At 36.6% G+C, this 144179-nt stretch overlaps 1 long non-coding RNA gene across 1 annotated transcript in view; it reads left to right on the forward strand.

Annotated features, from left to right (window-relative positions):
- LOC116153001 (uncharacterized) overlaps positions 1-9363 on the forward strand; it is a 17698-nt gene extending 8335 nt beyond the window's left edge. Inside the window, exon 5 of the long non-coding RNA XR_004136642.2 lies at positions 9296-9363. This is a non-coding gene — a long non-coding RNA (uncharacterized LOC116153001). The remainder of the gene's footprint in view (positions 1-9295) is intronic.
- Positions 9364-144179: the final 134816 nt, after the last annotated feature.

The following is a 144179-nucleotide window of genomic DNA, read 5'->3' on the forward strand; positions in this document are numbered from 1 at the left end:
TGTTTACTGTAAATGCTCAACCTGACTTTCTCAGGGAAATCTTCTCAGTTTCCTATTAAACATCACCAGCATAACTCATCGCACACCCTGTGCTTACTGTAATTTATAGATGCTCATGGTTCCAGGAAGGGAATGACCTCTGTCAATATTGTATAAATAAGACATAAGGCTGCTAGCTTTTCAAACCAGAGAAAAAAAATTCTTTCAGGTTTTATATAGGAAGAGTGACAGATTATATAGATTTATTTATTAGAGCTAAAATAGTTCAAATAACATAAATGCTACCAACATATTTTCTGTAATACCACAGTCAGTGTTCAGAGTAAATTTTTTTTTTTTTTTAACAAAAAAGCACATTTGAACATTATGAAGAAAAATATCTGCTGGTTTATGCTGGGAGAAAGTCCATAAAAGTTCAAACCATAAGATGCTATTAAATCCCAAATATTATTTGTATACTATTGAAACTATTATGTAGTTTCATTTATTTGAGAAAATATACTGATAGTTCCTCTTTTCTTGGTTCTGGTACTTACCTAGTGGGGTAGAAGTAGAATAAAAGACTTTTATAGGATATCAGTTATTTCAAGGTTTTGTTTAAGGCATCTTACCTTCCCTGTCATTGAATGAAGAATTGGTCAAGCATGTAACAGGAACTTGTAGTTCAGCTCTTTGGACAGTGAAATGCCCAAGCTATGAACAAATCAAAAAAACTCAAATCCAGCATAAATCAAATTAGTATAAAAGGGTAGGTGAAATTTTGAGAACTATATATTAGAACTGTTCTTTCTTTCCAGCTACGAGAGGTAAAAAGGGAAAGCTGTTTCTGTACTCACACTTCTGATGCTACCCAAAGTTAGCACAGACCCCACAGGGTAAGGGGTAGGGGCTCAGTCTCACAAGACTGTCCCCACTTCAGATGCTAATCTCAAATCTGAGCCTCCTATAATTCTGACCAACTGTTTATATAGCAGGGGTTACCACAACCCCCTTCTAAGATTCAATAATTTGCTGGAATGGCTCACAGAACTCAGAAAGTCACCTTACTCACTATTACTAATTTATTATAATGGATATGACTCAGAACAGCCACATAGAAGACATGCAGGATAGGACAAGGTATGTGGGAAGGGATGTGGTGCTTCTGTGCCCTCTCTGGGGATGCCATCTTCCTAGCACCTAGACCGATTCACCAAGCCTGATAGTCTCTGAGCTCCCTGTTTAGGGTTTGTATACAGGTTCCATCAAATAGGCATGATTGTTTAGCTCATTGGCCATTGGTGATTAACTTAATACCCAGCCCTTCCCCCTTCCCCAGTGGTCAGGGAGTAGGGCTGAAAGTTCTAACTCTCTAATCACTGGGTTACTTCCTCTGGCAACCAGTCCCCAGGCCTCCAAGAGTCACCTCCTTAGCACAAACTCAGGTGTGCCTGAAAGGGTCTTATCATGAATAACAAAAGATGATCCTCTTACCCCTGTCACTCAGGAAATTCCAAGGGTTTTAGGACTTCTGTGCCAGGAACCAGAGACAGAGATCAAATACATATTTCTTACTATGCTAAGAAGTGATTCAGTTTAATCATACACTAATATAAATATACGTGAATTCCAATAACCAAATTGTACATATAATGAATACGAGCTTCTTGGTTGTTTCCAAGAGTGTTCAATAATATTGATGACTTGCAATGAGTATGAGGGTTTTATAGTGAAGAAAGAAAGAAAAGGCCAGGAGGATAGAGCTAGGGAGACAGTAAATGTTCGTATGGTTAAAATTGCTTTGCTTTATTGAATATGCATATATTATATATACAAATAATGAAAGGTGAGGGAAATTTAGGTCTGAACTCAGAGAGCTACTCACATCAACGTAATGTATATTGTGTAGGTAAAAATCACCCCATGTGTTAGTATGTATAAAATGTGTAAGAAGGCAGAAAAATAGAAATGTGGTGTCCAGCCTTTGGAAACATGAAAATGTATTTTTAAAAGTAAATTAAAATTGCCATATATATCTATGCCATTAAAATAATTTAACCGATCACACAGAATTATAATTATTTTTCAAAATCCATAGAAACAAAAGATAGATTAGGTTTTATGATACTCGAATTTCTTCATTTGATATCAAATGGAAAAGAAAAATTGATCCATTCAGTTTATTCATCATTCATAATAATAGTATTGTATTTAATTTGCAGTTCTTTGAAAATCTGTTGTTTTGATTATCAATATGTCATTACTGACAAGAAACAAAGTAATTAAATAAAAATAGATGAGTTTCACAGTTTATTAGAGAAAGAAAAGGTGGCTCTCTCCTATTTCCTCTAACCTTTTCAATAGTTAATTATGTTAGCAATATATTTTCATTATATAAAATTAGAAAATTTATATAAGCCAAAAATAATTGGAATATTTGTTACAAATTATGCTATATTATTTGTATTTATATATTATATTCTCCTCTTATTACTAAAATAGGTAAAATTTCTCACAGTCTTTTTTCATTATATAAGTTAAACATTTTTATAAGATCAAGCAGCATATGATTTATTTCACTAAATTATTTATCAAGAACATGCTTCTATATTATAAAAATATCCTTTAGTATCATTTGTAACAATGTTTTATTATCCTATTTATGAATTAATGAGTTATTTAATTGTCATAACAACAGAGAGACATTTAAATGGAATTTAAACACCTAGAAGAGGCTAAGCAGATAATTTAAATCTTTGAATTAGATAATAGGGCTTCTGAAACATACAGAGAACCCAAGTCTAGCCTAATGGATTTTAAGTTTAATTTAAAATAAAATCAGAAATAATAACCACATTTTTTAATTAAGGAAAATTAGAAATGTTTATTTTGTAGCATACCTGATAACATATTCACATATTTGAAGTCTTTGGCTTCATTTCTTGTTTATCTCTTTGGTTTCAACTTTTTTCATTTTTGCTTTGGATTTTACTTTACCCTGTTAAGAGATCTTTTACGCATTCAAAAGAGTTTGTAAAAATGTATTCAGCATTTCTTCATGTTAATAGTACAGTTTTTCACTGAATACAGACTTACCCTATGATCCAGCAATCCCACTCTTGGGCATATATCTCGAGAAAACTCTAATTCAAAAAGATACATGCACCCCAATGTTCATAGCAGCACTATTTACAACAGCCAAGACATGGAAACAACCTAAATGTCCACTGACAGATGACTGGATAAAGAAGTTCTAATACATGTATTCAGTGGAATACTACTCAGCCATAAAAATAATAAAATAATGCATTTGCAGCAACTTGGATGGACATGGATATCATCATACTATGTGAAGTAAGCCAGAAAGAGAAAGAAAACTACAATATGATATCACTTATATATGGAATCTAAGGAGGAAAAGGCGAAAATGAACTTATTTACGAAACAGAGACAGACTTACAGACATAGAAAACAAACTTACGGTTACCAGAGGAGGAAGTGGGTAGGGAGTTCAGGATTTGCAGACACTAACTATATATAAAATAGATAAACAAGGTCCTACTGTATACCTACTGTATAGCATAGGGAACTATATTCAATACCTTGTAATGGCCTACATACATATATACATATGAACCACTATGCTGTACACCAGAAATTAGCACAACATTGTAAACTGACTATAGTTCAGTACAGTTTTCCGTAACATCAAAGCTGCCATATTGCCAGAACAATTCTAAATAAGGTTTTAAAGATAACATTTTCGATTATTTCCTCAAATATAATTTTCATTATATCTTTTATGAGTCTGGAAAATAAAAATTAGCTATTGCTTATCCTACTTATTGTTATAGACTTCCTCCCAAAGTACTGATGAGATCAATGTATATCAGATAATTGACTGTACTGATAGTCTCCTCCACCAATTAAATTGAGCCTTTCTTTTGACATTTTGAAGATAAATTCTATCTTAGGTGTGCAGATTTTTAGTTGTTTTCCTAACATTCAGATAAGTAATCATATTTTTCAGTGTTTCTTGTGATGACATGCTATTTTTAGACCCAAAAAACCCTACATTTCTGAGCAACATATTAAAGAAAATGAATGCTGCCATGACATTTGGTGCAAACTGAGAATTGGAAAGTGAGTTGATCAGATTAACAGTGTCAACTCTGATGTGTTCCTTGGCATGACATCATTTGACACTATAATCATTTGCCTTATGCCCTTTGTACTAATTCTTTATATGTAGTAAGCAAGCTTGTCTTTATATTTTGGCTTCCCATGTGATTTCCTGCAAAGAACATAAGTTGGTCAAGGAAACTATAAATCTTGTCTGCTTAGCAGTTATATTCCTTTTTGTAAGTTATTAAATTAGCATTCAGTTTTGCATTAGCTTTTATGAGCTTGGCTAGTCTGAGACCATCAAGAAAGATTGAAAAACTAAAAATGAAACCTGAAGTATTGTGAACACAGAAACTCTGATATGCTATATACATTACCAGCTAGTCAGCCACCCCTTAAATGACTCCTGTGCCTTGGTCATGTCAGCAGTCATTCATTTCTGTCATGAGTCATTCAATCATACACTAAACCATCCATCTAGCTGTCCATCCATACATTTATCTCTTCACTTATTATCTATCTCCTATATACCTAGCCCTGTGCTGGCTAGTAGCAATAAAGAGACAATTATTTCCTACAATCTTTCTTTAGAAGGAAGGCAGATACATGAAACATATAAACAGAATCATGAATTAAAGCATAAAAATAGAAAAATGTACAGTATTCAGTAGAGTCACAAAGGAAAGAGTGAGCAATTCTACTTTGTTTACCTGTAGTACAAAAGAGAGGAAACAAATATTTGTAACTCTCCCAATACCATCGATTCTTTTCATTTTCTCTGAAATTATGCCTATAGTCATAAGAGGGTATGACTTATCCTGCTCGTAGTTTAACTATAGGAAAACACACAAATAAGTAAAAATTAAATATATAAAAGTAAGCAAAATTTTAAAAGTCACAGTACAATATCCATAATTTTTGAAATAGTTCCTCATTTAGTAAGTATATATTTGGTTTTTTTGAGAATACTTAGTGACTATGTGATTAAAAAAAAAAAAACCTAGAAATTTCACTGGGCATATGAGTCATGAGCCAATACTGAAAATCCATAAATGATGGAATCTAAAACTACTGATGTGACATTTGTAAGAGAAGCTTAGAAAATTTGTTTTAATTGTCCCATTATAAAGTTTGATCATCTTTGTAAATTTTTGGCTATGGATTAAGAATTTTGGATATTTATTCATATTATGAGATTACTGAGGAAATATATGATGCTTTCTCTTCCTGTTATAGTATAAAATGCACTTACTAGTGTTGTAATTTTGATTCTAATAGCTGATACTTAACAGTCAAACAGTATTGGCTGTTTGAAATTACTAAACTAATAACACAAATCCTAGAGATACTCTCAAATGAGTTTAAGTTAGAAGAAAATTAGCACATTTAAATTATGTTAATTAAAAAATCACAAAGTTCAAGGATTTAAATTTCATTCATACTTACTGAGCATTTCCTTATTTATGTAAAAAGCATAGCGTTAGGTAATGTAAATAACATGAGTCTTATTTCATGGAAAATCACATATGATCACTGTGATAAATAAAGAGCAGCAGGATGAGTCAAAGGGCTAGTACAGAGGAGAGAGTGACTGACAGCAGAAGAGTTCTTGCTTGAACTGGGCTTTCAATTATAAATAGAAATTTTTTAGGTAAACAGCGGTGGTGAAAAAGGGTATCGACAACCGAGGAAAACAGAATTGCACATTCAAGAAACCACACATAGTTCAGTATCCTAGAATCCAAGATGCAGATTTACAGCAGGAGGAAGGAGATGACTCTGGAGCGTAGATATGATAGGATTCTATATAATCTTGTAATCCACATTAATCACTTTAACATGTGGATGATGGCAAGGCACTGAGCCACAGATAAGGCTAGAAATTGAGGTAAAAATACTCAAACACACTCACCCCTCCCACACACTACTTGGCTCCTTAGCAAATATGTTATTTACCTTATATTTCTAAAAGAAAAAAAGAATACAACTGTATCTTCCCGAATTCATACGAATTTTAGTTTTGGAAAGGACCACAGGATTTTTTAAAACCAGTATCCACTTTGTGCAGATAAAGAATTTAAGTTTCTTAGAAGTTAAATGAGATTCTTAAACTCTTAACACAGACCAGATGCAGAGCTGGACTAGAACACAGGTCCCCTAATTAATGGTCCAGAATTATTTGGAGATGCAAAATCACCATGACCTGGCAAGACTGTTCCAAAATATCAATGCTTGGTACTGCTTGATCTCAACCACCATTCTCCTAGAATAGTTCTTAACTTTAGCTTTCATTAATTAAGGCTTTTAGGGTTCTTTGCCTTTCAGATGAATATTTGGCATATGTGCCATTCGTAGGAGAAGCATTTGTTTTTTTTTGTAACTTCTTTTAATCTCAGTATGATTGCAAACAAAATGAGTGTTTCTGGTGAATGTCTATGCCCCAAACCCAGCATGGAAGTCCAGATACAGAAGAGCTGTGCATTGGCAAAGACCCAAAACTGAAACAGAAGGAGATGCCAAAGGTCTGATGAAAGGAGTCAAAGTTTTTGGCTTATCTATGAAGGAAAATTAACACATGGGCTTTAAATGAAAAATATCCCATCTTCAAGCAAAATGCAGCAACATTAATTACAAGAGTAAAGTCTATTCATATCTTATTTCAGAAGAACGTGGGTTATTCTTCATTCTGGATGCACTGATTGTTATTCAATAACCTTGTTGGATTTTGCCCTTTACTGCATTTATCAACTATGAGAATTGCTCAGAAAATAAGTTTATAAGGTTAATTACCAGCACATTATGCAGAATGCAGAAAATCTGATGGTGGTTTTATATTCTGCTGGCATGTGAGGGAATGTTTCAAAGGGCTCAGCTCTGATTGTTTGTGACATGGTGTTTCCTTAATCAAGAATGGATGTTCTCCTATACGTAGGCTCCCTACAGGAGGTACATGTCAAGATTTAATTTTTTTAACTCACTTTTTTTTTTCTAAGGCAAAAATCAAGATCAGTTTACTGATTTGTTGGAAAAATGCTAACACTTATTAGTTTAAAATTGCAATTTAAGAAAGGAGCTCTTCAACCAATATAAGTGAACTTTAGTTTTAAAAGAAAACATGTATCCTGTGTTTCTGAATGTGTGTGTGTTTCTGGTTGTGTGACAATGACTGACTGCTCAGTTCTTCTCTCAAAGCTGTTAACACATCGGTGACACATTTGTTACTGTGACTTTCAGTTTCCAGTCAGTTTGCTTGGGGTGCATAATTAAGAGATAAGTATCAACCTATCTACTTCCTGAGGCACATACACTGAATGACTTTCAGCATCTCTGGAAGAAAACAACATGGAAGACTAGAAGACTGAACAGAAGCATACGTACACCTATCAGTCCGCTGCCCATATGGTTAACGCTTGATGACTGCTATTTCCCTCCATTAGTTAAACCTCAGATAATTGACCAGTCCTGTGAGATTACTGAAGATCCATTATCACAAGCCAACAGCCTCTCTCTGGCTCTTTCTTTTTTTTCAGAAACTGAAATTTCATGAAAATAGAGGAAAAGGAAGATTTCCTTTTGACACTTCTATAACCCCAGGAAAACTGGGATTCTAAGGCATCCAAAGCCTTGGACAACAAGAACCTCATCTACTTCTCTAGCTTGTTCTGATATCACTCTCCCCCGACTATACTACAGCCATCACAGTCATCTTTCTGCTTCTCAAACATTTCAAGATCATTTTTACTGCAGGTTACTTACTCTTGCCTTTCCCTCTGCCTGAAATAATCTTCCATGGATCCTGAACAGCTGACTCCTGGCTATCATTCTGGTCCCAGTTCAAACGGCCTCTGTTCAGAGAGGTTATGCCGATAATCTAATCTACAGCACACGGCTCCCTAACACCAATCACTCTCTTGCTTCTTTCATTCTCTTCATAACACTTAGAAGTATCAGACAGTATCTAGTTACATCTACAACAACTATCTGTTGACTTGCCTATTGTCTACTTTCTCCTTCTGAAATGTAAGGTTTGGCAGTCCTGGTAACCATCACTTTTCCATTATTTAGAAGGGTAGTAGCTCAAAATTTTGGTTGAATATAAGAAAGAACATATGGGAGCATCCTGTATGTGGAGTTTTCCATAATACATACAATACACTTCTGTCCTAGATTGGTGGTTATAAATTCAAATGCCTTCAGAGATCAGGCAAATAATGTAAACGAGTGAAACAGACCAGCTATCATGATTAATAAAGATTAATAGGAAGGTGTGAAGATTATGACAAACTGTGGAACATCTGCTCCACCTACACTCAGCTCTAACATTTATTGTGATGAATTTGGATTCCAAAGTGCCAGATTTTATGTATAATTCTTGACTTTTAATGCTGGCAAAATAAATCTTTAAAAAAATTTATTGGCCAAAAATATATCTCTATACTACGTAAGTATTGCTGAACTTCTTGTAACTTCAGCTATGAAATTAAATGTGACCATGAGAGAGTATCAAAATATCCCAGAAGAAAAAAAAAAACCAGGAAATTGAATATGACATATCACTCCAAATAAGGTATGTTTATATAACATTTCCATCCATAAAGGCTAATTCAGTTGTACTTGAAACCCCAAAATAACAGTGGTTTGAACAAGATGTAAGTTTTTTTTTGGTCTCACAGTGAATCATGGTGTGTTGGCTTTGGAGACCAGGTACCTGGTCTCTTTCAATTTAATTGCTTCATCATCCTTACCAATGAGTTCTACCTCATGGTTCTAAGTAGCTGGTTCAGCTCAAGACATCAGATCTGCACTTTGAAACAAGAATAAATTTCATGGTGGAAGTGAAAAGAAAAGACAAGGTAAGATGTCAGATCTGTACTACAACCAGTAAAAAGAAGGAACAGGCTGAAAGAAAAGAGAGAAAGCATATCTCTCACTCAACTCAAGAAATTGAGTTTGAATAGATAACACATTTTTCACTTGGTCCCCAGGGTAGGGCTTACAAAGCAGCATTCTGGGAGATGGGGAAACATGAATGAACAAGATCATAATATCTGCCCTTACGAAACTGATGTTCAGGTAAGGACAGAGAAAAATGAAAAGTACACAGGAGTCAAATATATACAGTTGACCATTGAACAAAATGGGTTTGAGCTAAGTGGATCCACTAATAGGTGTTTTTTTTTTTTTCAAATAGTAAATACTACAGCACTAGACTATCCCTGATTGACTGAATCCACGGCTGCAGTTGCACGGATACAGAGGAAACAGGTATACAGAGAGCTGACTATAACTTATACACTGACTATGCAGAGGGTGGGCACCTCTAACCCTCTTGTTTTTCAATGGTCAGCTGTATACAAAACTGAAATAGCTGGTCTCATTTTGCACTCCTACCAGCAATGCATGAGAATTTCAGTCATTCCACACCTATACCAACTCTTGGTATTTTAAAATTAAGCCATTCTAATAGGTGTGTAATGTTTTCACTATGGTTTAATTTGCATTTCTCTGGTGTCATTTGTCCTTACCTGAACATCAGTTTCGTAAGGGCAGATATTATGATCTTGTAGTGATTAACACATGTTTATATCCTATTTGCCATTCATATTTCTTTGTGAAAAATGTGTTCATCTTTTGCCTGTTTTCTTTAATTCTTTGGTTATCTTTTTAATATTACAAGAGTCCTTTATACATTCTAGATGCAGATCCATTGGTTAGATGTATGTTGTATACACATTTTCTCCAAGTCTGTGACTTGCCTTTTCATTTTTTAACTGTATTTTTTCAAAGGGCTTTAATTTAGATGAATACTACTTTATTATTTTTCTCTTATATTTTGTACTTTTTGTATCCTTTAAATTTTTTTTTCCTAATTCAGCATCATAAGGATTTTCTTCTATGCTTTCTTCTCTAGGTCTGTAATAGTTCTATCTCTTTTATTTAGGTCTATGATCAATTTCAGGTAATTTTTTGTGGATGGTATGTGGCATGGGTCAAGGTTCATTGTTTTCCTTATAGATATTAAGGTATTCAGCACCATTAATTAAAATTAATATACATTCCCATTGTATTGCCTTGTCACCTTTGTCAAAGGTCATTTGATGGTATAAGTGTGAGTCTATTTCTGACCAGTCCATTTTGTTCCATTGATTTTGATGTCTATCATTATGTGAATGTCATCTTGTAGCTTTATAGTAAGTATTGAAATCAGATAGTATGAGTCCCTCAATCCTGTTCATTTTCAAGAATGGCTATAATGGTTATGTATTATTTAACTTAATCCAAGCAATATACTCTGGTGTGGTTATTATTGCTATTACCATTTTACAGATAAGGAAACTGGAGCAGAAAACTTATATACAAAAATGGCAGAGCCAAATCTGAACATTGCCAGTGTGACTCCAAAATCCAGACATTCAACTGTCATATAGTTCTGTCTCCCTGCATTTGGACAACATGATATTGGAGTCATGTGTGAACACCAAAGACTAAAAGACAGTGAAGTATGTCTGTACTGAGTGTGTGTGCGTGCATATGTGTGCATGCACATATGTGTATGTGTATATATACACACACACATACAACACACATATATGCAAATTTAGAACAAGAACTTCTGCTATCTTTGATAAGAATTTCCTCACTACCCTCAGTAGATTTAACTGTATCATTTGTGCTCACTTTCTATGTTCTTTTTGGCCTTCCTGGTAAAGATGCGTCCAAATCCTTTATATTGCCACATATGCCATCTTTTACACTTTTTTAAGTCTAAATTTTAAATTTTAAAAACACTCTGTTGCTATGTTTTAAATTTTTGTTCAGTGCTTATGACACGAAGATATTTGAACTGCTGTAAGTTTATACAATAATATAATAATAATGGTTTATAGATTTACTTAATGCAAGTATTTTTTTTATGAGACAACGGTGTTCCTAACACAGTATATGAAAGTCAGAAGAGAACTGTCCAAAGCCTAGGTCGAAGAAGAGAGTAACAAATTTAAATTTAAAAATTAAGGGGGATTTTTTTTTTTCTTTTAATATTTGTGGCATGAATGATGTCTGTAAGTACCTAAGATAAGGAGTAACTGAGTCTGCCCGGGCTGTCAGACAATAAACCCTAGAGTAGTTTCCCTGAGTGGACAAGAGGAAGGAAGATACCACAGTCATGGCGAGGTGCACTGTAGAACATGGCGCATCAGAGAGCGTGGCAGTCCATGTGTCTGAAGCAGAGATGCATGTGTGTAATCACTTGGTAAGGGTACAAGTATTAGAAATATTTTCTCTAGAGTCAGTTAGTAGTTTATAGCTATATTATCTGAGTAGTTAACAAAATCACAAGAGAAAATAGAGAAAAAATATTTTCTGGGGTCACATGCTAAAATGGAGTTCTTAATATGCCTTCAAAGATAAAATCTTTCAATATTCTCTTCCCAATATTTGAGCTGATTTCTAAAGAATTAATGGGAAAACTGTCAGTTGCAAAAAATGAAAATGAGCATTTTAGTCATGTGATTAAATGTGAGCCCAAGAAAGAGGTCTGCCTTCTCAGGCATGGTGCCAACCTCAAGGGCACATGCTGACAAGCATGTACAGAGGAAGACTGAGGGAATCGGGAGTGAACTGTTGCAATAATTTTAGTCCATGTAGGAAGTGTTGAGGGCCTATATTGGCACGGCAACTGGAAAGATTTTCTTTGAGGTAGAGTTGGTGGGACATAGTAATCATTTGAAGAGAACAGATGTTGGAATTGAATTTTTCAGATCATGATTCTCCTTGTAATATAAACATTTCCTTTAAAAAAAAAAAGCCTTAAATGGACTCTATGGAACAACACTTCTTTTTATTTTTAGTACTTACTTTAATGTTAATAGGGAAAAGCTCTTTAGAGCAATAGAATGAGGGGCAAAGAGTGGATGATCTTCCCTGTCATGTGTTTTACAATGAATACAGGCCCATCTGGTCCCAGCAAGCTCCATCTCTACCACTGAAAGGATGTCCCATCTGTATTCACGAGTTCCAGCTTTAGCATGCTAGGAGCCTGTGACCTTCAAATTGGCAAGGAGGACTAACACAGGATGAATGGTCATGTATTTTAAAAACTCAGCATCTCAATCTTGAGGGGAAAAAATGATGGTGTGAATTCGACCATACGCTTGTTTTCCAAATATAATTATTACTGGCTCTAGTTAACGTTACCTGAGTCCCAGATACAAACTAATGAAGACCCATGGCCTAAGCACGTGCTGAGAACCTTTCTAATGATGTAACCAGGGATTGAATCAGGAAACAGGAAACACCCTTAACGCTTTCTACTTAACAGGATGCAATTTAATAATGTGTGAAATGATCTGTTGGAGTGGGTGTGTGTGTTTGAATGATAAGCTGAAAAGTGAAGGGAAGAAAAACTAGTCATTCAACTGGTTAAAGTCTCTACATGATGCCAGGCTATTATTTTGACTGACGCTGGCATTCAACTATCTGGGCTATTGTTGTCACACTGCCTAGACATATCTTGAAGAAGGACACCAAGTCTCAAAATAGAAGTATCTAGAATGGAAAAAAACCCCCAGCCAAGCTAGAATGCACAAACTCTGGGACGTGATGGTTTTGCATCTTGGAAATGAACCATTTTCAACTACATTCTATCCACAGAAAAGTTTAGAAAACTAAAAAAAGAGCAGAAACATCTGGTTGTTTAGTGCTGCTATCGTCATTTACCTTTCTTCTGATTTTGAAAGTGTTCTTAAACTCTCCGTACCTTTTTCCTCATTTGGTACCTGCATATTTACTCTTCAAAAAGTGTTACAAATGTAAAATTACATTTGTATTGTGCTGAGCCACTAGAAAGTAAAAACCAAAAAAGTGTCAGTTCACTTTTTCCTGGTTCTTTCCTTTGTAGCTAACAGAAGTTAGAGATACGATTTCCTAGGAAGAGAGAATTTCCTATCCATTTTGCCCACCACTGACTTTGGCCACAGTTGTTGTGACTGAGGCTTGGAGAAGAAAGGAAAGATGTACGTGGATACCGTTTTGTGGAGACTGAATTGTCTGAAAGGGAAGAAGAGGAGCAAGCAGAATGAAGTTGAAATGTGAAGTGTGACAGAAAAATGGCTGAGCCTGAATATGACTCTCTTAGCTTGGCTGGATGACTCAAAGGCCACCATTAGCGATATTCCCAAGAGTCAGAGGACAGTCATAAAATTAGCCTTAATCAAATGAAAACAATTACCTGATATAAGTCCTCATGGATACTCTTTAATTTCAACGTACAGTAACTCATACATAGAACTAGAAGCCATTTGGCAGAGAACACTGATTCTGTCTAACCGCCTTAACCTTCCTCCATCCTCAGACACTCCTTTCACACGTGCTTGAGTGTCTCTGGGTTAGAACAGAAAAGCCTTTGCTGCAGTCTCTTCTTATCTCAAGCTATTGTCCTATCATGCCTCTGCTTTCTTCCACTCCTTCTTTTCTTATCACTTCCTCATTTCTTAACAGCTTTTCTCTGATTTCTGATGGCATAATTCTAGTGAAATATAGATGCTAATTATCACCCTCTCTTTTTAAATCCTACATCTTTTGTTATATTTTCATTCTCCCAATAAGTTCAGTAATATTTAGCATTTTAAATATACCTTTTTACTTGAAATTCATCTCTCTCTCTTTGCCTCTGTGGCCCTGAACAATCTCATTCATCTTATATTTCTCCGGATAATCTTTCTGTCTCCTTGGGTGGTTCTGCCTTCTCTTACCTCCTAAATTTAGCATTTTCCAAATCAGATTTCTGTTCTTTTAACATTTGAAGGTTAGGGTTAACTTTTACAAGACTGATTCTTTCTAGACTGGCTGCTACAAGGCTTCAAAGACACTGGCTACACTGAATGCTTAAAGGCAATCAATCCTGGCAGGCGGCGGCAATGTCAGTTCAGAGCAATGGTCCTGCCAGGGTGAAGAGCTGCAACCACATTACATGCTCAGTGGCTTGAACCCCAGTCCCTGATCATACCAGTGGAGGGACTAAAACTTCCACAAGCATGAGTACTGGGGTGATGGAACAGATCTCAACCGACAGCTGTATTCTCAAAGCTCCGCCCTCCTTGTCCTGATCACCCTAGAGGAGGGTGTTATCTCAGTCAGTGAGCACTTAGATACTGACAAAGCTTGGAGCCAAGGTTCCACCATATCACACTATCGTTGGATCTCAGTCCTTGATCCTGCTGTTACCTGAGAATAGGTTCTTACCTCACCCAGGAAAGAATTTAAGTGTGAGGCATAGTAAAGTGAAAGCAAATTTATTCAGGGAGATACACACTCCACAGACAGAATGTGGTCTGTCTCACTCAGAAGGGAGAGCAGCCCTGAGGCATGGGGATGGTTAGTTTTTATGGGCCATGTAATTTCATATGCTAACAAGTAGGGGATTACTTCAGTTGTTTCGGGGGAAGGGGCAGGGATTTCTAGGAATTGGGGTCCTGCCTACTTTTTGGCCTTTTACCATCAGCCTGGGAACTGCCATGGCACCTATGGATGTGTCATTTAGCATGCTAATGTATTAAGGTGAGCACATAAGCTCAAGGTCTACTGGAAGTCAAACCTTCTGCCATCCTGGTTCTAACCAGTTTGTCCTGTCCTCAACTGCTGTGTCATTCCTTCAACAGCTGTGCCCGCCCTCTTCTCTCCTGCCTCAGTGCCATGGGAAGGCTGGCACTTCCCCAGTCATGGAGCTTAGAAGCCCCCCAGACCAATGACCAGGGTCCCTCCCTAGGAGTCAAATACCCAGACTTTTGTGTGCTATCATAGCACGCGAAGAGCCACAGAAGCCTGCATACCTGCAACTGCTCTCATTTTGGTAAGTTTTCTCCACTGATGCTGCTCCTGAAGGCTGATGTGTTTGCTTCATGAAAAGTCACCTTTCCTTGATCCATCATATTCTTTTCCGCAAGGAATTCTTCCACCTCTCGGCTTTCTTCTACCTCTCGGCTTTCTTCTACTTATGCTGCGTTCCAGGGCAGAGAGTATGATTTATTAAATCTTGTGTCCCCACTCCCTAGCATGATGGCTGCTGTGGTGGTAGTTTTGCTCTACCAAACTCAATAAGCAGCCATCAGGAAGTCGTGGGCCTTTCTAGAGTAGGCGAGTGAGAAATGTCATCTGAGCGGTGCTTCTAGAGATTCATTTTCCTACAAAAATCTCTCTCTCGTTTACTTCCCAACTCTGTGAAGAATGCAATAATTGACTCTGTCATCCAAGCTCAATGCCTGGGAGTAAACTTCTGAATCTTCTCTCCAACAGTTTCCATGTGGGTGACAGTGGGATTACGGCAGACAATGCTGGCTATACATTTTGACTGCTCTACTTTGGTATCTCCTACTCGATGTCTTAAAAACTGTGAGCAGAAACCAAACTACCAAGCAGCTACCCAACTGGAGCTTTGTACCTTCTGTTGTTATTACACCTTTTTTTCTTTCTTTCTTTCTTTCTTTTTTTTTTTGTAAATGTCTTGTCTTGTCTCCTCATCTAAATTAAAAGCTCTTAAGGGCAGTGACCTTATTTTCCTACAGTAACTAGAACTGTTTTGTGCTTAATTTCTACTTAAGAAATATCGATTGATCTTCGTAAGATGATGGTAGGTCAGGCAACCTTCAGTTACACAAGAAGATAAAAACATGAGGGGGAGAGAAGCATCACAGGGCAGGACGGAGTGTAAAGAATTTGGAGGTGTTCAAAGATGTGCCATCCATTTCACAATTTTTATTGGAATGAGAGCTTCTTAAAAAACCTAAAATGCCACTCTGACCAATCGTCCTGAAAGTACATTGATTTCAGCTCTAGTCCAGAAGCTAACGCTTTCTAGCCTGATGGCAGCCTGCTCTCTAATCAAATCAAGGAAGCCCTCTGCTTTTTCAGTTGCTGAGAATCATAGAAAATTTAGGCATGGGAATATTTATCATATTCCCTGATACGTATAAATTTTTTAGAAGAAATCTCTGGACAGAATACAAAAGAATACACAAGACAAAATAAACAGGCACATGTTTTCCTGGAGGGCTACAGCTCTTACAAATGTCTGACCTTGTTTGCAGAGTCCAGGACGGCATTAATAGATTTTCCCATCTGAAATTAACACCATCCATCTATACACTGGCAAGTGTCTAGAGAGGCAGAGTCCAAGGAATCAGCTTGCAGACTAGATGGGGATTGAATGCCCAGGTTACCTGGGTCTTGGGAGCAAGACATTTTCATATGTGCTCATCAAGTGGACCCTTGTTCTCTAAGCAATCTTATTTTGTAAACTTGCTAGGAAATACATTGGAATTATATAAAATATTTATCTAGGAAAAAAAGGGCATGGGTTCACTTGTGAAGACTGCAGTGTTATCACACAGGTATAGGCTTATACCCCAATGTCTGTGTGTATCAAAGTACAGGACAGTGGATAGAGATAGTCTGGCATTATTTTACCTTTGTCTTGTCTTAAAATTCCAGGGCAGTCTGTTTGTCTGTCTCTCTTCCCATATATGTGTGTGATCATGTTTTATGTGGTTTTTGTAGCTCCAACAAAAACACACTCACTCTTTTAAGGGTGATTTCTTCTTTTGATAAATTCTTGAGTGAGTTTTATCACTTACAGGGGAATCTAGGCACATGAGAATCTCACAGAAGGAAATCCAAGAACTGAGCCCCTCCCTACATTTCTGGCTCCATCTATAACCACTCCTTATTTTGAACCCTCCATTCTGGAAATAGAATTTTACGTAGTTTTCTCAAAATACCCACTATCACACACTTGCTATTTCCTACACCTGCAGTGCTGTATACTACCTGTATGAATAATAAGATCACACAGTGTATCTAGTTTGACAAAGATACATAGATAGGGAGATTCCTAGTCATTATTATAGAAGGCAGAGAAAGAAATAGACATAGAGTCGTTTTCCTTCCATGTTCTGGAGGAAATCCTTACCACTACTCTCCTCTGTGCAAAGTTCTTGAGCGTCTTTGAGTCTTAGTTTCTTGTCTGTGAGAAACTAAGAAAATATGGTTAATAATATGTCATGTGATTGCTACCAGGATTAAGTAAGATCACATGAAATGTTACAGGCAAAGTAAATGCTAGTGTTTGTGTTCTGCATGCCTTTATGACTTTCTCCCAGCCAAGGCCTGTATGATTCTGTTAGTGTTATTTATCCCTTGAGGGTTGTACAAGCACTGTCACAGGAGGAATCAATCTTCTATAAATTTACTTTTTGCGTTCGTCATCAGGAGGCTTATCTAGACCAAGAGTATTCATTATTAAAAGAAAAAAAATCATCCAATTTTGCTTAAGAGTTTTAGCAAACATGTAGAGTAAGGGTGGAGTTCCTTGGAGAATTTAGGGATTCTCAGCACAACTGTATTTCTTGGGAAGAAGAAAGTCATTGGGCAGGCCCCGTTTTCCATCTTTCTCCTTCCAGTACCACAAGATCTATTCTCCTTACCTTTTGTGTGTGTCTTTTCTTTTCTCTGTAGATAAGTTTAGTCCATGCAGTTTGTAATTTCTGCTCTACCACGACTTCAGCCCTGCTGCCTCTTGACTTGATATCTTTATATTTTAGTTTCTAAGAACAAGAGCATCTTTGTCCCTTAGTTCAGATTCCTGTTGGCTGGATAAAGGATCCTTGTTCCAGCCTACTCAGGCCAGGGATTCAGGTTAACTGGGACATGTTTCCTTATGGACACTCTACATCACAAAAGCAGTGTCACAGAAGATGATTTGTGTTTGAAGGCAAATGCTAACATCTCTATTAAAGAGTTTACTTTCAAGTCTTACTAGGATTTGAGACTCCTTGAAACACTGACAAAGCTTCCAGGAGCTATTAGACGATTCTGGCTGTGTAAAAGACAAAGTAGATCCAAGGATGGACCTCAGCTTTTGGATTCCAGGAACTCTTCCTGTCCTATTTGACTTCCATTCCACTTTCCAGAAAGCTTCCTTCTGTATGCAATCTTCCCACTTTGTCTCATCTAGATTATCTGGATTCCCAGAAGCTATGTGTCACAGGAAAGGGAAAAATAAAATAGAGCAAGAGCAAGTTCCCAGTTTCTCTACCAGATTTGCCCGACAGCTTTCAAATAGGTGTTCTGGAAACTGCAAGCAACAGAAGACTCGTACCCACCTGGCTACTGTGGTTGTCTCCCCAGAATCTCTTTTTCATCTCTCCTTCATGAGTTATCCCCCACATAATGAGGACAGACTGATTCACTCCAACACCTGGGTAGGTGAGCTCAGTTTTGTTTAAACCACAAGGCCACAGTTACTGCTTCAGGAAATCTTTTTCTAAATCCCTCAGTCTTGCCATGCCTCTGGCCACAGGGGATGTGTAAGAATGAGCATTGCACACAATTTGGTCAATAGGACATAAAGGTGACATTTTATCAAAAAGAAATGCTTTTCTGACAAACTTACTAGAAAGTAGGATCACTCTTCCCTTAGATAAGGAAACATGTAAATCAGATTATAACTGGCCATTACCACTGTGACAAAGCCAGTCTTTATATGGAGCAGTTATCTTGTAAATTGGTAAGAGAAATCAAGAAGAAATGGGTCTTGATGGCATCACTGACTACCTAAGTGAAGCAAAGCTAAAGCTCTCCCTTCCTTTGTACTTTTTAGCTATGTGAGCCAGTAGATTAGATCTATTATTTAAGCCATTTGCATTACTGTATATTTTTTCTTGCATCCGAAAACATCCTAACAGATACTCTGGCTTCAGCTTACAAAATCATTTGTTGGCTGATGTAACTGAGATTTTGCAAAGCAGTCTCTCTTCTGGCATGACTGGATAGAGCCACTCGAGTAGTTACACAGCGAGTTACTTTGTGTACCTTGAGTCTCTCCCTCTACTTTGCTGGATTCACTGTCTGGTTTCATGCAGTAGCCCTGGAGACTCCAGTCTCACCCCACCATGGTCTAAAGATCACCATTGATTTTACAAATTCTCAGCCTCAAGTCCCATAGAAAAGGCAAGGAAATCTTGCTCAGAATTCCCAGCAAACCCCTCCTTGTTCTCATTTACTCTGGCTACATCTTGTATCTATCATCACTGAACAATCCGTGTAAATCAGAGAATATGCTGCTCAAATAGATGTCTACCCCTGATGCAAGGGGTGGAGTGAACGACCCTAGCAGAAAGTGGTGAAAGTAAAATGAGGGGTGTGTCTCCAGTGGAAAACTGGATATGGGGATCAGAAGAAGAATGGATGAATTCTGGGCAGGAACGAAAATAGTTCTTTACTCAATATACCATCACATCAAAATAAGAGAAGTAAACCTTAAAGATTTTTTTATGCTGACTTCAACATTTGAAAATCAAGGCTGAAGGAATTTAAATGAAATTTCAGAAGTCATATCCAGTGAATTACTGATCAGTTGGGACTAGAGCTCAGAATTTCTTCTTAGTCAAGCGATCTGCCCTTAAAAGAGGTGACATATCAGTAAATAAAAATAGTGTGTCCTAATCAGGTTTCTTACACCGTATCACTCCAGGACTAGCAACCTCACTGGGGAGAGGGCAACACCTTGCTCTTTTCTTCATTCTTGGGGGGAAGAACAGATGCTCATATTTAACAAGAAAGTATAATCTTTAAAAAATATATATAATTCAGGGAGAAAAATCTCTTTAAATGTATCACAACATATCTCTGTGAGGGTTCTTTATTCCTCGGGATCTCTGCATTTTAATTCATCTAACTGTTAGATTCATATACAAATTTCTTCTGCTGCCTGAAAGAAGTTGTTTTGATCCTGCAAGAACATTTTTTTTCACAGGAGGAATTAAATACAAGTCAATAACTTATGTCTGGCTTGTAGAGCATCTGACACCCTGATTCTCATCTAAAAAGGCAAGAAGAGGAAGAGAAATACGTATATAGCCTATTCTTTTCCAGGGTAAGGAGTCACTTTTCATTCTACTTCTTTCAGTGAAAATGTAAACAGTCCTTTAACAACAAGAGAAAGGAAAGAAGGAAAGATAGTTACATGATGGCTGCAGGTTCCACAGATCAGATTCAGAATAACAAGGACAAAAAATGAATTATTTCTGAGTTCAAGGGCTTCAATTCAAGGGCCAATGAGACCTGTTCTGAAAGTATGAGGCTTGTCCTTTGGCTTCTAGAGCCACTGCTTAGTTTTCTCATCTGACACTGTCAAAAAAGAATTCTGAGTGTTTTGCAGGCTACTCACATGTTAGAGTCCCAAAGAGCTTGTAAAGGTATCATAGAGGTTGTGATAATAACGTATTTTTCTTCTGGTAGAGTAGGTTAGAGGTTCTATTAAAAAGCCTCTTTAATATAAAATGAACATGAGAAATTCTCAGATAGAAACTCTATGCAGAACAAAGAATTTCTAACATAATGACACCAGGTTTTGTCCCAACAGAGGAGTCAAACAGCTTCAATGGATGACTTCAGTAGCAGTAATTTTGAGTCACTAATTTTCCACTAGGGGAGCTATGCAGGGGATTCGGCTGCAAGCAGAGGGAAAACATCCCTCAAGTTATTGATCTTATATGTGCTATCCATGTGAAAACAAGAGGTATGTGTCAAAATGGAGGTAAATGTGGAGGGTGGTAGAGAGAGAGAAGAAACACAAGATGGTATGAACTCTTGACCATACTAAGAGAAGCCTTTCATTCATATATTCTTTCACTCATCATTCTTCAAGTATTTCTGAATATTTCCTATGAGCCAAACACAGCATCACTAATTTGATTCTTTCAGATGTGCTACTGAAGGAAATTAAGTACATCCACTGGAAGAAATGATTAGAAAAGTGCAAGAAAACACCTAATTGTGTGTGTGTGTGTGTGTGTGTGTGTACATACATACATGGAATTTGACACAGTATTTTTAACTTCTTATTTTGAAAGAATTTTAGATTTATACAGGTGTTACAAAAAGAGTACAGAGAATTCCTCTTAGGGATTTAAGTCAAGGAAATAATCAGGCACGTGTGCAGATCTACTGATGTTCATTTCAGTGCTACTTATGAGCAAAATTGTGAAAATAATTTAAGTGAATATTCATTGAGAAACTGTTGAATAAATTAAGATACATTCACATTGTTAAATATTAATAGCCCTTAAAATAATGGGGTAAAAATTAAATATTTATTTATTATAACTTCAATTTTATTATATAATCATATATATACACACACACACACATATATATATGTATAAAATTTGAGGGAAGTTTATACCCAAACAGCAGTCATCTCTAGGTGGTGACTGTGGTGTTTTCTATATGGTATATTCTCAGGTGGTTGAGCTTTGTCAGACTAAAAGCAGGATTTGAGGAGTGAATATCAACTAAATACCAGATGAGAATTGTTGGGCCAGGATCCTCTGTTTTTTGATGGTATTGTCTCAACAAAGTTTAGGTTTACATGTTAGCAGAGAGTGTGACTCTGTAAATGTGATATCTTCAGTGACATATAGAAAGGTGCTCACTGCACAAAAATCCCATCCACTATCTTGCTCATGCCTTGAATTCCAGAGATGGAAGCATGGTTGAAATGCTTGTACACCACAAAGAAGTAACTAAAGGACTTAAATTCACATTGAGTGTCAATATTGCTAGTACACTCCTTTAAGAGGGGAACTGTGAAGAAGCAGAGGGAAGTGAATGAAGATGAACTTGCCTTAAAGAGGGATAAGACTGGCAGGGAAGTTGCTGGAGATCATGGCACCCATCACTGATTTCTGGTTTTACAGCTTTCCTGAGGGTTGACTTATATTTAATCATGCAAAAGGACTTGCTTTGTAATCTTTAAGTGTCCTTTTCCCCTTTGATTTCGAAATGCAACAATACATTTTGAATTGATTTCATTTCTCCTATTGAGGGAATGTCTTTCCCATTAGATTGGAAGTTCCCCAAGGGTAGAGGTTCTTTTTTCTATACTATTTATTACAGTCTCAGCTCCCAGCTCCTTGGTAAGTAAAATACATCTAAACACATTTGAGCCATGTACATTTTTAGAAACAAGAGAAAAGGCTTTGGAACCAGATAGACTGGTTGTTTCACTGGTTCTGCCACTTACTACCTCTAGGATACTTTCTTCCTCTCTTCCTTCCTTTCCTTCCTCCCTCCCTCCCTCAGTCCCTTCCTTCCTTTCCTTCTTTCTAGAAATATTTACTTAGCTGAACACCAACAGTATGTGAGGCCCTATACTAAGAGAAAGCAAGTTAAAAATCTCATAACCTTGTTTTTTATCAATGACAATATGAAGATGAAATAGCTCTCATCTTGGAGGGTGGCTGAGAATACCCAGTGCAATGAGGAATAATGGATTTCAGGTCTCTTGCACTGTTTTCACAGTTTCTTAACTTAGTAAATGATAAATGGTAGCTATTATTAGCATTATAGTAGTGTATAACAATGTGTTCCTTTTGCATTTGTTCATTATTCATACTGTGGGTATTGAGCACTCACGGAGGTCCAGGCAGTGTTCTACACATTGTGACTGCAAAGAGACTAAGACAGAGTCCTGGTCCTCTGGGATCTCACACCACAGTGGAAAGGTATCACATGGGCACAAAGTTACCTGTATACATTATTTGCCTGGCTAAGTTATATGAGTCCCTCCACAGCTCAAATATTATGTTTTCCAAAAGTGCAGTAAAAAATCCTTAAAGCTTAATTAGTCTAGGTCACTCACAGGGGTTGCAGGCTTCCCCTGAGTGATTCACTACTTAACTGACCTAAGTGTGACAGATCACCTGAGTGGAAGCAAATGAGAATGGATTTTTTCTTTAGGACTTCAGCTTTTTAAGGGGAGATATGGTCCAATCTTGCTCTCAGTTGACCCACCCAGGCCACTGTAGTAGGATTTGTATGTCAGATTCTAGAACAGATGGAGAGCTCTTCCACCAAAGCTTTGAGGGAAGGAAAAGCCAGGGGTAAGCAGACCTAGATTCCTACAAAAGTCATGGAAACAAAGACTATTCAGGGGACAGCAAGATGAACAAAATTTAGGAATAAAGTCAAGCTTTACATTGAACAGAATCAGTATGAACTTCTTAGAATATCAGAAACAGTTCTGGGCAGATACTGAAAAGGGCATTGAAATGTTCCTTCCTACTGGCCATCAGCTCACATAATACACAGATGGGTCTTTCTAGGCTAACGATAAAGCATTGAAGCAGACTTCTGATACCTGCAAAGTCTTGAGGTCTCTGGAGTGAGTGCCTCAGAGTGTACAGCGCCTCAAATCTGCAGACAGGAATTTGTGACACCAGCTTCTAGACAAGTCCTGCTTTGTGTGGAAGATCCCTGCTGGCTGCAGTGAGGGACACTTCAGCTGCCACACTAGCATGAACTCAGCTGCCTTTAGAGATGAACAATTCAGTCAGAGGGTTTAGGGTTAGAGAGTTAGTTCCTCTACAATACACAAACTGAAGGGAAAATTGGGGAATTTTATTGATTATAAAGAAACTTTCTTATTGAGTCTAAAAAGAGACAATTTGCTCTCCCATGACAGGTCTCTCTAATTATCCTTCAGAGAAAATTGGGATCTTGATCTTCAGAGGCAAATCTATGTGTGACTGCAAGTACAGCATTCCTGGATGACATCTTTTCCTTTAAGCGTGAATAGTTCAGAAGGCGGGAGCCAAAGAGAAGCAGCTATTTGCTTTTCTTGTTTCCTAGCTACAGGACTTTAGTAAGCTCCAACATCGGCAGCTGGAAATGAGTTCTGACTGGGGCAATTATATAGATGTCACTGTAAGCTGTTATCTTATCAGATTTTTTTTCCTTTCAGAGTCCCAGCATCATCTTTCAGAGGGACTGGATTATTTAAGATAAAGAGAGGGCTTAGATATATTGCCAAAATAAAAACAAAGACATCTCAGACATTGGCTTTATAACACTAGCTACAGATGGAAACTGCCTGAAAAGATACATGAAAATAAAAGCATAACCAGCTCACTCATTGCTCAAGCAGTAAGGATAGTCAGACTTTCCAAAGACCCTGGCCACTGACTGATTTATCCATTACACAGTTTGCATATTACTTGAAATTCTTTAACTGCAAGGTCACTACAATGCATACCACAGTGCCTTTTAACATCTATTAGGAGCAGCATCCAGAATCTTACCAATAAATTTGGATTCTGTGAAGCCCACTCAATGCTCTGAACAGTAATACGCACATCCAAGAGTGCAATCTCAGTGAAGGAGCACAGACCTGCCACTGTATCTGTGGAGAGAGGGACTAGGAATGGACAGTGGCCTCTGAAGGGCCCCATGGATGAGCAAGCAGGTAGGAAAGGTAATTTCTAATTCTGCACATCTGTGAAAGAGAGGTGGCCTATGCAAAGTGAAAATGACACGTTAGCTTTCAGCTACATTTTCCACTAGAGAATGGGGACAGATAATCATATGTTAATTCTTAGAAAACTTTAATTCAGAAATTTATGGTCTGTCTAGATAGTGTTTTTGCTCCTGATTGTGCATTTCCTCATCTGTAGGAAGCTTATACTTCACTCTCCATTGATCTATGACTTGAAGTGCCTCACTGTGGCTGGGGTGTATGTCCTGCCCCGTAGGACTTTCTTTGGCTGATGCAACGTAAGCAGAAGTGCCAAACAACCCTATCAGCCAAACATACAGAGCAGTCATGTGGTACAACCTTAGCTCTTTGCCTGCTGCCAGCAGACTGCTTCTTCAGCTTGGGTCCTGGAATCAGAACACGAGTAAAGCGAACTGAAATCAGCCTGCAGCAGTACATGTGAGTGGGAAATAAATGCTGTCGTAAGTCCAGGGATTTAGGGACTACTAGTTACACAGCATGACTAAGCAAAAGCTAATTACTATGTGATCTCAGAAGAAAAACAATTGCATACTGTCCCAATAGATATCTTTAACATATCAGACACTTTTACTGAACTCACCTATATAGTCATTCAACAACCCATAATCAACTATCATTTGTATTTTCCCCCTCTGTCTTTATCAATTAAAAACTGACTCCCCAAAATTGGTCTGGCATTGTGCAGGCATCACCAAAGCCAGTTCAAGTGAGTTCAACAGATAAGAAACTGCAGATTCAAAGTTAGGTAAAAAACCTAGAAATCCAGATCCCACTGGCAACTCCATTCAGATGTGAGAATCTGCCTTGGCAGGTCACTGTCTGACACACAAAGAAAATAGCTTCTCCTTACTACAGTCCACTGACCCACGGGACTGACTGTTCCTCCTCAGCCAGCCTGGTTTCTGCACTCTTCTCTGAGCATGGCCTATTTGTCACCAGTGCCAAGTCTTTGCTTCTATGTCTTGCTTCATCCTCACTGAATCAAGTACTGGGTGAGCAGCTGGTATGTGCCACACACATCACTGGTATCTTTCCTAGTCTTCACCTTGTTGAATGCTCTCAATTAGCCTAGAAGGAAGTTGTTGTTACCTCATTTAATAAATCAGAGAATTGACTATCAGAGAGTGTTAAATGATTTTTCTATAGGATTAGCAAATGGCAGAGCTATTTTCAAATCAGTGTTTGCCCCAATGTCAGTGCAACTTCCACCATATCATAATGGCCCCTTCAGTAACCTCAGAAAACTCTATGACAAACTCAAAGCACAGACTAAATCCTGTTTCTTCATAGTCTCCCCCTTTCCATTGAGTCCAAACTCATCTCTCTTTCCTAAAAAATCTACCTTAAAAATTTCTTCATCATGGAATTCAAGCAAACATTGTATGACTACTTTTACAAATTTCATCTGTGCATGTTATCCCTGCTTAACTCTATTTTAAATTCATGTGAATAAAGCACGTACCTCACTCATGTTCACTCCTTTCTGGATGAAAAAAATCACTCTGCTTTTCAGAAAAATTACTTTGTGGAGGAAGAGACTGAGCAAAATGCCTCAACACCATTGGTGGATGCTTAAACCCAATTAGGGTACAAAGAGGAACTGAAACCCAGAAAAAGATGACATGTCTTTTAAGAGGTACAGCCAGGATTCTAAGATTTTAGCTTACATCTTCAAACTCTGAGCTCAAGTTGCTTTCCGCTGTGCTATGTCAGCCATGTGGCTGGTTTCTATAACATGCTTTTGATTTTTTTAAAGCAGAAGAGTTCTCTGGTTTGTCCTCACTCCCCAAATTGCCCAACAAAAATATGTATTGAAAAGAAAACTTCCAAATTTGCTATACATCACTTGTGAGAAATCATTCCAGAAATAATTCCTCAATTCATTCAGTCTCATTAGTTTTCTCCTTTGAGGGATGGAAAAATGGATCTTTCTAGCAAAAATCGTATTTGTGCGTGACAGCCAGTTGAGCTCAGAGGTCAAAGGGTGAATGTGGACCGCTTCAGTGCGTTCTCCTTTGTTCAATCTTTTGTCGCACTTGCACAGCAGGTAGGATTTAAAAGCGAATCTGCCCTTGTCTAGAAGAAATTTTTTTTCAAAGGCTGGAAATAATCAGACCTACACTTGAGAGTAGCCACAGTCAATGCCATTTCCACCGCTAAAGTACACCTCTGTCAATACTTAGGACTGGCAAAGTATTTCAAAAGCAATCGTCATGGCCAAGAATAGATCGAATGTGGTGGAGCTGTGTGTTTGTACTTGGGGATGGGGTAAGACAGTGGGAGGGGCAGGAGAGAATTTTTCAAGGGAGAGTCTCAGAAAATTGGGTATTTCCACAAATGCTTGAAAGGGAACACACACAGATAAGCCCAAAGCTAATGTCAGCAAATACCAATATCCTTCTCAAGCTTTAAGGTCCCAGTGACTTTACTAGTGCAATTTCAATTTTAGCTCCCATGCTGTTACTCTTACTTAGACTTAGCAAAAAGGAAAGGACAAAAGTCAAAAATAGGAATAAACATTAAAAATAAAAATCAAAAGCAGAAACCTCTTGTTGTCTCTTACTCTAAACCTGCTTTTAAAAATCTCTGTCTCCATGTGCCTGATGCACTTACCTTTAGGAATAAACTGCTTTGGGCGTTCAGAAAGAAGGTGGTGGTGTCAAATGCCTGTGTTTCCCAAGTCCCAGAAGTCAGAGCAATACATTCTATGAAGGCTGTGAGGTCCTGATGTTTTGTAAGCCTAAGTAGGGTCTCATTATCTTGAAGCATGCTCAGTTTTCTGATTTATTAAATATTGATGATGTTTGAATTCAAAGAAGTAGAAGACATGGTCAGACTTATTTTTGAGAATGTGATTTACCATTTCCATGTGGGTTACACCTTCTTTCTCACTTTAGGTCAAGTGGGCTCCTAACCTAAGGGTTTTCAACTACTACCTCTTTTGAAACAGTTCTTTGGTCAGTAAACCAGTCTTCAAAAGACTTAAGCTTATATGTCTGCTTGTGCCTTCCTTCACAGGGCCCAGGGCCTGGCCTCTCTGCTGGAGGTTGTGTTATCTGCCCAGGACTGAAGTCACTGAAACACCCCCCTCCCCTCAACCTTCTCTGCAGCAGGACTAGAAGTCTGAGTCCTCAGCACTAGGGAGAGAGACAAATAAAAACAGATTTTCATCTGAAGAATTTTAGTCCACCATCTGCTGCTAATGAAGGGAGAGAATTTTAAGTATCAGTGGACTAGAAAAACAAAGATCTCAAAACAAGACATGGTGAGGGAGAGAGATGGGAATTGCATTTTCATCAACAGTCACAAATGCTTGAAGGATACTGAGAATATTTATGAAAGATTACATTAAGGGGAACCTAAATAACACTGTATCTGTATACCGAGATTTTTTTTTAAAGAGAAAAGCTGAAACACTTTTTTTAATCCCCTGAAGTGATTTTTTTTCCTATTAAAATTGTAAACATTTAATTTAGGGAACAGTCTTTGATGAGAGCCTCCTGATACTCAGAAATATTTCTATGTTAAATAATGATGAAAGCACACTAGTAACTAGCATAATTTATAAAGGTTATTTAATAGCTGTGGTAAGGATCTTAACCTTCTTAAACAGGGAATCTTGACCGAGCACAGACCCAAAGGGAGGCTAAAGGTACATAATGGTGCGGGCGTGGAACTGACTCAGGAGCTGGACTGAGAGGGACCGAGTCCAGCCTGTCCACCCACCGATGTGCCACTCTGGGCAAGTAACTTTATGTTTCCTTTGTCAGTTTCCCATCTAGAAAACATAATTATATGGATTGCTACTGAATGGAGGTATAAGAATACTTTTTTAAAAGCATAAAGCATTTTGCATAGTATCAGTTGCACAGTAAGTACACAATAGTCACTCACTGCTATTATATATTAAGATAATTATTAAAACTCCCACTATCTTCAAAACAATTCATATTCATTTATTATGAGGATGGAGGTGAGAAAGCAGAAGTCTACTGAATTTCATACTGTCTCCATAATAGGTAATAATCTGCAGTGTTTTGTTTTCTACATTCCTATTTCTGTCATTACCTTCTCCACTATTCTGTTTACCAGAATCCCATTCAGGCTTGAAGGATCCTCTCTAACCCTTACCTTGTCCTTGAAGAGTGCTGATGAAAGAGCTTTTACCTGCATGTCACCATCTGCAGTATCCCGCTGTTTTGTCCTCTGTCATCTGTTGCATGCATTTATCTGCCTTATAGTATTCTTAATCATTCAGCAGTTCATTTTCCAAAAAAAATACATACTATGTTCTCGAATTCAGAGGTTATACACTTAGCCTAATGTTATATATATATATATATATATGTGAATGACATATTTATGTTTGTATTCATATATGTTCTAACAGATAGGATTGAACACTTAAATTTTTATTTAAAAAAAAAACAAAAAAAGTACTGATGCTGACCGAAAAGCACATAGAGCTGAAACATTGAACCAAAACTGTATTTGACTTTCTCAAACATGTCAATTATCCTTATATTATTTGTAAAACATAGTAGAATTATTTTAAAAAGAACTTGTTCAAAAGCAGCAAAATGTTTGGGAAAACTAAATAGTGAATTCTTGATATATAGGCAGAAAAGCACAATGAGTGGGAGACAGAAGCCACAGCTAGTGCCAGCAGTAGTTAGAGTGTGGCTAGGACCCTGCTTCTGGTGCCATCACCACAGGTATGTGGACACCACTGCTGTGGACTCTGGGTACAGCCATTATGGCCAGGCTAGCGAAAATCAACTTTAAACTCCTTAAGCACATTTGCCACTCAATTAATTTCAAAAATCACTGACAGAAGTATCCTTTTTGCTAAAATCGGATCTGTATGCCTGGGATTTATGGAAAGAAGCACTCTCCCTTTATGAGCTTCCATAGATGCACAGGGTGACATATTTATCTCAAATTAAGATGGGAGTTAAGTTAAGGGGTACTGAAAGAATGACAAATATGCTCTACAGTTGATTTATTCTACTTCCTGAAGCATATGTAAGCCCTTATACCCACAGTCAGATTTTAGGCAAACAAAAATCCACTATCACATGAGGTTATCTTTACGAACAACTGAAAGTACACTCATCCCATCTCCAAAAAGACAAAACCCAAAATCAGTTTATCTGTACAACACAGTGCTTGGACATTCAGGAGTAGATGTCCATTTCTCTTTGGGTTTTATGATGCTATCTCAAAATTTTGTAACCTATTGGGTGGCTAAATTGTAGGGATAATTACCATGAATACATCCAACATAAAGCTGTGGGAAATTAGAGGAAAAATTAACTGAGAATAAAATGAAAGTGGGTAGTAGGTAATTTTCTGCAACTGGTGTTGAGGCTCTATTTATTTATGACTTGATCTATCACATTCTTTTCCATGTATCTGTTCCCTTCCCTTCAGCCAGCATGTCAGTTGCAAATACTGAAAAGTCTTGACTGTATAAAGTTAGTGTGACACAAAAAGGTACTTGGAGAATCACCTTGGCTTCTGTCTTATTTCTCATCTCTGCTTTCATCATACAGTAACAATCTTATTTCCTTGATGATCACAGTCAATCACCTCAACCCAAGAAAAGGTGATCTCCTTGTCTGCCTGTTTATGCTGTCTCTGAGAAGCCCCAAATGACCAAAGGCTGACTAAACTTCCAATTCAGTGGGTGGTCCTATGGTGGAAGTATTCTCCTTTAGGTAATCAAAAATAGACAAACAATCAGACATAAAGGCTCTCTAATGGGAAACAGAAGCCTCATGCATCACAAAATTAGATCAACCTCAGTCACAAAACTACCTTTGAGCTGATGTGTCTGTTAGCTTGTTCTAAGAGATATACATTTAATATTTTCGTATTTATATTCTGTACCACTGCATCTCCCATCCCTCACCCACTGCCCACTCTCTTTCTCTCTCCATGTATGTATTAGTCAAGCTCATTTGTGGAAACAGAGTAAACATGAGTGTGAGGGGAGAGAGAGGAAGCAGCTGTGGGTTTAAGGTCTAGAATGGGAGGTGACAGGTTTAGAAGACAGAGTCATCAAGTAGTAAACTGAGAAGCCAAGTATGATGAGCTAATGAAGTGGGGCACTGATGAGCTTGTGGAGAGGGCGGTGGGTGTGTCTGTACAGCTACTGCCTCTGTGGGTTCACAAACAAGCGCCATGTTTTGGAGGACTGGGACAAAAACAGAGGGGACTGAGGCAAACATGGAAACTGCCAAGCAATCCGTGCCTGTTCATCATGGCACAGGGCCTTGAAAAGAATTTCCCAGAGGAATGACTGCTACTTTTCCTCTGTTTTCCAAATTTGCTTAACTTCCTCTCTTGTCAAATACTAAACTGGAACGTAGCCAAGCTGACACAACACAGTCCACCAAATTGTGTGTGTGTGTGTGTGTGTGTGTGTGTGTGTATGTTAAATTGTTATAAAATTAGATCAGTATAGTAACCATAGTTTTGTATACATCTTTACTTTAACCCTTAAATTACGAGCAGTTGCCCATTCCACCAAATCCTACATAATTCTACCAAGAAAAAAACAAAACAAAATAAAGAGAAAGCATATTGGAGCAGCAAAGTGTAAGTAACATTTTAATTGTCCCTTGATGGATGGGAAAAAAAAAAGTAAGAAAGATGGTGGCATTCAGGCAGAGGAAATAACATAAACAAAGAATGAGGGGAATGCATAATGTGTTTAGGGAACAGTTAGTAGCTGGCAGTGGACAAAATACAGGGTAAATATCACATTCAGAGTCATAATAGAAAAGAGATCCAACTGAATTGAGACAGACCTTAAATTTCACATCAGAGAGTTTACACTTAATGCTATGGGCAAGGGGGAGCCAATTAACATTTCTATGCTTGGGAGTGGGGATCAGGTTTGTTTTTTCAGTTAAATCACTCATGAGGAAGTGCAGGAACTGGATTAAAGGGACCAAGGGAGTAGAGCAGAGAGAACTGTTAAGAGATAATTACAAGAGTTCTGGAAAGACATGACTCAGAATTAACCAGAGCAGTGGCTGTGAGAAATGAGATGAAAGGAGAAATTTGAAATTCACAATGGTGGCCAAATCCAGTGGCTTGATGACTAAGTGTGGAGATTGGAACATAAAAATGTGTTAAAGAAGATTTTGAGTATTCTATCTTGGGTAGATATATGGAGAGTAAAGCTAATTTAAATTCATATTAGAGGCAGTTTAGTCTTGAAATAGAGTGAGCGTTACACAATACAGACAGAATTGCTACAGTGATTTTCAAGGGAGTCCCTGTAGAATCAATCATCAGTGACTTAAAGCAGTGATTTTTTGACATAGTGGACAGTCAAAATCATTAGATGGGGGAGATTGGAGGAGTGAAGGTTTGGAGGGGATAGAGATGGGAGGGGGAGGGCTTTAAAACACATCACATACCAGGTTTTATTCCAGACATACCAAATCAGATTCTTGAGAGATGGGGCCTCAAAATGTGTAATTTTAAGCTCCAGTGATTCTGATAGTCCGCTAAGTTAGTGAGTTTGGATGCTGACTTGTGCAGCTTCAGAGTGCCAGTTGTGACTCAAGTTTTGTAAACGTGATGTGTACAACGTACAAGATAGTCAGCAGTTGTCCTGCTTACGAAGGACCAAGAGGCTTCCTATTGAGAAAATAACCAAAGCCAGATCACAAATGGAGCAGAATATAAAGGATAAACAAAAACAAGCCCAGATTAAAGCAATAAAAACGTAAGTATTTCTCGAGTTGACCGTAGGGCAACACCTAATACAGAGACTGGCATATGCTAAGTGCTCAATAGATGAGTTCACTCATTTATCCAACACATATTATCAGGCTTCATAGTTCTTTTAGACTTTGTGCTAAAAGAATTTTATGATCATGGGTACTTGGCAGATCATGTTGCTTTCCAGGGACAGCAAAGATTTCAGCACGATTAGAGGGCAGGTTGTAAGAACAGGAAGTCCAGAGGCATGAACAGGGGTCAGACTCACGCTATATTTGCTACTATGCCCCTGAGTCTAGGGAGGGGCCTAACACAAGAGTCAATGCCTACTCTATTAAAAATAAATTAATAAGCCAAGGTATTGCAGGAAACATTTTGGAATTTATCCAAGAGGAAATGGAAGACCACTGAAAGATATAAAGGAGATGAATAACATGAGAAGCTTTTATTTTATAAAGGTCAACTTAAGCAGCATTGTAGTATCTTGTGCCATTAAATGTAAAAGGACCAATTAGATGATTGCTGCAATTGTCCAAACAAGAGTAATTTAGGGTCTCAGAAAAGAATGCCTGTTGAAATAGGAAAGAGAAGCCCTAAGAAAGTAGCAGTCCATGATCCAGGTCAACCAAGTACTTAATTCTATGTACCCAGGGCTAAAGAACAGCCAATATTTTGAAAGGCAGAATTACTGACTAAATGAATCAAACCAGTTTGTCAGGTTTATGCCATAAATTAATATGAGTATGTAACAAGCTACCAGTTAAGTAGGTTTATGTGTCATATTCCTTATAATTGTTATGTCTTCGCAGATAATCCTTTTTATTGTTTTCCTAAAGATCCCTCGAGATACTTTAAATTAAAAATGCCTAACATTTCAGAGATCCAAATAACTGCCTGAAGTTTACAAAAGTGACTTCCTCAGGACTATTACGCATCTGGAGACCTTTCAGAATCACTTCCAAGTGGCATCTTTATACCCAAGGATGACTATGACTGGAATATGGCAAGCACAAATTCTGTACACATATGGGGTTGCACATAATAGTTGTTCTGTAAATATCATGGTAAGAAAAAAAATTGTACTAGCACAGAATCTCGGCTGAGATTTTGAATTATGAAATGAATAAAAATAAGAGTCTTGTCATTAACTATAAGCAGAACCATAAGATCAAGCAATTAGGACTTCCCCCTCCCCACTGGCTTTTAAAGAAAGATGACTCTTAATGCACATATCTGCACAATGGCTTTTCTACGTTCCTTTCACTTAGAGCTAATTGACTGTAGATTGAGAAAGATTACGAACGGATGCTTATGGCCTGGGGTGCCAAGGAATCTGATCATGACTCTGTGGAAAATCAAATTTCCCAGGAAAAGCTTGTAGAAGCAAGTTACCTACTAATGTCATTTAACACCCACCCACATTTATGTCATTCTATTTATTGTAGTGGGATGAAAAAACAATGGGACTTCACTGTAAGCTGAACATTTATAAAAGTCTGTGTGAAGTCCTCTCCCTGAGTCAAGTATGAACAAGAACATCATCTGTCTCCCAAGAAATACAGCATTCCATGTAGCAAACACATTCCCTCAGATCCTGACTAGCAAAAGGCCTTAGAGCTTAGAATCTTTTAAATTATAACAGATTCCTAGAGGTTATGATCAGTGGGGTAATGCATTTTGGTACTTTTAATAAATAATGTGAAAATTAAATAGGAAATAGTTAATAACTTTACTAGAGATACTTTAATTGGGAATACATAATGTATTAGAATTTAAAACTCCAATCTCTACAAATAATGTTTGTCTATCTGTATGTTTGTTTTAACTAATCTGCAGCTATCGACAGGCAATTCAGGAAATCAAAGGCACCAGAGGAAATCTCGTGAAAGAATTTTCTTGTGCTGTGAACAATGTGGTTAAGATTTACCTCCCCACACCAAGTCAAAAGTTTTCTAATACAAACTCAGACTGTGATAAAACTAAGATAAAAGGAGACATAATTGGTTGCACACACACTAATATATCATTGCACTCCCACTAATCTTTTAATCTATTTAATTCAGAAACCTTAAATTAGATGTAGAAGAAACTCATGCTATTAACCACAACAGTGGAACAACCTATTAGCAATGGACCATGAAGTTACATCTCTTTCCCCTCTTACAATAAAGAGCCATCAAGGGCTTTGATTGATTGGAAGATCTTAGGTGTTTCCTAATTGCACAAAGAGGCTGAGTCTAATACTTTATGGAAATCACATTGAACCTATGTGAAGATAAAAGTGCATCCTGTAGATCACACTACCTTATAATATGTTCCGGGATTAGAAATAATGATCATCTTGAATAGTTGTAAATGACTTAGAAGGGAAATGGAGAAAGCATTACCTTAATTCAAGCCATTTGCTGATAAGTCATAGTCTATTACTTATTACTTTTTAGGTATATACATATAAAGTTTTTATTATATTTACATATTATGTACATATGTTTATACTGCGCTGTTCTTTCCTCCCAGATAGTCACATGGTTGGATCTTCTGAATTGTTTTAGATCTCAGCTCAAATGTCATCCTACCCAAATGTCCTCCTGTGACTAAAGTATTAATCCCAAATATTAATTATTACCCAATTTTTTAAATGATTTTTACTTGAAGTATAGTTACAATGTGTCAATTTCTGATGTACGGCACAATGTCCCAGTCATGCATATACATACACATACTCATTTTCATATTCTTTTTCATTAAAGGTTATTACAAGATACTGAATATAGTTCCCTGTGCTATACAGGAGACATTTGTTTTTTATCTGTTTTTATTTATAGTGGCTAACATTTGTAAATCTCAAATTTCCTATTTTATTAATTGCACTAGACCCTTAAAAAAACTTACACTTATTTGCTTTTTTCTGTAATCACTCTGCATAATTAAAATAGAATCTCCACCTGTCCAGTGGCCTTGCCTGTCTTAGACACTTTGAATTACTTGTGCCTGGGATGGTATTTGCTAAAAAAGAAAGGGCTCGATAAATATTTATTATAGATCCATTAAATGATTGAATAAATGAACTCTTTACTGCAGTGATACTGCTAAAATGTTCTAAAATTCAGGGTTTATAGTTATGTCATCACCAACGCCAGGCTTACAAATAATTTCTAAACATTATGTCTAAAATCAGTTAAAAGTCTTCTGAATGATGTGGAACCAGGAGGTCAGAAACCAAAGAAACATGAACACATTAACGAGTGTGAACATCAGCAAAATCAGGAAACAGGGCCAAGCACCTTGTCTTTTACTGAAATTGTTCATTCAGTGCATTACTTGGCACAAATGTTAACAGTTGATGAAGGTGAGCACTCTCTCTGTGTCCCTCTTTCCAATTTTATACATAGATTCAAATGAAGGTGTATTCTTTAACTATCCATCCATCCATCTACCCCTAATCCTCACCTACATCCAATTTAGGAAAAAAGCACCTTCTCAGATGGACAAATAATAATTCCCTGAGCACACTTTTCAAGTTAAGAGCACAAGAGATGAGACTGGCACATGAGTCCTTCAGAGAAAATAATGAAAGACTCTTGAAAGCAGTTTGTTGGAATGAAAAGAGCATGGAGTTTGGGAGGACTTCTGGTTCCCTCTTACAGAACTAGAGAGCTGGAAAAAGCATCACTTCCACACGTACAACAAAATAATAAAGCTGGACAAATACAAACTCTTGAACTTCCTTGAACCTAAGCTTAGATTATTGTCAGCTAATTGGGTCTAAAATCTAAGGAGAGGCAGCCACCAACATCCAGGGGGACAGAGCATGCCCTCTGACAAGAGACCGTCCATCCAGAGAGGCTGGAGAATTCGGCAGAGGCTCAGTGTGTACTGGAAAGAGAGTGTGAGCCCCTGGGGGCCACAGACCTTGAGGAATCAGCCCTTTACAGGGTTTTTCTCCTCAAACACTGTTGGACCCTCACGAAAAAAGACTGGAGAAAGTTATTAGAAAATGTCCCCAGTGGTACAGTCCTGGGAGAGGGAAAGACGACCAGGTGCCGTGGGGGGCACACACTGCACCCAGCCCCCTCGCCTCTACCGCTCTCTGTGGCGCTTTCATCGTCCCCGCGCCGTGGGGGACAGGCGACAAACACTGTCATCCTAAGGACACTGGTGAAAACCCACTGCTTCTGGGAAGTGGGAAAAGCGGCGCATGGGGTGGAAATCCACCCACTGTGGGCGGGAAAGGATGACGTATGGGGCCAGAGGACGGGACAGGAGAACTGAGCAGACCACGCCCCCAAGACCCATGGACACAGTGCCTACTTAATGGGCCACATACCGTCAGGCTAACAAGTGTTAGCTAACGAATAAGTGGAAAACCGCTGAAAAAGGGAAAGCAGAGGGACAAGAACGTACAAAGAGACCCTGTCTGGAAAACCACCTAAAGCTGAGGGTGGAGCAGAGGTTAGGGAAAAACTCTTTAGCAAACCAGCTTACCCATCTAAAAACCAAGTATCAATAAAAGAATTTGAAGCTTGTGGTGAACTGAGGTTAAACATAGCCACAATACATCTCAAACAGCGCAACTCGAAACTAATTTAATAGGCTGTACTTTAAGCTTAGAAGAAGGGAAAACATGACCGTTTCTAGAAGTGAAAATGATTTGCCTCAGTCTCTGCTGTTCTGCACGAGATGTTTGACTTTCAGAAGTTATATATTCTCACAAACAAACCAATCAACCAAATAACAAGAACTGTTCGCCAATGACAATGTAACCATCAGAACAAGCTTTCCATGTGACATAGATACTAGAAGTTTCTAACACGGAATTTAAAGTAACTGTAAATATTAAAAGCTTTAGTGGAAAACTTGTAAGATCAGATACATAACTTCAATAGAAAAACGGAAACAACAGAAAAGAATCAAATGAAAATGCTAGAAATTTAAAAGTGTTAGAAATGAAGAATGACTGGTTCATCATAAATTCAATAAAACTAAGAAAAGAAACAGTGAACTTGAAGATAGGTTAATAGAAATTACCCAAATTGAAACACTAAAGAAAAAAGGAAAGGGAGAGGTAAAAAATAGAATTAACTAGGACTTGTTGAACAATATAAAATAGGTCAATATATACATAATTATAAACTGAGAAAGAGAAGCAAGAAAAAAGAAGAAAAGAAATATTTGAAGAGATAATGGCCAGGAATTTTCCAAATTGTATAATTATATTTATGTGACATTCTAGAAAAGGTAAAACTATTGAAGAAAAAAAAAAAAAAGGATCTGTGAATGCGAGGGATTTGAGTGGAGTGGGAGTTGGGGTTGACTACAAAAGGGAAGCATGAAGGAATTTTGGTGGAAAAGGAAACATGCCATTAGTAACTGGAGAAGTAGATATTCAATCCAGAAATTTATCGGAAGCCATAGGACTCAGCACCACAAAATGAATTTTTTCTACATTTAAGTTGTCTTTAAATCCACCAAGAGATTGGGGAAAACCCAAGGTGGAATGCAAACAGTGACAAATGAGTCTCACTATATCACAAATCAATCCTATAACCACACTGAAGGGAGCAGAGAGAAAGAAGCCAACCTAAGAACTTTAGAAAACAATGACTTGATGGGGGACTGTAAGGCTGCAATCAAAGGGCATGGTACATAAACATATTCTGTTAGGTAAACACGTTTGTCACAGGAGTGAGAATTACCAGTTCTACAAGCTTATACTTATTAGGTTTGAAGAAAAAAGTTAATGTATGAGAGAGTCTCACTGTTGAAGGAAGGCTCTATAAATAAAAGGAGAAGGCTATAATAAGTCCTAGATATGAATATATATATGGATTTAAACTCAAAATACGGATTGGAATATGAATTCATATTTTAGATAGATAAATATGTGTATGTGTGTATGTATATATGCACATTGGTTAACATATGTACATACATTTGCTAGCTTTGTCTCCCGAGAGGGACTAGCGACTCTGTCTGTTAAAGGATCTAGCAATGAGCACACATAGCATTCACATCTTGGTTTCTAAACATCATTCTCCAACAACAGCAACAGGATTCCTTAGAGAAGTGGTTGATTCCAAATTGGGGTCAGAGAAAATACAGATTGAATCTGGAACACTTTGTGTTGGCAGAAAGAATGGAAGAGTTCAAAAAAAAAAAAAGAATGTTACATCAAAAAGCACAGGTGCCAACTAGAAAGAACTCCAGTGACCAAAGCTGGAACAATTTGGGAAGCAAAATGAGTAACAACAGTATTTGATTTTATTCCCCACTCTAAATAAAATAAACAATGTTTAGTTCATACTAGTAAAGATAAATAAATGAATATAGAAGTAAATAAGAGATAAAAGATAACTCTTTCTTAAAAAACATTTGAATTAATAACTGTGCAAGGAATGCACACACCATTAGAACACCACAGTAATAACTGCAACATGATCTACTGAATGGATGTGTGCTAAAATCAGTGGAAGAAAAATTGAGGAAAAACAAGATATCTGTGTAGTCTTAAAGAGGCTCCAAAATGAATATCTATTAATTACAAAAGGGGAAATTGTAAATTTACAGCAGCGAGAATAGGCAGTAATATAACAGTAAATAAATCTCCAGTAATAAAGCATACCAAGATCATGAACCTCCAGGTATGATGCACTGAGAAGGTATGGTATTTACCTTGGTGATACTCTCCCAAGAAATGCAAAACTTGAATTTAATCATGAGAAGACATCAGACAAATCCATACTGGGATACAGTCTACAAAATAACTGAGTATTCCTCAAAACTGTAAAGTGATTGAACACAAGGAAAGGCTGAGGAATCGTCAGATTGGTGACAACTAAGGAGATGCTATGGACTAAACTGTGCCCTCCACCTATTTGCATGTTGAAGCCCTAACCCTCGGTGCAACTGTAACTGGAGATAGGACTTCAAAGGGTAACTAAGGTTAATGAAAACATAAGGGTGGGTCCATAATCCAGTAAGATTAGAGCCCTTACAAGAAGAGGTACCAAAGAGCTTACTCATACATTGCTAGTAGAAATGAAAAATTGTAAAACTGCTTTTGCGAATAATTTGGTTGTTTTTTATAAAGTTAAATATCCACCTACCCTGTGATTCAACAAATTACCCGAGAGCAATGATAAATATCTCCAAAGACTCTTATGAAGTATGTTTCTAGCAGCTTTATTTTAAATTGTGATGAATTGTGAACAATCAATATGCTCATCAAGAATTATATGAATAAACAAATAATGCTTTGTTCATATAACAGAATACTAGTTAATAGTAAAAAGGAAAAGCATACAACAGGGTTAAATCTCAAAAAGTATTAACTTAAAGAAAGGGGCCAGTTACAAAGAGGCAAATATTGATGAGTCTAAATTGGCAAACGTAATATGCATATGGCACTAGAAATGAGAACAGTGATTAAGTCTGGATGTGGTAAGTGAGAATTAACTAGAAAGAAGAAGACAGAGCTTCTTTCAGTACTTTATATTTTAATGAAAGTGATATTTTTATGAGTCTAGAAATTGGTTAAAACTCATTGAATTGTACATGTAAAATTGGTGAACTCTACTGTATATAAATTATGAATAGTAAAAAATAGCAGGAAAGGTTAAAAAAATCTAAATGTATATGCAATCACAATGAATGTAAATAGACTAAAAAGTCCTATAAAAAAGCAATCATCAGACTGTGTTTAAGCAAAACTCTCCTGTTATATATATACTTAAACTATGTTTAAGAGACATACACAGAGTTGAAAATATAAATGGAAAATTATGTACCAAAATAAAATTGGGTTAGCTATGTTAATATCAGACAAAACAGAAACAATAGTAGAGATAAAGTTATTTACTACATATAAGCTTAATTTGCCAGAAGACATAAAAATTTAGTAAAGAAGTCAGCTATCCAGGAGGAGGTACTGGAGAACAAATGAGAAAAAATTTTTTAAAAACAGAGGTCAATGGTTAGAGATATTTTCTTTCTGTTATATTAAGCATCATAGAATTCAGTGGGATGAAAGCAAGGCAGGAGATATTTAGAACCAAGTTTGAAACTGGTTATAGGATTGCCTACATAAGACAACGTATATCAGACCACTAGAACCAAAGTAATACATGGACAAGAATCTAACGTATTGCATGCGTGCATGTTAAAAATCAGAAACTAATGCATTATAAAACACACACAGAGTAAGGCGGGAAAAGAATACGGGCAATATTTTCCAAACTTACAAACAGGAGAAGAAGCAAAAAAAGGTAGTTATGAAGGGGCTTCAAATATCTATAATCATATTTTATTAAAAGTAAAGGCTCTAAAAAATTGACTCTTGAACAGGAACATAAGTGTGTGGACCTAAAGTCAGACTACCTCACCCTGAGTACCAGAAACCTCATTTACTTGATTGTGACCTGAGGTATATCAGTTGAACATACTCTGCCCCAGTTGACTGAAACATAACTAGCTAGAGTATATGCTTCATAGCGGTTTTCTTTTTGGTATATTTAAACACTTAAAATATGTATGGCACAAAGGTAACGATCTATAAATTTTAATCATTATAATAACAATTATTATTGCTACACTCTTTTTGCAGTATGTTGATGAACCAATAAATTTATATGTGGCTACTTGGACCATAAAGAAAAACTCAATCATTAAGTTGAAGTCAAAGAAAACTTGGTTTAAAAAAAAAAACTGACCATGTCAATTGAAAAGCCTTAAAATCAAAGGAAGGGAATATAACTCCTACTCAGGGGCAAGGTCTGTGAGTTTACAAAAATAAATGTCAAAATTCTCAGAGAAAAGGAAGGCGCAATCCTCTGGGTAGAGGCTTTATGAGGGACTGAGTCTCCAGGGAAATGTGTTGCACTCTAGGGGGAGAAAATAAAAACCAGAACGCAGGTGATGTAATCACAAGTGATCACAGTACAAAAAAAGTGGAACAATAGCTAAAAATAAAAAAAAATCAGTTTGGCCACAGAAAAAGCTTTCCAGTGAGCTGTGACTTCAAAAGGAAGGGGCATCAAACAGCAAGAAAAAAATACAAACCTGTGTTGCAGGACTGTAAGAGTAGGTGAAGAGGGTTAAATCCCAGAATGGACTGTGACAAAATGGACTAAGAACAATACAAAGCCTTATAATGCTGCGTTTAGAAGTAAATGAACTAGAAAAGAACAAATCTAGAGCTTGATGTGTAATGTTGATGGTTAACAGATATCAGACAGAGAGACAGAGCTTCTATTTTGCTGTTTCTGTTTGCAAGGAGATTAATCTTTAATATGAAATCTTCCACTAACTGCAGAAGTTGTGAAGAATGTTTAAAGTATCCAGAAGGAAAACAGGAGAAGGAACAAAAAACCTGCAGATGGATGAATTTCTTAGTTTCCAAAAAGGTAAACACTAAGAAAGGCCAAAATGATAACACCTAATGTAAACGCCCCAAAATGTCTAGTCCAGATTACAAAACAGATGGTCTGCGAACACTTGCAAAGAAAAGCACATAACATTTGGGCTCAGCATGATGTCAGTCAGTGAAACATGACGAACTAAATTTATTTCCTTTTTGATACAGCCAGCAGAATGCTAGATGCGAAAAACACCCAAGACATAATGCATCTGGATTTCAGAAAAACATTTGACAAGTTTCTCAGCTGTCCTTGTGGACAAGCCAGAGCAACGTGGGCCAGCTGATAGTGCACTGGATGGACGGGAGCCCGCCTGTGTGCCCATTCCCAGGGTGGTGATTTATGGATCAGCGTCAGGCAGGTGGAGACTATCTGGTGCCATGTTCCAGCACTCTGTGCTTGGCCTCGTTTTGTTCAACCTATTTATCAATATCTGTTTGAGCTCTCACTGCAGCTGTCTGTAAGTAAGTTAGAGCAGAAGAGAAATTCACTGGTGTATTCAGCAGCCACTATATAGTTGTCATAGTGCATACATTACCTAAATTTATCTTTACACCAGCCCTTAAAGGTATGTGGTATTATCCTCCATTTTCCTGAGAAGGAAATGAAACTCAGCTAACATACTTGTTCCATAGCTAGTCTAGAGCCGAACAAGGAAATAGGTTTACGTAATTTCAAAGTTTATGGCCTTAACATTGCATTGTGCTATCTCAAAATGAAGATCAATTGCAGAATGTGATTATCATAAAAATTATTGCTGGCTTCTGCTACACTAATAGGCATTTAGTGACCAGATTAATGGAGGCAATTATTCTGCTGTGCTCTGCAGTGGTTCGGCCATACCTAGAGTTACATGTGAGGAACTGTTATGTGTTAAGAGAGATGCAGATAAAATGCAGACAATTAAAAGAACAACAAGAGTTTGGAAACCAGTTATATGACTAGTTGTCTGACCAACAAAAGGCATTTAACATTATAATAGCTGTTCAAAAAAAATCAGAGCAACTGTGAAGGAAAGGAAACATTCCATATAGTTTAAGTCATCAGATACAGAAGCAATAGGTAGTGGCTACAAGGACAGATTACTACGTGAAGTGCGTTGTAAATAACAAGGCATTGCAAAGAAGTGAACAGTTTACCTTGTGAGGTAGCAAAAACTCCCTACCATTGAATGAGGAATGAAAGTGACCCAGAATGAGATATTGTGCAAAATACCAGCACTTAACCCCCCCTTTTATACCACTGTCAACTCACAACATGACATACAAACATCCATGAAATGAAATTTATAAGTCATTATGGATAAAACTGACTTACACTCTTGTATTACACAATAAATCTACTTTATCCTTTAATCATATAGGTAGGACCCAAATGCTTCCAAGGGCTTAATTATTTGGTCTGAAAAAAATCTGTTGGTTCCAAATTACAAAAAGAAAACTGTACATTAAAAATTAATAAATGTTGAATGGATGATTTAAAAGTACATTAGAAAATGAATTTCAATCTATATAATTATTCATACATTTCATTTAATGTAGTACATGGATGTTTGTGTATCACATGTTGTGAGCTGACAGGATTTTTCATTTCCCACAACATTTCATTTTGGGTTAAGCCGTCAGCTAACCTCGAGCATTTAGCTGAGTACTGGTCAGCATGTGTGTGTGAGGAAAACACCCAAGCTGGGGAAAGAACCAGCAGCAGAAGGAACAGTACTCAGTGCTCAGAAAAGGACTGGGAATAGCGCTCGTTTCCGTCAGCCAAACTGGAGAGCCCTCTGACTTAAGGGGTACTAAGTGAAGTACACAGAAGAGACTTGCCTCAGTAGTAAAGTACTCAGTCCTAGATGGAGCACCGCTCCTGTCCTACCTAACTAGTCTTGGGAAGTACTGAACTATTTCCAAGTAAATTAACTGCATAGCAGAACATAACTCAAAATATTTATGTAATAGCACAAATACCCAGTACCTAGCAAGGTGAAATTCACAATATCTGGCATTCATTCAAAGGTTACCAGACACAGAAAGAAGCAGGAAAACAAGATTCACAATTAGGAGAAAAATCAAGCTATTGAAACTAACCTATAACTGGCACAGATGATATAATTAGTGGAGAAGAAAATTAAGACAGTTGTTGTAATTGACTCTACACACTCACAAAATTAAGTAACTTGTAGAAAATATTTTCTAAAAAACCCAACTCCAACTTCTGTAGGTTAAAACTCAAAAATGTGAGATGAAAAAGATACTGGATAGGATGAACAACAGATTAGATTAGATATTGAAGAAGAAAAGATTATTGAACTTGGAGACATAGCAATAGAAACCATCTACAATGAAATACTGCACAAAAGTAAAATTTTTAAAAAATGAAAATAAAGCACCAATGAACAGTGATACAAGTGACTCAATAAACATAATTAATGTCCCCAAAGGATGGAGGGAGACAAAAATTATTTTAAAAATAGTTTTCAAATTTAATGAAAACTAAAAGTTCATAGACCCAAAAGCTCAACAAACTCCAAACACAAGAAACAAAAAGAAAATGACACTGAAGCATATTATAATTAAATTGCTCAAAATAATTGATAAAGTGAAAATCTTAAAAGCAGCAGATAAAAAGGCACATTAGATACAGAAAATCAAGCATGGCATCAGATTTCTCATGGAAAACAATACAAGTGAGAAAGCAATGGACAAGATCTTAAAAGCAACAACAAAAGAAAACTGTCAATCTGTAAGTCCTATCCCAGCAAAAAAATATCTTTCAAAAGTAGAAGAAAAACAGTGACATAAATAAATATATAAATGAACACTGAAAGAATTAATCACCCACAGACCCACACAACAAAAAATATTAAAGGACGCCTTTCAGGCAGAAGAAAAATGCTCTCACATGGATCTATGGACCTACACAGAATTAAAAAGAGCACAAGAAACGGTAACTGCATGTATGTCCACTCTCCAAACTGGGTGAAAGCATTGGAAATATCTCACAGAGGAGCAGTATCTTTGCTGTTCTGGGTATACTCCAAGCACAAGCCAGCCTCAGGGCCTTTGCACTTGCTCTTCCTTCTGCTTAGGACACTCTTACTCCAGACTTAGGAATGAATCACTCCATCCCACCATGCAGGTATCCTTTGTTCCAACATTATTTTCTTAGACTTACCCCATCTGAATTAAAATAATATCCCCTATAATCTGCAAACCCTCACTCTGTTTTACTTTAAGTTACTTACCATTTCAGCAAATTATAGGCAACCTAACACTCTCCATTCCATCTTTTGACCTGCCTAGTAGTTATTTGTTCACCTTATGAAAATTCTCCCAGCTGTACATTTATCACGTTTGCATTTTCTTATGGATGTTATACATCAATAAAAATATTTTTTAAATTAAGAGAAAAACACAGTGAGATACCATCATACACCCATAAGAATGGATGGATTATGAACACTGAGTACTTGAAGTATAGATGAAGATATTAAGCAACTGAAATTTTTCTTCAGTGTTGGAAGGATTTTTAATTGTTCAAAAACTTTAAATTAAAAAAAAATACTTCAAATTGTTTTAAAACAATTTGGCAGTTTCTTGAAAGTTTACATTTTCCTATAATCTATCTCTTCGATACCTAGGCATTTCCCCCATTAAATTAAAGCATTTATTCACATAAAGACTTGTGTACAAACGCTCCTCGCAGCTGTGCTCATGATAGCTAAGAACTGAAGATCATTCATCAAATGATGACTATCCGTTAAGAGTTGAATGGAAAAATAATATACATAATATCTACATGAATAATGAATTCTACTCCACAATATAAAGGAACAAACTACTCCTGATACAGCAATATGAATAAATCTCAAAATGACTATGCTGAGTCAAAGTGGTCAGATACAAGGTAATGTATACTGTACAATTCCACCTATATAAAATTATACAGACCACCAGGTAATTTATAGTGACAAAAATCAGACGGGCAGTTTCCTGAGTCTGGTAGCTGACAGTAGGATGGATTGCAGAAGGAGATGAGGAAAGTTTTGAGATGATATAAACTATTACGTATCTTGATTGCTCCCTGAGTATATTCATGTTTCAGAACTCACCAATTGTGCCCATTAAATGAATGAGTACATTGTACATAAATCAGACCTCACTGAAGTTCATTCAGAACTGAGTTTTCCTTGGAACTGTCTTGCAGGCAGTGCCTATCTTTTGCACTTCTACTTTCCTTCCATGCTTTTACTCACTCTTGGCACGAGACAGACATAATAAATTATGCATAGAACTTTCTCATATTTGGCTTCAATTTATGTACTAGCCCAGGTTAGAAACTTGAACGTGCCTTAGTCAAGTTATTTTCCTCTCAGAACTTCTACTATGCTAAGAAATTTATTTCTGTAGCTTCCAATATGTGACACTGTCTGCGTTTAGCTTTCCCACTTTCCTGAGGAAACGAAGTAGCAATATGCTAGTAATGGATATTCATGGTCTACATGCAATTACCATTCAGAGCCACACAGATCAGACTGAATTCCATCAACTGAAGCCTTCCTTCTGCCATGTATGTGAAACCCATAAAAATAGTAATTTGAGAAAAGGCAGGATTTAGTAAATTCTGGAAACAGAGGCCTGCTCTCAGGGCATTATTATGTAATGAGAGTTTGTTCTCTCTCAAAGTAAGGCTTTTAACTGGAAGTTTCATTTGCCAAATGTGGACTCCCAGGGAATGCTCTGTTAACACTGCAACACAATCGTTCGGTTTTCAGGAAGATGAAAGGTGTTTCACCGCGGCAGACAGACCTCTCTCCATCTGGTGCAGTTCTATAAGGAGCCTGATACATTTGGTTCTTCCTCTTTTAATCTGCTGGTAGTTTCCTCATGACTGAAAGCATCTTTCATATGTAAAAAAATCCAAAAAACAAACAAACAGAGGTCTTTTTCATTTAACTGTAGTCTTCTGTATTAAATGAAACAGACATTTTTTCATTTTGATGAATAAAAAATAAAACCAAGTTACAGGGAGACAAGTGAAGGACAGTGAATTCAAGTTTGAAGCAGTCAGATGTGGATTTGAATCCTAGCTCTGCCAGTCTGCAGGGTGACTCTGAGCGGGTCACAGTCTATTAGAGCTTTAAGCATTCTCCTTGGTCAGACACTGACATGCAGCATGTAATAAGAATAAATATAATGTGCATAAAAGGCTTGATACAACTTTTGTGTTTTTTTTTTATTCAGGACGTAGCCTATATTATCCAAGATATAGTCTATACACATAAATTCTATCTTACGTGAATTGCATCACAAAGAACCAATTTCAAATTAAGAACAAAACATGTCAGTTAAAAAGGTGTATTATGCTGAAAAGATCAGGAGATAACCGACTATTCTGAAAGCAAAGACTTACTACCCTTATGAATAGTGCCAACTGCTGTGTATGGGAAAAGCCAAATAACTGCCTGGGAGAATGATAAAGCAGTACATTTTTAAGACAAATGTGGATGCAACACAACCTGAAAAACTCAAATACCTAGACTCACTTAAAGGAATTGTCAATTGACAGAAACTAACGATTGCAATAACCCTTACAATTAATGAGTGCTACCTGGAGTTCATTCTCTGATTCAGCATGAACTCTGTAGAACCTCCTTCTGTAAAATGGTGAGGGTAAGTCCTTGCTTACTTACACAATCTTACTTCAGAAGTGCTGAAAGTGATGGTGAGGATATCACTCTGACAGCAGATTGAGTTCCTTTGAATCTAATTTACCACATAGGAAAAGCCTAATTATGGATTGTTTTGTTTCACACTGGTATAATAACCCTTCATTAAAAAAAAGACAGTGTATTTTCTAATATACTTTCAGAGTCTCTCCTGCAAAGTCAGGCCAATTTTTCTTTTGGGTTTAAAGAGATGTCACAGGCCAAGCTTCCGATGCAAGCTGGCATATTCAACAGCACTCACAGTCTGTGAACTCACATAGATGCTGGGTTGATTCCCAGCCCTGATGTGTACTCTGTGTAGAATCATGGATTAAACACTTAACTTTATCCACCTTGTTTCTTTACCAGTTAAGTAGGAAGATTAATACCTACCTCACAGCACTATTGCAGAATTAAGACAGTAATTGTGAACTGCCTATTTATCTAGTAGGCACTCAACAATAATAGTTCTCTTTTTAAGACATGGAAGAAAAATAAACTAGTTACTTCTACTGTCTCCTTTTCCCAATATTGTTTTGCTGATACCACCTTTATGTTTTTGTGTCCATTAATTTGTTACAAACATTGATTGCTGTTGACAAGATAAATAAATCCCCTACAGCTCTGAGAAATGTCCACAGAACAGAAAGTAACTATTGGTCCTCATGTTTCTAAGGACACAAAACTCAGGATGTACTTGGCACATAATTTATTGCCCAATGAGGTAATCCAGACTTATAACCTTCAGTGCCCCCTTCATGGGATGGGTTGTGCTTTGCAGAATCAGCAAAATAGCTTGTAACTAAGGTTACATTATTCCTTCAAGCCTCGAGTTGCTCTCAGTATTTTGAGAAGAAAAATCTTTAGGCTTTATTAGAAGAGTGAGCCTATTCTCTCTGCAAGACCCAACAGAAATCTTAGAAAGACTATGCTGGAAACAGACAGTGACTTCTGAAACACAGTCCTCTTCTGAAATCCAGACACAGAAAAGGAACTAACCTTTTTCTCCTTCCTTCCCTTTCTTTTTTCTTTCCTTCTTTCAACCAGTATTTTTTGAGAACATATGTACTCAGCACTGTTCTATACACTAAGTGGTAATAAACAAAATATATGGGAACGGATACATTATAGAGGAATCAGACAGTGAATAAACAAACAACTAATATTTCACATGGTGACAAGCGTTACAGAGAAAAAAACAAGTAAGATCAAGAGGATAGGCATTCCCAAGACACAGCTGTTTTTGCTGCTATTTATAAAGTGTGACTAGGCAGGCTTCACTGAGAAGACAGTATTTAGGAAAAATAAGAGGGTAAACTGTGTGAAAAGATGGGAGAGACAATTCCGGAATTTAGCGACTGAGAGCATGTTCTTTTTGACGTTCATCAAGGAGGCAGGAACAGCTGGAATACGTGAGAAAGGGAGAGTTTGGTAACTTAGGTCTAAAGTTACTGAGGAGCTGGATCATTAAGGGTTTTGTAAATCACTGTGATCACAACAGCTTTTATTCTGAATGAGATGGGACGCTATGAAGTCTTCTGAGGAGTGGCCTGATGTAACCTAGGTTTAAAAAATATCACTCTGATTTCTCTTTTAAGAATAAGACTCTATAAGGGGTCTAAGTCGAAGCAAGACCACTTAGGAGACAATTGCAATTACCCACATGAAACTCAGTGATAACTTGTACTTTAGTGGGAGCAGAAGATTTGATGAAAAGTAGTAAGGTTCCTTTTGGAGGTATTTTGAAGGCAACTGAAAGAACAAGCTTTTGGCTTGATTTTGGAGTATGAGATAAAGAGAAGAGTACATTTTACTGTTAGTACTGGTAGATGGGGTTCATGTTACAATGATGGGGGCAAGTATTTTTATTGGAGTCCTTGAGACATTTCAAGTTTAAGACATCTATTAGACATCCAGGTGAAGATACAAGTAGAACGGTGCATTGACTTTATCCTGGGAAGGTTATATATCCAGCTAGTAAGTAAATATTGTAATGGTTTCTAAAAACAGTATGGCTGATATGAAACATAGTTTTAGATTTTTAATAAAATATTAAAATATCTTAAGAGGACTGTAATCTCCAATGCATCTCTCACTAGGGCTTCTATATCCCATCCAATATATAAATTTATAGGGCCAAATAGTAAATTTCTAAAATTATTTCAGGGCCTAACTCTGGGTGTCTTGTACCTTGTGACTGCATGGTCTGCCTTCTGACATAGAAGAAGAAAGCAAGCCAGTACAGAGCTCCTCCTATGTGGCTGACAGTTTACAAACCTGACTGCCTTGAATTTTCACAAGAACTCTATGAGAAAAGAGTTATTATTTCCGTTTAGAAGATAAGGAAGCAACTTTGAACTAATTAAGAGACTGACCCAACGGTACCTTAATAACAAATAGAGCTAAGCTTCAAATCCAAAGGCAATTGTGCTTTTTCCTGCCATGCCACTAAAACCTTTCACATTCGGATGCCCAAAGACTGATGAAACTAGCCATGCAGAGTTAGAAATAAACCAACCACTGGTGATAAATTGAGAAAGAATATTGGTATCGAGCAGGAGTTAACATGAAACTCATGTTCTTTATTCCCTTTAGTTCAGGCTTGCTGAGATCAGGCTTTGCATACTATAGAACTCTACCTTATTATGGAACCGAATTCAGACAGGTTTCAATCTACTATTTACAGACAATTTAATTTGTATATTCAAGATGTGCTCCACAGAGAATTTCTCCCAGTGCTTTCCTTGTCCCACAGGACTCTTAATTGCTCCGGCACCTCCATGTGGTGCTTCTCCAGCCATGACTCAAAGACTTTAAATGACTGTATTTATTTTAAGAGAAACTTTAGTGCCTATAAAAACAGCGTGTTCTCCCGCAGCACATCTGTTCCCTCTCTGAGTTTTATATTATCACTTTGCCAGAGGTTTTACCTGCTGCTTCAAGGGAGCTTGGTGTGCCTTGATTTAACTGCATTCTTATCTGTACTGAGTATAATTAGCTTAATATGTAGGACATACTGATATATTTATCATTGTATGATCTCTGCCACTTTCTAGACCCCTCTGATGCTGAAGGTCTTCATCTATGAAAAGAAAACAGAAGCCTCTTCTTTGCAAGGTTTTTATACTTATTTACTTTGCAAAAGCGCTTCCTTTCCTTCGGGTTGACAGTGCCCTTTCCTGGTATTTTCTTTTAGTTACACTTCAGATTAGTGACACATTATTGTTTTCCTTTATTTACATTTGTACCCAAATGTGTACATTTGTACCCAAACACTTTCTTATGTTTCCTCTGTTCAGGCTGTTAATGACTGAGAGTATTAAAAACAGGGAAAATAGTTAAGTAATTTTTGGTGGGATATGTTTATTGCATCAGATTTGACTCTATCTTGGCCCAAAAAAATGCACTTTTCTAGTTAAATATCTTGGCAAAGCTTTAGTTAAATTTAATAACTGTGACACCATCTTAATATGTGTCACTTGCAATGAGTAATAGCTGAGATATTAATCCTAAAGCATGGGTGTATTGGGTCAGCTTTTGTCACTGTTGGGTCAAATAAATCCCTAAAATCTGATGTAAGTTAGCCAATCTTTCTCCATCTTTTAACTTTGCCATCTGATGCATGTCACCTCCAAGGCTACAGTAACAGGGAAGAAAGAGAGATGTAGGAAGTTCTTAATTACACCTGCCAAGAAATGGCACATCAATTCTGCTAACAGTTCATTGGCCAGGAGTAATAACATGGCTCCAATTTAACTGTGAGGAAATTCAGTAAAGTACCAGATTTCAACTTCTCCTCAGTAATTGAGTATCAGTTCCTCTATATGCCATCTGGTTTCTACTGCTTCAAAGAAGCCAAATCCTAGCCTAGCAGTTCTGTATCTTATGGAATTTTATAGCAAACGATAAAATTCAAAAGAAATTCATAGCTGGAACACAGAATATTGGCAGAAGTTAGCCTATTTTAGAACAAGAAGAGTACAAAAAAACATAAATGAGCTTATGTTTAATGACAAAAAGTATATTATCCTCCTTCCTAATAAGTATGCAGCAAAATATCAATGATTTTTTATAACTATGCATCATAGAATTTGCTTTCTTTTAGTAAATAATGACTCTCAGTAATTCATTAACCTCTATTAACTCTCAGCTATAACTGAGTAGCAGTATTCCTAAAGATGAGAGTTTTAGTCACTAGAGTAATATCTTGCGTGTAAGCTCTGTACAGGCACTTAATTTTTTTTTTTTTTTTAAGTAGAAGATTTCTTAAAGTCACAGGAATAGAATTGAGTTCTGAAATCTCAAAGACTATGGGGCTTCAACTAAAACAATGTTTAGACACCAAACTGGGCTTTCCTCTGATGCTTCTGTATCTTTAAAATAGAGACAACTCAAAAATCAATTGTCTCTAAACATTTGGAATCTTCTAAAATAAAACAGATTTAACAAAGATTGTCAGAAAATAACTGAACAATATTTGAAGGGTAAAGAAAAGATAAAGAAAACTGGCAAATGTTCTTTTGGCCTCTTTAATTAAAAAGAGTCAATTATTTGGAATTTTAATGTAGTGTTAATTCATGATAGAGGTGTTTTGTCATTGGCATTACACAACAAAGAGGTCACGATGAAAGTGAGCAATGAAGCAATTTCTGTGTATTTCCAGAAAATAGCCCAGACGATATGCATGTCTATGAAAATATACCTTATGTGGTATGGATAAGCAAGCATCGTGTATCTGTTAAGGCCCAAAAGAGTATGAGTGATTATTTCGTGTGTTTTTATTAATGACACATTTTTTTCCCATATTACTTTACAACTGCAGTTGAGTTTTCTTCTGGTTATTAAAAAAGTATATGTTTACAACAGAAAATTTGGAAAATAAAGAAAAGCAGGAAAAATAAAAACTAAAAGTAGATATTTCAAAAGCAGGCAGTTTTTTTGTTTGTTTTGTTTTTTATTGACGTGTAGTTCATTTACAATGTTAGGTTTAGGTGTATAGCAAAGCGATTCAGTTATCCATATACATTTTTTTTTCAGATTCTTTTCTATTATATGTTATTTCAAGAAATCGAGTATAGTTCCCTGTGCTATACAGGAGGTTCTTGTTGTTTATCTAGTTTATGTGTATCTGTATCATAACCTGAGCAGCCAACGTTTTGATTTGTTTACTTCTGATCTTATTCTGAAGAATCTATTAATTATGTCAAAATTTGAATCATATTACATATGTCTGATATATGATACACGGTTTTCAAAGCATGATTTTTAATGGCTATTTAATATACACAAATAAATTCATATGCAGTGGTATTTCATGGTTCCTATTTTGGATGTTTGAGCTGTGTCTAAATTTTTCCTGTTATAATGAACTACACTGAGCATCTAGATACATAAGACTGTATTCATATTTCCCTTTTGTTTCTTGGGCTTAGATTGCTGTCATAAGGTCATATTTTTGACAAACATTGCCAAGTGGCTGTGGCATTCTATAAAACAATCAAAATGATGTTTTCATTCTTTTAAAGCAATGAAATATACACATTACTTAGAGAATTTTGTTTATTGGCACTGAGAAAGGAAGGTTTGGTGGAGAAAGAAGAATCTCGCCAAATGGACAAAAAGATATTCCTCACCTAGGAAGGCATTCTAGGTAACAGCGAGAACTAAGTGGTTCAGGGAAGGCGCTAACTGACAGGTGGCAAATGGTTTTAGGATGGTAATGTATTCCTTCTAGAAGAAAACTGTGAATAACTTTGATGGTGAGGTGAGAAAAGTAACTCTGATTTATGAGATATGGGGACCTATTAGCATTTTAAGGAAGGAGACATATGAAGATTGTTTTGAAGAACAAAAAAGGACACTGCAGAAGTGTTTACATTTCCTAATATGATTGAAGTATGGAGTTTAAGAAGCATTTTTGAGAAATTTGATTTTTTTTCCATTCGGATTAGTTAATGAGACCACCCAATCAATCCTGGTTAAGAAAAGAGCAGAACATTAGGGAACATAAAATATTATACCAAAACTATAAATGTGTTCAATTATTCATTTCACTTTCATAAGTCTTGTCAGTGCTTTAGCCATGCACTGTGCAAGGCAATACAGATACAAAGATTAATAAGAGGCAATTCCAATGTTGTGAGAACACAGAGTAAAAGGGGGAAGAATACATAATTATTTATAAAGTTTACATGGTAATAATTACAATAATGATATAACAACATACCATAATAGATAAATAATATGGTATAATAATGGAGATCTTAGATGGAGCAAATCAGGGGAAGTGAAGTGACAAAACTTTATGACAAGACATCAAGCTTTGTGAGGAGGATCAATGCAGGTGACACTACAGGGTTCACTTGAAAGGTATATAGGAGTCTGTCCAGAGGACAGTTTTGCAGCAGACATTCCAAGCTGCAAGAAAAGCACATTCAGAGTCAGGGAGGCATAAACGGACATGGTGCGTCCAGGGACGTGCCATTGGTCCAGGAGAGCTGTGGTTCGGAATTAACACAAACTCACATGGAAGGTTCTGCTAGACTCATTTTGGAAAAATCTTTAAGGAGTCTGTGTTTTATCAGGTTGTGACAGAAAGTCAATGAAAATTTTAAGCAGAGAATTAATGAGACACATTGTGGGTCTCGTCCTGTCTCATGTGTAAAAAAAGTCTCCTTGATTTTCTGCCTTAATATATTTATTTTCTGAATTTGGAGAGAAATATTTGAAGTCACAAAATGGACGTACTGCCCTTTAAGTAGCTTGGTTTAGATGCTCCCCACCCCTTACTCTATAGTAGATAATTCTGGCACAAATATGTTATAAAAACTTACCCAGTTATAAAAAGAATAATATACAAAAACATATTGTGCAACTTGATTTTCTCATCTAAGATCTAATAAATCTTGAAATATCAACATTTGTATATAAAAGAATGATATATATAACATATATATAATTACAATAGATCTACTATATCTTAGGCAAAAAAAATAGCACCCGAATAATCATTTGTATTATATGACCCATTTGTGTAAATAAGAAAGGGAAGTCAATAAATATACAGAATGTGTTATATTGCTTCTTATTGCATACAAAATCATGTATTTATGAAAGAATATACTAGGAACTACTAATATTAATTATCACTGAGGAGTTGCAATAAATCATGAGAATTTAAGAACCAGGAAGTATTTACTACTGATATTTCACTCTCCCGTACTTCATTTTATAATTTGGTCATATAAAAATATTTACACTTAAAATTATTTTATTTCATTATTATTAGTACTCAGTGTTTAATTGTAAGTATGTGTATGTGGTATCACAAATCCACTTGTAAATATTCCAGATGTGCTTCAGAAGAATGTGTATGTCAATATTTTAGTAACAGGATTTTAATGTCTCTTGGACCAACCTTGTTAATCATGTTATCCAAAGTTGGTAGCCTGTTTTTGAGGCTCTATGATCTATTCATTTATGAGGGGTATGTTAAAATATCACCATATGGTCACTAATTTATCAATTCTATGAATTCTGTCAAATTTTACCTCGTAAGATTAAGACTATATTGTTGGGTACCACATATACAAGCTAAATGTATATTGACAATTTGTTCTTTTTACCATTGGCGAATGATTTTTTTCTTCTGCAATTTTTAGCCTTAAAATTCACACTTGACTCAACAATGCCAAGTTTTGCTATGCACGTGTAGCAGTCGGAATTCTCATAAATCACTGGTGGGAGTATAAATTTTACAACCACCCTGGGAAACCATAAATTTGAATATAGCAACTAAAATTGAATATATGTGTTCTCTGTATCGGCAATTCTACTCCCAGATGTATACCGAACATGCACATCTACTGAGGCAATGTATATAAGAATATTCATGGTCTCATTTTTATAATATCTTCAAATTGAAAACATCCCAAATATCCATCAATAGTAAATGAGGTATAAAAACTGCAGTAAATTTATACAATTGATATTATAGAGCAATAAAAATGAACTCAACCATATGGATGAATCCTACACACTAAGTGTCAAGTAAAAGAAGTAAACCCTAAAAACTACTTACAAGGAATAGTTAACCACACAGAAGTAGAATAATATTCAACTTTAGGAATAAAGGAGGAGGAGTAACTGAGAATGTATATGAGCTGTGGTTTTAAGACCTGACAATTACTTTTCCTTTGACCTTGCTGGTACTTATATAGATTTTGTTTTGTGGTCATTTATTTACCAGTACTTATATTTATGTTTTGTGTACCTTCTTACATGCATATAAACTCAATATAAAAACGTAAAGATTTTCAAGAAATAGAAATAGATGAATCCCTCTAAAACCATAGCATATATTTATCTCTTGCCAAGCCATCATGATTAATGAAAGAAATAATAGAACATTTCCTGTTAAGTCAGAAACAAGAATAGTAGGACCAGAACACTATTATTTTATAACCTTTACCAATGATGCTACACAACACATTAAGATAGGAGAATAAAATGAGAAATGAAAAACAAATTAGAAGAGTAAAAACTTCTATTATTACATAAATTCTGTAATTGCACACGTGTGAAACCTAAAAGAAAAACCTAAAAATTTAACAAGCTAGTTACTAAGATATTAAATTGACACAGACATCAAGAGTTTTTCTATATACCACTTAGTAGGCAAAATGAAAGAAAGAAAAGCTACCATTTACCCATAAAAGGAGCAGCAAAAATCAAACTTCTAGAAATACAGTAAATGAGAAAAGTGAAAGATATTTTAAATATTTTAAAGCACTACTGAAGGGCACAAAAGAATCCTTAAACAAATGGAATAAATGCAGTATTACTGGATGAGAAGAGTCACCATCATAAAATTGTCAGTTTACCTTAAGTTGTTTTATGTTTAATGAAATCCCAACAAAATGCTGTTTTTGTTCTTTTAACTCTCATAGAGAAAAAAAGACTAATAAGAAAATTTTGGCAACTCTGAAGTAGAAGAGAAATAGAGAAGAGATGGCTGCTTCCAGATATTGTTTATATATATATGCCTCAAAAATAAACCAGCGTGCAGTTTTATTAGTAAACAGAAAAGCCAATGTAAGAGAACAGAAGTTCCAAAAATAGACCAGAATATATATAGGTATTTATTATCTAAAAGTGGCATCTCAAGGTCAGGTAGGGAAATGCTGTAATTATCCAATCAAAAGTGTTGGAACAACTGGAATAGCCATTTTTAAAACTAATTTTGATCTATGCCTCACATCAAACAGAAGGATACATTCCAAATAGACTAAGATTTAAAAGCAAAAACAGTAAATCTTTTAAAACACTAGAAGAAAACATGGAGAAATTCCTTTATGATTTCAGAGAGAGAAAGTCTTTCTACCTATGTCTCAGAATCCACGTAACAATATATTGATAAATTTACTGAGACCATGATTCTCTGCAGCAATTAGAAACATGGATATGTTATCAAAAATCATATTTTAAATCCATCAGAAAACACATTTTGAAAGAGGACTAGATATATTAAAATTCAACTTGTTAGGGGAAATGTCAACAGCCAGCCACTTTTTTCGTTGGGGGCATCTATCAGTTCTGGGCACAGACTGAGGCTGAGGCGTGATTTAATTAGAGGAACAGCCAGGGAGAAGAGAAACAGTGAGATCTGTGATGGTTGTGAACACTGGTGTGACAGGCTGTTAACTAGAGGACCCCAAAACGCACACCTCGCTTTCTCCATGAGAAACTTGTTGAGATTTGTGGTAGAACAGAAAGCTGGAGAGCTAGGTCTGAAGCATCTAGAAAAGCAGAGTGTAATCTCTCATGGTCTTGCTACGGTATATAGGAATCAAAGCCCCAAATGAAGAGGGGACCTGCTTCAAATACCAACATAACTGAGGGTTGGGACTTTAACACATGCATTTTAGGAGAACACAATTCAATCATAGTAGTGATCCTTCCCTCTCTCCCTTTATAGGAATCAGAGATTCACTGCAGTTTTCAGGCTCTCCCTATTACTCCTGCTTCTTCACAAGTGTCTTCCCCGATAAATATCTTGTATATTTAATTCCATTTTGGCACATGTTTCTCAGAGGATCCAAATAACACAGATAGTGTAATAAATGTTAAAGCTACTGCCATGCTTCTTTGGAGGCTCATATAAAGGAGCTAAAAATGCTGAGCTAATTTTAATGCTAGTTTTAAAAATGTCAAATAATGAGCAAATCTGATATATATTTTTTAAAAGATAGTTAAGCTGGTCTAAGTTCTAATACATAACATATTTGCTATTCTGCGAGTGAGAACACTGAAAGCTTTCTGCAAAAGATGTGAGGACCAGATTTTCAGAAATGAGTTGCTGAAGGTGAGAAAGGTAGTGAGCAATCTACTCACATCATATTTGGCAGAACCCAATTCCCACTACCAATATAACTGAATAGCTCTTACCTCCTTGACTAAAATTCCCTTGGAGCTTAACTCCATCATGTTCATTTTCTTCCACCATCTGTTAATAGTGATACACAACCAGTCTCTTAGGCTACCAGCCTGAGATCCAGTGGTTGCTGCCTTACAGAACTGTGTGAAAACATTTCCAGAGACCTACCCTTGGTCTCAGGAGATGACACAGAGACAGGGATGCAGACGTGCCAATCATTCATAAATAAAGAATCTGAGGTCCTAGTCCACTAGTTCTTCCCAACCATACTTTATCAGCTATAGGTGTATGTAAACAACAGTCAATGCAATATGTAAGCTAACACACAGGTTCAGATTGTCAACTTCGATACAAATCATATATTTAATCATATATTAAATCATATTTATATATATATAAAGCTTTACTAAAAACAAAAGCCAGAATATTGCTTACTGAGAGGCTTACACAAAGCAGACAGAAATCTTGAATTTTTAAGGCAGACTCCCAAGTTTTTCCTTCCTGCATCAGACATGTGCTTCAGGTCCACATAAAATGAAATCTCTGAGATTCGTGGAGTTTCTCTGACAGCAGGAAGCATTTAGAGAGAGTTCTAGGGCTTCTACAACATTCTCATCACAACCATTGTCCCTGGTTCCCGTGTCTTATTTAGTAAAGATAGTAAGTAACTAGAGAGGTCCTGTTAAGGGCATTTCCCACATAAATGTCTTCCTCCTAGCAAATATCATTGGTCAATTCATCTTAAGTTTCCACTAGACAAAGAGATTAGGCTTGGTCACCTGCCTTCTTTTTTGTCTCCGGGGAACGTGTTCTTGCCTGCCACCTCTCTAAAGGGAATGAATAGACCAAAGCTAACTGGCATAACTCCATCCTCCTGGTGAGTAAAAGATGTAAAAAATCAGAGGGAAGAAAGAATAAATCCAAAGAAAATGGCTAGTAAAGAGTGAGACATAGATCTTGAAGGGATGTAAAGGAGGGAAGACTGAATTCACTGGCATCAGAAGCAGAGGGGTTCATTCAGAAGATATAGAACCTAGACTTCATACTTAGGATATGGTTTCATCATCATCATCATCATAATCATCATCATTATTATTATTATTTACTTTTCTCATGCTGTTTAGCCTCTCTGGGCATGAGCTTCCTCAGTAATAAAGTGGTGACAATATTTTCCCACAAGAATGCTGTGGGGAACCAGATGAGATAATTATGTGAGGGTGCCTAGCACCTGGCTGGAGCACATTAAATGTTATATGTTTTCTAATTTTACTTTAAAAAACAGAAGATAATACTCTTTTGGTATTTTTTCCCCCTATTTAGTGGACATTACACAAAAATCCCAAATATCTGCTACCTAGTCTTGCATGGTTTCCTCGCTCTCAAAATAGATGTCATATTCCTTTGGGTAAAATGTAAGTGGTCTACTACCTACAGAAGTTTATAGACTAAAGAGGTCAGATGTCAACTCTATTGTAGACTATTTCTATAAAACTTAGTTGTGTTTATATGGTGCTTTTAACTAATGCTACCTTTCTGAAAACTAGGACAGCACCAGGAAAATCATAATTTATAAATGAGGGGTCAGAAGAAACACCAAATAATTAACCAGCTTTTACCTCTTTTGTACCAGTAATAGAGATCTTTGTGTGACTTGACAGCACATGCTAGAACTATATCTAAGGAGGCTTCTCGCTCAGAATATGCAGCTTTCCTGCTAAATAACATAGTCTGACTCTTTTGAATCAAATGAAATGAAAAAGAACCTCACTTGCTATCACTGATGGTTAGAAGTCAGATGCTAATGTCACTCAGGGCATAGTGGCCAGGTCTCCAACCTGACAGCTGTTCTCATGACTTAGGGAACAGTTAAAGGCAATGCATGAGCTCGCCATCAAATTGTTGCTATTTTCGAGAGACATGCTCCCCAGCTTGGGTCACTTTGAAAAGCAAGTAGTCGCTCCAGGTACGCGCATGTTTATGTGCATAAGTATCTATTTTAAATCTTGTAACACTGCTCATCTAATTAAATCTCGTATCAGGGAATAGGGACGTCCTCATGAAGACAGGAAAACTACCGATGTACACTGTGTCACTCTCACCTAGGGTCACAATGCTGTGATTCACTCTGTGTCTACAGAAAGAGTTTATCTTTGGACCAGTTCTGCCACCAGTTATTTGGCCCTAATTTCAAGCTACAGTGGACTTGAAATTACTTCCCTACCTTATTAGATTTTAAATCTTTAAAAAATGAAAATTCTTTCATGGCAGGAACCCCACAAAAAATGAAAATCTTATAATTTCTTTTTTTGGTCAGAGTTCTTGCATACTCTACTGACTTCAAATTATCAGTCTCCCATTAAGTAATGCCCTTCAGATGAGTGTAGCACCAGACTATTGATTAGCTGTGTTAATTTAATGCCATGATGAGGAAGTCATATTCTTCAGAAGAAATGAGACTGGGTTATGTTAATAACTCAGGCCCTTGACTGGATCCCTATGCTTTTGTTTTGTTTTTGCTATTTTTAAAAATTAATCATCTTTATTTTTTAAGCCGTTTTAGTTTTATATAAAATTGAAAAATAGTGCAAAGAGTTTCCATAAGCCCCTTCTTTTCCTTCTCACAATCTCTCTTATTAATATCTAATTAGTAAAGTAAAATTTATTAATTCTTTTATTCATGGATCATGCTTTAGATGTCGTATTTAAAAAGTCACTGCCAAACCCAAGTTTACCTAGATTTTTTCCTATGTTATCTTCTAAAAGTTTTATAGTTCTATGTTTTACATCTAGATCTATGATCTGTTTTGAGTTAATTTTGGGGAAAGGTCTGTGTCTAGATTTTTTTCTTTTCTGCATGAGGACATCCAGTTGTTGCAGCAATATTTGTTAAAAAGATAATCCTTTTTCCATTGAATTGTCTTTGCTTCTTTGACAAAGATTAGTTAACTATATTTCTGTGGGTCTGTTTCTGAGCTCTCCGTTCTGTTCCATTAATCTGTTTATTCTTTGTCAATATCACATTATCTTGATTACTGTAGCTTTATAGCAAACCTTGGAATCAGGTAGTATCAGTTCTCTGATCTTCTTCTATATTATGTTGGCAATTTTGGGTCTTTTGTCTTTTACACGTGAACTTTACAATTAGTTTGTTAATATCCACAAAATAATTTGGTGAGATTTTTAGTAGGATTGCATTATATCTATTAAACAAATTGGAAATAACTAACATCTTAACAATATTAAGTCTATATATCCATGAACACAGGATATCTCTTCACTTAATTCTTTTTTCATTTCTCTCATCAGAGTTTTTTAGTTTTCCTCTTATAGTTATTGTACATATTTTGTTAGATTTATGCCTAAGTATTTCATTTTAGGGGGGGTGCTAATATAAATGGTAATGTGTTTTTTGGCTTTGTTTTCATATTCTTTTCCACTATAAGTTACTACAACATATTGAACATAGTTCTATGTGCTATACAGTATGAACTTGTTGTTTATCTATTTTATATATTATTAGTTAGTATCTGCAAATCTTGAACTCCCAATTTATGCCTTCCCACCCTCTTCCCCCCTGGTAACTATAAGTTTGTTTTCTATGTCTGTGAGTCTGTTTCTGTTTTGTGAATAAGTCTGTCTTTTTTTTAGACTTACCATATGGGCCAGCAATCCCACTCCTGGGCATATATCCAAAGGGAACCTTAATTTTAAAAGATACATGCACCCCCAGTGTTCATAGCAGCACTATTTACAATAGCCAAGACAAAGAAACAACCTAAATGTCCATCAACAAATGACTGGATAAAGAAGATGTAGTATATTTATACAACAGAATAGTACTCAGTCATAAAAAAAGAATAAAATAATGCCTTTTGCAGCAACCTGGATGTACATGAAGATTGTCATTCTAAGTGAAGTAAGCCAGAAAGAGAAGGAAAAATACCATATGATATCACTTATATGTGGTAACATGTTTTTAATTTAATTGCTAGTACATAGGAAATCAAGTTACGTCTGTATATTAACTTTGTTTCCTGAAACATTGCTATAATTGCATACTAGATCCTGGAGGGTTTTTGGTTTTTTTTTTTTTCTTCAGATTTTCTACATAGACAATCATGTTATTTGTGAATAAAGGCAGTTTTGTTTGTTTTTTATGAATCTTTATGACTTTTATTTCCTTTTCCTGACTTACTGCATTAGTTAGGCTATCCAGTAACATGTAGAATATGAGTATGAAAGGGAACATCCTTGCCCTGTCCCAATCTTAGGGAGAAACCATCTAGTTTTATACCACTAGGTATGATGTTAGCTGTAGATTTTTTGTAGGTGTTCATTATGAGATTGAGGAAGTTCCCCTCTATGTCTAGTTCGCTGAGTGGATCATAAATAGGTGTTGGATGTTGTCAAGTGCTTTTATTGCATCTAATGATAAGATCATATGACTTTCTTCTATAAGCTGTTGATATTGATGTATTACATTACAGCTGACCCTTGAACAACATGTGTTTGAACTGCACGGGTCCACTTACATGAGGATTTTCTTCAATAAATGTATTAAAAAAATTTTGGAGATTTGTGAAAATTTGAAAAAATTTGTAGATGAAGTGAGTAGCCCAGAAATATCAAAAAATAAGAAAAAGTTAGTTATGTTATGAGTGCATGAAATACATGTAGATATTAGTCTATTTTATCATTTACTGCCATAAAATATACTCAAATCTACTATAAAAAGCTAAATTTTATCAAAACTTATGCAAACACTTACAGACCATACATGGCACCATTCACAGTTGAGAGAAATGTAAAGAGGTAATATTAAATCATAACTGCATAAAATTAACTGTAGCAAGTACTGTACGATTGTAATAATGTCATAACTGCCTCCTGTTGCTGATGTGGTGAGCTGGAATATTGCGAGTATTCACTTAAAATACCCTAAGACACTAATCATTTCTGTATGAGCATTTTCTCTCCAGTAAATTGTGTATTGCAGTAAGAAATGATTGCTCATAGTTCTCACATATTTTCCATCATGTTTAGTGCAATACTACAAACCTTGAATAACACTCTGGGACTCATATGAAGAGCTACTAGTGATGCTGAAAGTGCTCCCACGAAAAGAAAATCATGACATTACAATAAAAAGTTGAATTGCTTGGTATGTACTGTAGATTGAGGTCTGCAGCTATTGTTGTCTACTATTCCAAGACACACAAATTCAGAGTAGGGACCATTGTGAAAAAAAAGAACAAAAGAAAGGAAATTTGTGAAGTTATAGTTGCTGCTACACCAGCAGGTGCCAAAAAACCTTGCACAGGCAGCTTTTATGTGGGTGCAGGACTGCTGTAAGAAAGTAATACCGCTAGACTCAAATACAATTTGAGAAAAGAAACAAAGTCATTATACGACAACCCAAAGCAAAAGGAAAGTGAAGACCCTAAAGCTAGAGAATTTTATGCCAGTAAAGGATGTTTGAGAATTATAGAAATAGATTTGGCTTTAAAAATGTGAAGATAACACATAAGAAGCAGCTTCTGCTCACCAAGAGGCAGCAGATGAGTTCCCAGATGACATTAAGAAAATCACTGAGATCTGCCCGAACAGGTTTCTAATGCAGATTACGGTGCCCTATTCTTGGGGTAAAAAGTGCCATGAAAGACATTTATTAGTAAGGAAGAGAAGTGAGCACTAGGATTTAAGGCGGGAAGGAGTAGTCTAACTCTACTGTTTTGTGCAGATGTAGTCGGGCTGATGATCAGGACTGCCCTTATCTATAAACCGGCAAACCCTCCAGCCTTACGGGGAAAAGAGAAACACCAGCAGCCGCCAGTCTTTTGTTTGTACAACAAGAAGGCCTAGACAATAAGAACTCTTTTTCTGGACTGGTTCCTTGTACATCATTTACTGCACATGGTATTTCTTGTTTTGAATTTTTAACCCTGACAAGTTTGTAATTTCTACACTGTCACGGGAAAACCTCCCATGGCATTCTGTAATCCCTGTAGCTGGTTTCATGTTTTCAACAGTCTGTCAAGTTTCTGACAGCTGTAACTCTTCTTCTCTGGATCACTGGAAAGACATAGGTTTAGAATATTACGTTGGAAAATGAGTGAGCCGAATTAGAATTCCGAGAGGCATGAGAAGCAAATTCCTCTGCAGCTGCACATATGCGGATGATGGTTAAGGGCCTGACTTTCAGGTTCAGGGTCTCTGGGAACACATGCTTCTCAGTGTCAGAGTCGTCTAACCAGATTTGAGGAGAAACAGTCTAAAAATTCCAATGCCCAAGGGTCCACCCTAGAGTAGTAACAGTAGAATGTATGAAATGAGGCCTAAGTTTTTACACACCCACCCACACCCACAGACAAGGAGATGCATATATTTACATGTAGATGTAATTATTATATATATAAAATCATATTTGAATTTAATATATAAGCAAAGCTTAGAACAATTTTTCTAAGTCTTAACAAGCCAACAATATCAGTCTGACATGGCCTGATGAAAACTGGGAGCTGGGCCCAAGGTTCATCAAGTACTGGTTGAGGTCTATCTACTACTGGATATTATCAGGACTCTTCGCAAGGGTCCACGTATTGTTGCTTGCAGTGACAATGAGAAATCAGTGCCCTACACCTCCAAAGAGGAAAGGGGATCAGATATTCAACCCAGCTTCCAGAGCGGGTGTCCTCTGCATTCCCAGTGCCGGCCCACCTACATAGTCAGTGTTCCACTACACTCTAGACCAGGGCTCTCCAAACCACAGCCTGGAGGCCTGACCTGATCTGCTGCCTGTTTTCACATGGCCCATGGGCCAAGAACAATGTTTACATTTTTAGGTTTTTAAAAAGACCAAAAGAAGAGTACTATTTTGTGACATCAGAAAATGCAATTTCTGTAGATAAAGTTTTATTGGCTCCCAGCCATGATCATTTCTTTGCATGTTGTCTATGGCTCTTTTCACACTACAGGGCAGAGTTGAAAAGCTGCTAAGAGACTGTATGGCTTATAAAATTTAAAATACTTACTATTGGGGAGAGGGTACAGCTCAAGTGGTAGAGCGCATGCTTAGTATGCATGAGGTCCTAGGTTCAATCCCCAGCACTTCCTCTAAGAATAAATAAATAAGTAAACCTAATTACCTCCCCCCAACAACAACTACAACAAAATACTATTCAGAGACTTTTCACTAAGTTTCTATCACTACCGTAAAAAATTATCACAAACTTGGTGGCATGAAACAACAGAAATCTATTCTCACAATGTTCTGGAAGCTAAAAATCCTGAAATCAAGGTTTTGGCACAGCTATGCTATCCCAGAGATTCTCAGATTCCATCCTCTGCCTCTTCTAGCTTCTGGAGGCCCCAGGTATTCCTTAGCTTGTGGCTGCATCACTCCAACCTCTGCCTTGGTTTTTATCTGGTCTGTCCTCGGGGTGTTCTTCTCCAGAACAGATACTTGTCATTGGATGAAGGGGACAATTCAGGATCATCTCATCTTCAGACTCTTAATTACATCTGCAAAGATCTTTTTTCTAAAAAACATCTTTGGTTTCCAGTTAGATATAGTTTTGGGGGGTCATTATCTAGCCCATGAGATCCCTTCATAGAAAAAGTTTGTCCTGATCTAGACTTTTAACTCTCAGTTATGGGAATATGAGAACATAGGAGAGAGAATGGTAAATCATGAGAACTTTTACACTTTGCCAGTGTGGGCTTCTGTTTTATCCCAAAGGGACAAGGAAGCCTATTGGAAGCTGGATGATCTTTGCAGACAACGAAGAGGATGATATTGGGAAAACAAGGCTTCAATCCACCCAAACATAATTCCTTATTTTCCAACAGTTATTTTTAAAAGTGTGCCATATGTCAGTGAATTGACAACTAGTCTGAAGACTTGCTTATAAAAGTAATCTCAGGTTTCAAAAACAACAGTAAATGCAAACACTGAATAGTGTGTTAAACAGAAGCTGTAGGTAAGTAACCGAATTGACTCAATTAAGACAACCTACTGAGAAGAATAGAGATGGAGAACATGGTGGAGTAGGACGCTCGCAGGTCACCCTCTCCCACAAATACACCAAGACCCACATCTACAGACCCACTCAGCCAACCAGAGCACCTATGGAACTCTGACAGAACATCGCCCTCTTCAAAAGATAAAGACGCCAAAAATCTGGTAGGAGAAAAGGAAAAAAGAAAGAACAAAAGGCAAAGCAGCGAGGGACAGGTCCCGCGGGGAGGGAGTGGCAAAGGAGGACTGGCGCTCGCTCGCTGGGTCTCCCCTCTCCAACTGAGAGGCCAGAGGGACGGAGGGGGAGCCTCCGAGGCTCGGATCTGTACAGAGCAGCCCTTGACTAACAGAACTAAGTTAAAGGGGCACAGAGCGTCCCCCCGACACCCAGCCTGAGACCCGGGCCAGCAGCTGCGGGCAGGGCCAGGCTGCACAAGCCAGGCGGAGGACGGAAGTGGCTGCAGGGAGGCAGCCCCAGGGGAACGCAAGGGGCTGCGCGCCGTGGCTGTGGGTGCACAGGGCAGAACAACCTGGGCCCTCCATAAAACAGCAAGGTTGATGTGCTCTGGGGGGAAGGGTGCACACCCCCATCTCTGAAAACTCGCGGAAAGTTTTCGGGGGAAGAGAGGCGGGGCTCAGGCGCAGCCGCCATATCCTCCGCGCTGAGCACTCAGGCGGGGGCGGGGGCGAAACCTGCATCCGCACGGAAGGGCTTAGCAGCCTCAAAGGCCAGACTGAGACTGACCTGCAGCCCGGGGCAGATAGGATCCTTCCATCCTGGTCCCTCAGAGAACTTGCTCCACAAAGACAAACAAGGAGCTGGGTTTTGGCTCGGAGCAGGGACAGGGCTGTCCCTCGGTCTTCCCCGAGCCCACCTGCGGAGCGCCGACCAGGGCAGAGTGCGCAGCCGCACAGAGCAGCGGAGCTACCGGCGGCGCAGGTAGAGCGAGAGCGGCCCCCCGCCTTTCGGGCAGGAACACAGCCCCTGACCGAGGTGCTGGGAGGGGGCAAGACCCGCCCTCCTACCCCACCAATCTGCAACATCTGACTGCAGCATCCGGAGGGGCAGCGACCCGCCCGCACACAGCAGAGAGCTGCACCTGACCCAGTGTTAGGAGGAGGCGCGACTTGCCGACAGGTGCTGGGAGCAGCACAGAAGAGGGCGCCAACGGAGGGCCTCTGAAAACAGCAAGCTGAGCTTCCAAAACAGGACGAAGACAGAAAGACTTCACGTTAAAACTTGACTTCACAGACTCCAGGAGAACACCGACAACCCCCCCCCCCCTTTTTTTTTATTTAAATCTGTTTTTACCTGTTCTATTTTCTATTACTCTCTTAATCTTTACTTCTTAATTCATTTCTGTTTCTCTTGGGTTTTGATGTCCTGCTATTGATTAGACACAAGTTTCAAATACATCTATTCATATCCCCCCCCCTTTTTGTAAAGGTTTCAAAAGGACGTCTCAACCCGATTAATACTCTGCTTCAACTCACTCTTCTATTATTCATTATACACTGTTTTCAAACCCTCTTTCTCCCTTCTTTTAAAATTCTTTCTCTCTCTCTTATTTTTTTTCTTTTTTTCCTAAGTTCTATTCCTAAATAGGCATCAGATAGATAAAATCCTTAAGGACCAAAATAAACAACTGATACTCCATAAACCACAGTGCCAAAGAGGTATGAGCAAGATGAAGAAGCAGAAAAACCTTTCCCAATTAAAAGAACAAGACAAATCCCCTGAAAGAAAGATCAACGAAATAGACATCGATAGCCTACTAGATCAAGATTTCAAAAAAGGAGTGATCGAATTGCTGAAGGAATTAAAAGAGATAGTGTTTAGAGATATAAAATATGTCAAAAATGAAATTGAAGCTATAAAGAAGAGCCAAGTACAATGGGTAAACTCATTGACAGAGATGAGGAATGATCTAATAGCTGTGAAAAGCCGACTAGATAATGCAGAGGAACGAATTAGTGATCTAGAAGACAGGGCAATAGAAAGCACCCATTCAGAAGAACTACAAGAGAAGCAAATAAAAAATAATGAAAATAGCATAAGGGACCTATGGGATAATATAAAGCGTCCCAATCTTCGCATAATAGGGGTCCCAGAAGGAGAAGAAAGATCAAAGGGGATTGAAAAGGTCTTTGAAGAAATCATGACTGAAAACTTCCCAAACTTTAAGAAGGAATCAGATACCCAAGTACAGGAAGCTCAGAGGGTCCCAAACAGGAAGAACCCAAATAGACCCACACCAAGACATATCATAATCAAGATGGCCAGAGTCAAGGATAAAGAAATGATTCTAAAGGCAGCAAGAGAAAAGCAAAGAGTAAGTTACAAGGGAACCCCCATAAGGCTCTCAGCTGATTTCTCTACACAAACACTACAGGCCAGAAGGGAGTGGCAAGATATATTCAAAGCCATGAATGAAAAAAAGATGCAGCCTAGGATCCTTTATCCAGCAAGGCTATCCTTGAGGATAGAAGGAGAAATAAAGAGTTTCACAGACAAAAAAAAAGCTGCAGGAGTTTAGCAACACTAAACCCATGCTAAAAGAAATATTGAAAGGGCTATTCTAAATAGAAAAGCAGCAGGATGCTACAGAAATGAGAAACACACAACTGGAAAGGTGATAACTCATGAATTACAAATAAAGTAAACATGAAATTATAAAAGAAGACATACAAATCACTGAGAGTGGGAGAGGGAGGCAGGGAAATATAGAATATTTTTTTTCTTTCTTTTTTAAATTTTTTTAACAGTAGGATGGGTTTGAGATCATGTTACTATCAGTTTAATAAAAATAGTTATAGTAATGGGTTGATAGATTTACAAAAAAGGGTAACCACAAGCCAAAATTTTACAAAGGAGTCACAAAAATTAAATAAAATCCATGATAATACAAAGGAAAATTACCAAACCACAAAAGGAAGAAGAAAGGAACAAAGAGGATATACCAATTCAACTGCAAAGATAAGTTCAAAATGGCAATAAACACACATCTATCATTAATTACTGTAAATGTTAATGGACTAAATGCTCCAGTCAAAAGACACAGAGTGGCAGACTGGATAATAAAGCAAGAACCTTCAATATGCTGCATACAAGAGACCCACTTTAGGGAGAAGGACACATATAGATTGAGAGTGAAAGGATGGAAAAGGATATTCCATGCAAATGGAAAAGCCAAAAAAGCAGGTGTTGCAGTACTGATTTCAGACAAAATAGACTTTAAAACAAAGGCCATAAAGAAAGATAAAGAAGGACATTTTATAATGATTAAAGGAGTGATACAAGATGAGGATATTACACTCGTTAATATATATGCACCCAATATAGGAGCACCTAAGTACATACAAGAATTACTAACAGAGATAAAGGGGGATATTGATGGGAATACAATCATAGTTGGAGATTTTAACACTGCATTAACATCGCTAGACAGATCTTCCAGACAGAAAATAAACAAGGCAACAGAGAAATTAAATACTACAATAGAAAAACTAGATTGGTGGATATTTTCAGAGCATTACACCCTCCAAAAATAGGATATACATTCTTTTCAAGTGCACATGGAACATTTTCCAGGATTGATCATGTACTTGGGCACAAAAGAAACCTCAACAATTTTAAGAAGATAGAAATTATCTCAAGCATCTTTACTGACCACAATGCCATGAAACTGGAAATCAAAAACAGAGAAACAAAGGAGAAAAAAAGGAAAGCATGGAGATTAAACAATATGTTATTGAAAAAACAATGGATCAATGAGGAAATCAAAGCTAAAATTAAAAAATACCTTGAGACAAATGATAATGAAAGCACAACCACTCAAAACCTATGGGACACAGCAAAGGCAGTGCTAAGAGGGAAGTTTATAGCGATACAGGCCTTCCTCAAAAAAGAAGAACAATCTCAAAGAAACAATTTAACCCACCACCTGAATGAATTAGAAAAAGAAGAACAAAAAGCCCCAAAAAGCAGCAGAAGGAAGGAAATAATAAAGATCAGAGAGGAATTAAATACAATAGAGATTAACAAGACCATAGAAAAAATCAACCAAACCAAAAGCTGGTTTTTTGAAAAAGTAAATAAAATCAACAAACCTCTGGCCAAACTCACAAAGAATAAAACAGAGAGAGCACAAATTAGCAAAATAAGAAAGGAAAATGGAGAAATTACAACAAACAAAATAGAAATACAGAATATCATACGAGAATATTATGAAAAACTATATGGAACCAAACTGGATAACCTAGAGGAGATGGACAAGTTTCTGGAAACATACTGTCCACCAAAACTGAATCAAGAAGAATCTGAACACTTGAACAACCCGATCACTAGAAAGGAAATAGAAATAGCAATTAAAAACCTCCCTACAAATAAAAGTCCAGGACCGGACGGCTTCACTGGGGAATTCTACCAAACATACAAAGAAGAACTCATACCAGTCCTTCTCAAACTCTTCCAGACGATTGAAAAGGAGGGAATACTCCCAAACTCATTCTATAAAGCCACCATCACCCTGATACCAAAACCAGGCAAAGACACTCCAAAAAAAGAGACTTATAGGCCAATATCACTGATGAACATAAACGCCAAAATCCTCACCAAAATTTTAGCAAATAGAATCCAACAACACATAAAAAAGGTTACACATCATGACCAAGTGGGGTTCATCCCAGGGACACAAGGCTGGTTCAACATACGCAAATCAATCAGTGTAATACATCACATCAACAAGAGAAAGGACAAAAACCACATGATCATCTCAATCGATGCAGAAAAAGCATTTGACAAAGTTCAACACCCATTTATGATAAAAACTCTCGCCAAAGTGGGTATAGAGGGAACATATCTCAACATAATAAAAGCTATATATGACAAACCTACAGCCAGCATAGTACTCAACGGTGAAAAACTCAAAAGCTTCCCACTAAAATCTGGGACAAGACAAGGATGCCCACTATCACCACTCCTATTCAACATAGTCCTGGAAGTCCTAGCCACAGCAGTCAGGCAAGAGAAAGAAATAAAAGGGATCCAAATTGGAAAAGAAGAGGTAAAAGTGTCATTATATGCTGATGACATGTTACTATATATAGAAAACCCTAAAAGGTCCACACAAAAGCTACTAGAGCTGATTGAAGAATTCAGCAAGGTAGCAGGTTACAAAATTAACGTTCAAAAATCAGTTGCATTTCTTTACACTAACGATAAATCAACAGAAGAAGAAAGTAAAGAAACAATCCCCTTTAAAATAGCACCCAAAGTAATAAAATGTCTGGGAATAAATCTAACCAAGGAGGTGAAAGAATTATACACAGAAAACTATAAACCATTGATGAAGGAAATTAAAGAAGACTTTAAAAAATGGGAAGATATTCCATGCTCTTGGATTGGAAGAATCAATATTGTTAAAATGGTCACACTGCCCAAGGCAATCTACAGATTTAATGCAATCCCTATCCAATTACCCAGGACATATTTCACAGAACTAGAAAAAATCATAATAAAATTCATATGGAACCATCAAAGACCTAGAATTGCCAAAGCATTACTGAAGAGAAAGAAAGCGGCTGGAGGAATAACTCTCCCAGACTTCAGACAATACTATAGAGCTACAGTCATCAAGACAGCATGGTATTGGTACCAAAACAGACATATAGACCAATGGAACAGAATAGAGAGCCCAGAAATGAACCCACAAACTTTTGGTCAACTCATCTTTGACAAAGGAGGCAAGAATATACATTGGAATAAAGACTGTCTCTTCAGCAAATGGTGTTGGGAAAACTGGACAGCAGCATGTAAAACAATGAAGCTAGAACACTCCCTTACACCATATACAAAAATCAACTCAAAATGGATTAAAGACTTAAACATAAGACAAGATACAATAAACCTCCTAGAGGAAAACATAGGCAAAACATTATCTGACATACATTTCAAAAATTTTCTCCTAGAAGAAATAAAAGCAAGAATAAACACATGGGACCTAATGAAACTTACAAGCTTCTGCACAGCAAAGGAAACCAGAAATAAAACAAGAAGAAAACCTACGGAATGGGAGAAAATTTTTGCAAGTGAAACCGACAAAGGCTTGATCTCCAGAATATATAAGCAGCTCATACGACTCAATAAGAAAAGAATAAACAACCCAATCCAAAAATGGGCAGAAGACCTAAACAAGCAATTCTCCAAGGAAGACATACAAATGATCAAAAAGCACATGAAAAAATGCTCAATATCACTAATTATCAGAGAAATGCAAATCAAAACTACAATGAGGTATCACCTCACACCAGTCAGAATGGCCGTCATTCAAAAATCCACAAATGACAAATGCTGGAGAGGCTGTGGAGAAAAGGGAACCCTCCTACACTGCTGGTGGGAATGCAGTTTGGTGCAGCCACTATGGAAAACAGTGTGGAGATTCCTCAAAAGACTAGGAATAGACTTACCATATGACCCAGGAATCCCACTCCTGGGCTTGTATCCAGAAGGAAATCTACTTCAGGATGACACCTGCACCCCAATGTTCATAGCAGCACTATTTACAATAGCCAAAACATGGAAACAGCCTAAATGTCCATCACCAGGTGACTGGATAAAGAAGATGTGGTATATTTATACAATGGAATGCTACTCAGCCATAAAAACGGACAACATAATGCCATTTGCAGCAACATGGATGCTCCTGGAGAATGTCATTCTAAGTGAAATAAGCCAGAAAAAGAAAGAAAAATACCATATGAGATCGCTCATATGTGGAATCTAAAAAACAAAAACAAAAACAAACAAACAAAAACAAAGCGTAAATAAAGGACAGAAATAGACTCACAGACAGAGAATACAGACTTGTGGTTACCAGGGGGGTGGAGGGTGGGAAGGGATAGACTGGGATTTCAAAATTGTAGAATAGACTACACTGTATAGCACAGGGAAATATACACAAAATGTTATGATAACTCACAGAGAAAAAAATGTGACAATGAGTGTGTATATGTCCATGAATAACTGAAAAATGGTGCTGAACACTGGAATTTAACACAACATTGTAAAATGATTATAAACCAATAAAAAATGTTAAAAAAAAAAAAGACAACCTACTGACCAACACATCCTCTTTTTATTGCTCTTTATATAACTTTATGCAATTGAATCCTTGCCCACAATTAGAGGAAGTCAAGGAAAACATGGTTGAGTCTCACAGAACATCCATAGGTGTCCTGTTAACTTTCTATGAATATGGAGCTGGAGTAGTACTGGAATCTGGTGGCAAGCCTTCTTCCTCTTGTATACTGAGCCTATGGCTTTTTCTTTAAAGGCCTCTTTAAGGGAGGAAACACAGAGTGTTTGATTATAATTACAACACTTCAAAGATAAAGAGAGCTCAGCCTGGATTTGTGGGGCCTCTGTAGGCATCTGTCTAGCCATAAGCCAAGAATCTTGCAGGTACAGAAAAACAAAAGACAACCTTGGGCCAAAAGAAAGGGCTGGCCCATCACCCAGAATCTTAGACAAAAGAATCAGACAGTTTGGATGTTTGCTTCCTCTGCAGATTTGTGATTAAGAGAGTGGGAAGACATTTGGCTTTCTGGGTGATTGTTGGCTGTTGCAAATAGGAGGCAGAAATGCCATCTTTTCATGGTGTCACTGCAGATACCAAAGAAGATAGAGCCCTAGGATTTGGAGGCAGCATGAGGGAGTGCTCACGGTAAGGGAAACTTAATAATGAACATGAAACAGATCTCATTTTCCTCTGTGGAAATCATGTAGAGAGAGAATGGGATTTAACCTGAGATATGTGGTAAGATCTAAGTAATATTTGAAGCATAACTAAGAGCTTTATGATATGTCCTAAAAAAGATGGCAACTTAATGTAACTATATAGTGGTAACTATATATATATGTATGCACATAAATATGTGCATCCATATAAACATGTATTGATATGTAAATACACATGATTATACATGTGTGTATATATACACACACACACATTACTATGTAAATATAACTGTTTAAATGCATAAGCATATGTAATGGAACTATATATGTAAATATATAAATATGTATAGTTAATACATATAACTATACAGAAAACCAGAAGGAAGGAAGTCGTAACTTGACTGCTATGAGATTGTTTGGGCGAAGGGGTCAATAAAGCACTGATGTCTGATGAAATTCATGGAGTCACCTGAATATTCAAGGCACAGGGAATCCTGACCAGTTGGTGTGTTAAGTTATGGTGTTTTGTTGTTGTTTTGGGGCCACCACTTTAACAGAACCTGTAGATGTAAAGATAAAGACAAGTATTTCCTGTTTTCTTGCCTAAGGCCCAAGTGCAATAAAGAAATCTAAAATGAGATGTTTTATTTGTGATATGGTATTCTACATGGGAATATAAAGTGAGTTCATGTTAGTGGAATCACACTCATATAAAAGTATTTTTTCTTCTAGACCTACACTTACTATTTTTTTCTCCCCAATTATTTTTTTTACAAGACAGATACCTTAGTTTCTTTTTCCAGAATTTGTTGCGAGACATTTCACATCTGGAATCATGGTTTTAGAGAGATGCAGGCATGATCTATCTCCTGCTGAAGAAAATAATGTAAAACATAAACAAATGAGCTACCTGGTTTACAGTACAAGTGTCTGTGCCCTGGTGCCATTGAAAAGTGAGGGACTTAGACTTCCAAAATGCACGGCTATCCCCATCATGGGGGCCATGACAAGTTCGTTTGAATGAGGATTTTTTCTGTCATTCTTTTTTCTTGTAATTGAAGTATAGTCAGTTTACAATGCTGTGTCAATTTCTGGTATACAGCATAATAGTTCAGTCATACATATATTTGTTTTCATATGCTTTTTCATTATAGGTTACTATAAGATATTGAATATAGTCCCCTGTGTTATACATTTGTTGTTTATCTATTTTATATATAGTAATTAGTATCTGCAAATCTCAAACTCCCAATTTCCCCTCTCTGGTAACCATAAATCTGTTTTCTATGTCTGTGAGCCTGTTTCTGTTTTGTAAATAAATTCATTTGTACTTTCTTTTTTTTTTTTTTTTATTCCACATATAAGTAATAACATATGGTATTTTCTTTCCCTTTCTGGCTTACTTCACTTAGAATGACAATCTCCAGGTCCATCCATGTTTCTGCAAATGGCACTATTTTATTATTTTTTATGGCTGAGTAGTCTTGAGCAGAAAAGTAGGCATGACTCAGACTGGGGTAGGAAAATATGTTCTTCTATATAGCATACGGGAGAAGTTTTGAGCTTCATTCTTAGGCATGGGGGTTCTGGGAGTATTTGCAGTGACTGGAGTGAGCTGCCTTTGTACATTAAGACAGACAGGGAAGGTGACGATAAATACATGAGAACCAAATCAGGGAAGGAAGACTTTTTCATGCTTCTGTTATTACAAAATCTGGGGGAGACAAAAGAACAGCCTAATGGGTATTTGGATAAAATGTTCAGTGAACAGGTAGAGTGAAGCAAGGGAAGAGAGGCTCCTAGGAACTGTGGATGTGAGAGCTAGTGGTAAGAGACAGATGGTAAAGAAGCACTGCCTTGGTTTTTACTGGATCTCTTTGGCATTCTTTAAGAAATGCCTGTAAAAATATGAATGATGATCAATAAGTTTCCGTTGCTGGTTGTGCTTCTGTGAATGTGCAACTCTAGAGTGACGTGAGGGCTATGCTTCTGTTCAAACACCATAGACCCAATGATCACTTGAATAAATGTGCAAGTTAAAGTTTGTTGGTTAACTTGCTTCCTGCAGCCTTAACTGGAGAAGGTACAGCTTTCTTTTTGTCTGGGTAAGGGATTATTTGACCTTCCTAGATTATAGTCGAACAAGACGACAGAAGGAATAGAATGGATTAGACTTTCTAGGTGGTGGTTTATGGTTGATGAGATTCACATGGGGAGCAATGGCTTTTGACAAATGGCAGGAAGAGTAGGGGGACGACTGAGGCATGGTCTGGGTGTGTGAGATGGCTGAGAGACACATGCCCCACAATGTGATGCCCCTGCCCAATTCATGCCAAATAGTAAATCATGTTAAGCTGTCTTGGATTCTTCTGGAAGCCAAAAAGAGGCAGAGTTCTGTTTCCAAGTGGCATCTGGGTAGGAGGATGGGTCTGGGATGAACTGAAATATAATTTTTGGGTTTAGGAACAAAAGAAGAAGAAAGGAAGGAGGAGGAGAAGGAATTAAGTTGAAGAATTCAAGATTATATGGTGGACTTTATATGCCTAACTTATATAATCAAGGGATCGAAAGAAGATTACCTATACTGTGAAAGGGTTAAAATAGCCTCACCACAAAACAAAACAACAACAAACAAACAAATAAAATACTTAGAGTGGAAAAACTCCAAATAGTAGTGGTACACAGAGAACAAATTACCTCCCATAATAGAAACTAAGCACAGGGCATCATTACTCCAAGGAAGAGTAAAGCACACACTTTCTCTTATAGATAAAAAGAAGAAAGAAAGAAAAAAAAAAAAACAGCAGAACCCCCAACTCTTATGTGGAATAAATATCAGTATCCTGTCTGTCAAAGACTGCACATAGGGGTAATGAGTAATTATTGTCTAAGAAAGAAAGAAATTGAAAATTCAAAAGTAAATAGATGAGGAGCTGCATGGTGCAAAGTTAATTTTGTCTTACAAATAATAAACTATCACATTGAGCTCTGGACACTTTTTTCTATCTTTGCAAATATCAGAAAGAGGCTTCTCAATCAACAAGAACGTTTGTTTATCTTGAACATGAGCCAAACAGTAGCAATGGTCGGCAGAGGATGGTGTATGGAATAGAAGGCTGGGGAATCAGGGACATAGGTTTTTTGTGAGAAAATGCTGTTGCGTACGCACAGGCTTTCGCCAGAGGGATCTGGGAACCTGGGCAAATCAATCACACAACAGATTGCCTCCCCCATTGTTTCTGTATAGCTGAACTTGGGTTGAATTGAACAACTTTTTTTCCTTAAACAACACCACCACCACCACCACAAAACAAAAAAACCCAGAGCCTCAGAAAAGCAGCTTATAACTTGAAGGGTGGCAATGTGGTAGAGAAGAATTTAAAGACTGATTGTAACGACAATAAAGCTAACATTTATTGATTATATGTGTCAGGCACATAATGTGCTAAGCGCTCAATATGCATTGTTTCACTTAATCTTCATTAGAAACATGTAAATAGGTAATAGCAATATCCCTATTTTCTAGAAAAAGAAACAAGAATGGAGAAGTAAAAGTACTTTGCCTAAGTAAAAGATTGCTATCACTACTAATACTAGTATTTTCAAACAGTTATTACATGCCAATAACTACTCTAAGAATTCCTCATACTTTAGCTGATTTAATTTTCATTTAACTCTATCAGTAATAGCATTATTCCCATTTTTAATATGATAGTAGGAAATTACTGAGTTGGGTTCTAAATCCAATTAGCAGATCCTAGAGCCATATATTTAACTTTTGGACTAAGATGCTGCAAAAACTTAATAAATAGAAACTTCAGTTAACTAGAGTCAGGAAATCAGAACGGGGAGCACTCACACGACAATAGCAGAGCCCAGCAAGAAGAAGACAGACTCTTCTTTCCTGGCAAGAATTTAGCCAAGGAAAAGCCACAGACTCTTTGCTTACTATAAAGTGAACTTCCTTTTCCTCTCTAGAAATGCACTCTCCTTCCCTTGCCAATGGGGACTTGCACATGACTCTCTGTGGTTGCAGACCCCGTACTGCAATTCTCTGTTGACCCCAAATAAGCCCGTCTTTGCTGGAGAAATATCTGGCAGTCTGTTTGTTTAAGGTCAACATTTTGGTGGCCCACATCGGGACCAGGAAGACTTCCCAAGGGGTCCAGGGCTGGTGAGCAAACAGGTGCAGTGCCTGCAACTGAGCTCACTGTTGCTCACACTGCTTTTCCCACCCATGCCAGAGTCTGAAGGTATGTCTCTGTCCTACAGCCAAGCTCATGCCCTCTTTGCAACTGAAGCTATTCGGGATCTATTTTAAGGTTTTGTTCTTTCTGGTTAAGGCCTTGTTCTGTATGCATGTACTCATTTGGCACTCCAGTCGTATTTTGAGATCAGACTATATTAATGGAAGCTGCCTTTGACCCATTGATTTCTATCTTAAACAGTATACAGTTTAATATAAAGTGTGACCACTGCCTTTTCCAAGGCTATTATACACAATATAAAAAAATTAAATACAGTCTATAAAATACATATAAATTTATTTTTCTTAACAGGGGGCAAGAACTTGTGGTACTCACATTTCACTTTGCATTTTTTGGTAAAATTTTCACCAATCCCAAAGGACATAAGAAAAATAAGGAAAATGTGATGAGCTTTACATGAAGTTCGAAGTCTCAAAATTAAAGCACTAAGCTTTGCTAGACCTTTCCAAATTTTTTTTACTGTTAACATATTTTTAGTACTTATGTATAACTATAAATATATATAAACACACACACAAACACACACAGAGCAACTTTGCTAGATTCTAGTTCTCTAAGTTCTATTTTAATTTACTTAATGATATCCAAAGATTTAAATTCACTAACATAGTCTATCTCCCTATCTTTAGATACAATAATATAAACTTTACACTGCACTTAAGAAATAACAACATATTCTAAATGATGTTTGGAGAAAGGAAACATAATTATCAAAATGAATTTAAAATTTATTGTTTTGCCAAAAATCCATATTCTTATATATGGTAACATCTGTGGTTATCCATAGTTGACATTCACTACCTTCACTGAGAAACGTGCTGTGCACAGCAGGATGCTAAAACCCATTTTCCACCTCCCAGCCCTCCAACAAAAGTCATGCTAAACATCTACTAAATTCTAGGTGTTATGATGAGGGGTTTAAGATGAGAGTTCATGGTTACTTGGAGCTCCAAGTGTACTGGAGTGGCAAGATTTTATACAGGTAAATATGGGACAGGTTATCCCCACAGTATAAGCAAAGAACTAAGGCTGAGAGAATCTACAATTATATGATTAAATTGATACAATTTAAATGTATACTATTTGATAATAGAAACCATATGCTATGTCCAACAAGGGATACAAAGTAAAGTCTGCAGGGGAGTTACAGGTTGGAGTAAGGTAGTAAATATTTTTAAATGTTGCATTTCCTGTTTCAGATTCTAAGAAAAAAAGAAGTACAATGAACAAAAAGGAGTGCAGAAAGTGAAGGCATGAACTTCTAGACATTTAAAGACATCAGAGTGTCTTTAAGGTGTCTGCAAGGTAACTTTAGAAGCAATAAATTTTATTTTAATTACTTATTTTTGTTATTATATATCTTTTAAAATTATGGATGACAATTACCCATCTAGTTTTTCAACAGATTAATAAGTATATGGTTTTTAACAGGCTCATTTCTCTAAGGATTTCAGTGTTGTTGAGTCAACTATTGGTATAGATCTATAGAATCATTAAGTATCATTCCAGGCATATAATCAGTACTTGTAAAGTTGTACCAATAAGTGAAAGTTTTCCTAGACATTACCAAGATCCTGAAGATTTCTGCCAAAGATAGTTCATAGGAGTTTTTCTCCTTACTTAATTCAAAACCGTAATTTTTCCTGATACCAGAGAAGTCATCTGGTGAAAATTCAGATACAAGACCAAAAAGCACACCTCAAAATCATTTCTTTTCCTTGAACTGATCAGTATGTTTATAGTTTCTGACAAAAACCCTACTCTCCTATTATGTCCTAGATAGGAGTGAGTATTTATCACATATCATTGGGTCAGACCTGTTAAATACACAAACTAGCCCCTCTACTTCACTGCTCATATAAGAATGAGTTACTATGGGAACAGTGGTAAATCCTAGTAAAAACATTCCACTTAACAGGGATTCCTAGCACTTCATTCCTAAAAACACGTTTGCTTAAAAACTTGACATTTTTAAAAACTAAACATTTAAAAAGTCATTTAAAAACAACTCTAATTAGGAAGCCTACAAAATTCTGATTGCTGTGTGGTATGCTCATTTAGATATTCTGGTCCACATTTAATTTGGCAGGAGTGTAAAATAAATTCACCTATGGAGAATCCATAAAGATGGATGAAATTATACACAATAATTTTTTCAGGATTAACAACTAATTAATATAAAAGTATGTAAGCAGTGTAGTCATTAGTTTTTTTGTGCCTGCTAACAGCTGATTTGATCACAAGGGATACTCACCTCAAATGTCTGAGACCTGTATCTACATTTGGACAAGTGTTATCTGGGGCCTCTTTCATCAATAACATTCTATTTTCTACCAAGTCCTTTTACCTCCCGTAGAGATTACAGACTACCTAGAATAATTAATCTCCCAAGCTATTTAGCAGCAACAATACGCTTCATAATGTATTTTTCCCAAATGGTCACATTTCCCACACGGTCAGGATAAATAAACAGCTGATTCAAGTAATTACAAATTTTATTTAAATGACACCGAGAAAATGGTTCTCATTAATATACATCCCAACAATAATTTTGGTATTTTGTGTCATCATTGATAAATATTACAATTATAAAAGAGTATCAGACTCCATTAAGTTTCAATATCTGTGTTCCTTTTCACAGTGTGGATGCCAATTTGGTTAGCGAGTGCTATGAAGAAATTTCCTTCTACTCACTGCTGAATCTCAAGTACCTGGCAGAGTACTTGACACAGAGGCTATATCAATAACTATTAGCTTAATGGAAATGAGTAAGCGTTCATATTAGGAAGAAGGAATGAAAGCAAAATAAATAAAAGAAAAGTCATACATTTTTAGTGCCCATTTATGTGGTGCCGGTGTTAAGCTTTACTGTCTCACCTATTTTCAACAAGAGTTCAAGAACTAGGATTTGGGGAAGAGTAAAATGACTCACAATGATTAACAGTTAACCATCAGAAATCAACATCCCATTTTTAATAAAGCAGCAATAGAGAAAATTCCATTTTTACTTCTAATTCTTTCACCTTTAATTACTGCATTTAGAAATTTATCCTTACCTTGCAAAAAAATTATTTGCTTTCAATGACTATTAAAACCTCATTTATAACTACTGTCACCATTTCACTAATTTGTGTAGCATCTGAGTACCAGAATCAATGACAAATACTTGGTCAGGAAAAGAAAGGAAAATGCCTCATGGATTTGCAAAGGTTGTAATCTTTAAAAGTAATGATGACATATAAGAAGGCATTTGAGGAGTAGATAAAAAGAAAACTGTAATTATAATTATTGATTATCCTATTCTGCTTCTCTTTCTAAGAATGAAAAAGGGAGAGAAAATAACAAAAGGTTCTTTCTCACCAGTAATCTCAACTAAACATACATCTTCAAGGGTTGTTTTCCTAGAGTAACAGCAGAATGAACTAAGGTGCTTTGATTCTTGAGCCCAGAGGGCTCCATTGTGATGTAAATTGATTTCCATTGTTTCTCCTACTGAGAATGTGTGTCTCCAGTGCAGTTACTCTTACATGATTTAATTAATGAGTATGAATCAAATGCACTCAGAGTTTATCCAAGAATAGTGAATCCTAGCAACATTTACAAGCTATTTGAAATGATTCTTTAATTCGCTGCTGGCTCCAAAAAGCAAGATCTGCCACCATGTTAGAGACCTGGGCAGCAAATAACATAAAAACTAGCTTTCCCAGATTTATGGAATAAGTGAGACTAACAGTGCTAGAGAAATCAAATTTTTAATGACCTGACATTGAGCTGTGATTTTTCTCTGAGCCTGTATCATATGCCTCCCAAACTGTACGTGAATCGGTTCAATGTTTTTACCTCTGGCGCTGACTTTATAAAAATAGTATCAGGTTCTAGGAAATCCTGTGAAGGCTGACTAGTCAACTGTGTATAAATATTTTCTTAAAATATTTCATATCTGTTATGGCAAGAAAGCACGGCACCTATCTTCCACCATTGTGGTTTCAGTGTATTTTGGTTTGGCAACCATCCTCTAGTACCTCTGGTAGGCAGGCAGGATTCAAAGACAAGAAGGCACAGTCTCATCTCTTCCAAGAACTTATGTTAGCTGTAATGCTACTCATTTTCACAGCTCCTTAAATTTTATTCATTAGGGAAAGCTGTTGACTTTGACAGACGTTTGCATTGCACTATTTTTCACTGAAATCAACCTCACTGCATTTAATTTTAAAGTATAAGCTCCTTGAGGACTATGTTTACTATTTTCTCCCCAGTGCCAGGTGAAAGCCTGATACATACTAGGTTTTAACGCACATGTGGTGGACGAATGTCTTTTGTGGAAAGAGAGAAGATACTTTTCTCCAGGTGTTGTCATTCCTGGAGCGGAAAAACCAAAGCATTCATAAATTGCAGATGTTTATGCTTTCCCTGTCAGAATTTTGGTGTGTTTTTGAGCAACAATATAACTATTAAAAAAATCTATTTATTTGTTCAAGTTTCTTATATTCCATTGTTTAAAATATTTTTGTTTGGTTTCTGTCCCCTTCAAGTTGTCTGATGTGAGTTGATATGTGTTGATCATCTATCCTAAGAGTTCTCACTGCTTAAGCATGCAACAGATAGTAGAAGGAGAAACTCTATACTGTCATGTTCGAATAGCTTTTAAAATGTCAATGTAAAGGTTCAGAAACAGAAACACCCAACAAGTCTGCCTGGCCAGCATGATAAGCTATGACTTTATATTCCCAAGCATGAATTAAAACATTAAATCTCACAGCTTTGTTGTAACCATAGTTTATCACAAATCCTCAGTGTTCAGTTTTTCAGCATTTGCCAAATGTCCTGTCCATACACATGGTAATGATTCACTCTGAATATTCAAATGCTCGAGCTTTCTACCATATTTTATAATCAAAATAATGACAAAACGATTTTGGTGTCTGTTGGCAGTTTCCCTATACCCATGTGGTGTTTCTTTGAGGAACTTTATACTTTTGATGAAGGTAAGGAATGGCTTTCTCTGTGAGCACGTAGCTACTGGTTATTACAAAACATGAAACAGCAGGTCTTTGCCATCAGTGAATTTTTTAAAATCTAGAAAACGAGTATCTTTTGGATGGACATATATTTTCCGTTATTTGGTTCAGGAGAAAACTTGGCTCCTTACATAGCTCAAGACAATTTTCACATGGCTTATATAACCTCCACTTAAAATTTATCAACAGCAACAAATTTGGTTAAAACAAAAAAAGTTGTTTAAAAATAGTCAAAGCCATTTAAATGGAATTTACTAACCTCAAGGGCAGTAGACTTAACATCACTTATTCTAATGTTCTGAGTAGATCTGTAATTGTCCATCTTTGATGGTGATTTTCTTTAACTTTGTTATTTCTCACCATCATTAGCTAATGGAATTTAGAATCCCAAGAAATGATGTGCGGGATATGAGCAGCAGACAGGCCATCTACCAAAAATCCCCTCTATTTCAGAGGGTTTGATTTACCAAGCAGGCTGAGTTGATCACATTCCAAATGTAGATTCAGAAACAATTTCATTATTTATAAGTAAGTTATGAGGAGAATATGAAAAACAAAGCCTACCAAGAGTCACCCTAATAAACAGATGGAATCCATTTGTAAGTTTTTTGGAAAAAACATATTAAGCCACACTTTTTTATTAAACAATCCAAATATTATTTTGCTTCTACTATGCTATTTAAACTATCAGATTACATAATCCTCAACTTTTTGAAATAGTGTACATCTAGAACACAGAAACAAAAAGGCTACCATGTTTCCTTCTTTCTAGAAAAATTTTGAAATAAAAATAAATATTCTTACTCTGTAAATAAATTCTTTTGCAGATTTACTGGTTTGTGTGGATTTAGTTCATTGTAGCATATTTCTTTCATTAGCCATACAAAGGGAGCTTTCTCCATCCCACCCAATAAACATACACATTGAGACAGTTCAGGAGGCAGACAGTGACTCCCACACTGTGTAAGCTGGGAGTCAACCGTGCTGTTCATATTAGTGAAATGCTTGGAAGAGTCACCCAAGTAAAGTAAAGCTTGTGAGTAGAGAGAGGAAAAAAAAGTCCCAGAGCCTATCATTCTTTAAATGAGTGTGCTAATGAGGGCAAGGAAATGAGTTTTACGCTGACTCAGAGCGATGAGCTTTGCTCTTTTTTGGAAAGAATGTCAGAGGGCAGCCCAACTCAAGCCAACTCTTGTTTAGGTTGTTAAGGTAACAAAGAGGAAAGAAAAATGCAGTATAAGTGCATCTTTTTGAAATTATTTCTATAGTAAAAAAAACCATCTCAAATAACTCTATATTGATTTGAGATGAGTGAGCATCTATATCTTTTATGAAGAAGAACATTTATGAAAGAAAAGTTGCCCTAGTCTTCTGGTTTGATAAGAAATTTTTTTGTTAAAATAATTCATCAGAAATAATGGTGAAAAGTACATTTCACTATTAAGTGAAAGACAATCAGTGGCTTTGGTACATGGGATGGAAAAACTGATATAGATAGATACCAAATTCTCCATTTTTACCAATGAAACCATTGAATTAGATGAGCACAAAGACTTGTTGTAATGTTAAAATTCCATGACAAGTTATGTAAGCATAATTGCATAGGTCACAAGATGTTACAAAGATACCAATAACTTACAGTAGTATCTGACTTTTCTTCTACATTATATTATGGTATACAATGGAGATGGTAGTTTATCAAGAGGGTTTATGGGGAGGTTGGGAAAAAAAACAAACAGCTGCAAAGCTGATAGGTCAAGGAGTTAAATGACTGGGAACTTACTGGTCACTCACTAAGGCCCCAGAATGAATTAAATTCATGCATTTAAAGATCCAACGATGTAATTACAGGTTGTTGCAATGAAAAGTATCTGGCCCCAAAGGTAGAAAGAATTCAAGTGCCACCTGCCCTCATCAACCAGTTATACAACAGGCAGAAACATTTTTTTCCCCACAGTTGCTTTGTAAATATAAGTGCCAGGAACAATTATGTATAACTGCATTCTGATACTCATGCCAATTAGCGCTACTACTCACAGAAGCAGCTTCCCAGAGGAGGAAGAAGGTAGAATCTCTAAGAAAAATAAAACTACATGGAAAGATCTACTTTTAAAGATGTCCACTGCTACCTTTCCCTTTCTCTCTCTGTCTCTCTTTCTTTCTGCGCCATATTATTTCGTGCATGCCAACTGCATGCCAGGATGTAAGCTCTTCGGATGACCTACTTAAAGTCGGCTTGCACTTCGTCAGTTCAGAATCAAAGATGCGTGAGGCTGAGCGAGAACTCCGGAGGTCGTTTATCTGAGACCCCTGCCTGGAGAAGTCACTATTCTAACCCATCCCAGACTGAGGTTTGATGAGGAGTCATTTCCAAAGGACCCCGGGGTGCTATAGAAGCTGTGCTGGTGACTCAGTTCTCTGCATTCTCCTTCGCAGTCAGGGCCCAATCAAAGTTCCTGTGAGGTGGAAAGGCCACCGCATGTTTAGATGTTCTGCTTTTCAAATGTACTCGAAATGAGTTCCTCACAATAAGCCACCATTTAAAACTTCCCAGGCTACCTGAAAACTACAGCTTTAACTGTTCCTTTAAAGAACTAAGATTCTCTTGAGGTTGAGAGTCTTCTTTCTTTTCCTTATAGTGTCAGTTCAGTCACTAGTCTTCCACTTTCTCTCCATGTTGGACATTTAGTGGATGCTTGGGCACTGTTTAGCCATTTATGTCCCCTGGAGGTGAGGACTGTTGTGCATATGAGTGAGTTGTTTGTGAGTCTGTCATAAATAAAAGTCACAGGGGGCACTTGAGTGTATTTCATAAATATTTTAGGGAATTAAAAATAAAAAGACATGTTCTCTGTTCTCTGATTCATAAACAAGAGATAGTGGGTCAGTTATTGGCAAGTGACATCTTTACTTGGTTGTCATCTATATTCGTGCTTGGTACCTTAAATCTGGATGGCTCACGGTGGCAAGAAGGTCACGGGTAGATTTTTATATATGTATATATAGATTATAATATATACTAAACACGATTTATTTCACCTTTTAACCACTGGTTTGAAAGCTACCTTTATAATGTACTAAGAATTTAAAGATCTTTAGAAATGGAGGGTTTATATAAAATAAACATCCAAATTTCAGAAACTCTGGTTAAATGGCTCCCTTGCATTCTGTTATGTGAATGTATCATATTTCTTAGGAGTTAGCAATTTTTTTTTTCTTTAAAGGACCAAACAGTAAATCTTTTTGGTTTTGCAGGTTTCTGTCACTCAGATCTGCTGTTGTAGTACCAAAGCAGCTGTGGACAGTACATAAACTAATCGGCATGGCTGAATTTGGCTTACTGTGAGGCACATTGGGCTCATGAGTTGAAGTTTTCCAACCCCTCCTTTAGGTCATAAAAATTGCAAGAAATAGCAAAAATTTAAGTGTAAAATAATAAAATCATAAAAGTACTAGAAGAAAACTTGAGAGAAAAATCTAATCTTGATGTCAAAATACATATTTCAAGTGTCATCCTAAAGTCAGAAATCAAAAAGACAAGAATAATAAACTTGACCACATAAAACTGAAGGAAAAAAACATAGCAAAACACTACAAAAAACCAAAAAGGATATAACAAACTATAGAAAAATATATTTGTAGCTCATATCATAGGCATAGACTAATATCTTTACTACATAAAAATTCCTCATCTGAAAAGAAAAGGGGTGAAAAATGAGGAGACAGTGCACAGAAAATAAATATAAATAGATCTTAAACATGTGACCCATTTGCTCAGCCTTATTCACAGGAGGAAAATCTGAAGTTAAAATAACCATGAGTTATCATTTTTCATCTCTTAGATTGACAAAGATCAAAAAGTTTGATAATACATTATATTCAGGAGGATGCGTAGAAACAAGATCTCTTAAACATTGCTGGTGTTGATGTAAATCAATTTCTTTTCTATGGAGGAAAATCAATGTTTCCTTAAACTTACATGAAAAAGCTTCAAAACAATGGGCAGTTGATATATATACTTTTCCATTGACATTTCAAAAGCTTTTTTGATTGAAGTTTAAAATTTGAAAAAATTCTAATAAAGCAATAAAAATATTTACACAAATGAGTGCATAAAGCAACCGCAGGCAATCAGTTCATCTTTACTGACTTTCTCGTAAGTCATTGCAGTTTCAAGCAGATAAAAATTTTTAAAGTATTGTCAAATCCATTATTTGGATGTCTTCCAACCTGCATTTTAAATGACAGCTTTGCAGAACTCTGACTTCACTTAAAAGAAGTGGCATATAATCCCTCTTTTATACAGTGTCAGTTAATTCATAAAGAATGTCTAATTTTCAAAGTATTTTTGATGATGAATGATTTGGTGGCATGCTTCTATAACTGAAAATCTTGTGCCTTTCCATTTTTCCAACAATTCTCTTATTTTTTATAATTCTGCCTATGACTCACTACCTATAAAAAGCCCCACCTAATCACTTTTCACTCACAGTGATCATAGAGCCTTGCATGGCGTCCTTTGGGAGAGTCTGTACATTTACTTATCTTTATCTTGCTATCCTCATGTTTTTGGGTGAATCATAAAATGAATAAAAAGACTTTCAGAATATTTAGATACTGAAGACTGGGGAGAGTTGAAGCTCCAGGTAAAGCTTCCTGATTTCCGTATTAAAAATGTGGGATTCTCCTAGGCAATCAAGCTTCCACTGAAAGCTTTTAGCACTGAAAGGATCAGACAAGATATATGACTCAAAAACACCACAGACAGAATGCAGAAGCTGGATTTGATGCAGAAATTGCAAGCAGAGAGTTCAATTAGAAGGTTATTACAAGAGCCCATATACAAGGAAAGAAAAGAATGATTCAAAACAGGAGTTATCACTTAATTGTTAAATTAGTTCATAAGGCCATGTGAGTGTACGGGAAGGAGTGTTTATTTGGGGTTTGATTTTGCCTACTCATTGTAGTATCTATTATAAAATAGCATAATTACTGCTGCTACATAACTGTATATACTGGAGAAGAGTTTTAAGCAAAGACACACTCCCCATCTAGGTTGTATAACACAGCTACCACCTGCTTAGCTAGCACCATGGCCCTCGTCTATGATACAAAAATAGTAGTTATGAAAACTGAATATAGGTATGTATTATGCATGACTGGGACATTGTGCTGTACACCAGAAACTGACACATTGTAACTGACTGCACTTCAATAAAAAAAATAGTAGGCATTATTGCCACATGCTTGTCTACAGACAGTACCATATTCCTGCTAATTTATAGGTGACCTCATATTTCAGACAGGTTTTAAAGCTTTATTGTTTACACTTTCCCTATGGAAGTCAGATTTTTCACTACATCTTTTAATGAAGGTATTGCTACAAACTGCACGAATGCTACTTGAAGCATATGAGACCTTTGTAATCTTTGAAAACAAACTGTTTTCAGCAAATAATGAAACAAAACCTTTCATCTGGATGAGATGTGTGAATGTAGCTATTTGTTTGGATAGCACATTGCTGGCACTCTTCATTAATAAGAACAGACATAAACAACCAATCCACTTCTCTTCTTATATTTGCCTAAGTCAACCAGACAGTTTAAACAAAAGAAGTGGCTTTTTTTTTCTAACTCTATAAAGTGTCCAGATTTACAAGAAAAGTGGGTTTCTCATCCTTAGAAATACTGTATTCTTAGAGGAGTTAATGCAGAGGTAATTCGAGTAGTAGTTAGCAGATCGACATTGATGATCTATAAATTTCTGTAATTCTTTGCCCTAAATATAATATTCAGTCTGATCAATCAGAACTATGATCACAGAGAAGTTACAGGTCAGACTCTGGGCTAAACTACCAGGTTTGAATTTAACTTCATCACTTAAGATTCAGCTGACTTTAATCTTTCAATGCCTCAGTTTTCTCATATGTAAATTGTAGGGCACAATATTACTTAACTTATATGGTGTTTTGTGAGTATTTTAGTGAGTAAATACAAGTAATGTGCTTAAATAGGTCATTGCACATAGTAAGCATTTAATAAATACAGCAATTATTGTTTTTAGTTCTTCCACATGAGGACAGAGTTGGCTGAGGCCATTAGATGAATCTAAGTAATTTCAGAAAAATGCCAGTCTCTGAAAACTTCTTATTCAGATCTGCTGTGAAATTGATCTTGTTAGGGCATCTTGGTTAAAACTTCCCTCCAGAAATAGCAAAGGCAGGTTTTTAAGACAAGGACCAAGGATGAGAAAAGATATCTGCTTCAAAACAATGATGTCCATATATTGTAAGACGTTTTTCATCCTACTTGGCAAAAGCTTTTTCATATTTTCTTACATGAACCCCCAAGGAGGAGTTTTCCCTATGCTGTGGCTATACTCTGCTGGTCATGCCACCAGCTCACAGCAAAGGAGGATTCTGACTGCTCACAAAAGTGCAGAAGACATGTTGCAAAGACTGGAACTAATAGGATTAAATAGGGAGAGTAGACACCAAATTATATTTTGGCCCTTTTCTTCATATAATTCACCATAACAAGAAGTTCATTTCTTTCTTGAAAAACTTCCACAAATCTTGCCCTTCTCATTTGGTCAGAAGGGAAAAGAAACTTCTATTTCAATACCTTTTTTGTAGGTCAAACAGCACTATAAAGAATCTAAGGAAGTTTAGGAAATAATTTCAAAATGAACAGAAAAAGAGCTCTCTGCTAAGAGCATCTATAGGAATCCCTGGAGGTCACTCAAGGGATCACAGTTGCCTGATGTATATTTTTTCTTTGGAAGATTTCTCATTTCCCAATAAGAATATTGCTATTCATTATTCTGTGAACTCTGCTATGGTTCTTTGTGTAGCTTCACGTACTCTCCTTTTGTGAGTTCATGAGTTTTACGGTTACTTTTGGATAGCCAGCCATGTTAGTTGAGAGAGAAGAAGAGAATATGGAAAATGAGTTATTTTCGTATCTCATTTCAAATAATAAGGTAATCTTCCACTGTAGGTAGTGCTGTGGCTAGTCCATGCAATAACTTTATGGGAATTAAAAATGGAAACTTTCCCGGCAGGTGCAACCTTGCATCAAGATAAATGGCAGAGCAAGCAGGACTACCACTTGCCTCTTGGATGACCTTGCACAGTGGACAATCTGTACAACTACTTATGGCAGCTTGAACTTTGAAGAAAATATAATTTTAATTGACAATTATACATTGTAAATTGCCAGTAAGGGCAAAAAGCATGCTGCTGGGAAACTAATTAGCATTTAATTTAATCAACCATAACAAATGCTTAAAATAAGTGAATTATATAGCAACTATAAACCTACCATCTTCCCACAACTCTGTTTTGTATACTATATCATACATTCATTTTGTATACTTTCCACCAAAGTACATATATTTATTTTTCTTAATTTTATCCACAAATATGGACATGTTTTATATAATCTTTTAAGTTACTCTTTTGATTAAGTAGTAACATTCCATTGTAAGTAAATACGTTGTACTTTATGATTTGATTCTTTCTTAGTTTTTATAATTTCATTCCTCAACATTCACTTTTAATACTGTGATCTCAAATGGCTGGTATTTCAGTACAATTATCAAGATTTTTCTCTATGAAAGATTACATGTGCTATCCTCACTCTCACTTTATCCCTCTGATATTCGTATTTTTTCTAGCTAATCCTAATCATCCACCATGTCTTAGCTTACAGGTAATTTCCCATGGTAGATACTGTCAGCACTCAGTAGCCAAATCTTACTTGATCTTACTTAAGGGTGGAAGCTCCTTGATTCTAGAGGGGACATGACTCCTCCACTAGTACCAGGATATGAATCATCATGAAATTGAGTTAATCATGATATTTTCATGCCCTTGTGTCAGAAACTCACCTTATCATATAATGAGAAGTATGACATCACTTTGGCAAATGCACTAGTGTAAATTTTTAGTATTAGAATTACTGTATAGAAGATTATGTACATTTCCATATATGTTTATTGTAGGACTCTTATTTTGACACCATTTGCTACCCAGAGTTAGGTCAAACTCAACATTAAGGGCACAGTCCTCCAAGACTGCCAAATGTACACAAGTCTTTAGACATTATTCACAAATTTGGGGGTCCCCAGGGCCACCCACAATTCAGACCTCCTAGCTACAAATGTAGTAGGTCACGTAAAAAACATGACCACCCTCATATGTGATAATTTTCCTCACAAGACTCAGGAAGGCAGTGTACTTACTATTAGCCTTCTTCTGGCAAAAGGATATGATACAGAAACACACTTCAGGCAGAATGTGGGACTAGGAGGATGATTTCAAATACAAAGCTTCTCTGTCCTAAGGGATATGTTACCCTCCTGGCACTGAAGTGTAGCAAAATGTGCATGAAATATTGCCAAACCAGGATGTTCACTTAGCATTGATGTCCAGAGATTTAATCCACACTCCTTTAGGCAGGCCTGATTGGCTGAGTTATTGCCCACATAGTTGAACTTAATCTCTAACCAAGGTCCCTGGAAGTCAGGCTGATTTCAGGAGACCCGAAGTCCTAACTCTCTAATTACCTGGTTGGCATTTGTGGAGTGGCCAGCCCCTATAGTGGGTTATCTCTTTAACATAAACTATCAGTTGGGGTCCGAGGAGCCTACCAAGGGGTCATCTTGTTAACATAAGCTATCAGGTTTGGGTCCATGGACCCATCATGACCAACACAGACATTCCATTAACTCAGGAAATTTCAAGGGTTTAGAAGTTACCCTCCAGTAGCTAGGACTAACGGCAGACCTCTCTGGGTAAGGTTAATTCTTCACTAAACATCTGCCTAATGTTCTCTTTATTTTTTCTTTTCTTTTCTTTTTTCTTTTTTAACAGATGTTGAGCTTTCGTAAATTGCAATTTCTCACTCTGATAGTGATAGAGAAACACTGAATGATTTGCCAAAAAGAGCATTCAGAAGAGAGCAATAGAAGAGGTGGGAAACCTGGATAACTTACAGATTGGATCACGAGCCTGTAACCATTTCTTTCTGTCTAGTGACATGTTTAATTAATAGACCTTCTGTCCATGCCCAACATCATTATATATACCTATGGGTGAGAAAGCAGCTTAGCAATGCTGAGAGAAGGGATATAGTCCCTTTGTAGCCAAGAGGTTACAATGCAGAGAGTGCTTATCCTAACAGCTTGACTCACAGCAGAGTTGGGGTCCAGAACTGTGACTGTGTCTTTCCAGCTGGCTTCAAGTTAGAAAGTGCATCAGCCTGGTGTGGGCTGATCCAACCATGTAATGCCTTGCCATAGGGACTAAATAAGGACATTAGAATCCAGATACCCTGAGATGGTATCCAGAGAAAGGTCAGCCATCTGGCTGCTACATCAGGTCGTAGGAGCTTTAATTGACCCTTCTTTCTGTACTATCTGTTTTTCTGTAACACAGCTGACATTTCAACTGGCATAATGTGGAATAAATGTCTGAGAACTCACTGTCCCAAGAGCTGGAAAGGGGCTTTACAAATGCTTAGTTCTTTATGGAGGCATATTTTGTTTCTCATTAACACATTTATTTCATAGTCAATATTCCTCATGTCTGAATAAATAGAAAATGAATTTTAGTTTATCCAAAAGATTTATAGTATGAAAAAGTGGTAAAGACTCTGGACTTGTTAGAAGAACTAGTTTATAAATGTTTCTCTGAACACCTTTAATTTCTAGATTTATCAGCTGTAAAACAGGAACAAGCTTTAGCACAACAAAGGAAACCATAGACCAAATGAAAACACAACTTACAGAATGGGAGAAAATATTTGCAGATGACACAACCAACAAGGGATTAATTTCCAAAACATACAAATAGCTCATACAGCTCAGTATTAAAAAAACAAACAACCCAATCAAAAAAGGGGCAGAAGACCTAAGTAGATGTTTTTCCAAAGAAGACATCCAGATGGCCAATAGGCACATGAAAAGATGCTCAATATCACTAATTATTAGAGATATGCAACTCAAAACTGTAATGAGGTATCATCTCACACACACCAGTCAAAACGGCCATCATTAAAACAATACATGCTGGAGAGGGTGTAGAGAAAAAGGAACCCTCCTACACTGTTGGTGGGAATGTAAATTGGTGCAGCCACCTCGGAGAACAGTATGGAAGTTCCTTAACAAACTAAAAATAGACTTACTATATGATCTAGCTATCCCACTCCTAGGCATATATTCAGAGAAAACTCTAATTTGAAAAGGTACATGCACCCCAATGTTCATAGCAGAAATTTTTACAATAGTTAAGCCACAGAAGCAACCTGAATGTCCATCAACAAATGAATGGATAAAGATGTGGTCTATATAGACAAAGGAATGTTACTCAGCCATAAAAAATAATGAAATAATGCCATTTGCAGCAATATGGATGGACCTATTGGTTATGATATTAAGTGAAGTAAGTCAGAGAAAGACAAATATATCATGTTGTTTATATGTGTAATCAAAAAAAATAGTAATACAAGTGAACTTATTTACAAAACAGAAATAGATTCATAGAAAACAAACTTATGGTTACCAAAGGGGAAAGGGGGAGGGATAAATTAGGAGTTTGAGATTAACATATACATACTACTATATGTAAAACAGATAACTGACAAGGACCTACTATGTAACACAGGGAACTATACTCAGTATCTTGTAATAATCTATAATGGACAAGAATCTGAAAAGTATGTATATACACATACATATGTATAACTGAATTAATTTGCTATACACTTGAAACTAACACAACATTGTAAATCAACTATACTTCAATTTAAAAAGAAAAAAAAAATCTGATGTTACTAAGGTAGAGGCAATGGAGGCATGCCATTCAGTGTACCTTCAAGAATGAACCTGTTGCATAGAGTTTAATCAGATAATAGCTTTAAGCTGTTGCACCTTTGGGGTCCATCTCAGTATCTGTGTCAAATACACTCTCCCTGGGCAGATTCCAGCCAGTGACTAAACATGACAACATACTAGGCCCCCATGTCAGTTGCTCTGGAGCTCCCTATTGAGCTGCCTAAAAGCTTTTTCAGAGCTACGTCACAGTTAAAAGCTCTCCCTTCTCAGTCTTTAAATTTTTGAAGAAATGACCTATTTTCTAAAAATAGGGTTTGATTAAACATATTAACACAAATTCATAATCCGAGAAGCTCACATTCTGCTATTTTATAATCTGTAACCTCTTTGTCATCACCACTTTTATCATCAGGATGTGTGATATGATGCACTTTTCTATATCCCAAGATTCAATTTATCATGCTAGCTTTCACCAAAGGGAACGAAGCTTCCATGAACCACTGGTCAAAAAGCATCTTACTATATCACTGTCTCAAGCTCATCTTGCCTTTCCCAATCCAACTGGAACCAACATAATTTGCCAAGAACTTGAGTTCATATTGTTACTAAAAATAGGGAACTTACAAGAAAATATGTGAAAGATCATTAAAATGCACTTATAAATCTTCATACTGTCAAATAGAAAAACCAAGAAAATAGATTAATCAAGTCAGGTGATAAGAAAGCTGAACCAAAAATTCAGTTTACATCTAGGTTACTGATGCAAGCATGTGTTACCACATATGGCTTTAAATATTTCAAGACATTTGGTTTGATATTTACACCCTATAGTGTGTGAATCTTCCATATGGTGGTTTTATATTACACGCAGTATTTGAGTTATATGGTAAGAGATTGGTAGATGTTTTCATTTCAAATGCTAGTAGATGCATTCATGTAAACACACACAAACTCACACAAGCACACAAACTTTAAAGGTTAGCATGAGTCTTTAAGACCAAGAAAATAGTCCTGGCTGTCAACCTAAATAGATATTGAAGAGATGTTTTAGAAATATATAGAATTATTTCTCTTATGCTATTTTATTTAAAGGATACACTGCCTCCTTCACACTGCCTCCCATATTCTTCCTCCATGTTTAACATAATGGCAACAAGTAATTCAAGATTTGCCTTGTTGCCTAAAAACTAGCTACTAACACTAACTTCATTATCCTCTTCTTTCTTTCCATATATGGAAGAAACAAATGGGATCAATATGACTCTTGTTTAGATTATCCTATGAGTAAAAGACTCCAGTTTGAGTGGGAGGTCTACAGAAATAATAAAAGAATGACAAAAGATGGCATTGTTTGGTCAGGGCCTACAGATAAACGCATCACCTACCAACAGAATAACATTTTCTTGGTTTCTTTTCTTGGTTACATGCCCTCAAGACCAGAACCCTGACAGTCCTTGACCTTGAAGCAATGGCAAGAAAAGCTTTGTGTTGTTTTAAAAGGGCTTTTCAATTTTAAAGGAACTTTTCAACTAGCAGAAACATGATCAAAGGATTAAAAAAAGCAATGTCATAAAGACAATGCAAAAATCCACTGAATATTCAGGAAGACATGTTTTGAATATTCATCATACAAATGCTCAAAAATGGAATTTTAAAATCAAACGTCCAGCCAGAATGCAAGTACCCATTCCTATTGGGGCTTAGTTATTGTGGACCTTTGTCACAGGAATTCTTAACGAGATTAGGGGATCAGCAGATGGTATGTATCATATATGTCAAGAGAGATGACGGTTAGATAGATGGATAGACAGACAGACAGATGATGGATAGCTAGAGAGAAAAGCATAGATTTCTGTTTCTTCACTGATAAATAAATGTATTTCCAATACCTCACCAGTACCTCTTTGGAAGCAGAACTGCTCAGACTGTAGACATCTCAGTTTATCATAATGTTGACCACTCCTACTTGCTTGCTAGCAATTGCAGAAATAATTGTACCACATGTTTGACAGTGAGTGAATGACCATAAGGTAGTTACTCTTTCTACAGAAACTCACACAAACAGATGGATGGGAGCTGATCTATATAAGGAAATGGACTGACACTGTAAGGGTCAAGACAACTACAAATTTCACAGTACCTGCAAAGCATTAGTTCCTGGTTCCTGTTCTTAGAGCCCTGGCTTCTCTACAGTGACAGAAGAGGTAGATCTTGGGAGGAGCAGATTGCTTTGCCTAACAAATACGACATTCATGTTGCAACCAATAACCCTTTCCTTAATGGTAATAATTCACCTCTGTTGTAAGTGACAGTAGTTGAGATTATGTTTGTTTTTTAGCAATTTATAAAGGAGAACATTTAACGTAACTAGGAAATGGGCTAAAATTATAACTAAGACAGAATCTTATAACAGATGGGAAGGAGCTGGAAGAAAAGGACAGTGTTTTTACACGTAGCCTCCTCTGTTTTGCCACCGGATAAATACAAATGGTAGGAGAAATGGAATTTAAACTTATGTGACTAATAATAGAGAAAAAGTAAATTTCCACTCAGGTTAGTTGTTGCCAGATGCTCTTTTTGTAAGTGGTATGACCCAGTGCCACAGAATTTGCCACTGTTATCTGACTTATGTTTTAATGGCTTACATAAAGCTTATTAGCTGAATCAGGATAATATGGGAGATGCTAATCACTTTTCTCAATCTGTTTTAACAATTAAATTCCCATTCTTGGCATTATATTATCTAATAAATGCCTTTGGAAATAACAGTCATTTCACTAATTTGTCCTTTTTGTATGATATATGACTAAGATCTAACTTTTAGCAAAATATTTTATTTTTATTTCTGAATATTAATGAAATAAAATCTTTAACATGCTTATTTTTCCTAGGCACATTTTCACCTTTTTGTCCATTAACATGTGATATATAGTGTTTACCTTAATAGATAGGAAAAAGCATACTATATTCCCAATTACACTTCTAATGATACATATAATTTTTGGTTTTGGACCTACTGTATGTTAAAAAGGTAAGGTGTAATTTAACTATGCTAAAATTATAATATTGACAAAGAAGTCTCAAATAATCTTTAAAATTCTTTCACCTTAGACTTAAAAATTATCTGGCTTTTCTGAATATATTGTACATTTTTCTAGTTACCAAAACTATGGAGATGGCTTCAACCTATAATTTGTAAGCACAGCTCCATAAATAGTTCTTTATACAAGTACTCTGGCTCATGTCCAGCACATGAAAAACAGTGATTATTATTGTTACTACGTTGTCGTGTTCACATCGAATGCCACTTTCTTCACTTGTGTAGTAGGCCCTATTCTGTTTTGCCTGACCCTACTTCATTCCTCCAGAAATCTTTCCTTCTTTTTTTTTAATGGAAATATAGTTGACTTACAATTATATTAGTTTCAAGTGTACAATACAGTAACTCAATCTTTTTATAGATTATACTTCAATAAAGTTATTATAAAATACTGGCTATATTCTCTGTGCTGTACTCACATCCTTATAACTTATGTATTTTACGCATAGGAGTTTGTACCTCTTAATCCCCTTCACCTGTTTTATCTTTCCCTCACCCCTTACCCCTCTGCCAACCAAGTATCAATTCTCTGTATCTGTGTATAAAATGTTTTGTTATATTTGTTTGGTTTTATTCTTTAGACTCCACATATAAGTGAAAACATAGAGTATTTTTCTTTCTTTATACCCTCTAGGTCTATGCATGTTGTTGAAAATGGTAGAATTTCTTTCTTTTTTATAGCTGAGTAATATTCTGTTGTATATATACACACCACATCTTCTTTATCCATGCATCTGCTGATGGACACTTTCCTACGTTCGTATTATTCTGCTCCCCTTTATAGCAAAACATCTAGAAAGAGGTGTTTTTATTTTCTCTCCTCTCATGTTCTCACAAACACATTCCTATCATGTTTTGAAAATCATCACCCTACTAAAAACCCCGCCATCATTATCACCATCAAAGTAACTAAAGCCAATTTACTTGACCTTAAGTAGCATTTGAAGTAGTTGCCCACACCATTCTCTTCAATATACTTTCTCACATTTCTACCAAGACTCTACTTTTCCCAGTATTTATCCTATCTCAATGGTCATTTTATCTCAGTCTTCTTTTCTGGTTCTTCCTCTTCTTCCCAGTCTCTAAATTGGAGTGTTTCAAGTCTCAGCCTTTGGTCTTTTCTTCTTCTTTACCTCTACTAATTCTCTTGGCGATCTCGCCCATTCTCTTAGCTTAAAAAATTAGTATACGCCAAAGACTTCCAAAATTACACCTCCCACACATAAAGCCGCGTTAGATCACAGAACTGTAAACCTGGCTATTTGATATCTTTATTGGATGTCTAATTGACATCTCAAACTTAACATATTTCAAAATGAATTCTCAATGATCTCTTCCCAAATCTGCTCGTTATAGGCCCTCCCTCACCATTTTTCAGTTCTGAGGCCCACATAACTGGAGTCATTCTTGAATCCTCATTACACAATCTTGAAAAAGTACCTCAGTTCCACAAGAATCTCTGAAACTACAATGGCCTTTCCAAGTTGTCCCAAGGTAGTGAGAACTGGCAGGGACTTTATCTTCCTATCAACCATTCACTGAATGTAGGCCTTCCCCAGAGAGACAGTGAGACTTTGGATGAGTAGATTTTGGAACATCACTGTATCCACTACACAACCAGTAGAGAATCACTGGTCGTAAGAAAACTACCAGGAGAGGGAGTAGGTGGAATTTGTCTAAGTTCTAACTTGAGAGTAGAATATTGCTAGGATAGCTATCTGACAAAGTATAAATTCCATCCCTTCCTTATGAACTTCAATGACACTGTTTTTACAAAAATTGTGAGTTCTCAGGTACTTTCAAATGGGACACGTGATAAATGATTCAAGAGAGTGGGTCTCTTAAGGTGTCCATGATATGATGTGAATTTAATCACTTCAGTGATTTCAGGAAGGTCCCCTTATTAACAGATACCTTTCTACATTGCTTCTTTCTGCATGAAATCATTTCCAAAGGTAGCCATCAATTCCTTTAACTTTTATTTTCCTTTGTTTAAAAACACATACACCCTAAAAAAGAAAACTCACTGAATCTTTTTTTTGGTTAACATTTTCTAAACCATCAACATTCAATAAAGACTACTGACCCTCAATGTATCAGATGCTGTGAGAGGCTGTGAGCTTACCGACGTAAAGAAAGTACTAAACACGTATGATTTCAAGAAAGTCTGCAATTTAGCCATGGAGAAAAAATTTAAAAGCAGATTATTTTAGTGCAGCCTGATAATGTGCATGGACAGAGATTTGCCCAGAAAATTGGTCAAAGGTTACCAGAGAGGAATCCTGGAGGACAAGTAGGGTTAATCAGTTGAAGACTAGAGGTGAAGATGACATTTCAGAGAGAAAAAAGCTGTATCTTAAAAGGGTAGGAGATCAGAGAGAACACAAAACACTCTGGAAATTGCAAGGGATCAAGAGGCCTGGGGCAGAGAGCCTGAGGGATGCAGGCTGTGGGGAGATGGATGCTGGAGCCATAGGCAGAGAGGAGTCCAATCTGCTAATACAATTGTTTTTCCAAATCAGAATTTCTTTAGTGGGATAAGGAGTACGTTTGCAAGGACAAGTAAGTTAGAACATGAGAATCAGAAATTGTGGAATAATTCTTTCTTTATTAATAGTTTACAACACATTAAAAAATGTGAATCTTCTTTTTCCTAATTCCCAAGTTATCTACAAAAAGTAGTGTTTAATCTTGTGTCTGTGTGTGTGTGTGTGACCATAGCCTACACACAGAATTTTGTGAAAGAATTCTTCCCCAGTAAAAATATCACATACATATGCATATAAAGTTGTGTACACTCAATTTCACTATGTTTGTAGATTTCCTGAAGCTCATGGTTGCTTCAGTCTACTGAATTAAGAATCCCAGATCTAGGATTTATGCGTCAATTTGGTAAGAATAGAACCAGTATGTTCCAAAACTCCCCCCACCCCTGCTCCTACCACCCAAAGTACACAGCAATGTCTCTCGTTGCTAATTCATTCATTTGGTGACGCCTAGACTCATGAGGTACGACACCACTCAGCGTCTGGGCAGGGCAGATGTGTATCGTCCTGGTCACGTAACCCCTTGTCTCTGATACATAAACTTTCAGGGAGTAGTGCTTTACCTTGCGTCTGCTCTAAATCACTCAGTTGGTTTACAGCCCTATTTCCTCCTATTTTGTCCTTACTGGATTTGGAAGCAAATGTGAACGCAGCTTCAAGAGTCATTTGCCTGTTGTAAGCACAGGTGCTTAAAACAGGAACCCCATCATTTATAGCCATGAGATATCACAATGATTTTACTTGGTAGAGGGAGGCGAGATTTAATCAGTGTCACTGATGAAACTCAATTAAAAAGTTACACTTACTCCTAATTTTTTTTCTCCATTTGGCACTTGAAACAGCTATCCCTTTGTTGTAGAGCACAGTAGGAATCTTTTGTTATAGTGAGAAAGTTGAAGGTTTTCCTTTGTCTTTATTTCTCTTCTGTTACTCCTATATACTTTACAGGGTACGCTTGATTTACACCAATAGGTGCATACTTATTTGATTAAACACCTATTTTTTTTTAAAACAAAGCATGATGTGTAATTGTAAAACTTCTAGATAACATGAAAATGAATACATATATTCCAAAGATATTTTCCAGTTTCAAAAAATACCAATTCCTTACCAAATGTTTTAATCAGTAAAATGTAAAACAACAGTGATAGAAATGAAAGCCACTTAAGAACTGTCTCCCCATCTACAAGTAATTTATCTTCCTCAGTGAAAAGCAGGCTAAAAAGTTTATGAAATATATGAAGTATACATTGACAATTATGTTTGCAAACCTCAAACATTATTGGGAAGAGTGTTTGCTGGTGGACTTTAGTTAAAAGAAAAAAGTCCATTAGCTGAAATATCAGTAAGAATAATTTATGTATATTTCATTTTGTTAGACTGAGCCAAGTGATTGTGATAAAAGTTGCTCATGTAGGATGATTGTAAGGTTTCCTGAAAATCTTCTTAACCCAAACCATGTTCATCTTACCTTCCATGTACTAGAGATATTGCTTTCAGCTAAGAACAATTTTTATCATTAGAGAATAGTAAATATAAACCTATTTATTAACCACATTACAATTAATGTATGAGATTTATTAGTTTCATCTGGCAAAATTCTGAGGACATATGACTCAAGAGGAGTCAAGAACATTATTTTACTTGAAAAAAACCAAGTATGAGTTTTCTGATCCCTAAGAACATTTCAAAAAACAAGAATCAAAGGAAAATTTAACATACCATTCACGTAAACTTTTCTCTTAATGGACTAAATATTTGGCACATATATGCATATATAAACATATATATGAATATATATATATTCATTTTTGCACTTATTCACTCAATAGTAATTGATGACCAGGGACTTTCTTAGGTGCTAAGGATATAGTCATGCAGAGCCATGGAGCTCACACTGCTTTCTAAAGGATGCAATCATAGTTACACATTATCATATGTAATAATCAGAATATCACAATTTTGACTTAATCATTTCAAGCTGTGCACTTACATTAACCACCACACATTAAGTTAACCTTTAAACTCGGAGATGAAACATAAGTTGACTATAAGTATTCAGGTATCTGGACATATATCACCACTATGATTACAATTTTAAGAAATTACACCAAATGAGTTAGAGATTAGTAAGTCCACAATTCTGAAATGCAAAAGTAAAATTTGCTCTTATACAAATTAATAATTTAAGTTTCCATTCCTTTAGCAGAGCAGAATCTTAAACACAGACAATTTTTGATCTTTTCTCCCCCTGAGGTTTGTCTTAAAGTTTTAAGTGATGGAGGCTTACATGCTACCAAAACATTGGTTAGATGGGAAGTCAACTGAGGGCAATGTATTAACTGAAATACCTCTTCATTCACCCAGCTTTCGTCACTCTTTCGTGAGTTATGTGCCATGTTTTAGGGCACAGGTATCAATCACCAGCTTGCAGCCCATTCTAGGTTGTAAAAATCTTTGTGAGGCTCTCTTCGGTCCTCTTAACCATGTTTTCCTGCGCAGCCGCTTTCTCTTGAGAGTGGTGGAGCCTGTCTCTAGACTCTAAATGGGAAGTGAGAAAAAATTTCCCACTGATCTTGGAGTCATCGAATTCGAGATTGCTTTTCCCCCAGCAGGATCCTGACTTACTCTTCCACTGTCCGTGATTAGAAAAATGAAAGAAACAACAACAACACTGTTTTCAAACACTGGACAGCGGCAGACCAGGATTATGACCCCCAAGGAAAGGGAAACAAACAACAAGACCAGCCCCACAATCACTTCAACTCCTCCACTATTATTCATGATTTAAAATTAATTGTTTAGTTCCTTTATTTTTTTTTACTTATACAATAGGGATATTAGTACCTATCTCATTAGATTGCTATAAGATTTTTTTATTGAGGTATGGTTAGTTATAATGTGTCAATTTCTGTTGTACAGCATAAATGTTCCAGTCATGGATATATATGGATTGCTATAAGAATTTAGTTAGATACCTTAAAACTTACTCTAGTATGTAACACAAAGAAAAGTTTAATAGATGTTATCTGTTATGTCATTATCACTATTTTAGTAATAACAATTATAATTACTTATTATTTTTATAGATCTTTGCTCAGTGTTTCCGTATCTTAGTGATACCTAGATAGGTTCCTTCTACAGCAACAGTTCCTCTTCCATTTACCCTCACTTGGGTCACTCTCACACTTGCATTTTGGAATTGTTTTTTATAAGCTAAATTAGTAAAGTTTCTCAGTGGGTTAAATATTTAAATTCCAACATCATCTGAATATGTTGATAGTCTTAAATTTATAATGATAAAGTTAAGTGATGAAATCAGAAAACTTGGAAAAACACTGAATTATTTTTTAGTCTATTGCATTATCTTTACGTAGCACATCATTTGAAAATATCATTTTCCAGACAAATGAGGATCAAATCTGCATTTAAATGCCTTTAAAAAAGGAGATGCATAACCTCTCTCAACAATCCATTCCAAGTTTAACAAAAGTAACACCTAAAGTAAGGAGCCTCTGCTGCTGTTCAAAGGTTGTTTTTTCCCCTTGAAACACAAGGAAAGCAACAGTTCCTGCTCTGAAGGCAAGAAGATACAAAACAAAACCTATCGCTCCCATTATTAAACACACTTTCAAAATTCTACGTAAATATTTGTAACTAACAGCAGATATGTACGGTGTAAATGATTAATTTTAATAGTAGTAAATGTTAAAACTCTTCAGTTTTTTAGCTGTTAAATTTAGTGACTTATTCACTGCATGTAACTTTGGAATTTGTATCTTACATTTTATAGGTTATTTAGAAACAACATCTTACTTCAATTATTCCCCTTTTTTCCCAAATTGTATTTAATATAATTAAAGCAGATACTGCTCTTCTCTTCAAGGTGACATTTTCCACCCTACTTACTTGATTCAAAATGTACTGGTTTTATAAACAGAGATAAACTGAATGCAAAAACAAGTAGACCATTACATATACAAATACCTAAATGATCTGTGTTCTATTCTTGGAATCCACTTACAAAGAATCTAATTACAGAGAAAATTAATCTAATTAAAAGGAGTATTTTGTTGAAAAAAAGATCCAAGATTGAGCTATATCCCCATTATTTAAGAGTTGTCTGAACACATTAATCTCTAATTTCAATTTATTCATCTATAAAATAGCATATTTTTCACTTGTGCTATTTATTCATAGGATTTTAAGATGAATTTAGACAATTATGAATGCATGTACAAATATGATATTCATTGTTACTGTCAATAAAACATAAGTACCCTTACCATAGCAAATATATATACTACATACAAAAAATCTTTACTAAAATTCAAATAATAGCATATTCTAATTTCAAAACTTAAAAAAAATACTTCTGACAATTTCATCAAATAATCTGGAAGACACTTACATTGGTTATAATGCTTTCCTCTACAAATAATAGGACACACAAATCAAAGGGGCTTAAACAATATGAAAAAATCATTATCTTATTTTCCAGATGTCTCTAAGTAATGCTGGAGCCTTGCTCTGACATGTTGCTACTGATAGTGTGAAAAGCTTACTGTCAGAGTTTCATGCGAGGTGGGACATGGTCTAGCAGAAGAAGAGACCATTTCATGTGCCAGCAACATTCTCTTCCCATCTGTTGGCCAACATTCTGTCACATGCTTAATGTCAATCCATTGTTGGCAATAGCAATGGGATGGTCATGATTAGTTGTGCTGGGTTGTCCAATATGTAGCCAGTAGCTATATGTGCCTATTTAAATATACATTTGTATTAATTAAAATTAAATAAAATAAAAAATCTAGTTTTGCCATCATACTGGCCACATTTCAAGTATTCAAAAGCCCCAGGAGGCTAATGGCTACTATACCGAACAGTGTAGAAATTAAATATTCTGTCATCACAGCAATTCCTACTGGACAGTGCTGGAACTATAGGAAAATCAGAATTTACCTCTGAACTAGAACAAGGCTCATCTTCTTTGACAGCTGGATATCTGAACAAATTGTGTTTCTATATAGCAAGAAATATATAGACATGGGATCTGAGTATACAACATGCTATATATTCTACATCATTTTTAAGGGAGCAAAAATTGACAAATCACATCAAGCTTACTTTCAGCTTTGAATATTCTTTATAACTTTCTCCTGCACTACATTTTAGCTGGCAAATGGAGAAATGATGGAAATATTTACATAGTAATATCTGTGAATTAGAGGCGGCCCTAAAAATTGAACACAAGACAATTACTTAAAAGTAAAAATAAAATAATGCCTGCGAAGGTCACATGGAAAATATGTGAAAGAATTATAACACTCTCCATAGCAAAATAAATGTGTTCGTATTTTAATTTCAGCAAACAAATATATGATTTTGTTTTCATATTGCCAGGTATCAAATGGAAACATATTTTGTATTTAGAAGGTAGAGTCCATTGTTTAAAACTAATGGTCTACATTATCCATAGGGGGAAATTTATAAGAGTTCAATGGTAACTTGAATTCCTGCATAGTTTACTCCCTTGTCTTCAAAGCAAATTAACTATCTAAGCAGAAGAAATGTGATTCCCAGTGCTTTCCAGTTGACATGTAGTATCGCCAGCTTCCCTTGTGGCTCCACTACTCCTTCTCCCCCAAAAGGAACATGACACCTGGGGGTTCTTGAATAAGCCCCCTAATTTTGTTTATACTGCTCAAATTATTTAAAAGTCCAAAATGAAGATTAACTGTTGATAATTAGTAAGATTTTCTCATATAAGTGGGACAACAAATTTTGATTATGTTAAAGTTTGAAAAAATGAAAGGAGACTCCAGGAGAAAATGTTAGAATGCTTTTTGGTAGGTAAGATAAAGGATAATCTCTCTTATACAGGAAGGAATAGCAGGGCAAATATACCGCTCAGGTCACAAGGCACTAAGGCAATTTACTCCTGTCCGTATTTTTATCAATGGTCCTTCTTTTGTAATCCCTGACCTCTGAGAAATTTTGGGCTTGGCGCGTTCTCTTCCCAGCCCAAGGGTCATGCTCTGTTCTGTTTGCTGTGTCTGAAATAGCTGACTGCTTTCATCCTAAATCCATGCTTTGGTTCCTGGACCATCTAAGCATCTGATTAGCCCCATCTTTTATCTCCCATCTCAGTGGCTTTAGACCTTTGGCCTGGATGTTTCTGATGTTCCTTTCACACTTTGATTGATACAAAAGAGCAAAGTTGCCTTTAGAGCCCTAAGCGGGACAGGCCTGGCCTCCTTGTACTCCACTTAATACCTTACCAAAGAAATCTAGTCTCAGGAGAGCTATCAATCATTTTTAAACAGGGAATTCAAGCTTTCCATTTAGTACCTTTCTTCATTACTTTAAAACTAATTGGAATAAAAAAAACTGAATAGAAATGTTTAAGGACATATTAAAGGTGACAAAAATGAACTAATTTTTAACAGGACTTTATATTACATATGCTAGAACATAAATTAGTCTCCCATTTTATGTTGATTTGTCTGTTAGATATTCTAAACTCTAGATTTAGGCTAGGTTCATTAAAATCCATGTATGCTTTGCATTTTCTTTGGTAATTCCATTAATCACAAAATGACACTGAAACTACATATTTCACAATTTGAGGGATCCAGATGTGTTTTACATGTATTCCTTTAACTTCTTAAACACTAAATCTTGTTTCTAAGTCAAAATGTGTGTTCATAATTTTAAAGTATTTAGATTACCTCAAGTGGTCATCATTCTTTCAACATTACAGATTGTGCTCCTAATCCCAGTCAATTCTCTTAAAAACTTTTGTTGGTTTTACGATATCACATACAAAAGAATATGGCTAGAGACAGCTAGGACACGTAGAGGACAGGATACCTGCATCTGAGTCCCAGGTTCAGGAACACCTGGGTGAATTTGGTTGTGTCATGTAACTTCCTGTGCTCTCTGTCTCCTTATTTGCAAGATTAGCATGTTTGTCAAGATGATTTCTAATTTGCTTTCATGTTCAAAACTTTATGGCTCAACAACAAAAATACAGCCAATTCAACTAAAAAATGGGCAAAGGACTTGAATAGATACTTCCCAAAGAAGATGTATACATGGCTAATAAGCACATGAAAAGATTTTTGGCATTACTTGTCATTAGTGAAATGCAAATCAAAATGAGACACTACTTCACATCTTCTAAGATGAACAATATATTTTTTTTTAAAGAGAAAAAATAATGAGTGTTGGTGAGATTGTGAAGAAATTCTGGACCCTCTTACATTGCTGGTAGGAGTGAAAAATGGTGCAGCCTCTTTTTGGTAGTTCCTCAATAAGATAAATAGAAATATCATGTGATACAGAAATTATACTCTTAAGTATATATCCAGAAATTGAAAACAGGTAGTCAAACAAAAACTGACATACATACATTCATGGCAGCTCTATATGCAAAAAGCAAAGGTAGACACAGCTCAAACGTCTATCAACAGATGAATGGAAAAACAAAACGTCTATATCCATCCAGTGGAATACTACCCTATCATAAAAAGGAATGAAGTACTGAAATACATTATAGCATGGAGGAACCTTAAAAACATTACGCTAAGTAAAGAAGCCAAGCACAAAAGGCCACATATTGTATGATTCAATTTATAGGAAATAACCTAAATAGGCAAATCCACAGAACAGGAAGTAAATTAGTGGCTTCCATGGCCTGGAGGAAGGGAGAGAATAGGGAAAGATTGCTTAATGATACATGGTTTCCTTCTGCAGTGATGAAAAAATTCTGGAACTACAGTGGTGATAGTTGCACAATTATTGTAAATGTACTTCATGCCAATAAATTGTACACTTTAAAATGATATTTTTATATCATGTCTATCTTAATACAAATTAAACAAATCATGACTTGATTTACACAAAGTAGGGTCCTCCTACTAATGTAAGATGGCCTACCATGTGTGGGAAAAGAAATTTCATTCTTATCAGCTATTAGCAGCAGTTGAAAAGGGAATTATTGTTTGTATAGTTTTGTGTAAAGAAATAGCATTTGTAGTCTTAATGAAAAATAAAGCTCTGGGGTATTAATTTCCAAAATAAGGATGCACTGCTGATCCTCAGCAGATCAAATCTTTTTTTAGCTCTATGCTGCTTTGTTCTGTCAAACGGTCCCCTCTCTTTTTCCTTCTTTTTCTTTCACAATTACCATCTTTGTTTCTCAGGTATATGCTGGACTTTCTTATGATTTTGTACAAATATAATTATCTCTCAGTTATAGTTTTTGTTTTTTTGGTTGTGGCCACTGGTTCTCACAAACTACTGTGTATTAGAATAAAAGAAAAACAAACAAACAAACAAAAAAACCAACCAACCGAACAAAAAACACTTCAAGTACTTCAAGTTATAATATTTGGCAGATAGTGATACAATAATAGGTTGGGGCTCCCTCATTACCTTACGCTTGTGAAAAACATCACACACACAATGTTGGGTATAACGACATCAGCTGCTGAACTAGAATTTGGGTTTGTTTCCTCTACTTTGATAAGTAATGCAAGTGTATAGATTTCTGATAATTACAATCCTAGTGACAAACTTGGGTATGGGGGAAGAAGTATTATTCTTTATGTCTTAAATTCTGATTCAGAGTTCCTTGCTTGCTTATTGTAGTCAATTCAATTTAGTCATTTCTAGGTTTAACTTCTGTACCATGCAGTGATTGGTTCCTCATTCAATTCAAGTCTGTAATTCAGTCTTATTCAGGTTTAAAATTCTCTCCCAGGTCTTATCTTTGTTCTCTCCTTCTCCCTCTCTTCCCTTGTTTCTGGTTGCTTTATAGTCCTAGTGGTCTCTGCACCCCATTCTTTAATTCTGGCAACACTGGTGGGCTTATCCTGCCTGCTCGGCAGAGGTGGTACCTACGGATGGCTTGGGTGAAGTCTCCCTCAGGATGTGCCCCACCCTTGGGAAGCATCTTATCCCTATAAGCCCCAACTAGTTGTCCAGTCATCCAATCCACATTTTTTTTTGACAATACATTTGTCTAATCAAGCCACAACTGAACAAGCAAGTGACTCCTCTTTTGATAACCTCAGCATTTCACATGAGGCCACAAAGGCTGTGGTCATGCAAAGGGCCATCTCAGTTCCCCAGTGAGTCTGGGCTCCCTCGATGCTTCCTCACACTGCTCTTGGACTCAAGCTTCTGCATATACACCCCATTCAGAACTCCCAGACAAGAAGCCAGGTTCAGAGTCACCTCCTCTAACTTCTCCAACTTCAGAGGGACCTCTATTGCTGTTCCATACTTACAATATACTCAAATGTGAAGAGGACATGTAGATTACTCAGTCTGAATGAGCAAGATATACATGCAAAGATTTGAAAACAAAGAGGATGACGGCTTCCTGCCCAGCCCGAACTAATTAACAGTGCCCAGGACTGTCCCCTCTCCTTCCCTCCCTTTCTCTCCTTTCCCCCCTCTTTCCTTTATCCTTCCTTTCCTTCTTCTCTCCTTCTTTCCTTTGTTCTTCTGTTCCTTTCTTCCTTTTTTGTTTTTGTTTTTTTTTTAAATTTTTGTTTTGTTGTGTTTTTAAGGAAAAAGGGAAGTTTAAGGCACTAGAGAGAACAGATTAGTAGCAGGACTGTATATTTAATCAAGTACATTCAGCTATTTAAAGAAATATAGATTAATTTCCATAGCTATCTGATTTTTATCACATGCCCCGACCCATCTGAGCTAGAAGGAAAAAAATAAAAATTCAGAAGCTTTAATTTAGTAAAATTAGTCTGATGCATTAAAGTGTTTTTAGGTAACTGGATAAAATATAAAATATAATGCTGGATAAAATTTCATTGTAGTCTTCTTCCCTAGATGGTATCTGCATGTTTAGAGAGGGGTATGGCTTCACAGGCTTGGGCTTTAGAAGAGACAAAAGTCTCTAAGCCCTGTAGCTTTCTCTTTACCTTCATCCTCACCCCTCCTTGGGATCCTCCTCCAACCCTGGATTTCCCCACAGCATAGCTGACTTGGTCTTTCCTCTGAGGTGTTGGCTGCTTGGCCTTCCACCCTCAAAGCGATCTGCTGATATCTTCTGCTGAAATCTGTGGCCAGGAAATAGTCATTTCCTCACTTAGTCAGGGTGCTGGCAGCCCTCTTGAATAAACCGAACACATCTTGGCTCTCACTGTTACGGTGCCTACTGAGATCTGGGTGTGAGCCCCATTCTGCCCCAGGCCCAGGGGCAGTTACAGAAAATCCTTGCCTGCACCAGAGGGGTGCTCTACAGTGCGTGAGAAGTTCGGGATCCCACTACTGTCCCCCAAAACTGTCAGGAAGCACTGATTGAGAAGAATTCAGGCTCTCTCTCTGCCCGAGGGTATCCTACGATCAAGTTTTCTCTATGGCTGTTCTTAGGGACGTTTAGGGTATCCTACCATGCTGACTAAGCCAGGACCCCTGAAGAGAAATTGGGCGAAGCTCCTGAGGTCTTGGCACGCCCCTAAATGAAAAGAATTCATCTCCCACTATGCATACCTGACTGCCTGTCTCCTCCATCTGACCCGTCATCTCGTTAATCTACTATTTCTCTTCTTTGGAATGTTCCTTAGGTGAAACTCAGCAACCGTGTTCTCCAGGCGTCCCTCTGATATGTTCAATGAGTAGATAAAAGAATATCTCTCATGAAACAACCTAACTTCCAAACTTTTTGTCTTGCTACAGTCTCAAAAATACTATTTTGGATGTCAAAACTTGAATATTAAATCTGCCTTTGGGGTGTGATAATCCTAATACTTCATCTGCCCCAGACTCTATGCCTACACAGGCATAAACACTTTTATAATGTTGATTTTCTTACCCCTTACTTTTGAGGTTGGTTAAAAAAAAAAAAAAGTGTTATCCAAGACATTGACATAAGCAGAAGAGATTATTGAATGTCCCTTCAATGTCATGTTGAGCACTGATGAGGGCACCTAACCTGACTGAAGTATCTCAGTTTCTAGGGGTGGCTGTCTTTATTAAAGTACCTTTTCACTATTGATTAGAATGCTTTTCAGCTCTAAGAATAGTAGTTAACTTGTAGAAAACTGGCATTAATGCAATTGTTTCTTGACTGAGAGCAATACAGCTGACTCTTATTCAATAGTAATGTAAAATTATTTCTACCCAGAAGAAAAAGTAACTGAAAATGTTAAAGTTAATTGCATGTATGGCATTGATCAGTTTGGTATCTAGTTGCAAATTATTTTCAATGTTACTGTGCCTGACAGACTATATAAATCTCCATTTCTTGAAATCTGTTTTGAACTACTTTTAATATCTTACTGGGTCCCTTATTAGTTAGTTATGGAGCCAAGTAAAATCTTTGACATACGTTTGTTTAGAATATTCTGAAAATTATACTTAAACAAATACACATCATGGAGTTACAATGGAAATAAATTATTCACACCTATACCTTACTTAAGGACTTCGATTAGTTTCTGAAAACATTGCTCATTAGTGAGTAAAATCATTAAGTTAAAAAAATAAAACTCTACACATATATAAATTTTAATGGGGAAATTACAGTATATTCCTTACTAACCCAAGATACACAATATTCACAAGTAGAAAATATATTAATTGGATAATACAAAAATTATATAAGTAATAAAATAAAATATATAATTATAGTTTATAAATAAATTATACTTAATGAAGGTTTACAATGCTTACCAGGAAGAAAAGAAGGTTGATTTTGGGTTATTGCCGAAAGCTGAAAGAGAATCATTCTTTTGAAGATGCATCTTTACACTTCTAGGGGCACATGTTTATCTTTCACTCAAATTGCACTTGGAAATAAGTCATAGAACAGGAAAACACCCTTAGGGCAAAATACGGTCTCAACACAAGAGTTCTTTGAAATATGGAAATAGGCCACATTCACAGCACTGAAGAATCCAAGAGAACACTGACTTTTCATCACTCTTGTCTGGCATAAAATTCAAAGCCACACCTTTTTGGTTCATCCAAACACAGTGTGAGTGTGTAAGTTCAGTTTTGTTCTTTATGATATTTTCTTACTGGAAGTTGTGAGTAAATTGGTGGGTGTATCTCTGCTTGAAATTGACATGTCAAAATATTACTTTCTTCATAATATCCATGCAGTATACATTTGGGAGTAAAAAGTGTGTTATTCTCAAAACAAAAGGATCTTATCTCAAAAGTTGTACAAATTACCCAGAATGGTTCTAAAAAAAAAAAAAATTATAACTGAACAGTCATGTGAAGTAGGTGTGTACATGGAAACCAAGTAAGATTAGATATATAGATATAGATGTAGATATAACACCGGCCTTGTAACAAATACAATTATTGATTGTTTATTTTAACAAGATGGATATCTTGGTTTTAAACAGTTCTAATAACCTATATGGGTCCTTTTTGTCCAGTGCAATGAATATTTTTACCTTCAAGATAATCTGCACTGAAATAAAATAAGGCAGACATCCCAGCACTAACTTGCCCAGGACTGTGGAAGATACTCAGCCCCTTTCCCTACAATAAAGCCCTCCCAAGTTCCTTGTTTTAAAACTTACTCAGAAGCCAGTTTAAAGTAAAAATAATTTAAAGGGGAGTGGGGAACATGAGAGAAGATAAAATGCTTGGGCAGGCCATGACTGCAGAGAATGTCTAGGATGTTGAGTTCAACCATGGATAGTCTGAGAGTAAGAGGACACTTTGGGGTTTATGCTTGACATTATTTATGAAATATTTTTTTGTTATTTATAAAATTATTTTATCTTGAGGTAGTCTGACTACAATCTGTATTTCCTTGTGTGAGAGAGGTTATGATGTGAGGTGTTGCAAGCATTGTGGTCTGCCCTACCCATTACATACTCATAGGCCCTGCTGCACCATGACTTCACTTTTCCCCTCATTCCTGTGCTCCAAAATTATTGCTTTGACACGTTTTCTGTTTGTTGCTACAAATAACTTCCCTGCATGCTTATTTGGTCTTCAACTTGGTCTTAACATCATTTCCACTTCCACTTTATTTCTACCTGACTGTTTACCATGGCTGCCAGATGATGGATTGAACACAAGTTGTACCTTGTCTTCCTTATGTTCCCAGTCCCTACAGACGGTTCAAAGGAATGACAATAAATCTAAAATCACAGAAACAAACAAACACACACACACATACCACACACACACACAAAACACAAGAAGGAAGCTCATTGGTTCCTTAGAAGTCCAAAACAGTTGAAGGAGAACTGAAGAAGGAAATGACTGCTGAGAGTCCCTGAGGGAGATGACTACTGCAAAGAGGCAGAATCATCACCAAGAATGGGCCACACGTGTAGGTGTTTGTGGTTGCTAGGGGCAGAGAAGGCTCAAAGACCAACACTGCAATACTTTGTTGGGTGTACCATTACAGGAGTAACCAATATCTCTATCCTTGCCCATCAATTCTTGCCTTGCCATGGTCCAGGCAGCAGCTGTGGAGGATCCAGAAGCAGAGAGTGCTAGATCTTGATTTAGACACTCAGGGCATGAAACTCAGTTTTTATTCATCCCTTTTGCTCCTAACATAGAGCAGAGACAGATAAAATATTTAAAAATAGAAAACAAAATATAACCTGGAAGTGCACAACAGTGGGTCATGATAAAGCTCTCTCTTTTTTCCTGCTTCTGGTCTGAAATCTGGCTGTGGTAGGATACAAGTATGAAGCTTAACTTTGCTTCTGTTCTGAAATTTTTGTTTTATTTTGTTTACTATTACCATTTATAGTGATATAGAAGGCAGGGATCTTTTTCCATTTATTTGCTGTTTACTATAAAATTTTACAAAAGTATTTTAAACTAATGCCATATCATTCTCACTGAGCCAGACCTGAGAGTCAGTAATAATTGGAGTTAATCACCTCTTCCCCTAAATCCCCAGCTATCACTGCTTTAGAAGACAGGCATCTTCTATAATAGTTCATCTTCACTGAGATGAAGCTAAGAGCCAGAATAGCTCATCTGAACAGTTCAATAGTCCTGCCCTCTGTTCCCAAATAATCTTCATTATTTCAACAAGTTCATCAATGTGCTCTTGGCAAATGAGGCCTCCTATTTTTTCCAGCATGTTCTAAAAACCTCTAACTGCTATGAAATGTTGGTTGTAGGCACTCTAAACAGAGGTACAGAAGCAACCATGATAAACCAGCAATATATAACAAATGACTTTGTGGATGTGACACAAATGGCTAATAAAAGCAAGTAAGAAAACAGAGACTGTCTCGATCTAAGTAGCTCACACAGGAGATGCTGCACAACTTAGACTCAACTATCAGAGAAGATGGAACTGCCATTAGGTTTAAAGATCAGTTAGTTCAATTCTTCAATTAATGAATAAGCAGACTGGAATTTAGGGTAATTAAGTGATATATGGAGTTCCAGTCTTGATTTGTGGCAGCGTCAAGACTAAACCAAGATTTCCTCACTCTCAATCCAGTGCTTTCTCACTATATTACACTAAATAACAACCAAAAGGCCATTGATGAGCTATGATCATATAATTCAATCTACGTTGGTCTGAAAACACAAGTTCAAAATTTTACTTAAGCCAACTAAAACTGAAGGGATCAAAACTTTAAAAAAATATTAAAGAGATCTAGTATTTAATCTATTACACAGTTAATAAATATTTTTGAAAAATACACTATGCATTACTAAGTGATTTATCCTCTGCAAAGACATGAATTCTGCATGTTATACTTTCTGTTCAATAGAACAAATTATGGCAAGTAGATATGCATGTTCATATTTTATCAAAGCAGTACAGTGATCACCAAATAAATATACTGATAGCAAGGAGTTCTAATTAAAAAGGAACTTAATTTGCCTCTAAGCAGTTTCTTATAGAAAGACCTTGGCAAAGAATACCTAAAAATTTGGTGGATGAGAAAGACAGTATAACCAAAACAAAGGTGGGAATCCAAGAGGTTGAGGAAAAATAAAATTACAAACTTACTGAAAGAAGTGACAGAACTTTACTTTCTTTAAAATTTTGCCCAGGGCTGGTCATGTTGATCACAGTTGGCAATTATTTTAGGAGTGTCTGATGCTCTTACTGGATCATGGGAGGCAAATGTTACTCTCTTTAGGAGCTGTTTTTGATGTTACTTTTGTGAGTCCAGTGAGGATTAAAATGACCCGCAGCCCCAAAGCTTAAAGGACTAAAATTGAAGTCGGCTTCCATTTACATGATTATTATTTATTCTGGAAAAAATTTTCTCGGGAAGATGAAAGAACAAGTCAGTAAGTAACTTTGTTGTTTGCTTCAGGTACTTCCCTCAAATCTAATTATTTAAAAAGCATTAAGCTCAATCAGCCTCTATGCAAGTAGACAGCCCTCTTCTCAGGACAGCAGGTTGCTCCAATGGGCAGAGATCACTCAGCTGGAAACTGGAAACTGAGGAACACTGTTCTAAGACCCTCACCTGTCTCTGTCCACAGATCAAACCATTATATCAAAAACTGTGCCCAAGCCCAGAGTCAGGAACTAAACACTCGATTTCCACCACTAAAGCCTTTAACCTAGAAATAACTTCCCCAACTCCCCTCTTTAATAAACAAAGTCTCTCTTAAGGTGATGCTCTCTCTTGCTGTAATGAGTTAATAAACTAAACTTTCCTTGATCATCAGTTTACTCTGTTCTGTTTGGTGAGCTGGCAGCTGATGCTCCTATTAGTAAAGACAGCTTTTCAACCGTGGGTGTTACAGCTACTGTAGTGTTCAGGAGATAGACATATCTTGATATTCTTGATAGGATTTTGATTTGCTTATTTTCTCATGTCTCACTTATTTGCAAGACAAGATGTTATGTAAAAGATTGATTTGTGTCAGGCAAATCATCATGACCAGCATTTTCTGTCCTTTCTCCTAATGACTATTCCACAGGCACCAGTACAACAATGCAGCTGGATTCTTCACCTCTCCTGAGCTGCTGTGAGACAGGGCAGCTTGTCAGGCTCACTTCTTTGCTCAGGACCACCTTCCCCCCAGATAGAGCCAGTGCCTCAGCCATTCTACTGACTCTTGCTGGGAAGGAAGAAAAAATCTCCTCTACCCTTCTAAGTTCTTCTGGCTGGCCTAAGAATTAAATTGACATGAGACAGATTAACAGGAAAAAAATCAAAAATTTAATAACATGTATACATGGGAGAGACCTAGAAAAACTGAGAAACAGCAAAATGGCCAAAACCCTTACCTTAAAGACAATCTTCTGCTAAAGACAAAAGAGGATTTGGGGCAGTAAGGTTTGGGACTTCAAAGGGGAGGAAGACAACTGACACTGAGATGGAAAAGCAAATGTTTGCTAAATAAACACTTGCTGGGCCCTGTAGACACAGTGGGTCACAGAGTGGGCTCTGATCTCTAGGTTCTATTCCACCCCCCCAGCCGACTTCTAGCCCATATTCTTTGCAGGTATCTCTGGTGATACAGTGATAATTCTGTTCCTCTCTCCCCATCATTTTTTTAAGGCCATCAGGGGGCCAATGTTTCTTCCTGAGTTTTTTGGGCCTTGATTGTTTTCAGCTTGAAGTAATCCACATGCCAAAGAGACATTTTGGAAGGGCAAAGTTTGCTCCCCTATACTCTCAATTAACTGATTTCTTTGTTCCTCCAGGGCATGAAGAAGCTCTGTTGACATCACAAGGAAGCTGAGAGTTCTACCGAAGTCCAGCCTGGCCTGACGGAAGTGTGAGCTGAGTTCCCCTTGGTGCACCCTCCCTCCAGGTTGCTGCTGTGAGACTGAGTGAGGAGATTCTCCACCCCTAATTCCAAATGTGAATGTATGTGGGGGAGGAGGGTCCCCACACCCTAGGAATTTCCCTAAACCTAAAACAAGCTCTGTACTCTGAGGCAGAGAGGGGACATAGTGGCACATCTCTGACCCACTACCTTCCCTTTATTTTATCTCTTTTCTCTCCACAATCCAATGAGATCAGAAGAGGCAGATCCAGAACTGGCTTCACGGGCATGGGACCTGTGCAGTGGTACTGGGCCCTGTACTTGCTGTAATGCTCTGTTGTTCCTGTTTTGATATTCTTAATCATCTGGACCAAGGGAACGGCATTTCCATCCTGTAAATTACATAGCTGGCCCCCAGCAGTCTTCTTCTTTATATTCTTTTCCAGATGTCATGCTTCCTAAGTAGAGCCCAATTATCCAGTGCCAAGTGTTTAAAGAAAAAGAATTCTGTAACATCTTCTCTTGACAATCTTGCCTTTTTTGCTGCAAAATATTGCTACCTGTCTTGCTGAAGAATCAAAAATCCAAATGTAGGGGACAGAATTTTAACAACTCTCCCTTTTGAAGCCTTTTTGAAATAATTTTAGCCTCCACTCCAGCTGACTCAAGGCAAAATAAATCTTAGGTCTACTTAGGGAAAATGCCATGAACATAGAAATTCAAAAGAGAAAATTATCTATTAGTATAGTTTTCATTTTATGCAATCCAATAAAATAACTGGGTTAAGTTTTGGCAATAAATATGACATAGATTCATCTTTTGTAACAAATATAGATTAATAAAAATAAGATAAATGCTACAACAAAAAATCATGAAAATATATACAAGTAACATATTAAGAGCAGTCAAGCTTGATAAAAATAAAAGAAATGCACCTCACATAGCTCAATATCAAAAAACCAAACAACCCAATCAAAAAAAGGTCAGAAGATGTAAATAGAAGACATACAGATGGCCAACAGGCACATGAAAAGATGCCCAACACTGCTAATTATTAGAGAAATGCAAATCAAAACTACAATGAGGTATCACCTCACTAGTCAGAATGGCCATAATCAAAAAGCCTACAAATAATAAATGCTGGAGAGAGTTTTGAGAAAAGGAAACTGTCCTACATTATTGGTGGGAATGTAAATTGGTGCAACCACTAGAAAGAATAGTATGGAGAGTCCTTAAAAGATTAAAAATAGAGCTGCCATATGATTTAGTAATCCCACTTCTGGGCATACATCTGGAGAAAACTATAATTTGAAAAAATAAGGGGGGAGGATATAGCTCAAGTGGTAGAGCACATGCTTAGTATGCACAAGATCCTGGGTTCAATCCCCAGTACCTCCTCTAAAAATAAGTAATAAATAAACCTAGTTACCTCGCCCCCAAAAAGAAAATAAAGAATAAAAATAAAAAATTAAAATTAAAAAAAGAGTTCCATTTAAAAAATACATGCACCCCAATGTTCACAGCAGCACTCTTTACAAAAGCTAAGACTGGAAGCAACTTAAATGTCCATCAACAAATGACTGGATAAAGATGTGGTCTATATATACAATGGAATATTACTAGGCCATAAAAATGAAATAACGCCATCTGCAGCAACATGGATGGACCTATAGATTATCATACTAAGCAAAGTAAGTCAGAGAAAGACAAATATCATATGGTATCACGATATGTGGTATCTAAAAATGACTTGAATGAACTTATTTACAAAACAGAAATAGACTCACAGATATAGAAAATAAACTTATGGTTACCAAAGAGGTAAGGGATACCTTAGGAGCTTGGGATTAACAGATACAAACTACTATATGTAAAATAGATAAACAACAAGGTCCTATTGTATGGTACAGGGAATTATATTCAGTATCTTGTAATAACCTATAATGGAAAAGAATCTGGAAAAGAATATATATATAAAATATATGTATGTATGTATAAGTGAATCATTTTGCTGTACACCTGAAACTAACACAACATTGTAAATCAACTGTACTTCAATAAAAATACAACAAAATAAATGCATGTTAATACAAAGAAGTATTTTATTTGCCAATCAATTGTAAAATGATTTTAAAATATAAAAATCCCTTGAAGATTGCCAACATTCATTCTCATCTGTTGCTGCCGATAGAACTGAGTACAATACATATAATCAAACCTTCAATAAATCAAAACAATCAAAAATCAAATAAATAAATGTTATTTATTCATTTCAATCAGTGATCTCACTTCAAACAATCTACTATAATGATAGATGCTGTCAAATAGTTATGTGTGAAAATATTCACAGCAATGTTACCTGCAGTGCAGACACTAGACATGGTACTATCCATGGCAAAATAATCAGCGATGCAGTCAACAATTTATATATAAAGATGTTCATTGCAGTGTTATTCATAATAAAGATAGTTCCTTTGTGTATAATGCCTTCTTGAAGATATGTATGTATTCTGAATGTCAGTAGGATGAGACAGAATTACATAAAGGTTTCTATTCCACGAGAACCAGAAATATCATAAACCTCTAACAAAATCTTGCTGAAGTTTCAATTTCAGTAATATATCCAGATATCCTTCTTTATTTCAGTTTTATCTTTGTTTCAGTTTTATCTTGAGAATGATATTTTCCTCATTAGCATCTATGGTTGTTTCATTTATACTTTCACAAAGTAAAAAAAGAAAAATTGTAAAATACAACAAAAAATCCTCAATTAATTTTACAAAATTAAAGAACCAAAATCAGATAGCCTAATGTGTTTATTCATTACCTGATTCACTAAAAAATTCAATTCAGCATATGAAAGGTGATTTAGGGAGAGCAGCACACCTTCTGAGGGTTGACATGTAAAAGAGAGGCAAATACTATGTGCTCTGTAAATACACACTTAATAAACAAATAAATAAGTAAATACTTGTTGAGTAAATGAGTGATTGAGCTCCAGGCTGGGAACTTCTGGAAATCCACTTATGATCAAATTCTATAGACTAAGGTTTGCCCTGATCCAACCCATGAATTTGCCATAATTAGCCCCGATGCCATATGTACTCTGTTCAGTCATGCCACGCCAAACTACCCTTGGTGGTTACATAATGCTCAAAATGCAACTATACACTTTAGAATTTTCCTTTTATGTACTCCTAGAGCTTACAAAAGAATTTAATAGAAAACAATTGTTTAATAAATTGAATTTCATGGAAATGCAGGGAAGGAAATATTTTTTCTCTATTAGGTTCTTCGAAGGAGTGTGTGAATTACATTGACAAAAGACAGATTCACAGGAGAGGAAAGCGACATACAAATTGTACGTAATGTTTGTATTTTTTTATACATATAGCGGAGTCACAGAAAAGAAATGAAAAACCCAAAGAAGAGTTTAGACTAAGGGGGTTATACACCATTTTAACAAAGGGATACAAACTGTGACGAGATGACTAAGAAATGTACGGTGAAGAAGGTTTTTTTAGCAACGTCTGTTAAGCAGACTTACCTCAGTGTCATTTCTAGTCTTCCTGGTATGAAAAGAGCAACACTTTCACAAAAGGAAATTTATGTCACACTCACAGAGAAATATACCCCTTACTCTTAGGCAGAAATGGGAGGAAAGATGGTCCTTTCTATTGATGGTCTGCTATTTCTCAGTTGCCTTCCATTCAGAATAACCCTTCTGCCAAAGGAACACATTTTGGAGTGATTTATTCAGATCCTCCTCAGAAATTTCCCTTTTTTGAACACTTTTGCATTTGATCATGTCCTGGTGTTATATTTGCACCAGACTGGCATGTCACCCTCACATTCTTCAAAAGAAATTATAATTACAGGGACCTATTATATTTTAAATTTCATAATCTCTCATTTGTCTCTTTACTCTATCTCCATAATCCAAGAAAAAAATAATAGATCTTAGCTATTCCTAAAACCTGTTTCAGAAAAGTTCAGTGGATCAATAAAAATGTCTTGTATTGAAAAAAAAAGTGTAAATCACTTTCATGGACATATGAAGTGAGAAACAATTTGAAAAGAAGAAAATAAAATTATACCTCTAAGCCATAATGGTTTATTTTTCTCCAAGCCTTGCTATCTCAGTATGCTGCATTTACTTCTAGAAAATTTAATTTCTTGTAAGTAGTATGTCATTCCAGGCCTTCTTCAGTTGGCCTCTCATATTTGCATATAACTGTCATTCCAGTGAGTATGGGTTTTGCTTAGCAATTAATCAGTGTCAGGATGCAGCCCATTGTAGAAAGTAATTCACATGCAGATAGCTTTCTTAACTTTCTTCATTGAATTCCAAAAGAAATGTATGAAGCATCTGGATTTTTGACATATCTCTGTCTCAATATCTGAAGTGATAATGTTTTTATTGAAGAGATGTAAAACACCTGGGGTGCCTAACATCTAATTGTAGCTTGTTATTTTGAAAGAACAGAAATGAATTTGTACTTTGTCATAATCCATTTCCCTGAAGATTCAGTTACTCCACAGAAATCAGACAATACCTCATGTTACTGCATTTGATTTTTTTAGCCAAATGATCAGAATGCTAATTATCTAACAATTCTAATGCAACTGTAATGAAAACACTGGAAATAATAAATACCACTTTGTGATAAACGTTTACTTCATTCAACAAAAATATATATTGTGAATATAACTTTTACTTTTTCTCTTTTCAGTCTATAGTAACACCTGGAAATATTCAAAGATAAGTGTGCCCAGAATAACCTTGTTTTGTTGAATTTGGAAGAATGTGAATTATGTTATTGAACTCTCTATATACAAGCAAAACACATAATAGCAAAGAACATTGCAACTGGCTAAATGCAGAACTTCAGGACAGTAGTCTCGGTAAATTCTACCACTTCAGAGTAGCACCTTTCACATCTCAAATTTTAAAAATAATAACTAACTAAAATTGCCAATCTTCTTTTTATCCTCCTAGTTCATGACACTAAATAAAGAGTCATGGAATTGGAGGATCTTTATACCCAAATACATAAAATCACATGTCCATGCAATAATATGATTTTTTTAAAAAATTTATTGCCAAAGAGAACTTAGGATATGGACTGAAGAGTTTTTAAGGTAAAACTATGACATAGAAATATAAAATGAACACATTTCACAAATTTTATTCAGCAAACTAATTAATGAGGGAACTAGCAAAATATAAAAAGTGGTTCAAAGGAGAATTCAAAGGACAAGTATAAACAAATAGACATATTGATGTGAATTTGCAAATAGATGCAAATTTGGCCAATGCCTACAAAGCAATGATCAATTGCATCCTCACTGAAAAAAAAATCTGCATTTCTAACAAAAATAATTATTCATATTACTATCAGTTTCCCACAACTTACAGGGTTGTAAAACAGGTTGAACATCATTTAAGGATAAAATAATCTGAGTGTTCTGGACAAGAGACCAGAGAAAGAAGCTCTTTTGCCCCTTTCCTGTTTGCCCATTTCTTCCCCGCTCTAAGCTCTAAAGAACATAATTATAGGAATGAGATCACTAAGCAACTAAAATTAACTCCTGACTTATGTTCTCCTGAATGTACACCATGCCTTGTCTAACCTGTTGATTGTTTTCCTAGATAAAAAGAAGTAAGAATGAAGAATAAAGCAGTTAAAGAATGATTAGGTTTCTACCCCCAGGAGCCCTCTTAGCAATTCTGCAGGCAAGGTAACATCTGAATAGAGTCAGCCAGCCTGCACACAATGGAGGATGATACAGAACCTAACCTTCTGCCTAGATGAGATTCTTCCCCCTCCTCCCCGTTTTCCCCTTTAAAACCTGTCATGGCTGAGCAGACTCTTTGTAGCTGGTCTCTGGACATGAGTCCAACTTCTCCCCAGACTGCTGGCTTTTCTGATTAAAGCACCTTTCCTTTCTACTGACACTTGCCTCTTAAATTACTGGCTTTTGAGCAGCAAGCAGCCAGACCTGCGTTCAGTAACACCAATAATCATTTTTGCTCATTTCAAAGTCTTTTACAGTTTTTTCCTGACATGTCACTGTGAGATCTAAATATGAGAGAGAGGGTTAATGTTGTATTTCACTGTCACACAGTAAAATTAATCAAATAAAAGCCACAACCACAATGAGTTAATTTTCAAGAATGATTTACCAAATTTGAATTCTTGCTGTCTACTTATACAATAAACAACTGCAATTAAAATTTATTAAGAATAACTTTAATCTTATCCCACCACTTCACATGACCACTTATATAGATATTTGGTCTTTTGCAATAATTTTTAATATAAAAGAATAATATGAGTTGCATAAATTAAAAAATTAAGTATTCTTAACATAAGATGGCTTGGGACTCTAGCCTAAATTAGTTTTGACATTTATAGTGTGGTTTATATATAGCGAAGTTTATATGCAAAGTATCATGTAAACACCCCCTGAAACTTTGTAATGTGGTAGACTTGGTATATTTGCCTAAACTCATATTTAGGGGATAATATCTACAGCTTTCATCTGATTCTTAATGTGATTCACAATTCCTAAAAGGTTAAAAACTTCTACTTTAGAACAAACTAATCTGACCTACTTGTCAACTGGTTGTTTTATTCAATCGTTTGGACTATTTATAGCAGGAAAAACACGCTGGGCTGTCACAGAACTCAGGTATGCTGGCACAACAAACAGATTTGTCTGAAAATCACCCTGGGAGCTTACATTGGGCTTCTGGAGACTGAGATGTTTGGGACTCCCTGTCTCCCCACTCATACCTTATTACATTCAAACTGGGTGCATCATAAATGAACCTCTTACAGGACTGATGGCTTCTTTTCTACAGCAGAAGCCAAACTGACCCCTACCAGGCAATTCCTGTAAAGCGTTGGTACCTTACCCTGGCTGTCTGGCACATCAGTAAGCAGTCTGATTATCTGCCAATTGCTCTGTAAGGAGGGAGAGCAATGGCCTAACAGAGTGCTTTTCCTGGAATGGAGACACGCTACATGTGCTGTGAGAGCACTGGCACAATGCCAGCCTATGTAATGATAATTGAGGATCAGACCTGTGCCTTTGATTCTTGCTGAACTTTGGCTGCCAAGTTCCTCAATAAAGATTATCCCTATTCCTCAACCCAAGCCATAAGATGCAATGGAATTTTTGCCCAGCTCTAGAAAAACTGGTATTTTCTCCAACATATGAGACGTAGTGATCATAAAGAGATCAAATGTATACTCCAATTACCAGTATGTATGTATGTATGTATGTATGTATGTATGTATGTATGTATGTATGTGTGTATATATATACACTCTAGTTTTCTTGATATTTATGAGTTTCCTGAAAAAAAAAAAAAACTGTGTGAGAGCTTTGGGAGTTTGGCAGTATACAAGCATATACAGTGAACTTGGGGGAGACCAGCAGAAACTAAGTGGTAGGCAGGACTCCAGGGTCCAGGGGACATAGTCACAATTAGAGAAGGAGACAAGTATAACTACCAGGACTCAGAAACTGGGGTGAATTTAAAGAGTGTGGTGTCATGTATCACTCATATGTGGAATCTATAAAAAAGACAAATGAAGACACTAATGAACTCATCTACAAAACAGAAAAACAGACTCGCAGACATAGTAAACAATCTTATGGTTACTGGGGGAAAGGAGGTAGGAAGGGATACATTTGGAAATTCAAGATTTGCAGATATTAACTACTATTTATAAAAATAGATAAAAACAAATTTCTTCCATATGGCACAGGGAATTATATTCAATATCTTGTAATAACCTTTAATGAAAAAGAATACGAAAACGAATATATGTATGTATATGTATGACATTATGTTGTACACCAGAAATTGACACACTGTAACTGACTAAACTTAAATTAAAAAAAAAAAGAATAAAGCTGAAGAAACGGAGGAAAAAACAGAGCAGGGTATCATGATACGCCATCTGAATACATCCCCGACTCAGCCAACATGGCAGCACACTGGCATTCATACAGTGAGCAAGAAAGGACCACTTACAAAACAAAAAAGGAGTCTTACTTAAGCTATGGGACCCTAGTCACTCTGATGTAGTGAGTACCCCATAAAGAGAACGGACCATGAAGTGACAGGAGACATTTCCCTACCCACACTAGAAAATTAAACACAGGTTGTCCAGCGTTAGAAAGTATTTGTCGAGGCTTGAGACGAGTGATGCCTGCGAGGACAGCAGACTGAGGGAGAGCAGTCACAAGATGAAAAGAAGTGCAAGTGAGCTCTGAGCCGCCACCTGGAGCAGCCCAGGAGCAGTGGGGAGAACAAGCATTAGGGCCGCATTCAACAGCAGAAAGTCAGCAGTTCAAGCCAGAGATGTCAGGGATCTGAAGGGCAGTAACATAATGTGACCTGCCTCCAGAAACGTTTGCATGCGTTGACTTATAAACATAGGCACAGACTTTACAGGAAAATACTTGCTACACTATAAATGGGGTAGTCATATAAACTAGCTCTTTCACTTAGACGTGTCTTGGATATTTTTCTAAATCAGAATCTGTGCATCTTCACAGTCCAGATTCACAGAGCTTTAGCTGAAGCCTGAGCTCTCAACATACTGAGAACACCCTCACTTTGGCATTTGCACTTGTGGTTCCCTTAGCCTGGGAGGCCCTTTCTCCATCTACATCACTCCTTGATACATTTCTCTCCTCAACTGTCTCCAAGCTCCCTTTTTAACATAGTTTTCTGTTCTCTGTTGACTTTTGTCAATCATACTTTATCCCCTGGCCTTACTTCATTTTTCTTGATAGCACTTAGAACTACTCTCCTTGACGTTATATATTTATCTGCTTATTGCTTACCTTTCTTACTAAAATGTGACGTCCAGGATGATAAAAGCTTTGTGGGTTTTCCTACCATCCTATTCTCCAAGGCCTAATATCAAATTGATTCTTGATAAATATTATTGAAATGAATGAAATGATTATTTAACTTGCTGATTATCAATGGTGTGACTTTCTGGTAACCAACTTTATCCTTCATATATAAAAATGGGGATAATAATGTTATCTCATATGGTAAATGTAAAGATAAAAGTATTATTTTGGTAATTATAATAATAGGTAATACTTATTGAATTTGTACTGAACAGACTTCTCATATAATCTTCTCTATGACTTATAAAATAAGAGATAGTTAAATTTACTATGGATTGGTAAACTGAGGCTCACAGAGTTCAGAAGTGATAGGGATATGATTTTATCCCAAGCAGCCAGACTCCAGAACAAGTGCCCCCAAGCCACACTATGCTACTTTTTAAATATACATAGCATGGGCTCAACTAAAGATGCTTAATGTTGTTGGTTACCTTATTATTATTGTGATTATCTTGTTTCTCTCATGACTACATAGGGTTCCATCACATGGATATACTATATTCTATTTAACAGGTTCCCAACTGTTGTGTATTTAAGCTACTTCCATTTTTATAAATCATTACAAGCAATGCCTCAACGGAATCCTTGTACATCTGTGCGTATCTGAGAAAATACACCTATAGAAGAAAACTTCTAAAGTCTAATGGGTAGGTTAAGCATTTTAAATTTTGATATATTTTACCAATTTACATGTTCATGAAGTTGCACTTTTCCCCTTTGAGTCTCACATGTATTTGTTGCTTGCTTTTGTCCTTGTTTCCACCATCACCATTTCAATTTACATTAGAAGTTTAGAAGTTACTATGCAGAATTCATAAAGTCATAATTTCCTCTGCAAAACCAAAACAAATTTGTCCTACTTGTCTCAATACCCAGAGCATTTTATTTGACTTTGCTGTTTTCTATAAGAAACTGTTATAGTTTTACTGTTATATCTTCCATTTGATTCCAAAGGGACATTTTCATATTTCTTATATTTTAAGGAAGATGGTGCTAAAGTCTTGGTCACTTGGTCTGGAAATTTCTAAGGGATTATAAGAGGTTCAATAAATTATAAGCTATACAGACCAGTAAATATTTGGGGCAGGTAGGAGGTTGACCCTAAAGTGTTCTGAGCAAAGAGACTTCTGGAGAGTTCATTAAACTGCCACAAATGTGCTCTTTGACTTTACATTATTTCACAAAATATTTAGGCAAAAATAAAAGAGTAATTTAAATAGTATGCATCACCTCAAAGTCCAAAGCTCACTCAAGGAATATACCTATTTTAAAGGCAAGATATACAAACCATGCTTGTGGTCTCCAGCCCACTGAAGGGGACGACATAAGTTACTGTAATCCCTTCTAGAAGAACACACACCCTAACTATATCACTACAGAGATTACTGAGTGCTTGTATGAAAACTGAAAACATCTGAGAAGTAGTCATGGCTCAAGATTACAATTAGCATTTCCGAATGGAATAGAGCACCTATAAGATGCTAATTTGGATAAAGAAAATATGAAATGTGGCTACAATAATCTTAACTGCCATCACTTTTCCAGTAAAACTTTTCGAAAGATACTTGAGGTTTGCCAACATAAATCATGCAATTATTTCAAAAGCCACTAACCTCTTTGCAAAGTACCACTTGCAAAGAGCATGTAAAATAAATGAAATACAGATTCCGTGTGTGTGTGTGTGGGGTGTGTGTGTGTGTGTGTGTGTGTGTGTGTGTGTGTGTGTGTGTATTCCTCTGTGGGGAATTGTTTAAAATTCAACATGGATCCTTATACTACTCTTGCTATTTATTATAAGCAGAATCTATTTTAACTGAAATAAGCACAGGACACTTGTTTTTGCTGAAAGTCTTAAAATAATACTTAACAAAATTGAATGCATAGAAAGGCTAGTGACAACTGCAGGCAATTTCTCATCTTAATACGTGTGCCTATTTTTCGTATGTAGTACAAGCTTAGCTTAATATGGAGCTAAGAACAAGAAAGGAAGCAACTCTTGCATCTTCTTCCATTTCATCCTCACTGCCATCCCCTTGGTTCAAGCCCTGATTATTTGCACTAAGCTGTTGTACTGGCCTTCTCTCTCTTCAGAGAATTACAAATTGGTCGAATTTGACAGTTAGTCAGCTTTACCCTCTGTGAAAGTAAGTAAAAACATAAAATATTATCTGAGCTATAATCTAAAAGGAATAACTATTACACTATATTTTGTGTGCCCATATTATGTGTAAAGCATTGTCAAAGATGATTTTATGCATTCATTTCCTGATTCATTTGATAAATTTACACACATTTCATTTTTCTGACATATATTACTTTGATATTTCTGACTCATATCACTTTGATGTTTTTTTAAACTGTGTGGATCTAAGGAGCCTAAGGGAGTATTTCCTAAAAACATAGATATAAATGAATTTTCATTTGTTAAGCCTATATATTCATCATTGTATTCAATTAATTTGAATACATGTGCATAGTAGGAAACACCTAATATGTGAGAGACATTGTTGGATGTGTTGGGGGAAATATAAAGCTTTAGAAGTAGTGATTCCTGTCACAGAGAGCTCGCAATTTAGTTACAGGGATACCACAGAATCACTTAAAAATAAAATTTAAGGGAGTGTGATTTGGCAGGAGGTGACAGATGAAGACAGCGAGCATTATGGAAATTCATAGGATGAAGAGAATACTTAGTACTTTGCAGCTGAAAAACCCTTTGATTTATTTATCTTCAACAGAATCACTCTTTTTTTTATCTATTTTATTTGTTTATGCTCCTGGCTAAGATTTCATCTAAAGAGAGGGTTCTGTGGGATGAGTAAGTTTGAAAATCACTGTTCTCATCATGAAGTGAAGCCGTGGCAAAGATCTTGAAAACAATATTGGGTAATCTAACCTGTATGCATATGCTGGTTTTTATGAAGAATTGTGTGGTGCTTTGGGAGTATGTTGCTTTATTTTCTAACTTGCCAGCCTGCCATGGCTTTCAGTGGAAACGTAGATGACAGTGTCTTTTCAAATCCTTCAGTCACCCGCCAGTGCCTAAAGAATAAAACCCCAATTTTTTAGCAAAACACTTTTCCCACACACCTGAGGAAGCACATCTGGCTCCAACTTCCCTATCTCTAATCTATTTCTTCAAATTGCAACCAAATACCTGATACCGCAACCAAAGAATCGTACGAGATGTCTATTTTTTATTTCCATCTTTCAAATGAGAAAGCTGAGGTTAAATGTGGTCATTCACCAATAGAAGGGAGGCTGTCACATAAACTTAGGTTCATCTGCTCCTAAATGTGTGTGCTTTCCTTAACATGCTATTTCCCATAGTCATTCACCTCTACAACTCCAATATTAAATCAATAATCCTTGCTCAATATATGTTCGTTAAATGAATAACAAGCAGGAAACTGGATATGAGAGAGAAATGGAAGATGAAATTCCACCCTCGAGCTTACCTCCTCACCACTGGGAGCAAGGCATAAAGTTGTCGAAGCATTTTCTAGTCTCTCAGTAAATTTTCTTTAGAGAAGAGATACAGTTTTCCAGTCTTTGGTGGTCTCTGAAAACTAATTTTCTATTAATCTCAGAGGCAGACTATTAATACTATAATAGCAATATTTTGAGAGTTTCTGGTATCTCCTTTGAAAAATGAAACTGATACAGTGTTACAGCTTTCTAGAATATTCTGTGAATGCTGTGGGCAGGTGAGGATGGGAGGAGAAGTAAATAAAGGGCAGATATTTCATCATCTCATCAGAAGGGCCTAGAGTGATTTCTATTCCTTTTGTAGCTACCAGGTATATTTCCTTATTTTGAGAGTAACTTGAGGTAGAGTAAAACCTATTAATTTCTATGTTGCTTATTTTAAACAAAAAGCAACACACGAGGTGCCAGGTTTACACATTTCACATATTTGACTACGCTTCCAAAGAGATGCATTTTCATCCAGTCAAGTTAATATTAAAAAAGAAAATCTCCTTCAGTTGACTTATTGGATTTTTAGACAGGGTTTGACAAGCTCATTCAAACTCCCCAGGTAGGGCTTATGAAATGACTTTTTTTGTCTGCCAACTCAGGATAACACAAGCATTTATAGAGAGTATGTTCATGGTCAACAAACTTAGAGAAAATGTGCATACCCTATTAAAAATATGTAAAGCAGAAGTAGAAAGAGTTTCACCTTCTCCATACTTACTAAAATGACACCAATCTATTTCTACTACCAAGGGAAACTGAGTTAGATGTATGCCAAGCTTTCCTCCTCAAGAACATGTGTATGTGTGTGCACTCATATGTAGTTCCCATGAAATTAGAGGCTTTTGAAGAAATGAAGACTTTTATTAAACTATAACACAGGAAGGTAAAATGTGATAGGAGATCATCTTTAATGAATTCTCCTATTTATTTGGCTTTAGGAAAAAAAAAAACACATCTTACACATCTTAATTCACCCCCAATCAATAAAACTTTCTCAAATCTTCCCTAGTATCTCCTAATAAGTACAATATGTCTATGCATTTTTGTCTTTAATAAGCAACTCGGGGTAGAAAAGTTTTTCCTTTGTTATGAGAGTTGAAAAAGTCATTTTATCCTTGGTGCAAACCTTTGCTTCTGGATGAGGGGCTGTTGCACCCTAGTAAAATTGGCAACCCTTCAAAAGGGTTCTGAAAGCAACTGCAATATTTGAAGATGAAAAGGATGAAGGCATTGCCTGTAAACCTTAAGGGTAAATCCTTTGATGTTCAAATGAGAGACCTTAAATTCCTTTATCTTTCTACTTTTAAAACACTGTCCATGAATTCTTTTTATAAACACTACAGTACATTTTCTATACTGAATCACTGCTATTTTGTATGTAGACTAGATGATAAGTACATTCTTTTTGAATGTCAGTGTCTTATTACATTTATTTTTCATATCTCCACTGAGGCAGAGTATTTCATAGTAAGTGGAAATCTTGGGTATCATTAATTATATTATGGAATTAAAATAACCTAGAAAATTCAATACCATGGAAATATTTACTGGCCCATCCATTAATCCATTATCAGTCAGCATTTTGTTGTCATCTGAAAATAAACGAAACTTAGAATTCTAGTTTAATGGTTCTCTATAGCTGTTACTATGCATCAGAGAGTAACTATATGAAAGACACTGTATGGAAACTGAATTGCCCCTGAAGTATGAACTGTATTCAGAGGATATCCAGTCTTCTGCAAATTCCCACATGAACATGACAAATATTTCTGCAATTTCTTGGGGAAGTCTCATACGTACTCCAAAACTTAGCCTGTTCCCGTGGTCACAGAGCTGTGGCACTTGGTACTGCCTGACTCAGTAAGGATGCACAGATCTTCCAGACTAAAGTGCTTCACACAAAACACTGTTAGGGACTGCTCTGGAGCACCCACTTCGACTGACATTTTGAAACTAGGAACATATTATTATAGCATGATCAAATAAATAAAAAGGTAGAAAAGATACTATCTTGGTATATCACCCAGCCAGGTAAAGAAAATATTACTAATACATTACAAGGCCCCTGTGTAATCTACCCTTACAGCATCTCACTTTTTCTCAGTATCACTTATATTCATTTACATTTTCACTGTGTGTATATCATTAAACAATATATAATTTTGCATAATTAAAATATTATATAAATAGTATCATGGTATATGTAGTTCTATCTTTGCACCTTTGCCCCCTCAACACTACATTTATTTTGTTCAGTATTTCCTTTTCAGTATTAATTTGGCTTACCTATCACTCTACTTAATTCATTTTCATCATCATATAGATTTCCTTTGTATAGCCTACCAGATTTATTAAAATCTAAACTAATTTAGACAGCACATCATTGGCACGGAGGTAGAGAATTGGAAGAAACAAAATTATATATACACACACACACACACACACGCATATATATGATATGTTTATATATTACAACTGCTGTCATATGCCAAGTTTCCAATGACAATATTGCTGGGGGTCAGAGTGCTGATAAAGGAGGTTGGAAAAACTGGAAAAAGTATTATTCTCAAGGAGAAAATAGAATTTCTATCTCATAACATACATACACCCAAATCAATTTCAAGTGAACATAAAAACTTTTAAAACTTTTAGAAGTAAATGCATGGTACTCGCCAGGCTGAACTGCATTTCCCCAAATCCTGCTCCTTGCATGCTTCCTGTTAGAATAAACTACAAGAGTCTCTGCTCCTTCACAGAAAGAGGGAGCAGCTCGGTGGGTGGATGCTCTGTCTTCCCTGTATTTTTCCTTCATTTTCCCTGACTACTGGGCTAGGTGTGTGTGTTTACCTCCAAGAGTAAGGGCCTCAGCTTCTGTTGTATACCAAGCAGATACACGGTCACTGATGTCAGGGGTAATAAGAAAGGTACAAGCTTCAGTCCATCTTTGTGGGGTTCAAGCCCATGCTTGTGAGATTCTGGCTTGCTTGTGATCTTTCTTTCCTGACCACTTGCCCAGCAAACTTCAAGTTCCAGCATCAGACACAGAGACAGTCTTTCTGCTTAGACCACATATGTCAACCTCAACAGCAGTCATAGTCGAATTATTCTCTGGAAGGTTCCTCAGCTCCAAACAAAATAGATTCTGTTGGACCTTGTGCCAACACTTCACCAGACATGTGTAAACTCATCAGAGTTTTACAACTGCTGAGGAGACATTCTGTACAAATATATTAATACATTGTCTCCATTCTTGAGGCATGCTTTTAATTCTATCTGTGTTAAATTGCAAATATTTTTAAAAGGTGAATTTTGAACTCATAGTTACGGATATCTAAAAACTTGTTAATTGTACATCCATATTTTCTAAGTCTAAAATATTACCTCAATTTTAAAAGATCATTGTCTTTTTGTGATTCATTCTTTCTTATAAAATCATATTTTCTTAGCTTTTTTTCTAAATGAAACAAATACGTGGCATATAACTTAAAAATTCAAGTTTATTACACAGGAAATCAACTCTTGCTATCAGAATGTATCCAGGAAATTCCAGAGTATAAAGTAGTTTTTAACAAGTAGAGAAAATAAGGGCTGTTCCAAGTTAGATCATTATTTCTTTCCATCTGTTGAAACTGTGGACTTCTTAAAATGTAACTTTCAAAGTCTGGAGCTGAAAGGAAGATAGCATGGTTGATTGCAGATTCTAATATCCCTTTCTTCCCATGCTTATCAAAGTCTTCTTGCCTGGCTCATATTGTACTCTTTCTACTGTGAGTAACGATGTAAATACTGATGCAAGCTAGCATTGTGTCTCACCTCTTCTAACTCTGCACTCTATCAAACTTGTCAAGCACATCAAACTTATTTTAATTACTGCAATGGGCTCTCCTTTTCTTTCTCATACCAACCCCACTGCCTCCGAGATTTTGTACATGCTCCTTATCTGTCAGAGACATCGTCTCTACTCTTTAGGACTGAGATCATGTGTGACTTCTTTATCGCTGTCTGCCCACAGTACCACAACTGCACCATGTCTGTCTGGCACAGACAGTAAGTGTGAAATGAAATACTCATTGATCAATTCCTAATAGGGTTGTCATACTAATCTGGATTTCCCTTGTAATCAGCGACCCTCTCTTTCCAAGCCCTTCTCCAGTCAAACTTTCTGAGTGTGTCTCACATCTTCCTCCCTAACTTGCAACACACAATAGAAATCATCTTATGAAATTGTTTCCAGCTTTTCCCCCATTATCACTTTCAGTAAGGAGAGGTAGTGTCTCTCTGCCCCATAATAGTTATTTGTAAATCATTACTACTGTAATCAAGAGAAACTATATCAACCAGGCTCTTGGCAGGGACTAGATGCAACATTTAAATAATTTGTGTACAGCTTAACAAAGAGAACATTTACAAAAGCATGGGCAAGATTTAGAAGAGCATAAGACAAAGTGCAATACTTTGGGGCAAATAGCACTGTTAACACACCTAGGAAGCATCCTTATGAACAGAGACAGGGAATTTAGGAACAAGAAGGCTGTATAAACAAAGCTTGTTACTTCTTTACCATTTTATTACAGCTAGCCGAAACCCCTTTGGCTTGTACATTCTTCACAAATTTATCGTTCTTTTGTCTAAAAGGTATAAATGCTTCCTGCTATGGTCATTTCTTTGAGTCATATATTTTGGGGGCTCCTGCAACTATGTACATATTTAGATTTGTTTTTCTCCTATTAATCTTTTTATTTCAAGCAGGTCTCAGCCAAGAGCTACAAGGATACAGGGACAGTTATTTTTCCTCCCCTACAGTAGTCTCCCAGGAAAGGGCCTAAGAATATACAACAGAAACAGAAATGAGTTAAAAATATCTAGAAGAAATCAAGATAAGATTGGGTGAAAATCCCAAGTGATGTTCACCTCAAGTGTACAAAGGTCCCACTTCACCAAGAGCCAAAAAACGTTTATTGAGCCTTTTCTATGTGAAAGGCACCTCTCTGAGGGCTTTAACCAAAGTGAGTCCTTTAATCTTGATATCAACCCAATGAGGTAAGAAATTCCAGTTTCACAAGGGAGTGTGCTAATAATGCGGGAGGAAACTGACTCACCTAAAGTCATCCAGCTAGTAAGTGGCCAAGCAGAGATGACAGCTAATTATTTTCCTTCTCCAAGTCTACTTCTAGCTTTATTGAGTTATGATTGACAAATGAAAATTATATACATTTAAAGTGTAGAATGTGATGATTTGATATACATGTGAAATGATTACCACAATCAATCTAATTAACACATCTATCATCTCACACAGCTACCATTTCTGGGTGTCTATGGTTAAAATACTTAAGATCTACTCTCCAGGCAAATTTTACGTATACAATACAGTATTATTAACTACAGTCATCATGCTGTACATTAGGTCTCCATAACTTTTTTATTTCATAACTTAAGTTGATATCCTTTGAACAACACCCTCGTATTTCCCCCAGCCCCAAGCTCCTGGCAAGCACCATTCTATTCTCTGTTATTATGAGTTCCATTGTTACATTCCATTGTGTGTATATATACACTATGGATCATTTATTCATTCAGACAAAAGTCTCCTCTTCAACAGGTGATTCATTTTCTTCTCCCCCTTCCCCAGATATACCACTTGGATATTCTCTAAAACAACTTCCCTTTGCCACCTGACCCCTTCTCTTTCATGACAAGCACCGTGTAAGTTGATCCTTCTGAGTGAAACAAACTCCCTTTCCTGGCCACTAGGACTCACCTCCCATTCCCCGTCTCCACATGCCAATACAACGCCTGATACCCTAGAAAACGATGTCCTAACATTCTCTGTGTGCCTGGTGTTGATACAATCACCATCTCATTACCTTTCCAGCACCATTTAAAAAAAATATTTGAGGTAGTACACATATTATTCATTATATGTAAAACACCATGTCACAATATTCTTTGTACTAAAATAAGAATATACTTTAGATCAGCTTTAAAGAATACCAAAGAAAATTCTGTGTGAAATCAGAAGCCCTAAGTATGAGTGCTAGCTCTGCCCATTACTAATTATAAACGGGAAATCTTGGAAATGAAGCTTACCAATCTGAGCTCTTTCAGTGTACCTCATAGGATTTCTTTGAGGATTGTCAAGACCCTTAAAATGGAAATCCTATAATGTGAGGCATACTTAACATACTGTCTATTTCCAAATTTGTTTTCTTTTTGAGATAAAATTCACATGTCATAAAATTTACCCATTTAAAGCACACAAGTCAATAGTTTTTTGGTATGTTAACAGAGTTGTACCATAATCAACAAAATCAGTTTGAGAATATTTTCATTACCCCAAAAAGAAACCGTACACATTTTGGTCCTCACTTCCCAATCCTCTAATTTCCCCACCCCTTCTCCCACCAGATCTAGGCAATGACTCATCAATTCACTTTCTGTCTCTACAGATTTGCCTATTCCAGACATTTTATGTACATGGTATCATAACAGTATGTAGCCTTTTGCCACCAGCTTCTTTCACTGAGCATCATGTTTTCAGGATGCGCCCATATTGTAGCATGTATCAGTACTTCATTACTTTCTATGGGCAAATAATAATCTATTGTATAGATAGCCCACATTTTATTTATCCATTCATCAGTTAATGGACATTTGGGATGTTTCTACTTTTTGACTATTATGAAATAATACTGCTATGAACATTCAAGTACAAGTTGTTTTTTTTTTTAATTTTTAAATTTGGGGGGGAGGGGGGAAGTAATTAGGTTTATTTATTTCTTTGTTTTTAATGGAGGTACTAGGGACTGAACCCAGGACCTTGTGCATGCTAGGCACACACTCTGTCACTGAGCTATACACTCTCCCCCATGTACACATTTTTATGTAGATATGGTTGTATTTCTTTTGGGTATACACCTAAGAGTGGAATTGCTGGATCACATGATAATTCTATCTTTAACCTTTTCAGAAACTACCAGAATGCTTTTCAACATGCCTGCCTAAGTATGTTTAATAAATTAACATACTTTTCTTCCCATCAATTTCTGTTTTACCTTTGGGCCTCAGCTCGGATGCTGCTGAATCAGAAAGCATTCTCTGACTTAGGCTCTCCTCTTTCATGCTCCCACACATCCTATGATTCTGTCATAATAACACACCATGCTATATGCTAATTGGACATTTATTTTTCTGACATCTCTTTGAGTGCCTTCTGCACTGCTGACTGCCCAGTGCTTAATGCATGACAGGTACACAATCAACATTTGTGGACTGAATCAAAGTTTAGAATTATAAGAAGATTTTATGATTTTTATGTTTCTCTGAAATGTCTATTTTTAAATAATGAGTATGTATTACTTTTATAATCAGAAAGTTATGCAATATATAATTATAATTATATATAAATTATATAATTCAATTACATCTACTGAGCATGTTTATATCATCAGGTAAAAATTAACTTTTAATAAAACTCTTTAAAACATGTTATACTAACTGTTTTCTTTAGCATAGAGAAATACCTTAGAATGTTGATAGTAACCCTTTCAGGAAGCAGTATTTTGTGAGGTATATTTTTGTTTATTCCAGTTTTCTATAATAAAATTAACCTATGTTATGTTTTAAAAGATCCTTATTTTAGAAAGTCGCATTCAATTTCCTTTGCATTGAGTCCATATTCAACAGGAAACCACATAATCTGGACTTAGTTTCCAAGAAGCACTGAAAGTTCCCTAGGCAGAAGACATGAATGTTGTAATCTTTGAAAAGATAAATATAACCTCTAATAAACAATGGATACATTGCCATTCAGGCACTTTATTTAATAAATCAATCTCCAATAGTTTGATCAACTCCAAGTGCACAAACACAACTGAGCTTTCACATCTGTAAAATTGAGAACCTGAGTATATATGGTGACAGCTTCAAGATAACTGCCATCACATTGGGCTCAGCCTAAAGCTGGCAGCCAGTCTTCCTCTAGGACACATATATTTTATTACTATGGAATTTGATCAAATATACAATGAGATTAAATTATTTGGGGCTCAATTTCAGTCTTTTATAGTGTGAAAGAAAATACTTTGAATGGTGTGAACCTCAGTGGGTGCTGGTGTGTGATTGCTTCTATGCAAAGTGTATTTTTAACACAAAATCAAAGAATCATCAAGATGTGGACTTCGCAGCCACACTGCCTGAGTAGGAATCCTATCCTGCATCTTAGCAGCTGTGGGAACTGGAATATATTTTTCACCTCCCTGTCCCTCAGTTTCCTCATTTGTAAAATGGATACACAAGTACGTACCTCATAAGATTCATACGAGGGTTATATGCATTAATGCTTATATAATGACTATAAATTCAGAGAACATACATGATATATGTAAATATTAGCTAAAATCACTGTATTTATTCATTTTAGCCAATGACAGGATGATTTTGAATGTCTCACTGCATTTCCTTTAAAACAATCTATAACTTAGACAGTTTGCTAACTTTAGCTGTTACATCCTCAAGCAGCTCAAAATTTTGAGACTCTGCACTTTTCAATCTCTTCTCTACTCATATTAAACCAAATAGTCTAATGACTCATATAAATTGAATACACACTGGTTTTTTGGATCCATTATACTAGCTAAATTTTCAAACACAGAGAAAAACTTAGCTATAAAACTTTAACCCTATTACTTGTGGAAATTAGTGTGCTAGGCATATCTTTACATGTTTAGTCAAGGGAATATAATTCGAGAAAATTTTTTTTAAAATGTACTTCTTTTTGAATTAAATGTTGAAAGCACTGTAACCTCAGATTAAATATGAGTGGCTTCTGGTAAAGTGAATGAAAAAGGTGCTTTAAAAATCACCAAGGGGAACTTAAGGAAGTAACTTTCACATTAATAAGTTAAAGCCAACAGTGTAGAGTTTTGTCCATTCTCCCTTGAGCTATTATTACTTGTCTAGCAAAGGAAATTGTTGTATTAAAGTCCAACTTTGGATTTTTCTTTTTTTTTTCTATAAATGCGGTGCATTGATCATTCTTTTAATCATTCTTTTTCAGTTACTATTGCCTTTAAAGAACAACAGAATTTAGTGTTCTGCAAAGAAAAAATGACAAAATGTAGGACAACAAAGTCAAGGAGAAAAGAGGCTGGGCTGCACCTGAGGATTTATTGGATTGCCTTGATGGGAGAATGTCCTCTTTGGGCTGATTTGTGCATGTAATTCTCTGCCTCTGCTCCAGTGATTCTCAACTTCAGCTGCACATTAGAATCAATAGTGGGAAATTTAAAAAATTCCAATGCTCAGGCTGCACCATGGGCCAATTAAATCAGAATCTCTGGGATTGAGACCTAGGATCAGTATTTTGTAAACTCCCTAGGTGATTTCAATGTGCAACCAAGACAGAGAACCACTGCTCTGGAAAAGTTTTTCTACCTCCTTGGGGAAAGACATTAGGGGCCATTTCCCACAACCAATATTCTGTTCATTGATAATCATGTCACACTTTTCACCCAAGAAGTTGGGGAGATCTTGGCGATGACATGTTTTATTCCTTTGTTGTGAGCCACAAGCATTCCATCTCACCTGACATTTTGGAGACAGAAGACACTCATTAGATCCTACCAGTGTGCTCTCTCAGATGCTTCAGACAATTTGGGCAAAGAATGATGTAAAAAGATAGATAGAAAGAAAGAAAGTAATAAATGTACTGTAATATCTAAACTAATAGCTATACCTAAAGTAAATATTTATATTTACTTTTAAAATATGTTTTAAAGGGATTTTTTTTAAAGAATAATAAAGTGTCAAGTGTAACAACTGTTTCACCCTGGTTTGTCTCAATTTATTCATTGGTCTGAATAACAGTATCAGCCCTCTACAAAACAGTAACAGTAAAAATAGTACATATTTTGCATATACTTTAAGGTTGTAGAGAGAAAGTCACATATGAGGTCTCACAAAGGCTTCACAAGTACGTGATGTCAGTACAGCACCTGCTATATTGTTACTCTCAGTTAGAAAGGCAGAAGTAGAGCCCCAAATATTTCCCAAGTTTCCTCAGTTAATCAGTGAACTTACTCATGGACTCCAATACCCACCTCCTCATGCCCTTTTCAATACACCTTGTTCAGGTGGTTCTACTCAAATGGGTCTTATCACGATGGTCCAAAGATCAGCATCTTGCTAAGCCATTGGTCAGTTCTTCATGCACATCTTATTTCTTATTCAGCATCAGTCATTCAACACATCTGGTCATGTCCTCCTTCTTGAAATTTGTTTTTTGGGTTCTTATGATATCAGATTTTCTGATTTTCCTCCTATCTCAACAACTACTTCTCAGTCTGGCACTAGTGGACTCTTCCTCCTCTTCCCCACCTCAGACTGATGGTGCTCCCAGGCCTTCGTAGTAGACCTTCTTCACTATTCCATCTAAACTCTTTCCCTGGATGACTTCACCACTCAGATGACTGTTAAATGCCATCTATAAGGTAACACAGCCCACATTTCTATGTCAGGCCCTGGCCTCATCACTGACCTTCATCCGTTTACACAACTCTTCCCTCCCTCCTACATGTCAGCTAGGCATCTCAGACTTCACCAATGCCTAAATAATCCACTTGATTATATCCCCAGATCTTCTAATGCTAGTGCCCCAACTTCAGTATTCTGGCCTGGATGACAGCAGAAAGCTCTTAGCTCTGTCTCTGCCTCTACTGCTATCTCCCTATTGACCATTTCCCTCCACAGAAGCCGGAATGATCTTTCACAACTGTCTTAGACCACAGCACTCCCTTGCTTAGTACACTCTGATGTTGTCCAAATTCCTTACCATGCACTACGTGTCCATCAGCAACTTCTGCCTTCCTCTTTGACCCATTCATTCACTCCAAAAATAGTTTTTATCCTACTTATCATATGTCTCAAAGGATCCATAATGTATCTGCTCATGTGGAACTGGCACATTGGTTGGAAAAGAACAAGTGTGTGTGCATGTGCGTACACGTGTGCGTATGCATGTGTGTATGTAAGTGCACATGTTGTGTGTGTGTGTGTGTCTGTATGTAGTTCAATGTCTTTTTAAGTTGAGGAAAGCCTCTCATCTCTGTCTCTGATTGGGTGACATTTAGCAGATCCTTAAATGGGATCAGGCTGGGACTGTCTGGAGGAAGATAGTGCTAGAATCCTTCAGTACCTGCATTTTGTCCTTAACTTTCAGATGGAGTAGTTTTTTCTGTACCTTTAACACTTCAAACTTATTCCTGGCCTGAAGTCTGTGTACTAAGTCTTCTCTCTGCTTAGAGATCTCTCCCACCAGACGTTTGCATGCCTGGCTTCACATCATCATTTAGATTTCAACCAAACATCACCTCAAATAGTTGCTTATTAGTACAGGCTTTCCAGGATCTCACAACCTCTACTTGCTTGGACTATTTTCGTTCTTTCATCTGTATGAAATTCTCACCATTAGACTAAACTGGCAAGAAAAAAAATCTAATCGTCAGAAAATATGAATTAAAATGTGCATATTGCTCCCTTCTCTTATTAGCATGAGTTGGTTTATCAGATCTCTGATCAAACAATGAGATCCGAGTGGGAAAATGTAGTGTTGAGGGATCTAGGAGATGAAAATAATAAGTCCAGGGAGGTATTCAAACTCTCAACAAATAGGACTCGCCTGTCACATGGCCTCAGGATCCAATAAAGCCTCTATCACCATCTTTAGGTTGTTCACCTAAAGTGCCCAGTTAAGTGATCTGGTCAGCCAGGTTAGCTAATAGCCCAGGAAAAAGAAGTTGATTTCCTTTAGGAGAGTGATTCCGTACCCCGTCTCTACAAAAGAATCTCTTGAGAAAATTTTAGAATATATTTACGCCTGCCCTCACTTCCAGCAATTGAGATATACCCAATTCCAAATGCAGCCAGGACACGGATCTTAAAAAATTCTCCTCCAGTGAATTTAATATGTAGCAAGACTGAGGAACACTGTTCTAGGAAAAAGCAGACCACTGAAAAAGAAGTGACAAAGTAAGAGAAGCGATAACTTAAGTGACTGTTTACACAAAGCACTGCTCTGAAAAGTGCTTTGAGGATTACATACGACTCTTTTTAAATTACCTTGATAAAATCAGAATGGCATATAGAATGTACCGGATGTATCACAGGAAAGCACATGAATATTGCTATCAGGAAAGAGGTTTATGTATCCTAATAGGATAAGAGAGATTCTCAGCTGCTTCTCTGCAGGAAAGTAATGCTTTTTTCTCCTGGTGTCCTTTCCTCACGGCCCTGAGTTATGGCAAAGGAAAACAGAATGGAGCCCTGGAGGAAATCCATGTGAGGAAAAATACCACACTTTACAAATGCGTGCTCAGCTTCAGAATCATTTCTGCACCCAATTTTGCTATACTTTCAACCCTTCTGATCTCAGGCAATAATTATTTAGCACATAAACAAAATATTGTTAAATAACTAATAATACAACAAGAATAATGTGTTAAGGGCTGATTATTCAATGCAGCACCAAAGTATAAGCTTCACATACATGAACACATTTCATCTCTATAAAATCCTCTCAAGTAGGTATTTTTATCATCGTATCACCAGAGGAAATAGGCTGAGAAAAATGAAACAATGGGTTCAAGATCACAAAGCTAGTTAGTGATGGATCCAAAGTCCAGTATTTTGGACTACAAATCCATACCCTTTGACACAAGTACTCCACGGTACTACTGTGATGGGTCTGATGCTATGTCAGGTGCTGGGGCACTTACGGAGGGAAAAGTGTAACTAACAAAGACTTCAAATAACATTGTAGGAGTAAGAAAATGTTCCTGAAAGAGTAAGAAAATGTTCCTGAAGGGTACAAGTTCTCTCTTCTCTCTTCTCCCCATCTGCTTCCAACTAAATTAACAGATTGTCTCAGGATGTATCTTCCTTGAGAATTACGACACAGAGATGAACAACCTGCCCTGGAGAAGGAATACATTTATCTCAAAGCCAAATACAGAGATGTAATGGATGTGGCTGTTGGCATGGGGTTAAGGAACAGAGATAGAGTGTCCTGGCACTGTACTTCCTGACTGGAGCCAGGGGAGGTGACTTGCCCTGCCGGCAGCATCCTCATCCAAATCGGAGTCAAGCCACCACGGAGAGAAACTTTGGCTGGGAAGCAGGGAACTTATCTAGTCAGGCTTTGCGATTCTCATCTCCAGGCTGAGGGACACTGAGATTGCGGCTTCTGCTAAGATGATAATGAGACACTTAAAAATGAAAATGGGGAGATGCCATGGAGCTAGGTAACACCTGTCATCCCCGTGCCTTTCCTGGAGCCACCTGAAGAGAAATGCCAATGATTCGTTTTACTTCTTCCGTAACCTTCTAAGCAAAACCCCTCAGTAGCCTGTAAATTATATAAAAGGGTGTGTGAGAGCCTGTGGCAATGGCTTCAGGAAAACCCACACACACATATGCCATTCTTCTAACTAGATTTTGTGCTTTTTATGTGTTCAGTCAAGAATGAAAACAATATTATAAATGTTATGCTTTCCAGGCTTGACAGATGCTCATCTTGGGATGGAGTTACATACACAGATAGAAAATGAGCTGTAACAAGTTCTTCGCAGAGGATAAGTGGGTGTTTTTGGAATTCTTGATGAAAACCCACTGCAGCATACATATATATTTTTTCCTTATTACCCAGATTTGTTCCGTAAAACTTTTCTTCCACCATTCTTACCACCCAACTGACAATATTCAGTATTCCTATGTTATTACTGCTTACTTGGTATAAAGCAGAAATGATGTTTTACAGCAGCTATATGAAGTACCATTGAGAATTAAATTGCTTTCCTTTCTTCCTCATCGTTGTGAATTTGGTGCAGATGAAAGATGAAGATTGGCAGTCAGGGAGTCGAAAGTCCTCTGTTATCTGTGAGATGCACATGATACAGGCAGAGGCCGCCCACACTTCCCTCTTCACAGCCATACGCCAGCTTTCAAATCTTGGAAAAAGAGCTCTGTGGAAGAGTGTGTCATTTATAAAAGATAAGACTTCAAGATAGGCTCTCTTAAAAAAAAAAAAAAGGTGGGGAGGAGGTTGGGATTTACAAAGCAGTTAAAAGAATAAAAATAAGTAGGGAAAAAGATTTACAAAAGTGCTTTCTGGGTTCCTTTTTAGTTCAAGAACAATATGAGCTACACTCTTTCTTCCCTTGCTCCTCATCTTCATTTGTGAGTCTGTTTGCCACACTGGAATTCTCTGCCCATTTTTGTGGTGTCTGAACAGGCTCAGTTCCTGTAATAAAATCCTTTATCAGCCGTAGCCAAGTCCTGAGGCTCCCATAAAAAGGACCCAGTCTGAAACTCCAGAAGTTTCATGGAAGGTCTCCACATGCTGCCTGCCTGCTCTCGCCTCGGTGATTTAGCTTCCTCATTGCCTTGCACCTGGTCTTGCCACACAGCTTAGCTTGATTCCAGCTTTGTTCCTGGACGGACCTTCAGCTCCCTCTTTGACGCTCGGTAGCCAGCTCCACGCCAGCCCACACGGAGCCCAGGCTCCAGAGAACCTGGCCCTGGCTCAGGGAGTTCTGACAGCGCACATCACAGGCAAAACGTGTCATGGGTTTCTTTCCACCCTGCCAGAAGCTTTCTCTTGCTTTTTGTTTCCCATGGATTTCAAAAAAGCCTCTAAACTGCCCAGGGCTTCACCGTGAGGATGCTGACCAAATGCTCAAGTCAAGCTTTTGGTCCTCCTTTTCCCGCTGTGCTCCATGCTGCAGCCTTTACCTTCCTTCCGCCGCAGCGAGCGTCTGGCCCTGCAGCCCCAGTGAACTTGCTTTGTGAAGCCTAGGCTTGCATAATGCAGTGTTTAATAAACGTTTTTCATGATGATGCTGAGTGTGCTAACAGACCCCATGATTATACTTGGTCTAAATTTTTCATTTCATCCCAGTGTAAGCCTGCTACTCTTTTTGTGATCCCACTTCTTGTTTATGGCACCGCTGGGTTTTCCAGACTCCCAGCCCTAAATAGCATGGACTCCTCTTCAATTCCTCTCTTGCTGCCACATTAAATCTCTTCTCAAGTCCTGCTGATTCTCATCCATCCCCAGTTTTCTATTCCCACTTCCACGGTCTTTATTTGTTTGGGTGGAAAAATGAAAGTCTCTTAATTTGCCCTCCTGCTTGCTGACTCTTCACCTTCAAATCTATCAGGCAGCCTCCTGCCAGATGAAACTTTCTGGAATGTTTAAAATTCTGTTCTTCCCTTGCTTGCTGTGTGATTGGGGCAGGATACTGAATTTCTTTAAGTTTCAGGTTCTTATCTGTTAAATTATGATAATGATATCTCAAAATTTTATTTTATTACTATTTAGTGCTGCATTGTCACAGAATAAAGCACAAAGCTCTTAGCCGGCTCTTAGTGGCTTTCAAATTTCCATCTATTTAGTCTGATTTATTTCCCAGCTGTACTCCTTCCTGTGCAGTTCTGATGCTCTAATGGTGATGAAGATGAGGACAATGCTAGCAGCTAATCATACCTATGTGCCAGAACTAATCACTTGTACATGATTTCACTCATTTAAACCTCAAATCATAATGCAGGTACAATTACAATCCTTTTAGTACAGGTGGAAAATTAAAGTTGAAGGAAACTGAAGTAACTTGCCCCAAACCACACATTGAGGGACCACAATGAACCCATGGAATGTCGCTCAGAGGTTGTGCTCTGAGGCCGTATGCTTGGTGCTTTACACATGTCAGCTATGTCTTT

The sequence above is a fragment of the Camelus dromedarius genome, chromosome 4 (genome assembly GCF_036321535.1).
Source record: "Camelus dromedarius isolate mCamDro1 chromosome 4, mCamDro1.pat, whole genome shotgun sequence".
Taxonomy (NCBI): domain Eukaryota; kingdom Metazoa; phylum Chordata; class Mammalia; order Artiodactyla; family Camelidae; genus Camelus; species Camelus dromedarius.